The following is a 139858-nucleotide window of genomic DNA, read 5'->3' as shown; positions in this document are numbered from 1 at the left end:
GTATAACCATCTTTTCATCACAACACTACGCTGCGACGCAGTGACCAAGGTGCTCATATCCGAGAGCGGCTGACGGCGAATCGATTCGATTTAACCTTGCAAGGTGGACCTAACCAACACGGCACGCGTATGCCCCATCGGACCACACGCACCAACCATTCTCCTCCCCGCCTCGAACTACAAAACCGCCCCACCTGCATATAGTCAGCCGAGCCCTACGAGAGACGACCAAAAGTAAACTCATGCATCCCAATTCTCCGCGGCCACTCGACTCGCTCTAAGGGGTGGGTAGAAGTTCTGTACTTCCAAAGCAAGGCAGTACTCGGCTTACCGGTTTCGACTACCTCCTACTTCCGGTATGCGGTTAGTACAGTTCAAACATTATCAGCAGGGCCAACAACGGCTCGGTCCTTAACCGACACAGGCAGAACTACACCTCTCCCGCCCGGTATCAGATTCTATTCTTTTTTTCATTTCAAGACTTTCATCCATAAATTAGTAACTCATATCTGGAACATAAAGCTATCCTATATCTCGCGAGTAACCAAGAATTACTCGACTTCTACCGAACCCTATCTAGCATAGCATTTCTACTGTCCTATACATACTAGTACAACTCAAGGACACCTAGGGTTCATGCAACTAGGGTTTTCAAACAACTCCTAAACATAATGCATAAGTAATATATATATATATATATATATATATATATATATATATATATATATATATATATATATATATATGTGTCATAATTTAAAATTAATAGGATGTGCACCGGGGCTTGCCTTCGGGCTGCTGCACTGAACTGGGGTCAGACCGGCCTTGGGCCGGGTGCTCACACCTCTCCTCTTGGGCTTGCGTTGGCTGCTCCTGCGGTGCCACGATCACCTCAAATACGGTGCCCTCAGCTGCGGATGCTACACGTATGCATATGAAGTAAATGAGTGCAGCCCAAAGATGTAACTATTTTACTTTAACTGGAATACCCTGCGGACTGTCCGCGCCCAAGTGGCGGACCGTCCGCCGTACCAATCTACCGTCCCACCAGAGACAACAACATCTCTGGAACAATTTCTAATCATACCTGCGGATTGTCCGGCCCCCCCCCCCCTTGGCGGACCGTCCGCAGTTCACGCATTCAATCCACCAGAGACGGCAACGTCTCTGGACAAATTCCTAGACTCTACTGCGGACTGTCCGCGCCCGAGTGGCGGACCGTCCGCAGTACTATCCTGCGAACCCCACCAGAGACACCGTCTCTGGACAAACTTCAAGTTTCACTGCGGACCGTCCGCTCCCCTATAGCGGACTGTCCGCAGTCCATTCTGCTAAACTACCAGAGACAACATCGGCTCTGGACGAAACTTAATCTGACCGGCGGACTGTCCGCGCCTCCCAGGCGGACCGTCCGCGATACCTAGCTTCTGACCCGCGCCGCCGCCGGCAGCAAGTGCGGCGGCCGTTCACCGGCGCCGGCGACGCACCACGGAAGGGGAAAAAGACCGGGAAGCACAAGGAACTCACCACGAATCCATTCCCACGGTCGGTTCGAGTGGAGGACGACCGGAGAGACGGATCGACAGTTGAGCAAGCTTCAAGCACCTCCAATGGTGACCGGTGGGGGTTGGGCGATTCCGGCCGGGGAGAAGCCGGACTAGGGGTTTGGGAAGGTGGAGAAGGTGCCGAGGAAGGTTCCCGCACGAGGAATCGAGGTTTGGTGGCCGAAGGAGGGAGATCGATGGAAAAGGGGCGACGACGGCGCGAGCGCTCGGCTCCGCTCGGCTCTGGATGAAGTGAGGAGGAAGAGAGAAATGACAAGTGGGTCCCACATCCATCCAGATAAAAATCTGAGCGATGCCTGGCGGACTGTCCGCCGGCCCTGAGTGGACTGTCCGCGAGGCAAGTGTTACACTCCGACATGCCCTGCCCTACGCGGCACGACTGTAGCTAAGAGCACCGTCGACTTCATCTTCGGTAACGCCGCCACCGTGTTGCAGGGTTGCAACCTCCATGTCCGTCGTCTGCTCCCCAACCAAAGCAGCATCTAGAAAAAAGGAGATAAAAGGTCTTTGGTGCTGTTTTCGCTCATCTTCAAGGTGTTTGGTTTTCAATCTCTTTTTTTATGATTTTCTAATGGGAGGAAAAGAGGTGGGCAAAAAATAGTATATAATAAGAATACAAAGATAAGGATTAAAGGGATAAAAAGAAAAAGAAGAAGAAAAGAAAGGAGAAAAGGAAAAGGTAGAGAAAATAAACAGAAAAAAATAAAATGAGAGAGAAAAAAGTATAAAGAAATAAAAAGAAAAAATTGTCTCATAATTTACGAGTGTTATTTTTTCATTAATCTTTTATTTAGCTAAAACAATCTTCCTTTCTATATTTCAAGTACCGCAGCAACGCGCGGGGAATCACCTAGTTCTTGATATAGTCTGCACCACACCCTAAATGCTTCTTTCTGTGCATGGCACATTGCCGACAATACAATAAACAAATCGTTTGCAGCCTGGGAGGTGAGAGAACGAAGGGTAAAAAGACGAAAAATACCCCTGGCTGATTAAAAGGGCTTGGAACATGCCATCATGGCTGTTTAAAAGAGCATGAAACATGCCATCGGCTAGTCTTGCAGCTACAACATTCATGCAACATATTTGAGGAGACAAATATATGTAGGATATACTAGTTAACATGTCACAAATTACATTAATTTGGCATTTCAAAAGATCCATCCTAAAGAATGAAAAAGGACACACAAAACTTAACCCTAGATATCCAAAATTATTCATGAACACTACAACCACAATGAAATTAACAAGGATGATCCTAGCTTACCCATCTAGAACCTATGACAAGTCCAGCACCTTGCTCGGAGATAGACCTTGCCTCAGCTTCTGGGTCCATTGTACCGACGTATTCAACTTCCCTAACGTCGGTTCGACCGGTGAAACCAAAATTCCTGGTGTGCTCCAAGTCAATGCACCGATGTATGTGATTTTCTCAATGTCGGTTCAACCGGTGATACTAAAGTATCTCTGTCTTGATTTCTTTGACTTGGTTTCTTCACGGTCTCTTCAATTCTTTGTCCTTTGGACCGAAGAGGTTTAACCACCGTAGGGGCGGCCCTTTGGGCCTAGCTACGCATATCTTCTCTTTTGTCATCACTTGAACCTAAAAGCCTGAGAATTATCATCTTAACAATCATATTAATCCAAGTGTTGTGTGTGTCATCAATCGCCAAAATATTATATTGAAATATGTCATGAGAGGCCATTTTCGCTACACGCGCGCGTCCACGCTCGCCGCGAGCCCGCTCCCGCCCGCCGCGCGCCGGCACCCACTCGCTCCCGCCACGCGCCCGCTCTCATGCCACGTGCCCGCTCCGGCCGCGCGCCAGCCAGCTCCACCACGCGCCTACACTTGCCTGGCTGCGCCTGCCGCCACGCGCCCGCTCCCGTCGCTGCTTCTGCCGGCTACCGGCTGCTTCCGCCGCCGCCGCCTGCTAGGACCCTCAGGGATCTGATTTGGGGATGGAAGGGAAGGTCGCAATGTACGGATAAGGTCCCGGTGCTGCTTAGCGAACGGAGCTCGTGAATCCAGGGGTATTTTTGTCCTTCTGCAATTCTTCTCTCACCTTCTGGGATGGAAAACGATAGGTTATTGGAGGTGGTGTGCTACGTACCAAATCACATTTTGGTGGTGTGCCGGAGATAAAATCGAAGAGTAGAGTGTGCTGCGCACAAATTCATGTTTTGAGGGTGTGCCACACACCAAAAACCCTATATATAATTGGTCTTGGTCCCAACAGGATGTACAGTTTACAAGGCACTCGGCTGGTAGCTTTGTTGTTCAGAACTTCGGATATATACACACATGTGCTGACAGGGCTGCAAGATGGTCTGCCTACTTTGCAGCCATCACAGCACAGAACAGCCTCATCTGCCGATTACAAAAATAAATTATCCAGTCCCAGGTTTCTTTGTGCAGGCAGAAACTTAACCCATTTTGGTTACTGCTATTCAGTAAAAATGCAGTGGTCTTACCCCAAAAAAAATGAGTTGTTGGTCAGAATAACTAACCAGAATCCCGCAATATCCTAACATATGATGTACAGGAACTGAATCTAGCTCTATAGACAACTTCCAGCCCTCGCTTGCTCAAGTTTATAAACAAAATCACCTGGTTTCTACTAGACTTCTTCCCCACCCCCACTGAGCTAATTCTTCTCAACAAGCACATATCTCCACTATAAAAATGAACATAAGCAAGGCCAGTTGACCAGTTCCACTTCACTAATAATAACGTCTAAAACCTTAACATAATCTGACAAAAAAATGCTCTACCAGCACCTAACAGTATTGGCATCAGAGAAAATTGTTATTCTATTGTAAAGAAATTTATAATATGTACAACAGTGATCACAGCGTGGTTGGAATCTGCAGCACAGTAATTTTACTCAAATGAATTGCCCCCACAGTAAAGTGTATTGAAGGGTAATTAGCAGTGTCAAAGAGGGAGGGTGGAGATTTGCCTGTACATTGTGTTGCCGAAGAAGGAATTTAGTGATGCAGGAGAAAGTTCATTATTATTTTTACAGAACTACAATAGTTGTTAACTGGCAACTAATTGAATAGTCGATGAGGAATGCCAGATGTAAGAACTGCACAAAAAGTAGGACTGCAAATTTAGTCATAGCAAATAACATAAATAAATGTTACTCCCATTATTGAGTGGTGCAGTGGAGCTTACTATCAGATAAATTGAAAGAACGCTTGCGAGCAAAAACTTCTATATGGTCTAAGGCCTGATTGGATTGCAAGATTTTAGTCAAGTTCTGTGTCCTGAAAATAAGTATGAACAAAATGTTGTTAGCAGGATCAACATGAATCCAGCACTTGAACATAGATTAGCAACAATTTTTCAAGATTAGCCCGGCAGGAAGTTTTTAGTTCCTATAAGGGACGGCTATTTCCAAATCTGCTTCAAAAGAGGGGCATTACTCACAGAAAATGTTATATGCAGATTCACATTAAGTTAAGATGCAAAAAACACACATGAAAAAAAAATGCGACTTCAACTAGAGCACTTCTGGCCCATAACAAGTTTGATAGTGCGCCCATTGTATTATCTAAAAAGTAGCTGGCCTGTTTTGGAAAAGAATTAGTCATTGATACTTTGGTATCTGTAACTTATAAGTATAGAGTACTTACTGAGCCAATGATGGAATCAATTTACGTATACGCCTTATTTCCCTTTTATACTCCACAACAACAACAACAACAACAACATAGCCTTTTTTCCCAAGCAAGTTGGGGTAGGCTAGAGATGAAACCCGAAAGAAATAAGTTCAAGATTCAGGCACATTAATAGCTAGTCTCCAAGCGCTCCTATCCAAAGCTATCTCTTTAGAGATGTTCCAATCCTTAAGGTCTCTCTTAACCGACTCAACCCACGTCAGTTTAGGTCTACCTCTACCCCTCTTTACATTATCGACTAGCTCAAGGACCCCATTACGCACCGGCGCCTCAGGAGGCCTTCGTTGGACATGTCCAAATCATCTCAGCCGATGCTGAGTAAGTTTCTCCTCAATTGGTGCCACCCCGACCCTATCCCGAATAACTTCGTTCCGGACTCTATCCCTCCTTGTGTGCCCGCAAAACCACCGCAACATCCGCATCTCTGCTACACTCAGTTGCTGCACATGTCGCCTTTTTGTAGGCCAACATTCAGCACCGTATAACATCGCCGGATGAATTGCTGTCCTATAGAATTTGCCTTTTAGCTTTTGTGGCACCCTCTTGTCACAAAGGATGCCAGAAGCTTGCCGCCATTTCAACCAGCCAGCTGAAATTCTATGCCTAACATCTTCATCAATGTCGCCATCCTTTTGTAGCACCGATCCTAAATACCGAAACGTATCCTTCTGGACCACCACTTGCCCATCTAGACTAACGTCTCCCCCCTCATGCCTAGTCGCGCTGAAATCGCACATCATGTACTCGGTCTTGGTCCTACTAAGTCTGAACCCTTTCGACTCTAACGTGCGTCTCCACAGCTCTAACTTCCTATTAACCCCTGCCCTACTCTCGTCAACTAGCACCACATCATCAGCAAAGAGCATACACCAAGGGATCTCACCTTATATATCCCTTGTGACCTCATCCATCACTAAAGCAAATAAATAAGGGCTCAATGCTGACCCCTGATGTAGGCCTATGTTAATAGAAAAGTCAGTGGTGTTGCCATCACATGTCCGGACAAACGTCGTCGCATCCTTGTACATATCCTTAATGAGGGTAATGTACTTAGTTGGGACTTTGTGCTTCTCCAAAGCCCACCACATGACATTTCTCGGTACTTTGTCATATGCCTTCTCAAGGTCAATGAAGACCATGTGCAAGTCCTTCTTCTGCTCCCTATATCTCTCCATCAATTGTCGTATTAAGAAAATCGCCTCCATGGTTGACCTTCCAGGCATGAACCCAAATTGGTTTTGGGTCACACTTGTCCCTCTTCTTAGGCGATGCTCGATAACCCTCTCCCAAAGCTTCGTCGTATGGCTCATCAGCTTAATCCCACGGTAGTTAGTACAACTTTGAACATCGCCTTTGTTTTTGAAGATAGGTACTAATATACTTCTCCTCCATTCTTCCGGCATCTTGTTTGACCGAAAAATAAGATTAAAAAGCTTAGTTAACCAAACTATTGCTCTATCTCCTAGGCATCTCCACACCTCAATGGGAATACCATCAGGACCCATCGCTTTACCTCTCTTCATCCTCTTCAAAGCCTCCCCGATCTCTACCTCCTGAATTCTCCTCACAAAACGTCTGTTGGTATCGTCAAAAGAGTCATCTAACTCAAGGGTAGGGCTCTCACTCTCTCCATTAAACAACTTGTCGAAGTATCCTCCAAGACGTCAATATCCTCTTCATTAGAATCTTCATAAGGTGACATTTCATAGTCCTGCGGTAAATTCACAGACTGAATGTTAAGCAGCATACTTCTCAAACCATAACCATGGCAAAGTTCTGGCAAAGAAAGAAAACCAAATCAGCCAATAATGCAGTTGCTTGCAATTCAGTCCCATTTGTAATGAACTGACGGGTGTCACCTGAACATTTCTCCAAGTAATAAAAAGATACAATTGTTATGAATGGCACTTGTATTCACTTGTAATCAAAGGATCCCACTGCTTTTTAATAAATTTACACTTCACAATATATTATCTGTTCTATACTGATATACTGACATACTGATATGTGTACAGACACAGAGAAAAGATTATTTGCCACAATGTGTGTGATGAGTTATCCTGGCACGAGAATGACTAGATGATGCAACACCTAAGTTTATATTAAAATTTCAGTTCTATTTTTTATATAATTACAAAAGGCACTATAGAGAATTTAATTGTACATATTACAAAATTGTTGCGGGGACATATAGCCAGAATTTTTGGTAGGGGAAGCTTCTCAGAAGTTTGTAGAAATGAAATGCACTAATTGATAGCATGTACTGGTCCTGGCAGCTTATAGTGTAGATCTACTACTGATAACTTCAATAGCTCTGCTATCTAGATTCCCAATTAATTCGATGCCATGATAATCTGACCCACCAAACAAGACATTTTTAACGCCTTTTCTATTCTCATTGATAAGAAGAGCTCGGGCGCTCCCTCCGCCCCCTCCGGCGCAGATCTGCGCCCCTGGCTCCATACCCACCAGATCTACAGGTACCTCCATCTCCTAGACTCCATAACCACCAGTGATCAGAAATCAACCTACCTAGCGCGAGAAAAGCTCCATGGAAGGCGCGGGGAAAGCTCTGTAGAGGCGCGGAGGGCCGGTAGTTGCGGCTGTCGCTGGATGAGAGCTTGGAAGAGGAGCTCCTACAAGTTAGAGACGGAGGGGGGGGGGATGAGGTCGCCTGTCGCCTCATCCGACGGGTCGGGATGAGAGACCGGTTGGAGACCGTTTTTTGTGTTTGAACTCTAAAAAATGAGGTAGGGGTTTAGAAAAGGGCTCGGTTGGAGTTGCCCTTAGGAAGCACCAGTGCACCAGCTAGCAAAACAGTGAGGAACCTAAAGCTACAACATCTTAGAACAAGTATTATAAATAGCTGTATGCCGGATGAATCGATGGCCCCGGCAATCGGCTAAGAGGCACTGCGCCCGCCTACTATTGGCCGAGCTCGCTACTGGACATTAAATCTTGCAGACTCCATCACTATCATAGCGCTCTCTCTCGCCAGCAAGTGGGTGCATCTATTAACCTTGCTCTTAGTTTTCCATAAATTAGATTAGATTAGATCCACATGTAAACAATAGGCGTAGTACACTTGAGTCAAGATGTTGCGGTTTACCAGCATCATCATGTTACTGAATAAGTTTTCAAACCTTGGATTGTGCACCTATCTCAGTTCCCGTAGGGCGTTGGCTGTTCCACCTAGGCCCCCCAGGTGCAGGGACCAGGGTACTGATTCCGTTCCCGCTGCGAAGCAAGGGATCATTCTTTCGCTTCCCTCTTTTTCTGCAACTTTCAGCATCCAGCTAAATGCGCTGAATTATAGAAGTTTTTTTTTGCAACATGAGTTTTACCCAACATGAGTTTTACCCTGTCTGCATCTTCTTTTATCTTCTCTTTTATTTTTTCAGTAGTTTTAATTATGTAGGAGTACCAATGTTTTAAATCTCCGGTTATAGCTTAGCGGCTGCGAAGCAACACAGCTAGGATAGTTCAAGTTTAGCGCTATCACTTCGCTGCCACTAATAGCGGTGCTTAGCCGGAGATAGCCGCTAAAATAAGCCTTCATTTAGCGCGAGCGAACAAACTTGGCAGGCCAAATTGAAGCGTGGCTGCGCGAGCTCCTCTCGTCCGACGCGCACGGCCCACCAGGATTTCAGACTAGGTTTCATGTTTCAGCCCATGTATAATAGACAGGCAAATCCTAATTCTCCACTCCTCTCACAACTCTGTCTCGGCCCATGATGACTTGGTGATGAGATGAATTAGTGAAGTAACGATGTCATTTCTGATTTTCAACCTTTATTTGCAAATCCGCTAAACTGCTTAGCTGTAACTATAGCCGGCGATAGCTGCTCTTAGCTGTTGCTGAGCTCAACAGCTAAGAGGCTTAGCAGGAGATTTTAAACACTGAGGAGTACTCGTAACTTCAGATCTGAAGCGTGATTGTCTGAACACATCACTCACCGTACGAGTACGTCAGCTTCGCTTCCTTCCAGAAGCTTCCTGGAAGTTGCGTAGCCGGAGACCGGGTCAGCTCTTTGTACCGCCGCGAAATGGTGGGAGTTAATTTCCACAGATTTTGGAAATTATTACAATCACGAGTTCACGACAAGTAACACGATTAGAGAGCTCCCCCTTCAAATTGAGAACACGCCGATTTCAAAAAGTTTCTTTAGAAGAAACGGTACAAGTTCGTGCATGCCCTGTACTCTGGACTCTTCCTTTTTTATCCTTCTTTTTTCCCCAAACCAAAACCTCCGTTACGAGTTACTGCAGTTATTATAGCAAGCAATACTGACCTGCCAACTGCCCATTAACCGTAAGGTAATCATGCTCCAAACCCCCACGATCCAGAACCTTCCAAGTCCGGAAGAAACAAAGATACAACGCCCACTGACTCGTGGGCCCGGGGACTCCGTCCCCGGCCGGGTCCGGAAGACCTCGGGCCCAACGGCAAGTCAGTCAACTCGCTCCCCCGCGCGCCCAGTCCCCCTTCCCGTCCCTGGTAGAACATTCCAGAGCCCCTCCTCTCCCCTCTCCCTAAAATCCCTCGCTCCCTCACGCTCCCCACAAACCCTCCTCGCCTCCTCCCTCGCGCCGCCGCCGCCTCTTCTCTCCTCGCGTTCGGGAAGGGCCTCGCCATGGCCTCGGAGACGGAGACGTTCGCCTTCCAGGCGGAGATCAACCAGCTGCTCTCCCTCATCATCAACACTTTCTACTCCAACAAGGAGATCTTCCTCAGGGAGCTCATCTCCAACTCCTCCGATGTAAGTTTTTACCCCCAACCCGCTCGTGCTCTTCTGTTTGCGGTTCTAGATCTGTGCGATAAACCCTCGCGTCGTCGTTTGATAGATCCGTGGGTGGGTTACGCATCGGTTAGGTAGGAGTAGGGTTTTGCGCTAGGTCGCCGTTGATTATTAAGCTCAAACCCGCGGCGTTCAACCTGAGCATCTGAAGTACTCCTAAATATGGTCGCAAATTTTGTTGGATCTCGGTTGATTGGTCTTGAATTCTTGATTACTTTATATGGTCCCTGCTAGATTAGAATGATTAGTTTATGTAGGGAATGTGCTCGTAGAAGGCTTTGTAGTACATGCTTCAACGGCTGCATGGTTAAATTTATAGTGTGTTGATGCAGTTAATCGTGTTTATTTCATTGCTAATTTAGAGTGTGCATATACATTAATACATACAAATGGATGTGTGATTGGGCTTGATAGTTTTTACTGGATTCGAAGAATTAGTTCGTGCTGGGAGGGTAGAAGGCTTTGTAGTATATGCTTTAACAGTATGGTTAAATTGGTTGTTAATTCAGTTAATTGTGTTTAGTGCAGTGATAACCTGAATAATTGGTTGCCCTACTATAGAATAACTCCTGATATTAGATAAAGCTGTGCGAGTTTTATTTGGTTACTTTTCAGCTCTTTGTATTCTACTGTGATGCATGGACCCAACCCTTGAACAAATTTTGTGTGGGTTTTGACAGGCCTTGGACAAGATCAGATTCGAGAGCTTGACGGACAAGAGCAAGTTGGATGCCCAGCCAGAGCTGTTCATCCACATTGTTCCTGACAAGGCCTCCAACACTCTGACAATCATTGACAGTGGTATTGGTATGACCAAGTCAGATCTCGTGAACAACCTTGGTACCATTGCACGGTCAGGCACAAAGGAGTTCATGGAGGCTTTGGCTGCTGGTGCTGATGTTTCTATGATTGGCCAGTTTGGTGTTGGTTTCTACTCTGCCTACCTTGTTGCTGAGAGAGTCGTCGTGACCACTAAGCACAATGATGATGAGCAGTATGTGTGGGAGTCTCAGGCTGGTGGCTCCTTCACTGTCACACGTGATACCTCTGGGGAGCCCCTTGGCAGGGGTACCAAGATGACTCTCTACCTCAAGGATGATCAGGTATACAGATAATTTCCAGAATTATTGTGGTTAGTGTGTATAACTGTGATGATATCATTGCCAGTCATTTGCTGTTTAACCTATTGGACTATTTAGATAGTACTGATCTGCTATGATTTGGCTATTATCTTTGTTGAAACCACATGGCTCTATTATGTTAATAATAGGTTCAAGTTTTGTGCTGTTTTGTAACTTGTGGTGATGTTCTGTTGGTTTATGGCTAAATTGTTATTATATATGAATCATTGTGTTACTGATTGGAAATGTGTCATTTGCTGTTTAACCTATAGGACTATTTAGATAGTTCTGATCTGATATGATTTGGCTAATCTTTGTTGAAACCACATGGCTCTATTATGTTAATAATAGGTTTAAGTTTTGTGCTGTTTATGGCTAAATTAATAGAATATACGAATCATTGTGCTGTTTAGCTGATTGGAAATGTGGATGGTTGGGGAATGATTAGGAACTTGATAATTTTGGTGGGCTTGATTCACTCTAGCATCATTTAGAACAAGGTTTACAGCTTTTGATATATTGCTGTTAAATGATGCCTTTCTTTATGACTCTTTTTAATCATTGTCATGCATTCTGGAATGACTGAAGTAGTTAATTGTTCATGCAGTCCTGGTACTGAGATAAACTTTACAGTTTGTGCTGTTGTACTGAACATTTAAGAGTTTGTTAATGTATGTTTAGATTAGAATTAGAATACCTGAAAGTAATTCCATCATCTTGCTCATGATTTGCTCTTATTTTCTGCAGTTGGAGTACCTTGAGGAGCGTCGCCTCAAGGATCTGATCAAGAAGCATTCTGAGTTCATCAGCTACCCAATCTCTCTCTGGACAGAGAAGACCACTGAGAAGGAGATTTCTGATGATGAGGATGAGGAGGGCAAGGTTGAGGATGTTGATGAGGAGAAGGAAGGGAAGGAGAAGAAAAAGAAGAAGATCAAGGAGGTTTCTCACGAGTGGCAATTGGTCAACAAGCAGAAGCCTATTTGGATGAGGAAGCCTGAGGAGATTACCAAGGAAGAGTACGCTGCTTTCTACAAGAGCTTGACCAATGACTGGGAGGAGCATCTTGCTGTGAAGCACTTCTCTGTTGAGGGTCAGCTTGAGTTCAAGGCTGTCCTCTTTGTTCCCAAGAGGGCTCCGTTCGACCTCTTTGACACTAGGAAGAAGCTGAACAACATCAAGCTCTATGTCCGCCGTGTCTTCATCATGGACAACTGCGAGGAGCTAATCCCAGAGTGGCTGAGCTTTGTCAAGGGCATTGTTGACTCTGAGGACCTTCCCCTCAACATCTCCCGTGAGACCCTCCAGCAGAACAAGATTCTCAAGGTCATCCGCAAGAACCTGGTCAAGAAGTGCGTTGAACTCTTCTTTGAGATTGCTGAGAACAAGGAGGATTACAACAAGTTTTATGAGGCCTTCTCCAAAAACCTCAAGCTTGGCATCCACGAGGACTCTCAGAACAGGAACAAGATTGCTGAGCTCCTGAGGTACCACTCCACCAAGAGTGGTGATGAGCTGACCAGCCTCAAGGACTATGTGACCAGGATGAAGGAGGGCCAGAGTGACATCTACTACATCACTGGTGAGAGCAAGAAGGCTGTGGAGAACTCCCCCTTCCTTGAGAAGCTGAAGAAGAAGGGCTATGAAGTCCTGTACATGGTGGATGCCATTGATGAGTATGCCATTGGTCAGCTGAAGGAGTTTGAAGGCAAGAAGCTTGTCTCTGCCACCAAGGAGGGCCTGAAGCTCGATGAGAGTGAGGATGAGAAGAAGAGGAAGGAGGAGCTCAAGGAGAAGTTTGAGGGCCTCTGCAAGGTGATCAAGGAGGTGCTGGGTGACAAGGTTGAGAAGGTTGTTGTCTCTGACCGTGTAGTGGACTCCCCGTGCTGTCTCGTCACTGGTGAGTATGGCTGGACTGCCAACATGGAGAGGATCATGAAGGCCCAGGCGCTGAGGGACTCCAGCATGTCCGGATACATGTCCTCCAAGAAGACCATGGAGATCAACCCTGAGAATGCCATCATGGAGGAGCTCCGCAAGCGTGCTGAGGCTGACAAGAATGACAAGTCTGTCAAGGACCTTGTCATGCTGCTGTTCGAGACTGCGCTCCTCACCTCCGGCTTCAGCCTCGAGGATCCCAACACCTTCGGAAGCCGCATCCACCGCATGCTCAAGCTGGGCCTGAGCATCGACGAGGACGAGACTCCGGAGGCTGACACAGACATGCCCCCGCTGGAGGACGATGCTGGCGAGAGCAAGATGGAGGAGGTCGACTAAGTGCTGCGCGGTGGTTTTTTACGTTCGACTTGTTAGCTTAGCTATTCGGGTTGACAGTCTATGAACCTCGAGTTGTCGGTTTATTTTGTGTGGTGTTGGTGACGTGGATTATCGAACTACTTATGTTAATTGTCGGTGGTATAATAGTATTATTATCCTGCTGTCTTCCAATTTCTTATGTTTGTCGTTTTGATTCCTGCTCGTTTTTTTTTCTCCAGCCGATTTCCCATCGGCCACCATTGCCTGCATTAGCTTGTTTTGCGGAATGTATCTGTGACTTCGCAGGCCTGCAGCTAGTCAGTAGCATCTCATCGCGTAAAAAAAAAGGAAAATAAGCAAGGTAGCACACAGCAAACTCCATGGACAGGGTGCTGCACAATGTTAAGCTGGAGGAAAGTCATGTACAGGGTGCTGCACAATGTTAAGCTGGAGGAAAGTCTTCTTTTCTGAAGTACATTTGTGCTGGAGGAAACTCTTCTTTTCTGAAGTACATTTTCACCTCACGGGGCAAACTTGACCATATCAAGCTACAGACGCAGCAAAACTTAACTATGTTAATACAATTTATACGCATACATACATGATGCTTTAGCAGAACTATTTTCTGATAACGTAATTTTATTTATCAAAATGTGCTTGATGGCCAAAAAACTGAAGGCAACCCTTCGAGTATTTGTCGATCTCCCTCTATATTTTGACCAAGGAAAGTTATGAACACTTGTCAAATTATATGTATGTTCACGTCTGGTCCATTTTATAAAATAAGTAAGCACCCTTCGAGTATTTGTCGATCTTTTCAACGCACCATTTTAAGAAACACACAACCTGCTGAGTATTTGCTCCTCTAGAGCAGCATCCTGAGGAAGTTATGTATTTACACCAAGAACGCACCTCCTGATAAGAAAGAATAAATCAAAACAAGTTGTCCATCACCTAAAATTTGGCGAGGTTACCACAAGATTTAACTGTAATGCATATCTTGAGAGATCACTTGGAGAAGATCACCTGAGTAAGTGCTGATGATTAAAGTCCGTCATATTCCATCAAGCATAACAACCTGGGCTTTTGAGATATCTCGATTCACATGCAGTAGTGACCTTACACTAAAGTGAAGCATACATCGTCGAGGACAACTAAAAGTTAGTTCTATAATTATATTTCTGCCTTTCACTAAGTTTATGTCCACAAAAATGGATTATTAGGGTTATACTCGTACGCCTTACATTTGCTGGTAAAGAATGTAATCCAATCTATCTATCTATGAACCTATTGCCTTGAGCTGGATGATGCGGGCAACTTCCTAATATTATGCCTCTGCAGAAAACCCCTTGCCTCTAGAGAATCAGTCCATTTGCCAGCAGCAGCATAAATGTCAGATATCAGAACATGGAAACCAGGCTGCTTTGTATTGAGACTGAGGATCCAACTCTGTACTCTTTCAGCCACTTCAAATCTCTTAGTTTTCCTTCCCTATTCCAAGATTTAATGTGGAAGTTTCTAGCCCTTGGGGGAAAAGAAAAGGTGCCATCAAGGCGTCAATCCTAATGATTGTTTAAATTTATTTATACATTAATAGAAAGAGTATACCATATCCACATCATCTGACAGGCCTTCCTGAACCTGAAACCCAGAACCTTCATATTTCCAATCTGCAGACACACCGTTTAGGCTGCTGCTTTGAGATGCCAGAAGGCTATGAACAGATTCTATCCTTTCATCTGGTAATAATTGATTCTTCAACCCTCTCACTAAATTCTCTACCAGATCCTTGGCATCCTGAAATGATTAAACTGATTAAAAAACGTATTTCGTTAGTAATTTGAAACGATGATGATAGTTGTAGTGTTTACTAACAGTATTGTTTGGACAAGCATCATTCATGGCATTTGGGGAGTGCATTTTTTCCACCAGCTGTTTTTGATGTTTTGGTGCCCCTTCAATGCATTTCTTTTTTCTTTCATTTCCCCTCTTTCCATCATTTTCCCTCTGCCTCTTTCTAGTAATAATGTCTGCACACGTTTTCTTCTGCTGCTCCACTTGTTTCTGTCTGTGCTCTTTCTCTTGTTTTAATCTTTCACGCTCTAATTCCACAGCTGCTTTGCGCTTTTCACGCTCAGTTTGTTTCTTCTCTTCTCGACGCTTTGCAGCTTCAGCCACCTCAAGTGCCCTCACTCTAACATCTCTTTTGACTGCAAGTGAGAAGTTTTATTTAGTGGATTGTCTGATGTGCCCACTCAGGAAAATGAAAATGTAGTACTTCGTACAACATTGAGCATATGAATTATTAATATTGCAAGACTACACTTGAACAATTGTATTAAAATCAATTTCGAATTAAAAATAGCTGCAAACATATTAGACTTACTGCATGATGTCAGAGATCGTTGCTTTTGTTTTACAAGTGGTATAAATGATGTCACATTAGATATTATATTCCTAGGCCTGCATCCTTTTTCAATATTTGTTTTGCTTCTGTTCCTTTCACTCAACAACATTTCTGTCTTGCTTAGTCTGTCAAGGAGCGGATGAGTCACTTTCCCCGCTTTCCTAATTGAAGAAGTACGGTTCTCCTTCAGGTTCTTTATGTCCTGGTTAACTCTGATATTCACATGCCGATCAGGCTTCCTTGTGTAAGATTTTCCAGCTGTTAAGTCTAGGCTACTTGTTCCTTTACTTTCATTTATGTCGGTAGCATACCCAAGCGGCTTTTTGGCAGCCAAACATTGCCTTGAATAATTTCTACCGACAGGAATTGATAATTTCACTTGATTCTCCTTTTCCCCTAGAATGGTCCTATCTTCATCAATTCTAAAGCAGCCTATTTCTGGTATAGAGCCCAAATAATTTGAACTTGATCCAGTTCTTCTAGATAGCTTTTCCAGGTTAAACTTCTCAACTGAAAGGCTCAAAGGAATATCACAATCCTCTTGGACACCATAAGTAAGGTCATCGGACATCATAAATGCACCATCAAAATCCAAACTATATTTGCCGTTAACTCCGGATTTCTTGCTATCATAACATCGATCCAGCATGTTAGTGTCTAACAAACAGGCAAGGGGTCGGTTCATAAGTTTCTCAAATTTAGATGGCAGTGACTGATACACAGCGTCCAGTGGTTTCATATTATACTTTGCAGAAAGGCTGGAACTCAAGTTGATCAACTTTGTAGACTCACAAAATGACTGAAATGCCCTAACATTAATGGCCGGGCTGTACATTTCAGACTGCTGTGGAGGAATTGTTGTTACTTTAGTATTCACTATTCAAACGGGTGCTACTAAACAACAAAGATTGCAAGATTGGAGAACTGCAACTGATAGCATCTGATAAGGTAGACATACTTCTTTCGGGTGAATAATTTGCAGCTGCTTGAACTTCATGTGCCAATGGACTTGTCCGGTTACTTGCATTGCTCCTTACCTCAATATTGGGCGAAATGCATCCACATAATTCCATCCTACATAAGGAGAGTGAAGGTAGTGCCTTTCCCGAGAGATTTCCTACAGTTTTTATCTGGTCATGGATGTCATCTTGATTGTCCAGGGATGATACTGATGTGCTCATTGTGCTAGAAGAACCATACAGATCATCTGATCGTTCATTCATCTCTACATTTTCACAAGATGGATTCCTATTTATCAGGATTCCACTTGCACTTAATTTGTCCATGTGACTAGCACTCCTTTGAAAATGTGGCTCGAGTGAAGAAAACTTATCACCAGATCCTAAACTACATGAGTATTCACAAGAAAGTTTTGGAGAGATGTATTTTCTATCGGTCACTGTTTGGAGGCTCTCATTTGTTGTAATATTACTTTCCGTGGAGTATACACCTGCTCTTTTAGATGAAGCACCACTTGAGCCAGATGGCATCATAGATTTATCCTTGTTTTAAAATTTTGCATGAGTGTGATCAGACTGTTTAGGTTGGCACTTAATTGAATCCAATACTGGCTCCCTTTGGACACTCTCAACCGATGTGAACTGATCAGAAGACGCCATCTGAGCTTCCACAGCTGTACCAGCCATAACACATTCCAAAGATATTTTAGCCAACGAAGATTGCATCTGAGCTGATTCACTCTCTGCAGATACAAAGGCATCTTTAGTACTACCAGTACTGGCATCACTGTGACCAATCCCTGCAGATACAAAGGCATTTGTAGCACTACCGTTACTGTAACCATTGTGACTAATTATTGTTCCTGAAGAACAAAGGCTGATCTGACAAGCATCACCATCATCTGTATACTTTGGCATAAGCTTGTCAAGATCAGTTTGAACACAATGCAATTTAGCCTTCTCTAGCAGTGGACTTGCCAGGAAATGTGGCCCTTCAAGTGAATTACTTAGTGTTGGTTCTTTTTCAAGCAATAGACTAGCCATGGAGTTAGTTCCTTGAACATCTGACATTTCTGACATGAGTGAAGAAAACTTCTTTCTAGATCCTGAACTGCATAAGGGCTGGGCAGAAGGTTGAGGAGACTTGTTTTGGTTATCACTGACTATTGCGCAAGAATCAGCATTTAGTTCCATGGCATTACCGAAAAAGCATACCTTCTGTTCTGTGTCTGCATGATTAAGAGTTACATTAAGAAGGCAAGAAGCATGCTGTTACCTAAGGACAAGAATTTTGACCCAGAGGAAGCGTAAACATTACCATGATGTTGTAGACCAGTTAAGCTTTTGCCTGCTGACATTCTACTGTTCCTTTCTGTGGTGTGCAATACTCTTGCACTCTTACATGAAGCAGCACTTGGAGCTTCTGGCCTTGCAGATATATCTATGTCATTCCAGGTACAAACATCCTGTGCCTCAGAAGTATTATCAGCCAATTGATAAGGCTGCAGAGTAGATTCATTGATTGGAATAGGTAGCACATGACATCTTGAGCTTTGCTGTTCAAGAGTTCTTGAGCTTTCATTGTTGCATATATCAAAAAGACTGCTCCTTTTTCTTAATTTTCCAGTATGATCAGTTGTGTTCAAGGGATCCTTTGAACTGACCAAACAAAAAGGTCCTTCAAGAGGAATGGTTTCAGAAGTGTGTCCTGCTTCCTTATCAAACAGTAGACTGGGCATACAGTAAGTTCCTTGAAGAAAATCAGTTTCAGCACAATGCAGCATATCCTTTTCAACTGGTGGGATGACCATGCCATGTGATCCTTCAAGAGAATCAGCCCATGTTGATCCCTTTCCAGTCAACGGACTAGACATGGAACTTCCTGTATCATGTGCTACTTCAATATAAACATATTCAGCAGAGTGCAGTGTACCCTTTTCAACCTGAAGACTGGTTGTACACTGCGATACTTCAGTATGAACATTTTCAGCAGTGTCAAGTGCATCATTTTCAGGCGGTGAATGGGATAGACAAGCATATCCTTCCAGAAAATTGGGTTTATTTGAGTGCAATGAATCATTTTCAGGTAAAGGGCTGACCATAAAACTTGGCCCTTCAAAAGATTCTAATTCAGCAGCATCCGTTATCTCCTTATCAAGCAGTACACTGGGCATGGCATAATGTTCTTCACGATGATTAATATTCACACAGTGCAGTGTATCCTTTTCAAGCAGAGGACTGACCATCAGATGTGGTCTTTCAAGAGAATCAGTTAATATTGGTTCCTTGTCAAGCAATAGACTAGCCATGGAGTTACTTCCTTCCAGAAAATTATCTTCATCAGAGTGCAGCGTTTCCTTCTCAACCAGAAGACTAACCATAGAATGTGGTAATCCAAGAGAATCATTTTCAGCACTATCAATTGAATTTGAATCATTTTCAGCACTTGTTTCAATTGGGTCATTTTCCGGATTTGTTGCAACTACACTATCAATGCTTTCTAGATTATTAGGTTTAACTGAGTGAAATGAACCAGGCTTAAGCAGTTGGGTACCAATAGACCTTGGGTCTTCAGGAGGTTCAGTTTCGGCAGCGTGTGATTTTTCCTTTTGTGGTGACGTACTGGTGGCAGGATGAGGTGCTTCATCGAAACCAGCATCAACAGAATGCAATGCGTCATTCTGAAGCAGCGAATTTCCTGCAGAAGAAAACCTCAAAGATTGTGTTCTCTAGAACCATGGATGGACAGATTCACAAAACTGAGGAAGAATAATGATAAAGTACTCCAGACCGGAAACAAATAAAATCACAGTGCATAATTTCCCCCACTTCATCCATTTTATCATGTTCAGCTAAAACATCAACTGGTTGTTTAGATCAATTCAGCATAAGTAGGAAGTTTGGTCTAAATTTATTGCAGTATTTGGTCTTTGTTAACTCTATGATGTTTCAGCACAGGGAAACAGACAGCCTATTATTATGGGAAGGCATAAATTGGAAATATCTCGATATTCACTAATTATGTCACAGCCTCGCAGCAGGAACAGAAATTCAAACTTCTGCATCTCCATCTCCATATGAAAAATGGGGGGAATACTGATATCGTATTGTCATTTCAAGGTGCACAACTTCGAATGCTCATTCACAAAAATTTCACCAAACAAAAAAAAAATGAACTGTAGCTTGGTACACTATAAGCTATCATCGCATCAACTACAACCGAACTACTACATCACTCAAACGACATGATTTGCCCTCCAACACTCTTAAAATTATATCCACAAACAATATCTAGTACCAACTCATGGGACAGGGTTTGATCATCAAATGATTATCCGGACGAACCTAAAACGGAAACAGATGCTCCGCGAGATCACGGTCCCGAGACGGAATTGAAGCGCAGGAGCCCCAGCAAACCATAATGCAAGAAGCGGGGGAGAAATCGAGGTACCTACCATCGGTCGCGACGTCTGCGGGGGCCTGGAGGAGCCACGCCGGGGGGCAGTGGCCGGCGGCGAGGAGGGCGCAGGCGAGGGACTGGGAGTAGGACACCACCTGCTGGCGCATCTGCTCCTCCGCCCCGTCCCGGAGCTCCAAGGCCCCATCGCCGGCGTCGGGTGGGAGGAGCCACGGCGGAGGCAGGTGGCCGGCGCCGACGAGAGCGCGGGCGAGGGACTGGGAGTAGGCCTCCACCTGCTGACGCACCTACGCCTCTGCCGCGCTCGCGCCCCGGCACTCAAGGGCCGCGAACGCGGCGGGGTGCGGGAGGAGCCACGGCGGGGGCAGGTGGCCCGCAGCGAGGAGGGCGCGGGCGGCGGTCTGGGAGTAGGACGCCGCCTGCTACCGCATCTGCGCCTCCGCCGCGTCCCGGCGATCGAAGGCCTGCATGATCGGCGCCTCCATGGCTGCGGCGGTGGCCGTCAGCTTGGGTTAGGGTTCATCCGGAGGCGAGGCGCGGGGCGGCCGCCGGGCGGGGTGCGGACGCGGAGCGGCCGAGCGAGTGGGGATCGGAGTTCGAAAGTTTTTTTTTTTGAGCAGGGAGTTCGAAAGTTTGGAAGGGAAAGCGGTGGGCTAGCGGTTTCGTTTCGGGATGATGAACTGATTTTAGGCAGCCTCACATTTCGACATCGGCGTGCTTTCACGGGCGTCGATTCGAAATCAAATTCTGCACTAGAAAAGAAATTGTGAATATCAGTGGGGCAAGAGGATGAATGCCATTGCTGAAGTCTGAAGATAGACCTGAACTTTAGCAACGCTGGCAAACTTTTTGAAATTGCGATCTCGCGAGAGGTTGATCCCCCCCCCCCCCTCAAGTTCCATAAATTACGTCCTCAATTTCACAACCATAACCCCCCATGACGTGAAGTTGTAGAATTAAAATCAGCAATTGCAATGATGAACCATATTATTCAGGAACATGACACTGGGATCACAAAAGCATACGCACAACCTCCTTAAATCATTCAGGAGGCCAACTTCTAGGTATAGATTGACGAGAGCATGGCAACTACTGCGAGTGCAGCACCTAATACAGATCTAAACACAATAGAGACTATCAGAAGGCAACTGTATCGCCTAAGAGGTGGTGAACATGGTGACAGCCTTGGTTCCCTCAGAGACGGCGTGCTTGGCAAGCTCACCGGGGAGGATAAGGCGGACCGAGGTCTGGATCTCGCGGGAGGTGATGGTGGGCTTCTTGTTATACCGTGCAAGCTTGGCCGCCTCTGCCGCCAACTTCTCAAAAACATCATTGATGAACGAGTTCATGATGGACATAGCCTTGGAGGAGATGCCGATCTCGGGGTGGACCTGCTTGAGTACCTTGAAGATGTATAACTTGTATGCCTCCATGCTCTTCTTGACCTTCTTCTTGCCCTTCTCACCGTCCTTGTCAGCGGACTTGCCGGCCGGTAGCCTCTTCTCAGCCTTAGGCTTCTTCCCCGCCGGGGCCTTCTCCGCCTTCTCGGTCGCCGGCTCCTCCGCAACGGGCTTCTTCTCGGCCTTAGGCGCCATCAGGATCAGGTGGGTTGGCCTCTCGAACTATCTAGGCGGAGATGAGGAAATGGAAAAAAAGGGCCTGGGGATTTGGGTCTCCTTGGTGAAGAGGAAGGCAGATGGGGTGCGGCTTTATAGAGGTTGAGAGGTGGGCTGCGAGCCCGTGATTGGTGAGATGTGTGAGTCACGGATTAGTGACGTGGAGGGGTTAGGTGGTTTCGGTTACGCTCCGCTATTCCAGAGGACCAACAAGATGGAGATTGACGCGGATCGCTGACATGGCGCGGGAGGTAGGGGAGGAGGATTTTTCGGGTGCCGCGGATCAGTGACGTGGAGTTACAAGGTCCTGCGTGCGTCGGTGGGCTGGAAGGATTTGGCATAGCGGGAGTTTAACTCTGAATATTTCTCGTTTGGGCCCTGTGTGAGAACTGTTAGGGGGGCCATCAGTCACTTGGAGAACAATGCTAAATTTGGCAAGACCCGCTACTAGATGTCAAATGAAATCATGATATGATGTATACATTAAGGTTAATTTCAACTCATAATCACTGTTGATAAAAAGGATAGATCTGGGTACACAACAATTATTTTTATGCCAACTAATTAACTATGGTGATATGTAATCTCCTTTTAAATTGATTGCATGGAATGTTATACACTCTGGTTCATTTTATCTAGTTTTTTAATCAATTTAATGACTCAACATGATCAAGACTTGCATACCTAGCCGTGATACATTACAAATAGATAAGGAATGGAGCAGAGCACTATGGATTTGTCTTGTTTCCATAATATTCGCAAACCGAAATAGATGATGTATAGTTTTAGTGAGTATGTACATAGCTTTAGGTACTAGAAAGGAAACAATATTTCACATGGGATGCATGAGGTGCTAGAAATCAATCCTCGTTTAAACATCAATGCTTAGCAGGTGTTAGCACCTAAATTTGATAGAAAATGGAACAATTGAGCCACCTTTTTTTGCTAGCAAAATAAGACATGAAGCTAATTAACCGTGTGAAATGCTGCACAAATCACGACACAAATTGTAATCCTTTACACTTTTGCACATTCTATAAAGGCGTAGCAAACATAATGATATGTGCATAATATATTGGGGGCCTTGACTTGAAACTTGATCAATGTTTAGGACATGCTGCCTTCTGGAGTTGGGTCGATGGGAAGGCCGTCACTAGAAGATGAAGAAGATGGAGGTGGTGTTTTGAAGAAGGGATTCTTGATTACCATTTCAACGAACTGAGGGCCCTCTGTTGGCCATTTCATGGCTGCTCCAGGCCCTTCAGCACTTGCTTTGGGACTCTCGGCAAGCTCATCATCAACGGCTCTAGGCCGCTTTGAGTGCTTCAACTGGCCCAACCGCTGCTTTGTGTGATTTGCTTGCTGCTTTAGGTTCCTTGGTTTGAGAGCTAGTTGGAGATTTGGACGCATAAGCGAATGGTGTGGCCATTGCCCCGATAACACCTAGAATAATAATCATTGTAACGATGAGGTTGTGCCCCATTGTTTGAGATATTTTCTGTTATTGGATCAATATGCAGTTTTGCAAGGTAGGTGTAGTATATTTTTGTGAAGACAAGGAGAAGGTAGTGTGGTGTATTTTCTATAGGAGGAGGAGAAGGTGCCAATGGACATGACGTGACTGTATATATTTGATGAGGCACGACTACTATAAATGGAGGCATGCAACAACATACATATAATCAGTGGCCATGCGTGTTAAGTGTAAATGGCATACTATTTTAGGGGATTCCACACTTCCCTCCCACACGTTCAGTTGCAAACATTTCTAGGAGCCTGGCTAGCACTACCCTTGTGCATATTTGATAGATTGGAATATAGGATCATGCGAGTGTATGTATATCATTGCAGATCCAGGGTAAAATTTGTAGATCCTTGAGCATCCTATAAACTTGAAGGTACTAAGTGAAAATGGTTCAAACACCAACAATTATATATTCCAATCAGTCAAATTCAATACATTTGAAAACTATAGTTTGTTAGTGATGTTACATTTTTGCCATAATCTACTATTTTTATTAGAATATGATATGTTTGTTTCAACTATTCCTTTTGCATTTTGCCACTAAAAATAACGATATGGCCTATCCAATTATAGTAATTATTTTTAAATAATTCAAACCTAAGTTTGGTGCTAAAATCAAACATCTGGCGATAAGTGATTCTATATCAATTCATATACTTGCTCCGTCCCAAATTGTAGATCATTTTGACTTTTCTAATTACATAGTTTTTGCTATACACCTACATATACACTATGCCTTGATACATAGTAATACATATGTATCTAACAAAGTCAAAATGACCTATAATTTCAAATAGATCGAGCAATAAATACCAAGTATCATGGTTTGTTGGAGATTGATATCAGATGGAGGATGTGATAGCAAAAACTAGATGCTAAGTTGCAATTATATTTTCTCAAACATGATACACTTTTTGTGTAAGTGTATATTCATGACTTTGTTCAATTATGAAACTCACCAAACTAACAAAAATTTAATTATACTATAGATAAATAATATATTAACAGTAAACCACTATCATGACTAAATAGTTGCCGCAAAAGTAGCCGTTGTGAAAAACCATGTGATAGACATTGCACTTTCCTTTGTATAAAAAAGTTTAAAACTTGTATATTTTTTTGCAAAAAATAAGATTTGTTGAAGATCTTAGGGTATCAAGCAGCCATACTATATTTGCAACCCAAAATCTATGGTGCCAAAACACATACTCCCTCCGTTCTTTTTTATATGACACCGTTGACTTTTTTCTTTAACTTTGACCTACATTATTTAATTAATCCGTTAGTTAAATGAAGTGAAATGAGTACCTTTACGTCTATTATCAAGAGTCTCTTGAATCTAACTTGAAGATTTGGCTATTTTTATAAATATTTGTAGAAAAGACGAATAGTCAAACGAAGAAAAAAATTAATGGTGTCATATATTTAAGAACGGAGGGAGTATGTGATTTCACTCCAAGTCCAATAATAACTTTATTTATTTATACTATTATATTTATTCTAAGTTGACTTAGAAAATTATTTACTATTTATTTCCTCTTATTTATACATGTACTTAAAAGAATACAAATTTTTATTCCAAATGGTTATCCATTGGGTATCCACGGGTGAAAAACCAAACCCGATAGGTTTCGGGCCCTGAACCCGAAACCATAGGTGAGAAATCATCCCCAAACCCGAACCCTCTAGACCCGAAACCGCGGATACCCAACCCGAAACCGATCCATTGCCATCCTTAGCAAGACCGCAAAAAATGGTGACATGCGCCAACACATATAATGTGTGGCCAAGTTTAAACATGATGCTAGTTTTCGTGATTTCACAGTTCACTCCCAAACGCTAGGTTGGAAATGTCACTAGGAGCCTAGATGGCACTAGCCTCGTGTATATTTGATATATTGGACTAGAGAATTATGTGTGAGTGCTTATATATCATTGCATATCCAAGGCAATTTTCTAGATGCACGAGTACTATGGAAATTTGAAGATATTATGTGAAAATGGTTCAAATACCATTAGTTTGCTGGTGATGTTATATTTTCGCCATAACCTAGTGTTTCATTAGAATAGGATAAGTTTGTTTCAACTTTACCTTTTTAATTTTGCCACTAAAGGAAAGATATGACCTATCCAATTATAGTAATTAATGTTGTGATAATTAAAAGCTAAATTTTCTGCTAAAATCAATAATCTGGCCATAAGTGCTTCTATATCAATTAATCTACTCCCTTCACCCCAAATTATTGGTTGTTTTAACTTTTCTAGTTACATAATATTTGCTACTCACCTACATATACACTATGTCTAGATACATAGTGAAACCTATATATATCTAGCAATGCCAAAACAATCTACTCAAACATATCGAGTAATAAATAGTAGGTATCATGCTCTGTTGTAGATTGGCATCAGCTAGAGGATATGATAACAAATAACTGGTGCAAAGCTTCAATGCTATTTTTTTAGAAAAAAACATGATATGCTTTTGTGTACTAGTTTATATTCATGATTTTTGTTCCATTTTGAATTTCACCAAACTAATAATGAACTACTATCGTGATTAAATAGTTAGTGCAAAACCGTGTGATGGGCATTGCACGTTCCTCTATATAAATTTTAAAAGCTTATACTTTTTGCAATATAAAAATATCCATTGGAGATCTTAGGGTGTCAAGCAACCATAGCTCTAGCTTCAACCGAGAAGCTATGGTGCCAATTACCATAGCTTTGATTTACTCCAAGGTCAATATCTCTATTCCAAACAAATTTAGTTTGATGTGGTCTCAACGTTTTTAGTTCTACAATAAAACTTTGAAGTTTGTTGTTTAAATTGTGAACCGGTATACAAGAGATAATCATACATAAATTGTTTGTTTCTTCATGTATCAAAGTTGTCCTTGCTATGAGAAATAAGGGTCACATTCTTATGTCTGAAGCACTGTACATTTCATCAATCCAGCAAATCGTGATAAAAGGGTTGTTTGGCAATCTATTAAGAAAAACTAATGCCATCCATTGCCTGGAACTCTGACATAGATAGGCATATATAAATTGATTGTATTACATGTGTCCTTGCTCATTCAAGAACGGAAGTAAAAATTATGTCACCACAAAAGGGCGTAGCGCCAAGGGAGAAAAAAAATTCTAATCAGGCAAGCACCCACATATCATGAGGTGTGCATTATTCCAAGGAACCAAGAAGGAGATCATCTCATCCGATCAGGCCACAAATCCACTGTAGATCCCTTGGTGGTAATAAGGGGTCGGTGCTTACACGTCGGAAGAGCTGCTGCCCGATGGTGCGTCGGAGGGACTCGAGGATGAGTCAGGGCTCGGGGCCGGGGCATCAGATGATGGCGCGTCGGCTGATAGGGACCTACCCTCGACGTCGGCGACGTCGCGTGCCTCGGCAGCGAACGGCGCAGTGGCGGATCTAGAGTTGCACCATAGGGTATGCCGCAAAAAAAAATCCATATATAATCAATAATTCAAGGTGCAGCATTAGCATTACTGATGACCAATTCAAAGAAAATAAATCTGATAGGGTAGTTGCAGTTTCAAAATTGCTGTCACATATGTGTGGATAAAAAATTCAAAATTAATATAATTGTGTTTATAAGAACAATATACCTTCTCAGGTTTGATTATGTAAGAAGTAAGTGGCCGAAGATAAAGCGGACATAATGGCAAGGAAATATTGATCAGTATCAACCTTTGTGTAATGTTGTAGTTACTAGATTTCTAGGGGCCGGGAGACAAATCATGAAAAAATGTACGAGCATGCGCCACAACAGCAAATGGCAGCAGTCCTGCGCAGCAAGCCAGCAGGCCGCAGGCGGAACGACCGGGCGATGGGATCGCAGCCTCGCGTGGAACTGACCAGACGACGCAACGATTAAACTTGGCCTAGATAGTTTTTTATTTCTCTCTCTCGTATACACATGTGCTGGAGCAGCAAACTGGGCTGGCCGCAGGGTATGCCACGGCCCACCCGGCATACCCTGTGGCTCCGCCCCTGGAACGGCGCCACCGTGACGGCGGCTAGGAGGATCGGAGCACGACGAGGAACATGGCGCGTGCCATCGTTGGCTTGGTTTGGCTCGGCGGGTGCTGTTATGTTTGCGGTGTGTGGGAATGGGGGTAGGAGTTGCTTTGTTTTGTTTGCTTTCCTTTGGCTACGATGAATGAATGCGACACTGTATATTTTTGTCGAAAAGAAGGTGGTGTGGTGTGCTTTTTATAGAAGAAGGAGAAGGTGGCAATGGACATGGCATATGTACATAGTTCAGGGGGCAAAGACTACAAAAAATGGTGACATACGCCAACACATATATATTTGTTGCCATGTGTGTCGAGTGTAAATGGGAGGCTATTTTTGGTGATTCCACCCTTCACTACCATACACTAGGTTGGAAACGTCTCTAGGAGCCTAGATGGTACTAAGTTACTAACCTCATGTATATTTGAAGTATAGAGTCATGTGAGTGCATGTATATCATTGCAGATCAAAGGAAAAAATTTCTATATGCATGGGTATTGCAGAAATTCAAAGATACGATGTGAAAATAGTTGAAATACCATCAATTCTATGAACAGTTATATATTTAAAGTAGCCAAATTCAATAACCTTTGCAAACTACACTTTGTTGGTGATGTTACATTTTCACCATAACCTAGTATTTTCAATAGAACAGAATATGTTTGTTCCAACCTTTACCTTTGCATTTTGCTGGTAAAAAATAAGATATGGTCTATCCAATTCTAGTAATCATTCTTTTAATAATTGAAAGCTATGTTTGATGTTAAAATCAACAATCTGGCTGTAAAAGCTTATGTATGAATTCTTATACTCCCTTCGTCCTAAATTATAGATCATTTTGGCTTTTCTAGCTAGTTACATAGCTTTTATTATGCACCTAGATATATATACATAGATGGAGTAATAGATAGTGGGTATAAGGATTTGTTGGAGATTAACATTAGGGGGAGGATGTGATAGCCAATAACAAACGCTAGATTTCAATAATATTATTGAAGAACGTGGTATACTTTTGTGTAATAATGTATATTCATACCTTTCTTCAAAACTTCAAAACTTTCTATTATATTGAAAAATGGTGTATTAATTATGAACCGCTATCATAATTAAATAGTCGTAGCAAAAGTAGCAGCCGTGCAAAACCTTATGACAAGCATTGTGCATCCATTTAAAAGCTTGTATATTTTTTTAAAGAAAAAGAACCATGGTAGATCTTAGGGTACGGTGTCAGGCAGAGGCAGCCATAGCTATAGCTTCAACACAAAAGCTATGGTACTAATTAGACCAATATCTCTCTTCCAAACAAATTGAGTTTAGTGTGGTCCCAATATCAGACGATGGCGCATCAGCAGATAGGGACCTGCCCTTGACGTTGGCGACGTCATGTGCCTCTACTGCGAATGGGGCCACTGCGCTGGCGGCTAGGAGGAGCACGACGAGGAATATGGCGCTAGATCGGATTCGGGTCGAGCAAAAGAAATCATCGGGTTGGATTTTTCAGCCCGAGCCCAGCCCAGCACGTGGTTGGGTCGGGTCAAGTAAAACCCGATTTTTCATGTATAATATTTGGATCGGGTCTGGTTGGGTCGGATTTTTTTGGATTTGATGTCAAAAATTTCAGCCCGAGCCCGGCCCATATATTCATTGAGCCAAGTCAGTTTTTTTTTCGAACAGACCGAGTTAGGTTCGTCGAGTCGAGTGGCCCATGATCAGGACAACATGGCACGTGTCATTGTTGTCTTGGTTTGCAGGGGCGAAGCCAGCTAAAATTGGCAATGGGATTTTGCCTATTGCATATTGGGGTCTTTATCTTTGGAAAATAGTGAAGAAAGTGTTTCTCTCTTGTTTTGCACAAATTCATTAAGGTCTGCTGACCCCGACGGCAAAGGGCAGCTCCTCCACTGGTGGGCTTGTTCGTTTAGTGTGTGGGACTGGGAGTTGGAAGTTGCTTTAGAGGCTTAGAGCATCTCCAAGAGATTAGCTAAAAATTCTAGTTAAATGAAGAGGTAAAAGACTAAGTAAAAATATAAAAAACTTCTCAAAAGGTAGGGGAACCAACAACCTTTCCAAATTTCCAAATTGACTCTCCAAATCACCTCCTTCTCGTTCCCTCCCTCTCGTCGAGCTCCCGCTTGTGCTGCAGCCCGCCTTGAGCTCCCTCTTCTCGCTGCCCACGGCCAGCCCGGAGGCTGGCGCCGCGGGTCCGAGCTCCGTGCGCAAGCCACCACAGGCGGCTGGCGGCGGGGGCGTGCTAGCGGTGATGTTGTTCCTCAAGAGGGGGGAGGCAGGGCGGGTAGGGCGGTGACGGCGCACGACGGAGCAAGTGGGCGTCTCTGTTGTTCCGTCACGGGGAGCAGTGGCAATGGACACGGCATTCACATATAGTTGAGGAGGTAAGATTGCAAAAAATGATGACATGCGCCAACACACACATATAGAGCCCGTTTAGTTACCAAAAAAATTTCACCCAAAACTTTTTACCTCTCCTTTGGGCACATGTATGGAGTATTAAATATAGTTAAAAATTAAAACTAATTGCACAGTTTGAATGTACATGACGAGACGAATTTTTTGAGCCTAATTAGTGCATGATTAACGTTAAGTGCTACAGTAACCCCATATGTGCTAATGATGTGGTCAAATGCCTCAAAAGATTCGTCTCGCGGTTTCTAAATGAGTTCTAAAATTAGTTTTTTAATTAGTGTCCGAAAAATCCTCCCGACATCTGGTCAAACAGTCGATTTGACATCCAAAAATTTTCATTTTGGCAACTAAACGGCCCCATAATTTGTGGCCATGCGCGCTGATGTAAACGGGAGCTATTTTTTTTGTGATTCCACACTTCACTCCCATTTGTAAATGTTTCTAGGAACCGTCTGGCACTAACTTCATGGATATTCAATAAATTGGAATATAGGATCATGCAAGCTCATGTATATTATAGCATGAGTATCGTGGAACTTCGAAGATACTGTATGAAAATCGTTTAAATACGATCAGTACTACGAACAGTTTTACATTCCCAGTGGTCAGATTCAATATCCTTGCGAACTATAGTTTGGTGGTGATGTTATATTATATTTTCACCATAACCTAGTAGTTTGCTGGTTAAATCAATAATTTGGTCATACGTTCTTCTGTATGAATTCATGTAATAAATAACTGTTATCCTGGTTATTGGAAATTGAAAACAGATTGAGGATGTAATAGCAAATTGTAGAAGCTAAATTTCAATAGTATTATTATAAAACATGATGCACTTTTGTCCAATGCGTACATTCATGACTTTCTTCCATTATGAAATTCACCGACCAAAGTAACAAAAAATTAAAATTTTATATTATAGCAAAGTATTGTATTAATAAAACCGTTGTCTTACGTTTTTGTTTTTGTCGCTAGTAGCCTCGATGCCATGGCTGGGCATTCGGGTAGCCCGAAAATTTTGGGTCGGGTTTTTTGGTTTTTGAAATTTCGGATTTTGAGATTTGATACCTGAAATTTGCCCGAAAAAATGAAAACCCGACATTTCGGGTACCCGAAAATTCGGGTTCGGGTAACTCCAAACTACCCGAAGTGGCAGCCCTGCAGCCTACCGCAGGAGCGGCGACGGCGGCTCGGCGAGGGCATCGGGGATCCAGAGTGGATCTGTGCCGCGGCCCTGCCCTCCCGGTTCGTCACTCCCCCGACCAGAGCTGCGCCGGCGACCCCTGTACCCCTCCCAGTCCGTCGCTCCCCCGACCAGAGCTGCGCCGGCGACCCCTGTATCGTCTCTCCCCGAACTGGTGCAGCATCACGGCATCCTCCACCAGCAGGCGGCGGGGGCGGGGGCGGGGGCGGGGTCATCGGGCTGTCGAGGGGCAAAGTGGCACCACGGATACCGGCGAGGGCGGGGGCGTCGCCAGACAGTAGTCCCGAGTCGGCAGGCAGCCGGCGAGGGGCGAGGAGCTAAGGACCGAGATGGGCATCTGGCGGCGGCTGGGGTGGCCGAGTGGGTGTGTTGTGGCGGCAGATTGAGTGGAGGCAAGGGGCATGGGGAGATGGGAGGTAGCCAGGGTTAGGTTTAGGAAGGGGTTTGGCGGGCTGGGCTGCATATATGAGTGGGCTGAAATAAATGATATTTTTGGGCTGATCTGTTGTTCGGGTTTTTCAGGTAGTTCGGGTACCGTGGCCTGATACCTGAATTACCCATAATAATTTCGGGCACCGTGGGTTGGAACCCGAATTAGGGTTCGGGTTTTTCGGGCTTGGGTTTTTTGGGTTCGGGCTCGGGTTTTTCGGGTACGGGTTTCGGGTATTGTGCCCACCCCTACTTGATGCAAAACCGTGTGACAAGCATTACACATTTCTTTGTATAGAAAAATTAAAACTTTGTATTTGTTGTAAAAAGAATGAGCCGCTTGGGATCTTCCGGCTATGGTGTCGAGCAGCCAGTACCAAAGCTATAGCTTCAACCCAACAGATAGGATGCCAATTAGCATAGTTGTGGTTGCACTTCAAGAGTTCAAGTCCAATAGCTGTGTTCCAAACAATCCAGTTTAATGTTGCCTCAAATTAATTCAGTATTTTCACTTAAGAGTTTGGATCTACAGTAAAACTTTGTAGGTTGTTGCTCAAGTTTTGAGCAGGTATACGAGAGGTAATGACAACACAAAAAAGGTGTATCTCTCCAAGTTTACAAACGCCCCCCCCCCCCCCCCCCCCCCCCCCCCTCCCGCCCCATGAGGAGGAAGATAGTGGTTGTGAGTATGAACAACCTTCGTGCATTTCATCAATACAACAAATCCCACAGAAGGATTGTTTGGCACTAAATTTGTTAAAAAAACTTATGCTAGCCAAATATCGTATCGGGACTCCCAACATATAAAAACAATGATATAAAAAATCAATTGATTATGTTACGTGTCACTGCTCAACCAAAAAAAAGGAAAAAAATATGTCACCACAAAAGAGCGGTGACTCGTATACAAAAGAAGAGATAGGAAACTTTTCAATTGGACAAGCACCCATGTATCATCAGGTGCAAATTATTCCAAGAGATTGTGAAGAAAAAATTGTTTCGTAGGGTCGTGCCATGAATCCGCTGCAGACTCTCTGGACGGCGCGAGCTCGGCGGTTACACGTCGGAAGAACTCGCGCCATGAATCCGCTGCAGACCCTCTGGATGACACGAGCTCGGCGGTTACGCGTCGGAAGAGCTCGACGGTGCGTCGGAAGGGGAGGCAGAGTCGGGGCTTGGGGCGGGGGCGTCGGACGGCGCGTCGGCCAGGGACCTGCCCTCGACGTCGGCGGCGACGTCGCGCGCCTCGGCCGCGAGCGGCGCCACCGCGACGGCGGCCAGGATGAGCACGATGAGGAACACGGCGCGGGCCATCGCGGCTGGCTTCCGGCTTGGGCTGGCGGCGATGTTGTTGAGCTTGCGGTAGTGCGTGTGGGAGTGGCTTTGCTCTTGCGTGCTTGCTTTTCTTTTGTGCTGCGATGACAGGACGGGGAGCTGCGGGGGCTTTATGTACTGTGGCCCGTGGCTGTTTTTAGCGCAGGGGCCAGGGACGCCGGGCCGCTGGCGTCGTGTGGCGCCACACGTGTGGTGCGCCGGCTGCTCCTTCGTGTGTGGTCGACCACGACACTCGGCACGGCTGAGGGGGCGTGATTATTCATCGCTTGAGCTGATGTTCCGCAAACCATCACCTTAAGCCACGGTATTAAATGACCTATCGGCCCATTAATGAGGTATCTGCATGTATAACCGTCAAAAAAAAGAGAAAAAAGATCTGCATGCGTGCAGAAGAGTACCACCACTATGACATCACTCATGTGCAGGCAAATCCAGGGGCGGATCCAGGTCTGGGAGGCTCGAGCCCCTACTGCAGCTGGAAATCTCATGGAGCCCCTCCTAAATCCTTCTACAAATTTGAGGAGAAAGAATGAGGAAAGGGGAGGCGAGAGGAGGAGGAAGAAGAAGAGTAGAGCCCCTCCTAAAGCTCAATCATACCTCCACTACTGGGCAAATCCAAAGTAAAAGGCTATAACAATTAAACCGAGCATCCAAATTAAATTTAAGTTATATCATTATTTTTCTTATGACAAGATCTTCAAAATAAGATCACACTTGCCTATATTTGCATGATATTTTTAAAAAATAATTTTTTAATACTCAATAACGAATTTCAAATTCTAGGAACAAATACTTATTTTCTACAAAAAAATTAACATAAAAAATAAATAATAATGTACAATGAGCATAATATTACACATCAAGAACATTTGATTGTGTATGATAAATAATAAAAGACAAATATCACGAACAAATGAGTCAATATTACAGAATAATTTAATCTACTAAAGCAAACAAATAATTTAGCGATGTGAACAAATTAGTTACAAGCAGATAAATAGTTTAGATAAAAAAATACATCTAAATCATAAATATTATTTTATAAACAGGTATACATAAGCTAAACAAATTAGCATATAAAAAGTTATTTCAATTTATTAATCTACAATATGAATTTATATATTTTACAACATACAATCACAAAACAAATACAAATGATACAAAGTATGAAAAAAGTAAAAACCAGTTTAAATAAGAAAAATAAGAAAGTCAAGATAAGAATACAAAAGAAATATATGTATAATTAAAATGAGAAAGGAAAAGAATTTTGTATATGCATGCTTAGAACAGAATAATTGTGATAACCGCCCAATTTGATACTATTTTAAACGAACCGCCGGTCATTATCATCAAGATGAGAGTTAACACGTGCTTGCCGGAGAGCGTGACATGTGTTATCCCACATCTAGAGACACGAATAACCGACACGTCATTCATTCAAAATAATATCAAACCCGGTAGTCCCGGTATGTACTCCAACATACGCCCAGAATCAGCATATGCACATACCGTTTACAATCGAATACATCGCCAATATTCCACAAAGAGCAGTTTTACACACTTAATATTACAAGTTCAATATAGGTGGGTTTCAAACTCCACTTACAAGCATTGGGCTCACGAAAGTCATATTAAACAGAAACGTAAAGTTTATTGTATTTACATACTCTCACGAAGCTCGATTACGATAAAAGACTTACTAAAGTAATGATGCCTTGCTCAAAGACATCAATACAGCCACCACGACCTACTCTTCCCCCGCGTTTGGATCAGCGGGGTAGAAGTGGCCGAACACCACTTCGGGCTCACCTGCAACTAGGTTTAGAAAGCAACCTAAGTACAAAAGGTACTCGCAAGACTTGCGTGATTACATACACAAGGATCATGCAATGGCTCAAGTAAAAGCTTTAAGGTTAAGTAATTATTGCGCAAGCACTAACTCTCTACACTATCACCTATCAGAGTTAATTAATCTTGCCCAACCCCAAACACTTTTAGTTGATTAAGAGAGTAATATAATCTATAACTGATCATAACTACAACATGAACCAAACCCATCAAAACCAGAACTTTCTACGAAGAGTTCAACGGACAAAGAGCGTGCTCATAACCGAGAGCGCGGCAATTCGAATTGATTATAACCTTGTAAGGGTGTACTACTTTACCCACACGACGCAAGGACCATGCAACTTACCCAACCGGCCAAAGTTGAATAAGGGGGTACTCGCGTCAACCGTTCCCAACATGGCTCGATCATTGAAATCTTCACACCTAGCTTACGCGTAGAGACTTAGTTTCCACCAGGGACATCTCTAAACTTTCCTACTCGTAGGTCCATCCGGGGACACCTCTAAGCCTCTCTGCATAGCCCTTGGCCACGTATCTAGAACTGTACATCAATGATCAAGTCAAGGAAGGTAATTGGCTTATCCGTACCATTATGTTGGATATGTGGTAGCACGAAAAGGTGCTCAAAGCCAACGTCATCCACGGACGGTCCTTAACCGATCCAAGCGGACCTGCCTAAGTGACTCCATTCACTAGGCCCTACCATTCCGCTCGAATCTCGATACTGCACTCTACTTGCCCCAGATACTCAAGTGCGATCAAGGATACTCAGGTAAGTGTGATACTCCAAACCATTCCTTTCTAGCAAGCAATGTAGTATTCTAAGCAGGGCTAAGCATCTACTCAGATTAAGTTATTAACTGTCTAACTAGTGCCAAGGATATGAATAACAAATCAAGGATGAATTATGCATAAAGATAGGTATAAAAAATGCAATACATACATAATATATATAACCCAACATTACTCGGTGAGATAGCTAAACTAAATCAGATTGAATAGGTGCAAAGAATATGCTTAGCTGCTTGCCTGGGTTAACTTCCGGCTCGACCACGAACGGGGCTCCGGGTTCAGGCTCCACGGAATCGGTGGGCTCCACGGGTTCGTTCTCCGACGGTTCGGTCACTAAAATACATGAATGTGATGCAAGAATTAAGAAATGAACTAAACAACAAGAATAAATCATGAAACAATTTGAGCATGAAGAAGACATTGCAAAGAACTCATAAAAATTGGATTTGCAGGGAAAGGATTTTCCTATAACTAATCATAAATATATGAGTTTTCAGCCACTCTAAACAAGGTAAATCAGAAAAGGAATACAAACTGAACTAAACAAATCCAAGAAAATTATCATGGAAACTAGGCAGGAACACAAGGCTAACAAAACTGGTTTTACTAATTTCTCACTTTCCAGTAAAAAGTTCTATATTAAACCACATTTTGGACAGCAAGCACGAAATCGAAATGAAACCCTAACCAACAGCAAGGAAACACATGAGTAAGTTGCACTAATGAAAACTACGCCTTACAAGGAGTCTAACAAAATTTAGTTTGAAATTTTTCGAGCAATACACAAATAAATAAGTATTAAACTCACTTTCGTAAAATAAAATTATAGATAAATCTACAGCAAAGTAACATGGAAAACAATATTTTTCTAAGTAGATCTCAGCTAGAGGAATCCAATAAAACAAGTTTCATAATTTTTGAAGCTATACATGAATTTCTACAAATTTTGCAAACTTGCTGCTCAACTAAACACCTAGAAAAACGCTAGATGCACCCCAGCCGGCCAGCCCAGCGGCTGACAAGCAGGGCCCACGGGCCAGCGGCCCACCCAGCCGGGTCAAGGCGAGGCCGGCCTTGACTGCGGTGTGGGCGCGGCCACGGCGCCACGCGCGTCGCGCGGTGCGCGCGCTCACGCGCGTGCGCGGCGACGGCGAGCGGCGGCGGCGCGACGGGGCGGGGCCAGAGCGGGGAAGGGGAGGTGCGCACGGGGATGCAGAGGTGGCAGTGAGGCTCACCAGCGGCGGCGCGGGCAGGGAACGGCGATGAGGGGGCGGCGCGACGAGCGGAGGCGGTGGCGGACCGAGGCTCTCGCCGGCGGCCCTGCAGGTAGGGAGAGGGGGCCGGGTTAGGGGCGAAATCGGTCGAGGATGGGGAGGTCTAGGTGGCGCGCGTGCTAGATCGGGGAGGACCTCACTGGCGGCGACGAATCGCGGCGGCGACGGAGCTCGGGGGCGGCGGCGGCAATGGGGAGTCGGGGCTAGGGTTTGAGGCGGGGAACGGGGCCGGCCTCGACGCGGATAAGGAGAGGGGGCGAGGGAAGAGGGAAGGGGCGGCACGGGACGCGAGGATGGCCAGCACGTGGCACGACTCGCGAGGATGGACGCCGGCGGCGGCGACGCGTGCGGCGCGGCGCACCGAGCAGAACAGGGGAAGGAGAAGGGAGAGGCTGACGGGTGGGTCCGGCGGGGAATTTTATTTTCTTTTCTTTTTTTTCCAGGGCTGTGACAATAATAGAAAAAGAAAAAGAAAAGAATCAATGAAAGGAATAAAAAGAATAAAGAGAAGAGAAGAAAAACAACAACCGCAACATAAGGACAGGTTGTATGGCTATGTGTTGCATGCATGCATAATAAAAAATATCAGCAAGAATGCCGCATAATAAAAATCAGAAGGAATGTAGCATGGATGCATAATAAACATAACAAAAATCAGGAGCTATGCAGCATGCGGAATTTATATATTACGATGATGTTTAGGAGGTATCCATCATAATAAACATAAGCATAACAAATCAGGAAGTGTCCCTCATGCGACTATACGATGCTGCATAGTGTCGCAGCAGGTGATGGATCGGGATTTTGTAGCATATGCGATGTATAGTCGCAGTATGGCTGAGGCAGTACGTGTATGAGAGGACGTTCGGTGCGGCGATGATCAAGAACGTGCAACGGGTTGCTGACCTGCTGTGCATGTGCAGCGCACCACCAGGCCCGGCAGGGGGGGAGTGGAACCTGACATATTGTACTTAAAACTATACGTTCGAGGGATCGCCCTTCCTTCGTCACCCAACGGCTATACATTCGTGAAAACTGAAAAGAGCATAATTCATCGTTCAACCATCCTAAAAGAAAGTGATGCCGATGGTATAATCACCTCGGAAACAGTTCGTCGGACGTCCGTCCCCTTAAGGTTGAATCACTGACGCGTGAGCCTGGTCCCACGTATCAGTGTCCAGGGCGGACATCAGAGAATACTCGTCCATCGCTATGCCCCGTGCCACTAGCTACCGACATCGGCGGCGCATGGTGCAGATGAACCGCCTGTTCAGTTTCCTAGGCTGGACGTGGCTGGGCTGGGGCTGGGGCTGGCGCTGGATGTGCTGGAAAACAAGAGGCTGCGGCTGGGCCCGGCAGCTCTAGCCCAGCCGAACAGGGGGGAGCAGATCCCCAAAGGAAGACCCATTCGTCGCCGTGTTCTCCAACCTTTCCTCGTCCCTGCATCGTCCCCCAAGCAGCAGCCCGCTGGCCCGGGCGTGGAGGTCAATGACGAGGGCAGCGGCTTCCACTGCTCTTGGTTTGAGGCGTTCGTCATGGACTTGGTGCCCGCGCAGCACACCCTGCAAAGTCTTCTCCAAACTACAAGTGTATGCAACTATGCATCCAAATAAAGACTTTTAGAGATAACATTTCTTCAATTCTTTGGTTTCATCCATAATACATAAATTTACAGTCCCAATTTATATAGCTCCCCCCTGAATTTAATATCCAATGGGTATTTGGCAGGACTCCTTGTGAGAGGCTCCTTGTAGGAGCTGGAGCCGTTTTGGAGGAACAACAAAAATAACTTCAGCTTCTTTATTTTTCATTAAAATAAATACTCCTCGTACAAAATGATTGGTAGAGCTTTTGTAGGAGCCGAAGCCAGAGCCTCTACAAAAGCTCTACCAAACAGGATTTCAGTCACATAATTCTTGACCCTCCACTCTACATCAATTACCATCTCCAATTTGGTGTTTGGCAGGCCTTTTTTCCCCCTTCTTGCTGCCCACAGCTGCTTCTGTATAACTGAAAACGAGAACAGTATTACGTCAAGGCTGGGCAACACAAGCAGCATACCAGTGAAGACCAAAAGTCAGACAGCGTTGACTTTGCAACCTCAACGGTTCGGCGGCGGCACAGACTCACTGGCTCTACGGCCTCCACGGACCACGGCTCGCCAGTCGCGGTCTTGGTGGCGCTCGCTCCTCGGCCACAACTAGCTGGCGGCGTTCGTTGTTGCCTTGCTTGTTCGCTGTTGCAGACTGGGGCCAGCGGCGCTCTCGCACTTGCCGTGAAAGAATGGCAATGCACATTGAACCTCTTTTGGAGGTAGTTTTAAAGTATGTTAAAGATTCCAATAGTTTCTCTGCAGTACTCTCCCTCACTGACATGAGGGTGAGTCCCCTGCAGTTGTGCAGAGGAGACTCATCCAATAAAACCACATATTGTGATTAGTACCATCTCAGCAGCATCTTCTTACAGGCAAAAAAACATGAGTTCCAGTGTTATCAGCCTTAAAAGGCTAGTACTAGAAAAAAAAAAACTAGTGTGTTAGTCGCCGAAAGAGAGGGAAAAAACAACAACATCAATCATAGTGGGTCCAAAACACAACCACTATATATGCGATTGATTCGGTATGTAGATAAACAATTGAAAATACTTTTTTGAAATACATTTCATAAATTTTTTTGGCTCTATCTCTTTGGGAAACAAAATAGAGTGGATGGTCATTGGCAAAATGGAGCTTTTGCGTACGTGCGTTCATAGGGTGAGTGTATGTGCGTTGTGAGTATCTAAGTTGTAATGTGCGTAATCTTAACAAAACAATGACAAAACCTAGTGGTTGTGACATATGCCCAGAGAGGCCTCGAAGCATGGCAGTGTCGAGATTATACAGTTACAAAAGCGTGTGGATATTTTAATTTCTGACCACATGATCATTGTAAAAGGGTTCTATAGTGATTCATAGCCCTTTATGAAATATTTGAATATTTTTCACAAATTTGAATACAAATACAGACTATTTTTATATACCAAATTCAAAAGTAACGATGACAATATCCGGTTAGGTAATCTAAATAATTTTAAGTTGGATGGTTGCATCAATTCAATATCCATTAAATGTGGCATACGGGTCCAAATTCCAAACACTAGCTATTTGTCTATGTAATGTGTTATAATGGTTTTATATTCCAAACACTTAATCTAAAAAAATAAATTTAAATGGTTTTACATTCCATGCCATGTGTTAGAATGTTGTATCTTCGAGGGTATGAACACACTAGCTATTTGTCTATGTCTATTTGAATATAACTTGAGGTACTCCCTCCGTGTTGGTAAAGAAAGTCGTTTGAGTTCGTCTTAACTCAAATATTTTAAATTTTGATTATAACTAAATTCTTTTAGGTTAAGTTTGAAAATATAAAAGTGATCGATATAAATAGATTCATCTTGAAATGTAGTTTCGTAAAAGTATATATTGATCATATTTTATAATATTATATAGTGGTCAAAGTAGTTTTTGGAGACTGTGTCGATATCCAAAATGCTTTCCTTTACCAATCTGGAAGGAGTATATCGCTATTTTTTATGTTGGTGAAGGAAATTGTAGTTACAGTACGCGTACAGATGCAAATGTAAGTACGTGACATTGCTCACTTATAGAAAAACAGTAAAAATTATGTTATGGCCCGGAGGGCGATCGGATCATTTACATCAAATGAAATGTAAAAAAACAAAGAAAAAACATCCAATTTGTTACGGCACCCAACGTATCATCGTCAGGTGCAAGTTATTCGATCAACGAACGGGAAAAAGAAACTGATGATCAAATCCACCGCACGTGTCGACGGATCACGCCAAGAATCAGCTCGTGGATCTCTGCCTCTCTGGGCGGCGGCGGCGGCGGAGCGAGGGCTCGCCGCCGTTCTTTACGCGTCGGAGGAGCTGCTGCCGGACGGCGCGTCGGACGGGGACGAGGCGTCGGGTCCCGGGGCGGGCGCGTCGGACGGTGCGTCGGAGGCCAGGGACCTGCCCTCGGCGGCGTCGGCGGCGACGTCGCGCGCCTCGGCCGCGAACGGCGCCACCGCGACGGCGGCCAGGATGAGCACGACGAGGAACACGGCGCGGGCCATTGTTGTTGGTGGTGTTGCTTCTCGCGCTTAGGGAGTTGGTGGTGTTGCTTTGCTTTTCTTGCTGTGCTGCTGCGGTGGTGGTGGTGAGGCTATGCCCGGCGCCGGGGGGGGGGGTTTATGTACGAGCCCCGCGCGGCTATTTTTAGCCGGTGAGGTCGCGGCGGGGGAGCTGGCCGCCGCCGTGTGGCGCGCGCGCGGGGGGTCGCGAGCTCGGCCGTGGGTGGGCGTATGGGCGAGCGGGCTCCGTGGAGGACCACCGGCCGTGGCGCGGCGTGCCCGACGGCCGGCCTCCCCGAGCGCGCGCGCGCCGAGCTTGGACCGGGCCAGGCCAGGCCAAAGGCCATGCCCCGTTCGGGACGGGTCGGAGGGTTGGGCCCGGCCTGCCGGCGCCCTTTTTTAAAATTCAATTTGGAAGTAACTAGAGTACATACTCTCTTCGTTGCATAGGTTGCAATTCTAGATTTTTTTTTCAGACAAATTAGTGGTGGGTTGATCACGTGAAAAGATTTGTATGCCCTCATTTGTTTGCCATTTGTGGTTAATTTTAGTATGCAAATCAAATCTAACCATTTGATTAGTCAGGTACTTAAGATCCAATTTTTAAAATTGTATGTATTTTAGAATTTTTTCAAAGGTAGGATTACATTTTTTTTATGGAATGGAGGGAGCACATAACGCCGGTACGAGTGGAGGGCCCGTCCGGACCGTGGCGGTCCCGCCATTTATTTCCTTTTCGTCTTCAAGTGTATGTATGTACATGGCTAGTACATGTATAACGAACCATGGTACTGCGTTACCTGGTAAGCGTTAGGGCAGGGCGATGTGTGGATGTGCTCATCAAGCTTCATTACAGCGCTACCGCCGTTGAAAATCTCTGTCGCAGTAGATTAGGGTCATATTTAGTTCCTAAAAAATTTCTACAGTATCTATCACATCGATTTTTCAAATATATGCATAGAGCATTAAATACAGTTAAAAAATAATTAATTACACAATTTAATTATTTGATACGAGATGTGCTACAGTACTAAAATCTAACTTTTTCACGAATTAAACACAGCTAAATTAGATATGTGATGGTACGAGCGCTCAAGACGTTCGGTACTGCGCCACCGACACCTCGAGCAGGATAGCTAAGGGCAGCGGGCTGGCCGTCTCAGAGAAAGAGAGAACTTTTAGCGATTTGTCATTCATTTATTCATGAAGCAGCTCCAGCGCTGCCTGCCACCTGCGCCCTGTTGCACAACAGCTGCTGCTGCTCGTCGGCGTCAAGCTACCAGCAATGGAGTAAAGGGAAAGAAGAGCTCAAAGGGGGGAAAAAACATGGCGGTTCCGTCCAAAGAGAAGCACCAAATCCCACGGGTCACGCCACACGCTCACGCACCGACACACAAACGCCAGCAGATCCGGTCCGCCTCGAGAAAGAGGATTCACCTGCTCTGCTTAATCCCCTAAACCAAGGCGGCGGCCGCGGCCACGGCCACGGCGGCGAGCCACCGCGGGCGCGGGGCGCCGGGCGCCGCGTTCTTCTTGGCGTTCTTCCTCTGGTCGGCGGGCGCCGCGTCGTCATCGGCGGCCGCCGGGCCGGGCGCGTCCGCCACGTGGCGCGGGGGGCGGCGCGCCCTCCTGCCGGACGCCCTGGGCGCGTCGGCGGCGGGGGCGGGCGCCGGCGCGGGGGCCTCGGCGGGGTCGAACAGCTCCACGGGCTCCAGCACCGCGTCCACGGCGTAGATGGCGACGGGGTCCCTGTCGTAGACCGTGCCCCGGACCCGCGCGGCGGCGGCGGAGGCCTCCGTGCGGATGCTCACCTGGTCGCCCACGTTCTGCACCGTGAAGTTGAAGTTCCGGGACGAGCCGTCGGTGGCGAGCGTGTTCATGGGCCCGTTGCTGGACTTGAGCCCCCGCAGCGTGTAGTACACGGGCACCGCGTGGAACAGCAGCAGCGACGCCCGCCCGTCGGCGCTCAGGTTCCGGTAGCTCGGCATGAACGGCCGGAGGGCGGCGTCGGTGGGGCAGAACGCCGTCACGCCGCCCTCCACGGCCGACCGGAACGTCGACAGCGCGTCGGGGGACGCCTCCACCAGCGACGCGAACGCCCCGCACCCGCCCTTGGACATGAGCGCCGTGATGTTGGGCGGCGCCGGGGGGGCCACGGGCGCCTTCGCCTTCGCCGCGGCGGGGGCCGCCTTGCCGCCGGAGGCGGCGGCGGCGGCGGCAAGTGGGAGGAGGACGAGCAGTAACGCAGCGGCGAAGGGGAAGCAGCGCATCGTGACGAGCGGGGTGGGGAGCGCGCCTGCCGTGGGAGTGAGTGGGACGAGTGGCGGTAGCAGCCGAGAGCCGACACCCCAGCAGACCGGCAGCGTAGTGATGGGTGGCACAGTGAGCTGAGCTGGCTTCGCGATGCAGGTGCCCTCGGGCTAGACTGGTTGCCAGCCATCCCAGCTGCGTAGTTAGATTTCGTGAGTTAACGTGTGATTTGGTGGTTGCGCTGTCTTTGTTTACTAATCATATCGTACTAGATTCGTTGTCCCTTGCTCTCAAAATCTGGGAACAATTTTGCTGTCCTCTTCCTCCGTCCTTTTTCTTTCGTTTTCGTAGCATTTTTGGATTTCGCGGCGGCGCCGTGGCAGGCGTTCCCGTGTTTGCCACATGAATGCTCATATTTTGCTGTCCTCTTCATCGAATTTTGTTTTCCTGAACCACTTCTCATATTTCACAAACTAAAGGAACATTTTGTGCTCAAATTTGCAGATGGGAAGCAAGTCCTCTCAAGTGCAAGCCTGCTGATACTTTAACTGAACTTCTGCTCAATTCACCGCGAACCCCCAACAGGCCGACACAGACAAGGTATACGGACAAGCAACCAGGACGGGGTCCCCGGAAGGTCGGAACACGCGCAGCTGCTGAGCAGCACTGCACTGCAACTTGGCGAACCCCATTTAATGGCGAGCCTAATCAAAGTTTTGTTTGGTCTTTTAAATAGCTGTCAATTGAATGTTTGAATGGTAATTTGAATGTTCGGATGCTAATTTAATATAAGCTAATCGTATAAGTTGCAATTGGGGCTCTAAATGAATCTATTAAGTATAATTAATACATGGTTAGCGGATGATTACTATAGCAATTAGTGATCAAATTATGTACTAAGTAGATTTAATAGATTCATCTCGTGATTAAGTCACGACTTATGAAATTAGTTTGTAATAAATCTATATTTAGTACTTCTAATCGGTATTTAAACATGCGATAGGACAGGATTTATAATTTAAACTGAAAAAAAACAAACGAGACCTAAGAGCATGTTTGGGAGCACTCCACTCCAAAAAAATCTGCTCCACTCCACAAACTCCACTCCATTTCCTAGCTCCACTCCACCAAAAGTGTTTGGCTATTATATAACTCCACTCCACCAGCTGTAGCAGGGCAGCTCAGTGCACAAGCCAACGGCCCAGCTCCTCCATCCCATAGGCCCTACGTGCAAGCTACTATCCCATCTAATAAGTCTAATTAATTAGCATATGGTACTGTAGCATCATTGTTGTAAATTATGGATTAAGTAGGCTCATTGGATTCATCTCGTGATTTACAATCCATCCGTGCAAAAAGTTTTGTAAATTGATTATATTTAGTACTCCATGTATGTGTCCAAATATTTGATGTGACGTTTTTTTGTAAAATTTTGGGATCTAAACAGGGTATTCTAGGATTCGGAATTTTTCCAAAAAATAAATCATCTTACCCTATTTAGAAAGTGTATATACATGCAAGAATCAATCAGTACCAAATATAAGAAGTAAATAGAGGCAAACATGGTCATTTTACTCTTTTGATAATTTGTCCTAAAATTCCTAGGAGTACATAATACCACCAACTTTGTGCTTGTTCACTCCGTGCACATGTCGTGTTGTGATAGTTCGAGGCATTGATTGTTCGGATTCTGATTGGGTTCCGATTGATTTGTACGGATTCCGGTTGGGATTCCGATTGACTTGTTCGAGTTCCAATTAGCAGAGTAAGGTATCATTCCTTGCTTTAGAAATAAAAAGTTGAGATAAAGCCCCCTACTCGAATCCACTTACTCCTTAAAACTCACAATCAACTCCTTTAAATGTATAATGCTCGGATCCACTTAAACTTGCAAAGAAGTGGACCTTTTGGATCAGACAGAGTTTTACAAAGCTATAATGCACAAGCTGGTGGAAGCTAGAGAGGGGCAGCTTACATGAGATATGAGATTATAATTATAATAAAGGCTAGATAGTAAAAGCTAGATGATCTAGGTGGATCCAAACAGGCCGTATGTTCCATACTTGTTACTTTGTAGTAAAAATTAGATATGTAAACTAAAGCATTGTACATACAATTGATGGATTTCACGTACGTTAATGGAGTTTTTTTTTGCGGGTTACGTTTAAAGGAGTTGATTGCGAGTTTTAAGGAGTTTTGCTCTGTAAGTTCCATATGTTGCAATTTGCAAAATCACTATGAATGTAGACTATCTCACATATATTTGTATAAGGAGGTTATATAGCCAGTTTTGATTCACTTGGCCAAGTTTTATGTTCATGTTCAGTAGTTTAGTATGCGAGATACTGACATGGTGCTAGCATGCATAATGTTCACTCAATACGGAACTGACAAAAAAGGAAAAAGAAACACAACTATGTATAATTCATTGATGTTCAAATTACATACACATAATACAACGGAATCGGACGAATTTAATCATATACACCAAAGAAAAAAGACCTAAATATTTTGAGAAGAAATTCTGAGACGCCTAATAAAATCTTCGACTCCTCAAGTGTCAAAGATCTCCCGTATTCCTCAGAAACGTGCCTCCTCTGTAATGAAAGAAGAGTGTACATACCATCAGAGCCCAAAGCCACCGGGGCCTGACTAGAAAGAAAGCACAGCGGAGGCGGCGACGGCGGCCACCACGGCAGCAGCGATGCCGGTGCCCATGCCCGCGCTGCCGCTCTCATCAGCGGCCGGACCAGGAGACTCCGCTGGCGTGTCCGAGGCGTGGGTGGGCTCGGGCGGGCTGTCGGCGGCTGGGCCTGCGGCCGCCTCCGCCGTTGACGGTTCCTCGGCGGCGGCGGCGGCGTCGCTGCTGCCGGAAGGCCCTTCCGCGGCGGCGGCGCTGCTGTCGGGCGATGCGGCCGCCTCTTCCGACGAGGACGCGGAAGGGCCGCCGGACGTTTCGCTCTCGGGGGCACCGCCGGGGGACGCCTCCGACGCGGTACTTTCGCTAGGTGACGCGGCACCGGACTCGGAGGTGGGCGCCTCTGAAGGCGCGGTCTCTGACTCATTGGAGGCCGCCGGGGCCGCCTTGGGGGTCGCCGCGGCGTGCTCAGGCGGCGACGCCGCGGGGGCCTTCTCGGACTTCTCGGCTGCCGCGGGCGCCTTCGATGGCGAGGCCGATGAGCCCGAGGCCGAGTGCTTTGGCGAGGCGGCCGGGGCCTCCGCGGCGAAGGCCACGGCGGCGGAGGCGACGAGGAGGACGACAGCGAGAGCGAGAGCGCGGGCCATGGTGGGTGCGTGCGATCCTGCTCGTCGGTTCCCGTCTCTGGTAGTCACGGCGTGAGGAGTCGCCGCGGAGCTATATAGGCGACGACGGAGGGGAACCTGCCGGCGAGAGAAACACGGCGGAGTCGGTGTCTATATTTGGGGCGCCTCCCAGCGCGTCGCGTCGCGCCTCCAAGGGCTCCTCTCCTCCGCCTGCGACGGTGCCGGTGGCGCGCGCCATGCGGTGTCCCGCTGGGAAAAGGGCGGGTATTTTTGGTCTGTTTGTTTGCAGCCGTTGGATCTGCTACCTTTCAGATCCTACGGTGGTATGTGGGACTGTGATCATGACCTCTGACGCTTGACTAGAGTTGACCACGGTGTGACGCTTTGCATGAAATTTGCTCAATGTTTAGCTGGGACTGCAATCTTTTGACCTTCGTGTTTGTGCTTGGTACTTGCTCCTGAATTCAAGTGCGGGTATCATCAAGAAATTTTAAACGCCGCAGTGCTACGTTGGAAGAAACAACTCCGTAGCTCCTAGACTAATGACGGTTGTTTATGAGCTTAGTTTTGCGAATACTACATTGAGAGGTATGGCCGTATGGGTGCAAATTGGTGACTTTTAGATACACCTCCAACCCTTTTTAATTCAAAATTTATACTATTTTTTTAAAATAAGATTTGATTTTAAAGAAGTAGTACAAAATTTTGAATTAAAAAGGATTGAAGGTGCACCTAAGAATCACTAATTGACAGTCCTATTGAGAGGATTCTTTTTCGTCAAGTCCATGTCCATCTACACTCTACAACGACTATGGGTCCATAAACTTCTGCACTTTAAATCTATGCAAACCAATCTATGCATGTGCATATATAATTATAAATCAATGCATCCGTCGAAAATTGCATAGCAATTGTCCATTGTGCTTGAGCAGAAAAAACGAGTGATATGGCACGCACAAGATTTTGCACATGCGTATGATTTGTCATGAACTCGAGATGTACGTATGCACGGATTTGTTTTTTTTATAAAGAAAATCGAGATGTACATCCGGAAGTTCATCCATGTTTGAAAATGGACTCTCAATATGCTGCAGTACCAGTTCTATTGGGCTTTACAGACCTGTCCAAAGCCCACAACACGTTACGGCCTATTTAAATTAAAGCCCATTACCACCAAACATCCGGATGAATCGACGAACATTCGTACACCTTCTCCTCACCTGTCACTGACACAGGGGGCCCATGGCGTCCCGCCTACGCGTGGAAAGCCCTTGCGCAAATCTATCCCGTTCATTCTCCATCGGACGGCCGACGTCAGAGGGCAGCACCTGATGCGCCCCCTAACAGCGCTGATATGTTCTCGCCGAGCCTACGAGAACACCACCAGCTCCGTTCCCCCCGCCTCCGCCCACCCGGATCCGGAAAACCCTAACCCTAGAGCTCGCCCGGGCTGCCGCCATGGACCCCGACGGCGACCCGGCGTTCCACCGCAGCGAGGCCATCTCCGCCGTCCAGGACGTCGACCAGTACTACGGCGACGACGACGACTTCGACGACCTCTACAACGACGTCAACGTCGGCGACGGCTTCCTCCACGCCTCCCACCAGGCGCCGCCTCCGCCGGCCCAGCAGGCCCCGCCGCCGCAGCAGAACCAGCACCAGCAGCAACAGCTGCCTCCGCCGCCCCAGCAGCAGCCGCAGCAGCATCCACCGGCCCACACCCTCCCGCCGCCGCCGCCACAGGCCCCACCCCCGCAGCAGCAGCAGGTACGCATCCCAGGGGTGCCCGGTCCTGCTCCTGGCATACCTCCCGCTCAGCCCAACCTCCCGCCGCCGCCACCTCAGCCGCCGGCCGCGCCCGCACCGACGCTGCCTCAGCACCACCAGATTCAGCAAGGCGACGGGATCAACCGCCCCGGAGGGAACTTCGGCGGTGGTCCCATCGTGGTCGGGAACGGTGGCCCCGCTGGCGGGGGTGACGGACCTGGCGGCACGACGCTGTTCGTTGGGGAGCTCCACTGGTGGACGACGGACGCAGATCTGGAGTCTGAGCTCAGCAAGTATGGGACGGTGAAGGAGGTGAGGTTCTTCGATGAGAAGGCCAGCGGCAAGTCTAAGGGCTATTGCCAGGTCGATTTCTACGACCCTGGTGCAGCCGCCGCTTGCAAGGAGGGCATGAACGGGCACCTGTTTAATGGCCGTCCATGTGTTGTGGCATTTGCCACACCGAACACCGTGCGGCGGATGGGCGAGGCACAGGTGAAGAATCAGCAGGCCATGGCTGCACAGACATCCGCTATGCAGCCGAAGGGTGGGCGAGGCGGTGGCGGTTCCGCTGGGCAACAGGTGGGTGGTAATTATGGCGGTGGCCGTGGAGGAGCTACTGGACCTGGTGCTGGTGGTGGAGCAGGCGGTGGCGGTGGGAATTGGGGAAGAGGTGGTGGAGGCATGGGGAATAGAGGTCCTGTTGGTAATATGAGGAACAGGATGGGGCCAGCTGGTGGTGGCCGCGGGATCATGGGCAATGGGGGAATGGTTGCACCGCCACCACCTATGATGCCACCGGGTGGAATGCTGGGGCAGGGTTTCGATCCTACTGGCTATGGCTCTATGGGAAGGATGGGTGGTGGATTTGGCGGTTTCCCTGGTGGACCAGGAGCCATGCCATTCCCTGGGCTGATGCAGCCATTCCCGCCGGTTGTTGCTCCACATGTTAACCCGGCTTTCTTTGGCCGTGGCGGGATGGGGGCTGGTGGAATGTGGCCTGATCCCAATATGGGGGCTTGGGGTGGGGAGGAACAATCAAGTTATGGGGATGATGCAGCATCTGATCAGCAACATGGGGAAGGGGGAGGCCATGGGAAAGAGAGGCCACCAGAAAGGGAGTGGTCTGGTGCACCAGAGAGGAGGCGTGAGAGGGAGAGGGATGTGCCCCCAGCACAGGAGTGGCCAGAGAGGAGGCATCGGGATGAGCGTGACATGGACCGAGAGAGGAATCGTGACTATGACAGAGAGAGGGAAAGAGATCGTGACAGAGAGAGAGATCGAGACAGAGACAGAGAGAGGGACAGAGACAGGGAGAGGGAGAGGGACAGGCATAGGGATGACAGAGATCGCTATGGCGATTATCACAGGCACAGAGATCGTGATTCAGAACGCAATGAGGACTGGGACAGGGGGAGGTCATCTGGAATACGCAGCAGGTCGAGGGAGGCCGACCACTCCAAGCGTAGGCGGATGACACCTCAGTAATGTAGCTTTGTGAGCTACTAATGTAGAGGCAACAATGATCCAGGGCAACGTCTTATTTGCACACAGGCATGGTTCAGTAACAACTAGCATCTTAATCAATGTGGCTATGGTGTTCATGTGTCTCCGGCGATTTGTTGTAGCAAGAATTTGAGATGTAAGTGAAGCTTAATCTGATTACTTGTTTCTTTCCAACTGTAACCCTCTAATTTTAATTGTACTGTTTGGTAGTCGCATGTTGGTAACACCTTGTAAGATGACTTTTTGTACCAGGACTTTTCTTGTAACTTGTCATGTACACAAAATTGTTTCTTTTTCCATTTTGATTTGTTCAACTGTAGCTACAAGGCATTGTCTAAGGCAACAATTGTAACATAGTGTACTTGTCTAGGACAATGAAATGTAAATTTTGTTGATGTAGCAATTGATGTCTCCTTGTAATCATCTTGTTTGTCAATATTTAGGAAAATGGAATTTGTAAAGGCTATTCTGTTGTATATTGGGTTTGTAATACAATAATACATTATTGATTGGAAGTGGGAGCATTGCATTTAATATTTACATGTAGAGAGGATGATACGATAAATGAACTGTTTGTGTTGACCTCAATTGCACTGAGCCTGTTCTTGTATGAATGGGCATCTTAAACACTAGATAGAGTATCATCTGTACTAATCATTAACATAGTTTTTATATAAATATGGATCACTTTCGACTCTTGAGCACCTGTTAGGCTAAGCATAGTAGCATGTACACAGAATGATTCTTGAAAATAGAAGGACAAAGATATGATGAATGGTTTAGTTGAAATATTTGAAAACGGTTTTAGTGAACTGCTGTAGGACTGTGGCCTCAAAAAACATTATGACTGATGATTGGTTCCATTAGAGCACAGAATTGTTGAACATTCATTAACGACTTATTTCCGCCAACCTACTAGCTGCTTTAGAATGTTTGTCTTTTCCAGTAATGATGATTAATCATATTTTCACCTAAATATACATGGTGTGGCGGGAAAACGTTTTTATATTTACTTTGATAAGATACTTGGTGAAAAAATAATTTAGCTAGGTAGACTCTGGAGAAGCATAAATACTTTATTCAGTCTGACAAGTAACTTGTCCTGGTGGACTTCTGAGTACTTTCAGATCATGCTATCTTTATTATTTGGAATAAAGGCACACTGGGGTATGCTTGAGTGGTATTTTGCGAAAATATTACTTGCCATTTAGTTCAATCCATATGTTCCGTGACTTCTTTCTCTGAAGCTGAGCTGTATTTTGCTACATAACTCAGCATGACTCCTGGTCGTTTGCAGATATGCACATGGACTACTTTATATTTCTTTTAAATCTGTTACATGTCCAATATTTAGTGTTCTTTTGTGCAAATATGGTAGAACATTTGTAGTCTATTTACCTGAGCTGCTGACCTTTTGGAGCTTCAAGATGTTAAATATATATTGTATTAGGATATCTTCCTACCTTTCTGTACTTTTTGTTTCACTAGTTTTCAGTACTTTTTTGCCATTCTGTATCAGGAATAGGGTGCACTAAAGTTTGTGATAAACATAGTTTACATAGATAGTATGGTTATGGGAGCAATGACATATTCCTTGTTATATTTTTAGATAATATGTGGAGGGTGCTTGCTATGATTATTTCTTGTATTTCCCATCGTGGGGTTCTTCCATCATGTGAAGCCACAGTATGCTTGCTTTGACTTGTACCTGGTTTTTAAGTAGTACTGCTGTGCTTTATCACGGCTTTTGTGGACTTCCCAATACTACGTGGGCATGTGACTTGTCATGGTTTCTTCTCATGCAATGTTTTGTGCTCCTATTTAACTTTTTTTTTAAGGCCACTAATGCTTTTGTTCTCATTTTGCAGGAATGCATGTTTGGAACCCTGTTCAGCTGTGCGAAAGGCCTACTTCCCTGGATAATAGTTGCTGCCTCGTATTGTATGCGGTGTTAAATGTCTCAGTTTCCTGAAGACAAAATGATCTACTTGTGTAATTCGGGACCGATGCTTTGTGTTATTATCGAAAAACTGGGACAGCTATTTCTATCGTAGCCTTAGGATGATCAAATGGTTTGTGCTATGGTTGTCCTTCGCCCATCTGCCTCTGTTGGCAGTAGACAAATTATAATGTGTTTTTGACATTCTTGTGGTTCATCCTTCCTTTGAGATATGTAACTGATAGTTGCTTCCTGTTTAAATTTTTGTGGTTGGGGAGGTGAGAAACCAGTTTAAAGGCAGGCATCATGCTTTTGACTGATATCATGGTGGAAGGATGGTTGGTGTACTTTTCAGTTATATTCATGATCTATTTTTTGTTCGTTATTGTTATATTGTCCATATTTTACAACAGTGTGATTTTTGCATGAAATTTCAGCGTCTTTTGGTGTGGGTGTCCGGGACTGCAATGGGTATAGTCTTTTCATTGTGACACTGACACTGCACTGTATTAGTTCATTTTTGTCTGGGAGTTGCACTGTTACTTTTAGTTTCGCTCGCTCTTGCTGCAGTAGCGAAGCTAGTTAACCATGCCAAACTGGCTCTATGAATCGTACTTTGATCAAAACCACCTCGAATACAAAATATATTGATGCTCCAAAACCAATTCCTGAGGTGTTCGAAGACGTTAGAGGCCATTTTTGCCCTGTATGCTCCAATGGTGACTTATTGGTTCCATACGTTTCATTTTTGGTCTATTCTTTTGCACACAGCATTTCAGCTAGTTGTTTGTGAGATGTTGATACCCCACTCTCATATTTAGTCCCCGTATGGGAGATGGGTTTTAGTCCCCGTATGGGAGATGGGTTTTGTATGGGGACTTTTTTCTTCTCTTTAATGCAATGAAGCACAGTTCTCCTGTGTTTTTGAAAAAACAATGATGAATCTAACTCCTGTTTGCATGTTGAATGTACGTCTACCAATATTAAATCAACCCTTTTCCATTTTGTTGATGTATGACAAGAATACAGTGCATTTATATATACTATCCTTCTTGATTTATTATCTATCATGTTAAATAGAGCAATGAAAGGGATGCCATAGAGGTGATAGATTGTGGCATTGTGCTATAATTACGGTTGTGATTGCTTGGGTTCCAAAATTTTCCCTAGCAAATTATGGGCATGCCAAATTTATTTGCCAAAATGTGGGTAAGAATAGCAATTGGTTGGGTGTCAAATATGATAGCCAAAATTTTGGCCATCAATTGGTTTGATGCCAAAATCCGAATACCATAAGAGGGGGTTAGCACCAATAGCCAAAATGTGGCGAGCTGAACGTTGCTGATTTGCCAATAAATTTAGGCATGCCATTTTTATGGAATTCAACCAAACGAACATCAAAATTTACAGACTTGCCCATATTTTGGAACCCAATCGATCAGACCATATATACCCTTCGACTTAGGCCGCAAAATTTTCATCTAGCTCTTGATGCCATGAAATACTCGTATAATCTTCACTATCTTTTGCAGGCACCAAGCACGTGTGACTACTATATCTGTGATTATGAACCTTTTAATATAGAAGCTTTAGCTCATATGAGCTACCAGCATAGCAGTAGGAAGTTCAATTTGTTACCAGCAATGAGTAGATCTGACTCCTAGCGTTCCTGCTAGAGTAACATTTTACTGATGGCATTGGTTTATCCTTTGGTATTTTTGTACCCGTCCGTAGATTTAGTACTGCTTCAATTTACTGCAGGGACGATCAGACCTTGTGCCCTCCCACCAGCAAGCTGGTGGCATTACCGAAACTAAAACTGCTGTCGTATTTTTATAAACAGTTGTTTGTTCTTCCGGCGGACACCCCAATCTAAAATTTTGGCGTGCAAAACTCGTCAGCGCCACCGCCAGACATTTTGAATGGGCATCTTCTGCCACTTGAAACTAGATCGGACCGTCATGTAGGCCGGGAAGACTCCCATTTTCTTTTGGACCTAAATTCCACGCCCAACCCGGCCATCCATCAGTCCGGCAAAATTGGGCCGAACATGAGTTGTTTTTAGTGGCCAAACATGTGTTTTAATTGGAAAATAAACGATTTCGTTATTTCGATCCGGCCTTTTTCGGGCCAATTAATTGGGCACCACACCCCGGCCTTAAACGGCCGTGGGCCTGGGGCACAGCAATTTTATGCTCATGTTTATGTTTACTCGAAACTAATCGTCGCTACACCGTAACACATTTCATCCTGCACTTGCACTATCAGATGTATCGAACTAAGACGTTGTATAGATTCAAGTGCTAATAGGCGAAAGTGTTAAATTTTAGTACTTATTCAACGAAACGGGAGTTCTAATTGGGCAGCTAAACTTTAGTCAAGAATAAAAATTTTAAAATTTTAGCATGCATAGAGCGCATATGTGCTAAAGTTTAGCACTGAACTTTAGTCTATCCTTATCTTCTAAACTTCTCCCGGTGTGTGTGGGAACTGTAGCTAGCTACACTGAACATGAATTCCTGTTTTGTACGGTCTAATAACGTATTGCATTGATTCTGAATGTCTGATGAATGTAAATATATGTTTTGGGGGGCAAAGAGAACCGCTGACTTTTGGCGTTTCTGCAAATGCAATCCATCAGGTTATTATTACCTGCACGGCCGGGCGTTGGTGTGCCGCGGCATAGTTGTGCTTTATCAAGTACCCCCAAATTGCAACAATGCGCTACGTCTTTCTGGTTTCTATTTACGAAATGTTCAACTCCAAAAACCAATTGCTGCTCCTGCTACACCTAATTTACACACACACACAGAATACCTTTATTTGTTACTTTTATGTTCTCTTTGCATAGAACATCCATTTGCTCTTTTCTTTCTGGGATCTGGAACATGCTCTCTGCTGCACGAAGATCGCCTTCCTTGGAGGATAGCTGTCTCTTTGCTTTTTCTTTCACCGTCAACGCCTACAGCTAAAAACATTAAAGGCAGTATGACATTTCTGTACAGTAGGATTAGGCTTGATTACAGGTCACCCGACCCGATAAACCCGATCCGACCCATCCGAAAAAAATCCGACCCGAGCAAGTGACGGGTCGGGTACGGGCCGAATTTTTGACTCGAAACTCAAAAAAATCCGATCCAATCCAAAAATTACACACAACAATTGCGGGCCAATCCGATCCAACTCGAACCCGATCCAACCATGTCATGGGCCGGGTATGGACTAACATTTTTTGACCCAAAACCCGAAGTGATCCGACCCGAGAGATGATCATGCCTAAAACCGTCCACAGTGGAAGGAGCAAATACACTGTTTGACACTGTAGATGCACTGTTTGACACTGTAAATAGAGAGGGCGTGGGAAACAAGGAAGGAGCAAATTTGCTTTTGCTCCCTCCGCTGTGGTCAGCCTAAGTAGGATATTAATACTGGCAGGTCGCCGGGTTCCTTGCCAGCCCGCCGGGGGTGCCTGAATCCATGGTCCAGCGCGGCTGCCAAGCGTCAACCCGTCGGTAGGCGTCGCGCTCCGCCACCTGGCGCCCGGATAACGTGGCGATGACGCGGCCCTCCTTGGAGCGACGCGGTGACACGCGTACCAGTTCTCTGACAGCTCTGCCCCCCGTACCAGGTTAGGTCTGCTACTGACGGCGTCGACCCAACCGCCGGTCGACACGTCGTCGGATCCGCCGCGCGGCGGCCGCGCGTCGCCGTCGCGCATCGAACCACCCCGCCGGCACGACGCGCGTATGCAGGTACTACTCCTACTCCAGTAGACAACAGATTGCTCCAACGTGACGCGCCCGCGCAACCGCCCCGCAGCCCACCACCGGATCCGCCCGTCGGACGGCGACCATGCGCTGGCCTGGCCGCCGCTGCCGACAGCACGCGCCCGCGACACCCGCCACGATTCACGCAGGCCGCCGGCGCCGCTGCTGAGTGCCGCGCCGGGCCCGCGCCGCGGGCGAACGGCAGCGGCCTCTGATCTGACCCCGACGTGCGCGCGCCCCACCACAAGCCCCCACCCGTCGCGGTCACGGCGTCGCGCGCGCGTCGTCGACGCCATGCCGCCCCCTTGGCCCCCTTGGCTGACCGACCGATGATGAAGCACCGGCACCCGGCTCCCACCCGCCATTCAAGCCGCGGACCGCGACGTCCAACCGAAACCGGACGCGCCGCGCGACACGGCACGGCCCGAACGCAGGCACGACACCGCCCCCAACCCCGTGCGTGTGCGGGGCGGGGCGGCGCCTGCCGGTCCTACTTGCCGGACAAGTGGGGTTGGAGAGTTCGGCGTCGGCGCCAACCGCGCCCTACCGCTGCTCCGCGCGCAAGCAATTATTCCCTGAACCGCGCGCGCGCAGGCCACGCCAGGCGGCCGGCCGGCCGGCCGGTCACGCGGCGCGGCCACGGGCGTCGGCGAATGATGCCGCGAGACGCACGCGTACGTGACGCCGAGAGGCGGCCGCCGCGGGAATCGGATGCCTCGCCGCGCGGCGGCGCCCGGGTGGTGGACGAGACGGGATGGCTCTCCTCTCCCCCACCGCGCGCTCGGAATCATGGGTCGTGCGCGTCAGGCTGGCTGGAGCCGGGGAATCATCCACTCGAGGCTCACCGCTCCCCGATGAGGCATCGATGCCGAAGAATCTTCTGGGTCGTTGCTTCGGCGGCCGGAACCGACCCACCGGCGAATCGTGGCGTCGTCGACGTGCCAACAGCCATCAGCCGCTCCTCCCTTCTCGGGCTAGGAGCTTAGCTAGGTAACTGTCATTCGACTCCAAATTTGCTGATGAACATCACGATCTTGCTCTTGCGCCAGAGTGAACACAGAAAAATCAAACGTTTCCCGCAGGCCCCGGCGGATCGACGAGGATGAGGGCATCGAGATGAGAGACCAGGGAGAAGAGATTTGCAAAAGAAAATGAACTTGTGCATAACCATTTAAGAAGAAGCTCAAACAAAGCTCAGTCTATAGACAGATGAAACACCACCCCGGAGCTGTAGAGTTAGCCACTAGTTGACCTCCCAAAAACAAAGCTAAAATCAAGGTCGTCGTCGTCGTCACGATCATATCATATACCCCAAAGCATGTTATCATGTACCACTAGTTAAGCTGCAAAGAAGAGAACCGTTGATCAGGTCGGTCGCAAAACCCACACCTGAGCAGCCGGCGTAGGAGCCGGCGCGCAGAACGGCCCGGAGCACGACGCGGTGTCCGCCGTCACGGGAGGTTGAGGAACAGGCCGGCGGGGTCCGGGTCGGCGAACCCGGCGCTGCCCCAGCACGCGCCCAGGTCGAACGCCGCGGGCCACTCGAACGAGTCCGGCTCCACGTCCAGCCCCTTCCCGGCCGGGAATTCGGAGATGCCGAGCCCCAGCGCGACGTCCGGCTGCAGCAGGTGGGCGAGGGAGTCCTCCTCCTCCGCCGCCGCCGGGACCACGAGCTCCGTGGTGATCTCGCTCGCGGGGTCGGTCGTCGCCGGTGTCGCCGTCGTCGTCGTGGTCGCCGTCGTCGCCTCGATCGTCTCCGTCTTGGGGGCGTCGGTGGCTGCTGCAGCGGCGGCGGCGGCGGTGGCGGCTGGAGCGGGCTCCGGGGGCGGGGCGACGGCGCGGCGCTTCTTCTTGGACGGCTTCCTGGGCTTGTCGGAGTTGGCGGCGGCCGCGTAGGACGAGGGCGGCGAGGACGAGGGCTTCTTGCGGGTGCCGCCGCCGACGGGGACGTTGCGCAGCGTGCCGCCCTTGGTCCAGTAGCGGCGGCAGCCCTTGCAGAAGTGGCGCGGCTGCGAGGTGTTGTAGTTGTTGTAGTAGCAGAACTTGGTGTCCCGCGACGCGCACCGCGGGCAGGGATCCCCCTCCGCAGGCTGGCCCGCCGCCGGCGCGGCGTAGCCCTTGGGCCGGCGGAGGTCGACGCCCGCGAACTGCTGCTGCTGCGCCGGCCGGCGGCCCGGCTCGGCCGCGGCCGCGGCCACCGCCTCCTGCATGCGCGACGGCGCCGTCGGTGCCTGCCTGGGCCCGCGCCCGTCCGCGGCGGAGAGGGAGGAGAGCGGGGGCGGCGAGGAGGGAGGAGGGAGTGGGAACTGAAAGCACACGAACGCGAGGGGGACGGACGGTTGCCGCCGGGGGTTCGCTAGGCTTCTCTCTTTATGGTCGCGTCGCGGTTATGGCGATGGCGACGTGCTCGCGGGTTCACGCCAATACGCCATCCCAGCGAGTACCCCGATGGACTAGCGGCTAGACCCCCGCAGGTATAGTTTTCCATCAGGTCCCAGGCCCGTGGCCTGGCTCGAAGCACGGGAATTGGGCCCAGTACACGGCCCAGTCTGGCACGAAGGTAAACGGGCCTGGGCCGGCCCGGCACGGGCGTCGTGCCGTGCCTGGCCCGCGCCTCAGGCACGTGGGCCAGCCCGACTCGGCACGTGGGCCAGCCCGTGAGCACGAAGGCCCACGTAACCCGCCCGCCCGAGCCGGCCGGCAATATATAAGGGGAGGGGAAAGGTGAGAGGCGACGACATGAGGCAGTGGTGCTGGACTGCTGCTGCTAGGTTTGGTTGTCTCCCGCGCGCTCCCTATCCATGGATTCATCCATACTCCCTTCTTTTGCTTGTTTTGTTCCTCTTTTGGTTGTTGCATTCTCTCCTTTCTTCTTCTTCCTCACGAATTCTCCTCTCCCCACTTTACGAGTCTATGTGGCCTGCAACTCCGGTGAGGGCGTCGATGGCAACTTCGGTCTTCGGTGCTCTGGCCAAAGGTAAGTCAAAACTCGCATTTCTTCTCCTTCTTCCTCATGAATCCCCCTCACAGATGTTCCTCCTTGTGCAGGCCGCGAGGGACCGAAAACCGGCGATGGCCGCCGCCGACTCCTACAACAATGAGTTGCGGTCGATGGGCTTTCGCGGAGATGATGAGGATGACCTGTCTGCGGATGCCGCTGAACTGTTTGGCAGCAATGCGGCCATCGACCTGGATCCAGGAGGCCTTCCTCAGGGGACTCCTAGATCTGGCACTGGCAGCGCGAGCACCGCCGCTACCACTGAGTCTGGCGCGACCAGGAAGAGGAGGGCGTCCACCTCCAAGGTCTGGAAAAACTTTGATGAGATCTACGAGGTAATTGATGGTAAGGAACGTCGAACTGGTGCTAGATGCAAGCATTGCAAGAAAAACCTCACCGGTAGATCAACCCATGGTACTGGTCACTTGAAGCGGCACATTCCTATATGCACTGTTTTGAAATCTCGAAATGCCATGGCTCAATCTCAACTTAAGTTTTAATCCTGATGGTTCTGTGCACCTTTGGGAGTACAAACCAGAAGTAGCTCGTACTCAGTTGTGTAGGTTAATTGCTCGTCTTGACCTGCCTATTTGCATTGGTGAGTCTGATGCTTTTGAAGAGTACATTACCACTGCTCATAATCCTAAATTTGCTAAGGTGTCTAGGCAAACAACCACTAGAAATTTTGCCAAGTACTTCACTGAACGTCGTGCTCAGCTTGTTGAGTGCTTGAAGTTTGTATCCTCTGTTGTTCTTACTTCTGATATCTGGTCTGACAATGCTAAGGAGGATTACCTTAGTGTGGTTGCTCAGTTTGTGAATGCTGATTGGCAACTAGAGAAAAGGATCTTAGGTCTCAGATTGATTGATGTGTCTCACAATGCTGAGAATATTGCTGAGCGTATTATTTCTGTTATTACTGATTATGGGTTAACTAATAAAATCTTTGCTGCTACACTAGACAATGCTGCTGCTAACACTAGGGCTATTAATCAATTTAACCCTGTTTTGTCTGGTTATGTTGGTAGCTTGTTCCTGCATCAAAGATGTGCTTGTCATATCATAAATCTTATTGTTAAGGTTGGTCTTGAAGTGTTTAAGCCAATGCTTGGTGCATTTAGATCTGCTATATCATTTCTAAACTCATTTAACTAGCGCATTGCTGCATACAAGTCATATTGCATTGCTGTTGGTGAAAGACCTCGCAAGTTTGGTTTAGATATGGATGTGAGATGGAATTCTACTTATCTTATGTTAAAACATCTCCTGCCCCATAAGACCACATTCTCTGTTTTCATCACTACTCAGCATCCTTTAGTTGATGGTCAGCCACTCCTGACAGACCAGCACTGGTATGTTGCTGAATTTTTTTTTGAATTTCTTGAACAGTTCTATGATTCCACTGTTGTTATGTCTGGTGTTTATTACCCCACATCTCCATTAATATTGCTTCATATTCTTGAGATAGCTAGCCATCTAAATAATTATGAAAATGATAGAGACTTAAGATCAGTTGTGGTTCCTATGAAAGATAAGTTCTTGCAATACTGGTGTGACATACCCATGCTCTACTCCTTTGCATTTATACTAGACCCTAGGGCTAAGCTGAAAGGTTTCACCAATGTTCTTAGACTTCTATCTCAGCTTAATGGTAATGATTACTTATGCTACTTGACTGAGGTAAGGGCTGAGTTGTCTGTTATTTTTGCTAAGTATGATGAGAATTTTGGTGGTGTAAGATTGCAAAGGGTTGCCCAACCAGGCCCTACAGGTAAGAGAAAAACTGCTTGGGGAAGAATCTTTGGTGGTGAGTCTTCTTCTTCTGGTTCTAATTTGTCTGGTACTACTCTTGGTTCTGTTACTAGTCTTGGTTCTGGTTCTACTTCCTCCTTGCATAGAAGAACCTCTGCTAGTGCTCTGTTGCAATCTGCAACTTCTGGTGCTTCTCTAGCATCTGGTTCTGAATTGTCTGCATACCTGGACAGTGATACTGTTAACCAGTATGATGATGATTTTAATATCTTGCACTGGTGGCATGAGCATAAGCTATCATATCCTATTCTTTCAATTCTAGCTAGAGATGTAATGATTGTTCCTTTTTCAACAATATCATCAAAATCTGCATTTAGTATGACTGGCAGGATTATCGAGGAGCGACGACGGCGTCTGGGCCCTGAGGTCGTGAAGATGTTGGCTCTGATCAAGGACTGGGAGCAAGCTGATGCAAGACTTCAGCATCTCATAGAGGATGAAGAACTTGAAGAATCATTTGAAAACTTATACCTAGATGTTGAATCTGTATAACTATGTAGTGTGGACTGTGGAGTTCAAGATTTGAACTTGTGATGAACATTTGAACATTTAGAGCTGGCTGTACTCTTTACTTTTGTAGGGTTTTGTCCTCACGAGGTGTGGGGTTTTACCTACAAAGGTTTTTAACGAGGCAGCACAAAAAACAGCTCAATTTAATAAATTTGTTATCATGAAATGTGCTTCTGTTCTGTGATCTGTGTGTATGATGTATCATTGATTAAGTTTGAACTGTGTATCTGTGATTCTGTGAAATTTCAATGTATTTGTGAATTTGAATCTTAGATTTGAAATCTTGAAATCATTCTGAGTCGAGGGAGTGGCGGCCTGATGCAGATGCCTAGCCGGGCTCGGACTGGCACGGCTCACGAAGCCCGCTTGTCATATCGGGCCGGCCCGACACGCCAAACAGGCCCCCGTGCACAGCGCTCGGCAAGTGGGATGGCCCGGCCCGGCACGATTAGTTATCCGGGCTAATCGTGCCGGGCCGGATCGGGCCAGGCTCGGCCCGTTGGGCAACTATACCCGCAGGCCAGGCTCCACGGGCCAGAGAGGCCACGGCGCGCAGAAAACCTATCCATCTTCCGCAAGAGTTTTTCTAACTTACCTTCTCGTGTCTGAGATTTGTGCAAATAATTATAACTCTTAGATCCAACCAAACCCTAGCTTCCTCACTCCTCCTTCCTTTCTCTACCCCCAGATCCTCCCGCGCGCCGCCGGCACCCGCGCCCTGCCGCCGCTCGCCCCCGCGAGCCCCGCGCGCGCCACACGGCCCCGCCGGCCCTGCGCACCGCCACGCGCCCGCCAGCCACACGCGCCTCCGCGGGCCGCACACCCCGGCCGGCCACGCGCGCCGCCGCGCAGCCGCCGGCACGGAGAAGAAGATGGAAGAAAAAAATTTGTTCAATATTTTTTGAGATGCTAGTTCAACATTTTTTGAGATGCTAGTTCAATATTTTTGAGATTCTGGTTCAATATTGGTTTAATATTTTTGAGATGTTGGTTCAATATTTTTTTCAATAAAATTTTAAATGGATCATCAGCTAGTCCATAATAGACTTTATAGATAAATTGATTGTGCATATTGCGGAAGACCTATACGAGCCCCCCACGGCGCGTGACGTGAGGGGCGGCGCCGCCGTGAGATCGACCGTCGAGGCGTCGACGCGACCCGGTGGGGCCGGTGCGTCAGCTGGGTATTGACCGAGCGCGTGATCGCTGTCAGTTTGTACCGCGAGGGACGGGGCACCCGTCGCGGCCCGCCGCGCCGTACACGCACGCGTGGAGCCTAGCGCGGCGGGGAGGCGGAGGCCGCGGCGAGCAGGGCAGCCGGCGACAGCGGCCGGCCTGGCCTTGGCCGACGTGTCGGCGCCCCATCCGTCGCGAAGCCACCACCGCCGAGTTACCGTGCGGTGGGGTTGGGACGGGAACGGAACCATGCGCCGTGTCGGCCACCGCCGGCTCGGCTCGGGTGGTCCAGAGCGCGCCACGTCGGGGCGGCGCGTTGGGCAGCGAGATGTGGGGCCGGGCGGTACTACCGTGGGGCCCACGCGAGCCGACGCCTGCCTGCAGGCCGCCTCCCGCGCCGTGGGGCCCAACCACCTGCTCCTGGAAACCTCTACCCTCTACTTGCTGGAATGCTGGTGCTTGTTTCGCCGCCTCCCGCCTGCCGTGTGACGCACTAGCAATCATATACGCATGCTAATGTTTAAAATTTAATTAACTAGAAGCATCTGGATCTAAACGAGACTTAACCAAGCGTTAGTTGGGTGCTGATTTTGACCGGATTGGCCAAAGCATAGACTCGACGGCGAGACCCCGTCGGTCCTCGTCGTCTCGTTTGTAGTTAGGTCCACCCACGTTTTTAGAGCGGAAAAAAATTCACCTGCCATCGTGCACAGGCCACAGCTGGCCGTCTATTGGTCGACGGCTAACAACCAGTACCACTAGTCCACTATCAGGCTCACTCGCCCAATGGCCGCAAGTAATCCCACGCGATCCGGTGCTCCATCGCTGACCCATCACTCACGTCAGAGACTCTGAAACATGCGACGGGTCACGAGTCCCGACCAAGCACAACGCCCCCACATGTGGCCCCCGCATGCTCTGCTCTGTTCGGTTCCGTTCGGTCGCGGGCCGCCGGCCCGGCCGTACGCCCCCGCCCCTGCGTGCGCTGAACGCGCGGGCGCGGCACATGGTGTGGCATGGACGGTGGTCTCCGTCGCCGCGTGGGTGGGGCCCCGGCATGGACCGCCGCCGTCCACCTCCGACGCGCGACGACGCATCACGCAAGGAATCGCGTCGCCCGCGCGCTCCACCGCAGACCACCCTCTGCCCGCTGGCGGTGGCGGCCGCGCTCTCGCTGGGCTCGCCCATGCGCCCGTGCCGTGCCGTGGTGCCGCGTCGCCCGTCGCGCCAGAGGAGCTCGGGTCGGCGTCGCGTCCACGGCGCCGCCACGCGCACATGGCCCCGCCCGAGCCAGCCGGCCCATTGGTTGGCTCGCATCGCATCATCTGGAGCGGCTCGCCGGTCGCCGCGTGTGCGCGCGCGGGCCGCTGGGCGCAGCGCACGACCTACGGCGGGGGCCGCGTGGGGATCCGCCGAGAACGACCGCGCCGGGAGTCGATCGGATCGCACTGGATTCCGCCCGCTGATCCACCGGGAATCGGCCGCCTCCCGCGCTCTCTCTGTGTTCCCCCATGTCGAAGATGCTCCACGACGTTCTTCTCGCCAATTCCTGCGGTTCCAAGCCAAGCCACCTCGCCAGCTGCCTCGTTGATCGTTGCCATCATCACGAGTCCACTCGCGATGGGACCAGGAGCAAATCCGAGCTGGGCTTGTTCAGCAGCTCGACGTGCCATGTGCCGTCGCCTATCATTCGAGGCGCCTCCGTTATTCGACCGCGCGCGCGCGCCAGCCGCGCTCCGCTTGGCTTTTGCCTTTTGGCGACGTGGCGCGACGTTCTCCGCGGGGCGGGCGACATGGGTGGTGGCGCGGCCGAATCCGTCCGCCGACGACGCGCGCCACCAACGCCCCCACGAGTCGACGTCCACCGGCACGTCGCGGAGGAGCTTGGGAACCCCGCCACGGGGGGTGCCGCCGCTCGCTCGCTCGCTCGGTCCGCGTCGCCTCCGGATCCGTCCGGTCACGGATCCGATCGCGTCCCGGAGAGGGCCCCCGTCAAAGTCCATGGCGGGGCGCGCTCAGGCCCAAGCTCACGTCGCGATCGGTGGATCAGATCGGGGGGAGCAGCACCTGTCACCGCGGACGCGACGCCGGGGGTCTCCTCGGTCCTCCAGGACTAGGAGGAGTGGGCGCACACTCGGCGGGGCCGTGGAGGAGGATCACGGCAGGATCGGCCGCCGCGCACGCTGGGGCGGGGCCCCTCTCGCACGCGCGCTCCGTCCCGTCGGTGCCCTCTCGTGTCGATCGTACTTCGGATCGGCAAGATTCCCGCGATCATGATGCCTGTATGACCAGAGGGGATCGAGTTCTTGCAGGTCTCCCCACTAATCAACCATTTGGAGATTTTTTCCCCCCGGACTGGGGAATGTCAAGCTCGTGGAGTCCACTCGCCAGGCCGGCATCAATTGCAATTCCATCCATCACAAGGAAAGGCTACCAGTCTACCAAAGGCAGGCCTGCGAGACCACGCTGCCCGGATAGCTGATTTCGCGTTAGTGCGGCACACGGCAGACGCCACTCACGTGATCGCCAGCCACAGAATTCGTTGCAGTGCTTGATGCAAAAATGCTGCCATGGAGCAGGGCGAAAGCACTGGAGTGCACGGCAGCGCCATTCTCAGGTCATTGGGTGGTGAGAGGAACAGAGGGGCACGCAGCATAGAAAGGTTACAGCACATTGATGTTTCGCTCTGAAGCGTCTGCACAGTGGCAATGAATTTCAGCATCAGGATATGTTACAAGAGGGGCCCGTCAGAATAGGGACGACCTCAACTTGTCATATGAATGGAAGCCTATGGACAGAAGCAGCTTCACAATCTGCGATGGAAGCTTTTTGGGAAGCAGCCTAACGCTAGAGCGGCGACGCGATCGAATGAAAGAATGCAGCAAGCAGCATGGTCTTGTTTGTCTAGCCGTCACGGGAAGCGAGCGTAGTATACACACGAAACATGGAGGCTCCGCTGTGGGGGGAGCGCAAAATATGGATCAGGTCATGCGGGCTTCTGCAATGAGCAGGAATCATCTGTCATCTGTCTGACTTATGGCGCTTAATTGCCTGGGAATGTTCTCTAGCGGCATCCCCTGACCTCAGCTGGTGCCCGATCTCTTGATCACGGGACGCTTGATTGATGAGATCCTGTGATGCAAAGGGGTTTCTTCATAAGAATTTCACAAGGAAAAGCAGAACAAACTGCAACAATGTTCTGACACTCAAACAAAATACAGGGAATGTCAGATTGATAGTATGACTAGGGCTGTGTTTAGTTCCAAAATTTCTCTCTCCAAACTTCACTATTCATCTATCACATCAAATCTTTTGTCTTATGCATAGAGCATTAAATATAGGTAAATAAAAAAACTAATTGTATAGTTTTGATGTACACGACCAGACGAATCTTTTGAGCCTAGTTAGGTCATGATAGGACAACAATTACCACAAACAAACGAAAAGTGCTACAGTGTGCTATAGTGTCCGATGTCCGATGTGACTCTTTTTACCACCATTTTACGGATTTAAACACAGCCTAGAGCATCTTGATTTCAGAATATTGTACCTTGGAGGTGGAGTTTGACCCAGGAGCAGATCTCTTGATGGCCCGCTTACCAAGGTTGATCTGCACCGAGATGCTAGCTTGTGACAAATCTATACCCGAGTTTTGAAGGGCAAGATTCAACGTAGTAAGCAACCTGTTATCAGGAAGAAATAAAATATTCTTTTTCACTGAGAAGCTATACATATTTCAAGCACTACAAATACAACAACAAAACAACATTGGGAGAAACAGAAACAGAAAAATACAGATGATTCAATAAACGTATGAAAAAATGTTTTCTTAGGATCCATTATTGGTGCATACCCTTGGGAATATTGGCTTGATAAACTGATGGTCCCCTCGTCTATTGCCAATTCTGGGTTGCTTAACATTCCATTTGGCGCTGCACAACCGTCTGAAGGTGATGAATTTGTCAATTGCGCTGGTTGCTGGGATGCAACAGTGTCTGCACATGAATAAAACATCTTCCATGAGCTACAGAGATCAATAGCTCCATTGAAGGAGTGAATAAACTATACCAGATTGTAAAACCGGTAACTAAATCAAGCAAACCATACTTGTGATTTTGCCGGGAGTTTCAGCCGGTTTGAAGGGCACACAACCCTTTGGTTCTGCCTGTTCCTGTGCACCCGAAGCAGTTTCAAATGCACCTGCATTGTTATGGTCCTCAGGCTTTGCAGCAAAAGGGAATCGTGGGGATGAACCATTTTTTATAAGTTGCGATGGATCAGAGGCCATATCTCCATTTATTTCGTCCTTGTTCTGCAGCACAAGGATAAGGTTCAGATGAGATGATGGTTAGAATCTCATCGTCAGAAGCCTCAATGTGCGCAAGATAAAGTTGCTTTAATAGTTTACCTGTGAATTTTTCCAAGACGATCGGAAGTAGATGTTAGACCATGGCATGAGCTTTGCGTTTTCTTGGTTCCATTCTGGGTGCGAAACCTCGTACTTTTGTACTTTCTCTTGCAAAAACCTTATGTATTCGATAACCTGCATTTACGAAGTTGTCGATAGATTGGTAAACAACAAGATGGGAATAGATTGTCTAGAATATGCAGGAGAGCTGCGTGTCTGTACTAAGAAGGAATGCGATCTTTGTCTAGATAGAATAAAATGTTGAGATGTCTTACCTCTAAGAGAAATGAAGCTTTGTCTCGCTTTTGGTCATTTTGTGGTAAAATTTCTCTAAGTATCTGGAATCTGTAAAAGGATTAGGAGTAGAAACATTAGGTCAAGTGCATGTTAAGTGTTCTGAAAAGTGCTTACTGCTTAATGGCATACCAATATAATATTGTCAGGAAATAAAAAGAAAAGGCATCCATTTCAGGGACAGCACATGATTTTTGAACACATTGTACCAGGAAGTCCATAAAATATCCACATCTCCACTGAGAAACGGGCATTTAGCCACATCTAATGTGGTACCTAATTCCTTGTTCTAAAAATATATGAGAGACGTCGCTGCATTCTAGTCTTGCATATGTGTCTTATTTGACTATTTCCCAGCGAAACATTTGTTAGACTAGACACCATTCGCGTGCAAATCGAGTTGACTACAATGTTAAACTGCAAAAAACGTGTTTATTGACATATGTGCGCTTAGACATCAAGGACACGCAAGCAATCGAATGAAAGAAACAGCACGGCCAACCATTTCTGAATGAGATCGGGAGCTATTGCAACCGACCTGTCGTTGATCTTGCTGCGCCTGCGCTGCTCGGTGGCGGAGTGCTTGGAGCGCGGCGTGTTGGGCAGTTGGTCCGTCCCAGCGCTGCCGCTGCAGCTTCCCCCCTTGGTCTCCACCCTGACCGAGAGTTCTGCAACCAAGAAAGTACACAAGAATGAAGGAACCAAAACCCTGTCAAAATCGCCTCTCACATCACCGAACCTCCGAAACGGCTCGAACAACACGAACAAGAGTCAGATTTACCATAATTGAGCTCGTGTTACCTTTGAGCGTGGAGGAGACCTCGCGGCGAGCGGCGAGGCCGTCGTCGTCGTCGAAGCCCGCCCCACCGCTGGATCTGGAGCCGGCGTCCATGAAGCCACCTCCCGCCTTCCGCTCCGGCGGCCTCTGCTGCTGCTGCTGTGGCTGCGGCCTGGCGGAGGCGACGGTGACACAGCGCGCGGCGAAGGGGAGAGACCACGGGTGACCTGCCAAGTCGACAAACAGACACAGCGGAAAGCACACGCCTTAGCTACGTCTTCCTTTTCCCCGGCTTTTCTTTGATGAATGATTGGAGGTTGGCAAAGCGTAACATACGTTCAGTTAAAAAATACGAGCCTACCACAATGATAAGTTTATCAAAGTAAAATGGATGCAGGTTTAACATACAAAATCATTTGGAGTTTTTTTAATAAGAAATCATTTGGAGTTTGGAGTTAGAAAATCGGTAGCTACACATGGGAAAGGTTGGCGAAAAAAATTCAGCTTCATAGGAGAGGATAGAGATCAGTAGCTCAAGATGCTTTACCCTTTTTTATATTTTTTTAGGGAGAATGTGTAATCAGAAATCAGGATGTGTGAGCAGTGAGCCTATTTATTTGTCCTCGGCGACAACAATGTCAAAACTGTTCAAGTTCCCCCGTCCGGCCATCCGCCCATGGACTTAGGCCCTGTTTGGATCCTAATTTTTTTCAGAAGTCCCTATCACATTAAAAAGAATTTTACTATTTTATAGTATTAAATAAAATCTATTTATAAATGTTTTTTGACAGCTGAGTGATTTTTCGCGAGACGAATCTAATGAGCCTAATTAATTCATAATTTGCTACATTGATGCTACAGTAACCATTCGCTAATCATGGATTAATATACCTCATTAGATTCGTCTCGCAGTTTAACCCCAGAGTTCTGCAGTTAGTTTTATAATTAATATTTATTTAATACTTCTAAATACTAAACAGTTCTTGGGACTTTTTTTAAGTCTCTATTTCAAAACACCCCTCAGTGTCCGGTAAAGGCCCACGAGATGTCCTGGCCCGTAGTAGGCCCACAAGGCCTAGCCTACGGGTCCGGCCCGGGTCCATGGATCCCGCGCCAACCAGACCTACGAGTCCACGAACTATAGCGTCGCCCACCCTAGAAAAGCTCCACCGCCTCGGCACGCACGCACCTTCGCGGCCGCGTGCCACGCGACTCACGCCTGCGGCGAGCTACGCGTCGGCGTCAAGCCGCCACCAACCGTAGCCGGAGCGGCGAAAGGAAAACGAGAGCGCGCGTGGTGCGTGGCGTACCTCGAGGGTCCGGCTGGCCCCAGACGGCGAAGGGCGGCTGCTCCTGCTTGACGGCGGCGCCGGGCTGGTCCGCCGCGGCGGCGCGGCCGATGCTGAAGGTGCCGATGCCGCCGGGAAGCGCGTGCTGGCGGAGCGGCTTCTCCGCGGCGGGTCGCGACGGCGGCGGCGACTGCGACGACGACCGCTCCAGCGGCTGCAGGAAGTCGTGCGTCTTGAGGAAGAAACCTGCGCGACGCGCACCGGCTGTGGTTTCAGTTCAGAACAAAGCCGAGAAAAAACCAGCAAATTCGTAATCACCGCAAAACACGGAGAAATCATTCCGGCACGACGTATAAAAATTAAAAAGCATGCAAAAAAAGATCGAAACAACAAAAGAACCCATAGAAACCTGATGACTGGGGCACGAAAACTGCGAGAATGCTACACCGAACCCTTTCAAATTTTGCAAACTTTGAAAATTGAAATAGAATATGGACGGATTGCCAGGAGCGCAGAAAAGGTCGTGCACGGCTCTTTGCATCCACCACTACTCCTTAGCTAGGTGCACGTGATCATTTCTTTGGTCCGTTAATCTGTCGACGTCGTTGTCTACTTTTGGCCATGTTTGGTTGGAGGGTAGAAAAATTTTGATGAGAGAGAAATAAAGTTTTGACCACTAATTAGTAGTATTAAATAAAGTCTAATTACAAAATTACCTCCACAACTGTGGTACTGTAGCAGGTGCTCTAGCTAATGAGGCATTTGACCGTACGATTAGAGGATGATTGAGCGCGGTTACTGTAGTATCACTGTAGCCAATCATGATGAAACTTGGCTCATTAGATTCGTCTCGAAAAGTTACACCCATTCCTAAAAAGGTTTTACAAATAAACTTCGTTTAGTACTTCATGCATGCATTCGTCTTTTTGTGCAAAAATTTTCGTTGTTTTATCCAAACACGGCCTTTCTCAAACCACGCTGTCCACGCAACGTAAAACTAAAATCATCAAAAAGGTAATTTCGAAGGTTAATTCGTACAAACATACTATAGCAAATAGCATCTGACAGTTTTCAGACCCAGCCTATCGTGTACTAGTAGAATTACCGAATTCGGCAAAACCTTGGAAGGATTCGCCGCGCGAGCGTCTGAATTGTGATCCATCACCCAGAGACAGAGGAGGAGAGAGACGCTGAAGCGCACGCACCTTGATGAGCGGGCGGCGGCGGAGGCGGCTTGGATTCCGGCAGCAGCGGCAGGGCGGAGTCCTTGGCGGCGCTGTAGAGCGTGAGGAAGTCGTGCGTTGCCTTATCCCCTGCATTCGCAAGCCCCCCAGCAGCAACCTCTCGCCGTCAGGAAGCATGAAACCAAACTCGAGGAGGATCACCCGATCCATCTCCCGCCCATGGAAACCGAGAATTCGAATCCGAAGCACGAGACTAAACGAAGGAAAAGCAGGTCGAGCAATGGCGCGAGCGGGATTTTACCTTGCAGCCCCATAACCACGCATTACACCTCGGCAGCTCGGCTCCGCCTTCGTCTACCTCGAGCCCGCGGGGCGCGTGGGAGAGGGAGGGCGAGGGGAGAGATCTCTGCTGCAGCTTCCAAGGCTTCTCCCTTCCCTTCTCTGTCCGTGGCCTCTCCTTTCCTCCTGTCCTGTGCCGCGCGGGATGCTTTATACGGCGGCACACCCAGGCAGGCACCCAGCAGCGGAGACGCCCCCTCTCCGTGACAGCAGCGTTACCCGACCGCGACGGCCGTTAGCGGCGCGCGGGGCCGAGGCCTGAGGTGTACGGGCACCGCGGCCGGTGGAGGCTGGCGGGTGGCGCGGTGGGGATCCAGCACGTGCCGGACGTGGGTTGACCGCGGCGTTGACGCGAAGCGCAGTAACTTTTCCTCTTTTTTTAACCCGACGGGATGAGTCGCCGCTAATCCGCCTGGCCAGGCGGCCACGGTAGTAGATTAGATTACGCTAAAATCATCGCGGTCGCTAGTGGGGCGTGACCGCGACGGCGCTGACAGGGATCGGACGCTCGGCGCTTTGTCCGAGAGCGCCCGCTCGTCGCCGGCTCACGCGCGCGCGGTGGGGCGGTGAGAAACGGACGGGGTTTTGGACGGGAACGGGAGCATGTTATGTGATGCCGGCGGACGGCGACGCGGAGCCGATCCGGCAGCCAGGGGAGGAGCGGCGGCCGCGGGTCACCGATCGGAGCCTGAGGAGGCGCACTGGAGCAGAGGGCGGGCGAGAGGGGGAGAGGGGTCACGTGACGGTTGGGGGTGGAGAAGGCGGGCGGCACATGAGGCCGAAGATTGCGGGCATCCCGTGGATAGAGATCGGAGGTGGGGGGAGCCTGGGAGGGGTGGTCGCCGAGGCCGGTCATGTGCCCCCCCGCCGGCCAGATTCCGCAGGGCCACTCCTTTCCTTTTCCCTTTGTCCAACAGCGACCTCAATAATGCTTGGCTGCTAGCCTCCCAGTACGCTGGTGGCATCCGCGCCGCGCGTAGGGATGACGTACTAAATATCCGCGTATCCGCGGATACCAAATCCGACGGCGCGCGGATACGGGTTTGAGTTTGTGCCCGCGGATATGGACGCGGGTACAACTGTAAACCCAACGGATATTTTCAAACGGGTTTGAAAAATTGATACCCGAATCCGCAAATCCGTAAATAATGACTCTTGTGATGTATTATATATGAGACTAGTTCATTTATTTGCTAAAATTTATTTGTTTTCTCAAATAAATGGTGTTGACGTGTTGATTATTAGGTTATAATTTATTAATATTGAGAAATAGATGTGCATATTAATATTTACATACTATTAAAATGTGCTTGTGTTTGATTTTCTAAAACTTGCGGGTATGCGGGCGTACCCGCGGGTATGCGGGTATCCGCGGATAGCGGGTACGGGTATCATTTTCTACCCATTGCGGGTTGCGGGCACGGGCACAGCGCGCGGATTTTAACACGCGGGTACGGGTTTATGAAGTTGATATCCGCGCGGATTTTACCCGTTGCCATCTTTAACCGCGCGTCTCGCCTGCTCTGCTTCGCTTCGCTTTGCCTTGCCTGCTATCACAAGCAGCGTGACCGCCAGCATCCCATCGCCGCCGAATCCACCCTACGGGTGAGCAGTGAACAGCATCAGCCGTGGGTTAAGAATTTGCTCTTATTTAGTTGCAAAATTCAAAATTCCAAAATTATTACATCAAAAAAGAATCGTACATGCATGAATTACTAAATCTATACAAAATAAAAACCGAACTGCATAGTTTATTTGTAAATTACGAGACAAATCTAATGAGCCTAATTATGCTATGATTAGTCACTAAATTATTACAGTAATTACTACAGTACACATGTTCTAATAACATATTAATTAGATTTCATAAATTTATCTCGTAGTTTACAAACGAGTTCTGTAATTAATTTTATGATTATTCTATATTTAATTTTAAATATGCAAAGATTTTATTTCAAAAGGGAACATATCGGGTGGAAAACACAACTTCGTGAAAACCTGTGCAAATCATGTCAAAAATGTTGTTTAAATTCACCAAAAACAATCACACATGTAGATGATATGATGATACTCAATTTTGTAAAATATCATGTCCAAACTCGACTTTATTTGTGAGATATAAAAATAACAAATTTCAGATATTTTATAAGATTGTGTATCATCATATAATCTATATATGTAATTTTTTGGTGAATTTAGACAATTTTTTGCCGTAATTTATATAATTTTTCACAAAGTTGTGATTTCCACTCGATATGTTCTCATTTCAAAAACGCACAACTAAACTAGCCCTCCATGAGAAGAGATTCTTACCGCCCCACTCAGTGCTGACGTCGACGGCAACCTTGTGAGCTTTGGTCCTACGGACACGTGACAGCACCCTCCGCCGCCCTCTGCGCATGCGAGGCTGTTTGGTTTCAGCAAATTTTTTTAGCCTCTGTCACATCAAAAAAATCTTACTATTTAGAACTATCAAATAAGATCTGTTTATAAAATATTTTACACAAATGAGTGCTAATTCGCGAGATGAAGCTAATGATCTAAATTAATATAGAATTTGCTACATTTGTGCTACAGTAATTATTCGCTAAACATGAATTAACATAACTCATTAAATTTGTCTCGCATTTTAGTCTCAAAATTCTGAAATTAATTTTGTAATTAAACTTCATTTAGTACTTTTAAATATTAATATTTTGTGACGTGATATAATCTAGAATTTAGCTCCTAGACCAAACAACCCGCGCCGTGCTAGTTTCCTGTGCCGTGCCGTGCGCACCTCGTGAAACTAGAACACCGCGAGGATTAGATTAGGACGGCGCTGGTACGGCTGATTTTTTTTTCTTCGTATGAACTCCGGCGTTGATCGATCCGTTGGGAAGCTTCGTTTTACGGCGGATAATCTGTCAGAGAACTCGAATCCTTTTTTTCCTTTATAAAATGACTAATTCTCCGCTGGTGGCGCTCGTGTGCACTCGTGTCGAAAACGTGATGACCCGACCCGCCCCTGTTTTTTCTTCAAAAGCGGAGAGATAAAGCTGATCATCGGGACGAAAGAAACACGCGCTCGCTTGACTCCCGTGATGGTGCCGTGCGGAATCTGGTGACTTTTTTGTGAGATAAATTTGATTATTTTGGAACGCGCGAGTTACTGAGCATTTCTTTGCAGGGCTGCTTGTGCAGAAGCAAAAATAACCAGCATCGTGCGCGAGTGATCAACAGAAAAATCCTGCCAAGTGCCAAGTCAAATAGCGTCAAAATCTTTTTGTTTAAACAAATGCATTTGGTTCTGTCATTTGTGACGCGAAAAAACGTTTAACCAGCTCGCGTCCTCGTACCTAGGCGGTCACCATGCACGAACGCACGGTGCGTGTGCGGCCACGTACGACGAGGAGGGTACGTGCCGTCACCTCCGCCTGCAGCACCGCACGGACCGCGCCGAGTTGAGGGGGGACAATGCCCCGTGCGGGTGCGCAGACATGGCCCCCCAACTGGGCGCAAGAGACCACAGGCCGCACGGGCGCAGGCGCCCGCCTCGCGTCGCGTGCGCGGCCGGCTGGGACTGGGGCCCAGCAACCCATTCTTGAAAAAAAAATCTTCAATGTATGGAGTACTAAACGAAATTTATTTATAAAAAGTTTTCACGGATGAGTGTAATGATAGTAATTAATCGATGATTGACTACAGTGATGCTACAGTAACCATCCTCTAATCGTGCAGTTAAATGCCTCATTAGGTTCGTCTCGCGAAGTAGAACAGAGCTGTGGAGTTAGTTTTATAAATTGTCTTTATTTAGTACCCTAATTAATAGTCAAAATTTTTGTGCTACTAGTACTGATACAAACCAAACACGGCCTGAGAGGAGGCCCGCGCCGCAGCCTTTGCGGCTGAGGAGGGCCGACGACCCACGTGCGGCGCTGACACTGTGACACCTGCCGCACGTGCCTGCCCGTGCCCGCCACAGTCGCGCGTGGGATGCCTGCACCTGCGCCAGGGCCCGGTGCGACGGTCTCCGCGCGGCCGCGCCTGTGCCCCCGCGCCGCGCCGACCGTGGACGGACGCGGCCGCCGGTGCCGAGCCGAGGCGCTGCGTCCGCATACGGCCATACGCCTTCTACCGGCGCTAGTTGCCGCCCGTGCCTGCCGGCTGCCGGCACAGATCGAGATCGCGGCCATGGCGGAGGCCGTCCTCTCCAGCTATAGCGATCAGGAATTCAGGATCGAGCCCCCCCCCCGCGCTTCTGTCATGCGCACCGATCCACGACCGTCATGTGCCGCGCCAACCCGACCCAACGAGTTCTTTTCGCGAAGGCTAGGCGAGAGGCGACGCCTTTGCCGAGCTAGCCAGGACGGGGCCGGCAGCTGGTGCCTGGCGCGGCGCCCTTTACCCGTCACCCTCCCGACTCGTGGCCGACAGGCGGCACCCCATATGCCGCGGTGGTTGCACACGAAAGCGAGCCCGGCCAGCGGGCGGGATACGCACATGCGCGGCGCGTAGGCACCGTCATCTCCGTCTCCGTGTGCCGGCCGGGAAAAGACGGGCTCGTGACGGCGAGCAGGGCCATGGTCGCCGGTGGCGGTGCATTGTTTAGTGCATGGCTACGCAAAAGCAGTGGCGCGGGCGCATGGGTGATGGCCTTCCCGTTCCCCAGCTAAGAGCAAGAAAAGAGAGAAAGCAGGAGAGAGAAGGGAGCAGGCGGCTGGTGAAACGCCCGCTCAAGTGGGCGAAGATGTACTCCTGCACATCCTATTAATCTTGCTCTAAGAAAACGTAAACAAGTGCCGACCCCATGTTTCCCTCACAAGCGGCACCGTGTGCTAAACTGCTAATCTCCCTGCACACCAATCATCACTCACTGTGTTTTGCTGCTAGAAAGTTACTATTGTTTTGCGATTTTGTGAGGTACTCCCTCCGTTTCAAATTGTAGGTCGTTTGACTTTTTCAACCCCAAATTTGACCACTCGTCTTATTCAAAAATTTGTGTAAAACATCACTTCTTTTGTTGTGGCTTGCTTTATTAATACAAGTTCTTGAAGAATGGTTTAATTTTGACTATGTTTGCATAAATTTTTTGAATAAGACGAGTGGTCAAACTTGGTATCAAAAAAGTCAAACGACCTATCATTTGGAACGGAGGGAGTAAAAAAGTTATCAAACGAACCACTGATTTTCCTTCAAAAAAAATAATGAGTCACTGATGACATATTTGTTATTTTTGTGCATATATTTTCTCTACGCTGCTCTACTTGGCCTCAGCACTGCACATCTCCAATATACTCATCAGAGCAGCTACTTGTAACCTGTAGGCAGTGGCAGTCACCACTCATCAGGCATTCAGGCCTTCACTAACAATTTGGTACTAGGGGTGTGTTTAGATGAAACACAAAATTTTTTTGCGACGGAATCTTGCTAATTTGAAGTATTAAATAAAGTCTATTTACAAAACTTTTTTCACATATGGGTTGTAAATCGCGAGACGAATCTAATGATGCTAATTAATTCATGATTAATCAATAATTAGCGAATGGTTACTGTAGCATCACTGTTGCAAATTATGGATTATATAGACTCATTAGATTCGTCTCGCGATTTACAGCCCATCCATGCAAAAAGTTTTGTAAATAGACTTCATTTAGTACTCCATACATATGTCGAAATATTCGATGTGACGTTTTTTTTTGTGTTTACGAGGTTTATGGGGTGGGAACTAAACATGGCCTAGCTCTTCTGACAACAGTATCCCCATGTCAGAGCGAGAAAAGTGCCTGGCGCCAATCATTTCTGCAGAGATCTAGCTGCGACCATACTTTACAAGTAATCTGTATCCGTATGCACGGCTCGCCCGGAACACAACAGCCTGTAGCCTTGTTCGCATCGCCCGGCCATGTTACGCTAAGCCCCTTTCTCCATTTGTATATCCCCGTGCATGCACGCTGGCTCCCCTCTCGCTTTGGATCTACCCCTCCTCCCTCCATCACGCTCGCGGTATCCTCCCATGTTCTCCCAGTTTTTCTTTTCCAATCCAATCATTAAAGACACTTAACAATGCTGTTTAGATAGCGTTTCTTTATATCACGTCGAGACTTTTGCCCCCCGCTCCGAGCTTTGAAGCAACTCATCAGTAGATGACGCGATTAAAAACATGCCAAATTGAACCGACCAAGCGAGATGGTTTGGCCTGAAATATAGGATAAATCGATCGATTTTCTTCGTTGTAAAAATTGCAATCATGGAGTCACATGACCCCTTGGGCACCTACCTACCTGTTCATCCTCCTTGCTCCAAAGAGGAATGAACCATTCGATCACTCACTCGATGCCGCCACGGCGTACGTCTCATGCGCGCCCTCCGCCCAAAGCCGGACATGCCAGCTCCTTGGCGTAAACAAAAGAGCTCTTAACAAAAGAAAAACACTCCCAGAGCTAGTACGTGGCAGGCTGGCAGCTAGCCCCGTCCTTTTGCTGGAGGAACTAATTGTAATTAATTTGATTAAGTAGAGGTGGATTTGATTAGTAAAGTGTCGGAGGCAGTCTGACAGTCTGACACGGAGGAAGATTCCGGGGATGGATGGATGGATGAAAAGGCCCGCGGGTCGGAGTAATTTAAACGGGGCCGGATTAAGAACTGGTTCGCCCACTTGATCGACATTCTGTACCTTCCCCTTTGTTTAAAGAATCGGTTTAGGGATCCGTAAATTAACCTGCCGGGTGCAAAAGTCATCGCCGCTGTGTTGCTTGCGCGGCAGGGTTTGGAATTGGATTAACTGGGGGGCCCCCGTGACGTGATGCCGGAGGCCGCCCTAATCCCCGTGCTCGCGGGCCATGTGATCGCTTAAGGCCCCGTTTAGTTCGCGAAAAAGTTTGGGTTTTGATACTGTAGCACTTTCGTTGTTATTTGCCAATTAATGTCTAATCATGGATTATTTAACGTCGTTAGATTCATCTCGTGAAAATCAGTCAGACTGTATAATTAGTTATTTTTTTCAACTATATTTAATGCTTCATGTATGTATCTAAAAATTCGATGTAACGGGTACGGTAGGAAAAATTTTGGGAACTAAACGGGGCCTAATTAAAGCGCTAGTGGCCGTGACGCGTGGGGGCGCGCGCGAGAGTGGTGGTGCCGTGGCGGGCGCCTCTGCGGTTGGCGCCGCGCCGCCGGATCACGTGAGGGCGGGCGGGGCCCGGGGGAGGGGAGGGGCAGCGGGCAGGGGAGTACGTCGTCGTCGTCGTCGCCGTCCCGGCCTCCGGCGGATCACGTGGCCAACGCACACGCGGTGGCCCGGTGGGTCCCGCAGCCCCCGCGCGCGCTGGGGGACGACAACAAAAGAAGCGGCGAGGAAAGGGAAGGTTTCTGGCTTTCTGCAGCATGTTTGCGAGCCGGGCGCCCGTGGCTCTCCAAGACTCCAACTGCTCTGCTGGTTAATCCTACAAAATAAAAAAATGGTCTGCTGGTTTGTTGCGTCGTGTCCTCTTTTTCCCCGATCGTGCAGTGAACCAGTGATCCAAAACCACGTCTTCGAAGGCGTAAGCACGTGCACGTGACCTTCTTGCAGACAGCAAGCTGTGGAGGTAGTCCAGCTTCCAGAAAATCGGACGGAAGATGTCTGAAGAAAACGTCGTCCGGGGAATCGAGCGTCGCCGGCACGTCGTGGCGGGTGGCGGCCCCGGCCGCGCCGCTGTCGCTGTCGAGGCCACGCGAGGGAGAGGCATCGGCGTCGCGAGCGGCTCCGGTCACGTGCGGACACAGCACGACCCCCTATAGCCTAGCCGGGACTCTTTTCTCCTTTTTTTCCCCGTCCACCCGAGGCGCACCGCGGGGAGACGCGAGGACCCCACCGCACGGCACCACCCTCCGAGCCCGTCGCCTCGCTAGGCGTGACCGGTGGCCCGGGCCGCGTGCGGTGGGCCCCGTCCCCCCGCCTCGGCCGGTCGCCCCCGCTTGTCGCCGAGCGCGTGAGGCGGAGGCCGGAGAGCCGAGAGCGAGGCGTCCGCCTTGGACGCCGTCAGTCGGGTGGGACGGCGCGGCGTTAGGCGGACGGACGGCGACGACGTTGCCCTGGCGCCGCGGCGCCGCGCACGTGGCCTCGAACCCTCCCTTCCCCTCCCGTCAGGCCGTCAACCTGCCTGCCCGTCGCAGCGCGTCCGTTTTCCGAGAGGTTGACGTCAACTTTTAGTCCGATTCCCCTGCTCTTTTCTTCCCGCCGGCCAGCCGGCGGCGAGGTGGTTCTCCGGGCCCGTCAAAGGCTCCGCCGGTATCCCGACACGGGCGATCTCCGTCCCGTCCCGGGCGCAGCATGAACCACGTCGCCGAACGCTGCCGTGTCGCGTCTCGGCTCGTCACAACGAGCACAAAAGAAAAAAAAATCGTGACAGCGACTCGTTTGGTGCAGGCTTTGGCCCTGTTTAGATCACAACCCGTAAACACAAAAAAAGCACATCAAATGTTTGGACGATATGCATGGAGTACTAAATGAAGTCTATTTATAAATTTTTTTGCATAGATGGACTGTAAATCACGAGACGAATCTAATGAGCATACTTAATCTATAATTTGCAACAGTGATGCTACAATAACCATCCACTAATTATGAATTAACTAGCATCATTAGATTCATCTCGCAATTTACAACTCATCTGTATAAAAAGTTTTATAAATAGATTTCATTTAGTACTTCAAATTAGTAAGATTTCATCGTAATTTTTTTTTTGCCGTTCATCTAAACACGGCCTTTGGACCGAGCTGGGTGGGAAAACGGAGCTGGAAGTTGGGCGGGCCCAACCTGGAGTAACCGAGCACGTGCAGACGGGTCGGGCCCACGGGCAGGGGACGTGTCAAGTGGGCGCTGGTGGGCCACACGCCCCACGCAGCCCACCAAGCGCCTTGCTTTTTGCTTTCTCCCCCGCGCCACCGGCGGGGACGCCTCTCCTCTCCCGTCGTCGTCCGCGTGCGCGTGGCCGTGGCTGGCCGTCGCCGGGGCCTCTCTCTTAACGCGGCCGTGCGGGTGCGGGCCGTGCGGCAGCAGCATGTGGGAGAACGAGAACGCCAAGCCCGGCGGCGACCCGTCCCCGCCCCGGTCCGGCTGGGCGGGCCCAGACTCTCACGTGAGTGCCCGGGGCGCGCTGACGCCGCCGGCGCTGCCGGCACCAGTCGTCCCCTGGGCAAGCTGGGCCACGGCGCCGGGCGCTGCCGACTGCCAACCAACTGTTACCGACCCGCCGTGACGCGAGCTCGCTGCCGACCTCTCACGACTGCAGCTGCAGCAGCCTGTGGGGCTTGGGGTTGCTGTTCCGCTCGTGTGTCTGCAGCAGCAGTGATCGTGGCCACTGTCCAGCCAGACCCCCTTCTTAGCAATTGCAGTTGCATTAGCAGCACTGTAGCGTATCATACGACTGCAACCCAATCCATCAGTGTTCTGATTTCACCCGTTTCGGACAGCCGGCCCCCGTTGGCCGTTGTCGCCCGACAGAGATCCTTGAGGTCCATGATTGGTAGACGCACATGTCAACGCTCGCCGGCGCAGACATGATAGGGTTTGGACTTTGATCCCCAGCCGCCGCCAGGGTTTCCGAACGAAGCCGGAATTGTCAAGTGCAGATCCACGAATCCTGCGCTGCTCCATGAGTAGTCCATGCAACTTTGGTCGATGCTTTTTCTTCAGTATGGATCAGGGGAGGGAAACGAGTCACCAGGATGGATGCCGATGGCCGGGCATGGTCAGGACTCCAAGGCTCGCACAGGAAAAAAAGCGATGCGCGTGGAAAGGGTTGGTGGCAATGGCATGGTGGGATACTGGTGATGTGACGTGCACGCGGCGGCTCAGCTGGGGCCTGGGGGTGGGGGGGGTGGGGGTGGGGGGGGGGGGGCTGCTCATCCTCTTGCCGTTCAGGTAGAAGGTACACCGGACACGGCGAGGATGCGACGCTACGGCGCTACCGACCTGCCGTATCCGGTGCGTGGTGGCTTGCAGCAGCCAAGAACGCACACGGGCCAGCAGCAACGGCTCTGAGCTGCCCTGCCCTGTCTCGCGCACACGCTCGATCCTCCACTACAGCAGGTCAGGTACGTGTAGTAGTTTTCCCTTGGTAGCTGTACGAAATGCAGCGGCTCTGTAGTGGCGTGGCTGGCTACAAGCACAAACCACAGATTGCACTCTCTCTCTCTCTCTCTCTCTCTCTCTCTCTCTCTCTCTCTCTCTCTCTTCTTTGGAGGGGAATTGGGCTCAAATGGAGAGCGCTGGCTCGAATGGAGTATGTCGATGGCCCAGCCCAACTTAGCTTGGGCTTAAATTAAAACCCAAGCTGCTCCACGAAACAAAAGACTGGGCATTGCTCTCGGTAGGTGGAATGTTTCAAGAAAAATACTACTAGTGTCTTGGCTCGTGGGCACCAAACTTTATCCAGTAAACGTTCAGCAAAAACTGTCCAACCAGGTTCAGAAATGGTTTTCATTTTCGGAAACCGTCCAATTATATTTCAAAAACAATTCTTGCTCAGTTTTCACAAATGTCGAGGGGGTGTTCAGTAGATAATTATCGAATGAGCATTCATCAGAAACACAGAAAAACATGTCAGTTCAAGAGTATGAACTAGGGCAGGCGTTTGCTTTCCATGGCTCACACTCCATAGCAATTTTTGTGGCATCTTTGGCCGAACGAAGGTACGTGCAACCGCGGCCCGCAGGCATGAGGCATCCTCCTCTCCAAACGCAGCAACCGCCGGCAAGCCGGCAACCGCCACGATATGAGCGCGCCCCGTACATATCCGCCGCCATGCACCCACCTCATCCGCAACTCCCACCTCCATTTTCCAACCTTCCCGATCGATCTGCAGGTTCGCCATGGCCACTCCGGTACAGCCCGCCGCGTCTCCTCCTCCTCGCCCTCCGCCGCCGCCGCATCGTCCTCACCACGACACGACGCTCACGCTGGCGCTCGCGCTGCCGCCTCCCCCGTTCGCCTGCGCGCTCTCCCCGAGGCCGCTGCAAGCGCGGAGGCCGCGGGCGGACGGCGTCGCCTCCTCCTCCTCCTCCGCGTTCGCCAGGGTGCGGTCCTCGCCAACGGGGGACCCGCCGCCGTGCACCGAGTGCGGCAAGGAGTTCACGTCGTGGAAGGCGCTGTTCGGCCACATGCGCTGCCACCCGGAGCGCCAGTGGCGCGGGATCACGCCACCGCCGCACTTCCGGCACCAGCACCGCCAGGCCGCGGGGGACCAGTTCACCGTGCAGGAGCGCGAGATCGCCGCCAGCCTGCTCATGCTCGCCGGCGCACGCCCCGGCGTCGGCAAGGGCAAGAAGAGCACCCTTGTTGCCTCGTCTAGCGCGAAGAAGGAGAGCTGCAGCACGCCGACTTCTTCGCCGACGACGACCGCCGCCGCGCCGCCGCCCAGGTGCGACGGCCACAAGTGCAGCGTCTGCGCTCGGGGGTTCGCGACCGGACAGGCTCTGGGCGGGCACAAGCGATGCCATTGGGAGAGGGCTTGTGACGAGGGGATGGAGGTTGCAGCACCTAGCAGCTGCAGCACGTTGGCAACGTCAGGAGCGGCGCCACCGTCCACCACGCTGGACCTCAACCTGCCGCCGCCGGGGACGATGCCGCCATTGCCACGGAAGATCGACGAGGACGGAAGCGTGAACCCGGCGCTGGATTTGAAGCTTGGGTTCTAGAGTTTGTTGGACTAGTGGTATGGTCCACTTGCTAGGTTGATATATGCGTATGTAATCTATGTGCACGTGTATAATGTTGGTAGCTTTGTCTGTACATTTTCTAGGAGCGGCTGATTCCGAAAGGAAGTTTTCTGATCTATCTGAATTGGCGACTAGTAGGCCAGTAGCTTAATCTGAACTCGCCAGTGTACTAACTGTATGTCTGTAACATATCCGTGTACATGTTTTAGCTGATGTGTGGTAATATAATATGTTGGAATAGCTTGAGTTTGTCTTCTTGTTTTTTTTTTTGCCTGACGCAATGGTATGTAGCAATTTCTGTGTCATTGTTCAATAATGTAGTTTGATTTGCATTGTATCTTCAGATCTGCAAGTCAATGCAGACGAGCTTGCAGCTCGGTGTGGTTGAGGAGAGCTGGGATGGGAGCCAACCGGCCGGGGCTCGAACCTCGAATCCTTGTTTTGCATGCCTTCAAGTAAAGGCTGGGACTTCGGTCCTTTCTCTAAAAAAAAATAAGTCCAAGAGCAGTACATGTATGTACCATTGATTTTTTGTATGTAGCTATGGAAAGAATTACAATTATAGGACGCGAAACAATACGCCTCGCAATCATAGAACACCAAACGCCGACATCGCATGCTAGCTAGTTGTAGCACGTTCGGTAGAGACCCTTTCGTATCCATGCCACCGCCAGCTACAACTCCTCTCTCACCTCCCACCACCTCGCCGCTGCCGGAGTGCCCCCCTCCCCCATTCTTCCTCATGAACCAAGAAGACACTCATGTCTAGGCGGGCTCTGGTGGGTGCGGCTGTTCCTACGTGTCAGCAGCTAGAAACCAGATCCGCACACCGCTTGTGGCGGTACTCCTTTGTTTGCGGGTTCTCCCACCTTCATCGCACCGTCGCTACCCCCTCCTAGCGCCATGCCTGCTCCTCTGGATCGAAGTGCCCCCTTCCCGAGGGAGGCGGCACCAAATCTAGGGCTGGTGAGGCTAGATCCGTTCTCGCCCTGGGAGCCGGCGCGACAGCAGATGGGGGACGACAAATGCTCGCGGATGGGGTGCTAAACATCGACCCGAAGGCGGACAGCCGGCATGGAGGGACCTGGTGGTTGGTTGCTCGAGAGTCTGGCCGGTGGCATGTAGGGCGACGGCCTCATTGTGTTCGACCATCAGTGCAGACATGTTATGAAAACCGTTTGAAGAAATTCTTCATCGGCATCGATGACACCTCTGCCCTTCCTTTCCTCGAGGCGTGTCAATATTTCCTCACACCCCGTGCGTAGACGAGGTTTATATGAACATGGCAAGTAATAGATGATTTGGACATGAAGTTTCTAAGTAGATGAGAGATATGATGGATTGATGCTATGTGAAGATATTGCATGGTTGAACCGGGAATGAAGAAGAATGAAACTAACTGTTCTATCTTTCTTTTTTGTTTTATAGTTTTTTTCTTGTATTTGTAAAATCTCTTATTTAAGATTTAGAGTCTAAAAACCGTTGTAACTTTTGGTATATTCCACAAGTGGATATAGAGGCTGGATTATTTTTTTATTAAAAAAGTTACTCGGGTAAATGTATCTGCAGCTATTGCAACTAAAACAGATCTTGCATATCTAGATTAGGTCATGTAAGGTCTTAGTTTTCTGTTAGCTAAGGCCGGTCTCAATGTATAGCTTCATCATATGGTTACCTAGAGCAAAAATTAAGTAACTGAGCCGGATGAATTTTATGGATATGAAAGTCCTCTCACATTCCGCCACATCAGCAAATTTAAATGCTCACAAAACTCTCATGAAACTCCACTGCTAAGACTTACCTAATTAACGTTGAAAGTAGAAATAAAAGTTCTGGCTGCAGACGCTCGGTCGACTCGTCGTGTTCGCTTGCCTTTCGGCGTAAAATGCAAGAAAACCAGGTTCAGAAGCAACTGGCGGTTGTTGTCTGCTTGCACAACGCCCAGTAAGTTAATTTAATTTGGAACATACGACTGCTAATGACGATGATCTAGCAATTGTTTTTTTGCTCGAATGGTATTTCTCATGAACCATGTCTAAGGAACTCTCTTTCCATGGGCTTGTATTGAATCACCAAACTTCCATTGGAGTATTACGCCACAGTTGGATGGATTCACTTGCCCGAGACATGCACTAAAAATAGCTGTATCTCCGGATAAGCATTGCGCACGAGCTTGTTTTTCTAATCTAAAGAAGAAAAGATCGTATCTTCCAGCTAAGACCGCGCCAAAAATTGCACGGAGACTATTCTCGGCCATGGCTAAAAGGATGCCGTCGCCAGCTGCAACTGCTCCCCCGAGAGGGACCAGCGAGGGGCGGCAGCGGGGGCTATAAGAGGCTGCCGGCCGCGGGCGCCTCGCCTCTCTTTTTAACCACGGTTATGAGTTTGAACCGTCCCCTGGGTGGACGGCGAGTTGGGCCTGTAACTGGGGACGGCGCCGGCCAATCTCGGCCGTCGGCTCGGCGGCGGTGAGGCCGCGGCCGCTCGTGGGTCTCCTTCCCGGCCCCCGCCGGAAACAAGCTGCTCCTCCCTCATTGCCGCCACCCCCCGCGCGCTCCGGCCGGACTGAACGGTGAGTTCCGATGCCCCCCCTTGGTGTCAATGCCAGTGTGCTGCTCTGATTGCGGTGGAGGGGCGCATTGCGCCTGGCTAGTGATTTGATTCAGCCCTGACTTTTAATCTCCTCCCAAATTTTGGGTTTGGAGGATGCGGAGAATTTTATTATGTTTGTGAATAATAATGCGATCGAGCAGTACTTTTTTAGCTCGTTGCTGGGAATTTGCGGGGGGGGGGGGGGGGTGATGAAATGAGCAGGACTTTTGAACATTGCCGTTGCATAGGAAACATTGATGCAAGCTGCAGAGGGCGGCGTAAGTTTTTGACAGCAAAATGGCGTATATTTGATTGCTATGCCTATAATTGGTTACCAATGAACTTGGGAGAAGCCATGGAAATGCTACAGAGCTCATTACTCGATTGCCTCCTGCGTGTAAGATTAACAAATGAATTAATACAAATTGAATCTTGTGGCTTAGTTTGAATTCTGGATTGTACCATTCCAAACAAGCAGATACACCCGGTTTCAGTTTTTTGTTTTTTAAAGACACTTTCATTTTATTTTTTTGTCTTCTGAATGTTTGTGTTGGGTTTCTGCTTAAGCAATATTATGTACTAAATACAATGGAAAGTGCCTATTTCGTCTCTCCTCATATTATGAGACCAGCATATACTCAATAATATCCTTATGTTTGAAGGAAAAAAAACAAAAAGGCACTGATTAGCCATTTCTAGCGCTGGGTTTACAATTACTTTAATCTGCTTATTATGTACTATAGTCTTGATTGAGCACATGGGGATCTTGTTAATTTTCTCCTAATTGGTTGGTCCTGCCTTTTCCTTACTCATTTTTATATAGACATGGTGAAATAATCGTGAACTGTGCAAGTCACTGAGCTTTTGTTTTTATTTTGTTTTCAGGATCTATGCCAGTTAGATGTGTAATGACTAGCACTCAGTATTAGATGTCACAGCAGCTTAATGTGCACTTGGACATGCTAAGCCATCAGTAGTTAGAAATTTATCCGACTGCCATAAGTTGGAAAACTCGGTTTACTCTCCCTCTTATTGCCAGCTCAACTAGTGGTTGCCCGGGAACAAGAGAGGAGGTAGCAGCTATTACCAGCAATATATGCCTTGGAACACTGACAGTCCTGTTAAGACACAGATGGCTGTTGCAGTTCTGGATCACAGTTTGAGCAATGATTACCCCTCGAAGAACATAACTGAGGGGAGGTCCCTTAGCTGGAAGCGTGTGTTTGTTCAAACTGACAATGGTTCTGTTCTGGGCATTGAACTAGAGCCAGGAGAAAATGCACACACCGTAAAAAAGAAGATGCAGATAGCCCTTAATGTATCCACTGAAGAGAGCTCACTGACATTTGGTGATCAAGTTTTGAACAATGATCTCAGCTACGTTCTTAATGACTCGCCATTGTTGCTCACCAGAAATCACATGCATAGAAGCTGCTCCACACCTTGCCTCTCTCCCAAAGGGGAAGGTCAGCAGCGTGATCGAAGTAAAGTTATTGAAATCCTTGGCTGCTCAAGCCCTTCTGCTGCAATGAAACAGTTGGTTAAGGATATCATCAGGGGAATTACCAATGGTGTTGATCCAGTAGCTGTTACTGGTGGGATGGGAGGTGCCTACTATTTTGGGGATATCTTGGGCCAACGTGTTGCAATTGTTAAACCTACTGACGAGGAACCTTTTGCTCCAAATAATCCTAAAGGTTTTGTGGGGAAGACTCTTGGGCAACCAGGCCTCAAAAGATCAGTACGGGTTGGTGAGACAGGGTTCCGAGAGGTTGCTGCATACCTCCTTGATCACAAGAATTTCGCAAACGTTCCTCTTACTATGTTAGTCAAAGTTACCCACAGTGTGTTTAATGTGAATGAAGATGTTAACTGCAAAAATAAGACCACTAAGAATAAATCACAGGCTCATAGCAAGATTGCCTCATTGCAGCAGTTCATTCCACATGACTATGACGCCAGTGACCATGGAACATCAAGCTTTCCTGTCTCTTGCATTCACAGGATTGGCATACTTGATATCAGAATCTTCAACACCGATAGACATGGTGGAAATCTTCTAGTCAGGAAGCTTGACAGTGAATCTGGTCGGTTTGGAGCACGGGTAGAACTCATTCCCATTGATCATGGTCTCTGTCTTCCAGAAACTCTGGAAGATCCTTACTTTGAGTGGATTCACTGGCCACAGGCATCTATTCCTCTCTCCGAGGAAGAACTTGAGTACATCAGAAATCTGGACCCTATAAAGGATGCTGAAATGCTTCGAATGGAGCTGCCCATGATTCATGAGGCAAGTCTTAGGGTGCTGGTCCTCTCGACAACATTTCTTAAGGAAGCTGCAGCTTATGGCCTCTGCTTGTCTGAGATAGGGGACATGATGAGCAGGCAGTTCACTGGGAAAGAAGAGGAGCCTAGTATGCTTGAAGTTCTGTGTATGGAAGCAAGGAACTGGGTTAAGGAAAGAGAATTACTTCTACCAGAAGCTGACTTTGAAGAAGATGACGATGATGATGATTGTGATGCAGACTTCACCCAGTTCGATCTTGACTCAGGAGATGATGCAGCTACATATGAAGCATCATTTTTCAGCAAGTATGGGTCTATCGGGGTAAGTTGTAGGAACCCACTTTCAAAATTAACGGAGGGAAATGAGGACATCGAGGAGGATGAAAGTAACGAGGTGAGCCAGGATGATGTCGACGCTTGCACCAGTCCAGTTCCTAAATGTTCTCATTCCAACTCAAAATTGCCGGTCTTTTTGAAGGGGCTTTGCTTTAGTGGAAACAACAAGTGCCGCAACAGTGTTCCAAAGAGTAGGGTGAGTGCTAGAACGGACTATTATAGTGGCTATCATAGCGAGTACCAGTCTGCAGGTTGGAGCGCCAACGAGATGCTACCTCCCAGCTCAAGTTTTGTGAAGCTATCAGACTTGAATGCCATTGAATGGAGTGCATTCCTTGAAAAGTTTCAGGAGTTGCTCCCAAGCATGTTCCATGAGAGGAAGCAAACTGCAGCCTGCAGCCCATGGATGACGCAGAGGATGGGCACCTCTTGCCAGTTTTGACTTTTGACAACAGAGGTATGCTTCGAAGGTAACATAGGCCATAACTGGGGTATGCAGCAGCCGGTGTGTTCGACCAAGGTGTCAACTACCGGTCGTAGTGCTGGCCTACTGATAGGTGTATTGAGAATAAGGCCGTGTCAGATATTTGTGTTTCCAGCAAAATACTGTGGCGTCTGTGCATAGGTATAACTTATGGGTGGTGCATTTTTATTTCTGTATGTATGTCTGGTTACATTGGACATGATATGTGCCTTTATGAGGGAGTGTGATGGACTGATGGCATGCTCAGTTCTTTGTCATTGCCATTCTAAGTATTGTGGACAGTTATCATAAAATGGCATTTAGATAATACTGTGTACATACATATATATCGTCTCTATCTGTTTTCTGTGGCTTGTGCAGGCACATTGACTGAAGAATGATGCTGAACTTGCTTTGAAACATATCAATGACATACATCAGCACTCATCCCTGTGTTCATCTGTAACTCTGTATTCGCAATATCTTGTAGCCTTGTTTCCACTCGTAGCTTCAGAAGCATACTTCATCTTGTTTATTTAAAAGCAGTTTTCTTCTATTGTACTCGGCACTAGCATTGCATTGCCTGATGTATCTCACGGCATCTCTCGCAAAGTGTTTACTTATAATGTTTTGCATTTTGCTGCAGTAGTGCAGTGTCTTCACAACGCCCTCAGGTTTCTGAATGTAAATTTTCTTCTGTTCTGCTGTTTGCATTCTGTTCTTTTTGAGCCCTGATTCTATTTGTTTTGTTTTCTGCAAAATCTCGTAACATGCTATCACTGCTCTATTCGAGTTCCTTTTCCTCTTTTTCGTTACTGATTAGATATAGTTTGCCATCATTTTTACAGGATCTGTTCAGATGGGTATTGTTTTCAGTTTTCATGTCCATAAGGTAACAATGTGCCATCATCTCCTCCTCCTGCTGCATCAAAATAAGTTTTGAACGTAAATTGCTGCGTAATTATATGTAAGTAGAGAACTGAACCTAATCGAGATCTTCAGAGAAACAAGCAATTCACCTATATGCTCATCAAATGCGTTGGAGAAATGGAGTCCTTCAAGAACCTGAATTTGCACAACCGGCGTGAGGTTCAAAGGAAGGATCCATTGGAAGCACATGAGCTGCATCCGATCACCGATGTGTTGCCCCCTTACCAGATGACTGATGTTGATTGTGGACAGCCTTCATTGCCTACATTACAGAAGAGATTCAGTTTGTGAAATCAATCATCTAGTTCGTCAGGATTTCGTCTTTTTTCTTTTTTCTTTTTAGCAACTTGCATATTTCCTGAGTTGTTTCCAATTGCATCAGAAATTCAGAATCTGCAGCATCTCTTGGCACCCAGCACGCTCGTTGCTCCCGCTTTGCCATCCCATGGCCGCCGGCTCGACGCAATCGAGTCTCGTCCCTCGAGCCGCGAGCGCACCGGCGATGGGTGGTCCCCTACATCGGAGCAGTTGAATCGCGTGCTTGCTTCCGGCGCCCGTGCTGCCGGAGCCGGCCGGGAATCACCTCGATCTCCTTTGAACAGGGAGAGCGAAAAGCTTGCGCTGCTAGGGTTTTGAGCTGCCACGGACGGTGGCCGTCGGCGACGGCGTCGGAAGCAGGGGAAGACAGGGAAGGTCTCATTTGTAAATTTTATTTTATTTTTTTGCAAAATATAGATCCGATATTTTCCAAATTAGGGGGATTTATGTAAAATATAAATAATCGCGATCCAATTGGGTCTGTTTGAAAAATATCTAGGGCGGCGGCCGGCGAGGCCGCTCTGCGCCTCCGCCGCCGGCGAACACCGCGAATCCCATCGCCGTACATCCGACGCCACCACCCGTCAACAGAACTTACCAGCAGTGGTGGAGATTGCACCGTCGGCCCCGCCCGCGCCGCTGCCTCTGGTGCCGCGCTCGCAACCGTCCGCCGGAGCCCCCAGCTCCGCGGCAACACCGTCTGGTCGCCTTGCTCTCATCTGCTCCACCTGACCGCCTCCATTGCTGGCCCTCCTCACGTTGCTGTGTTTTTTTTTTGAAATAAAACCTTGCTGTGCTTGCTGGCCCAGCCATTTATCAATTGAAATCAACAAGAAGAAATTCAAACCGAGTATCCTTGGTAATCTGCACTGCGAGGCAACATCTACATATGTATATGGTGAGAAATTGAGATTGATGTTGGAAGACAAGCGCTGCTCGCATTGGTCTCCATTGGACCTGATGAATCAGACAACTCATCCCCTTCGTCGATGAGGAACCAGTTTCGATTTTGTTCTGTCGCTCTATAAAGCAAATAACTACAAGAAAAAAAACACTAGGAAATTTAAAAATTGAATCTGAATAACCGAGAATTAATGTGCCAATAGATGGGTTACATTTTCAAAAAAATTTAGTACTAGTTTCATATTTTTATAATTTAAAATAAATTACTTATAGTTTTTATTTTAAATTTGATTTTTTTATTTTATAAAATAAAAACCACCTTTGAACCATCCTAAAGTTCAAATTTAACAAGTTTCGATAGTTGGATGGTCTTTGTTATTCGGTTTTATGGTCAGAGGTTAAAAATCAGACTTTTATGATAGTTTAAAAGTGTAAACTAGATTTTTACTAGTTAAATAATTATAAAGAAGACCCGTTAAGCTCAACAACCTGAATTAATATTTGGTAAAAAAATCTTAGAAAAAAACCTTATTGTTACACAAGCCTGTTGCAGCCCCTATTTCAGTACTACTACTGGAGAACTTTTCAAGTTTAAAGAGAAAATAAAATTATTACATCATAACTTAGCATTTACTCCCTCCGTTCGGAAATGATCTACATATTTTGACTAGAGAAAGTCATTCGAAGTAAAGTTTGACTTATTAATCACTCTTAGAATATAATGTCAATTACGAATAACTCAATGTCATCTCAAAACCTCTTTGAATACATATGTATTGACATAAATTTTATAAACTAATTATACATATAATTTAACTAATTATTAGTCAAAGTTTATAAAGTTTGACTTTCTCTAGTCAAAATATGTAGATCATTTCCGAACGGAGGGAGTACTACTCTACATTTCACACACACTTCAAGAAAATGACACCAGAAGAAGGTGTAAAAAAAAATTGGAGCGCCGAGCGAGCGAGCGAGCACGCCGCCGACGACCGGCCGGCCGGCGGCTACGCGGCGATGTTGGTGATGCCCCAGGACCGCTCGGCGAGGCGGACGCACTCCGGGAAGCGGAAGCAGTCGACGAGGTGGTCGATGGCCATGCCGGCGGCCTGCATGAAGGAGTAGACGATGACGGGGCCGACGAGGCGGAAGCCCCGGCGGACGAGGTCCTTGCTCACCGCCTCCGACTTGGGCGTCCGGAACGGGATGTACTTGTGGTGCCGGTACTTGCCCACCACCGGCCGGTGGTTCACGTGCCCCCACATGTACCCGCTGAACGACCCGAATTCCTTGGCCACCTGCACCCATGGAATTTGCATTTGTCTCTCATGCATGGCCTCGTTTATTAGAAGTTTTTTTAAACAGTTCAGGGAGAAATCATTTTTGCAGTTTAACCCCAGGGTTCTGCAGTTAGTTTTATAATTAACATTTATTTAATACTTCTAAATACTAAATAGTTCTTGGGACTTTTTTTAAGTCTCCGTTCCAAAACACCCCTCAGTGTCCGGTAAAGGCCCACGAGATGTCCTGGCCCGTAGTAGGCCCACAAGGCCTAGCCTACGGGTCCGGCCCGGGTCCATGGATCCCGCGCCAATCAGACCTACGAGTCCACGAACTATAGCGTCGCCCACCCTAGAAAAGCTCCACCGCCTCGGCACGCACGCACCTTCGCGGCCGCGTGCCACGCGACTCACGCCTGCGGCGAGCTACGCGTCGGCGTCAAGCCGCCACCAACCGTAGCCGGAGCGGCGAAAGGAAAACGAGAGCGCGCGTGGTGCGTGGCGTACCTCGAGGGTCCGGCTGGCCCCAGACGGCGAAGGGCGGCTGCTCCTGCTTGACGGCGGCGCCGGGCTGGTCCGCCGCGGCGGCGCGGCCGATGCTGAAGGTGCCGATGCCGCCGGGAAGCGCGTGCTGGCGGAGCGGCTTCTCCGCGGCGGGTCGCGACGGCGGCGGCGACTGCGACGACGACCGCTCCAGCGGCTGCAGGAAGTCGTGCGTCTTGAGGAAGAAACCTGCGCGACGCGCACCGGCTGTGGTTTCAGTTCAGAACAAAGCCGAGAAAAAACCAGCAAATTCGTAATCACCGCAAAACACGGAGAAATCATTCCGGCACGACGTATAAAAATTAAAAAGCATGCAAAAAAAGATCGAAACAACAAAAGAACCCATAGAAACCTGATGACTGGGGCACGAAAACTGCGAGAATGCTACACCGAACCCTTTCAAATTTTGCAAACTTTGAAAATTGAAATAGAATATGGACGGATTGCCAGGAGCGCAGAAAAGGTCGTGCACGGCTCTTTGCATCCACCACTACTCCTTAGCTAGGTGCACGTGATCATTTCTTTGGTCCGTTAATCTGTCGACGTCGTTGTCTACTTTTCTCAAACCACGCTGTCCACGCAACGTAAAACTAAAATCATCAAAAAGGTAATTTCGAAGGTTAATTCGTACAAACATACTATAGCAAATAGCATCTGACAGTTTTCAGACCCAGCCTATCGTGTACTAGTAGAATTACCGAATTCGGCAAAACCTTGGAAGGATTCGCCGCGCGAGCGTCTGAATTGTGATCCATCACCCAGAGACAGAGGAGAGAGATGCTGAAGCGCACGCACCTTGATGAGCGGGCGGCGGCGGAGGCGGCTTGGATTCCGGCAGCAGCGGCAGGGCGGAGTCCTTGGCGGCGCTGTAGAGCGTGAGGAAGTCGTGCGTCGCCTTATCCCCTGCATTCGCAAGCCCCCCAGCAGCAACCTCTCGCCGTCAGGAAGCATGAAACCAAACTCGAGGAGGATCACCCGATCCATCTCCCGCCCATGGAAACCGAGAATTCGAATCCGAAGCACGAGACTAAACGAAGGAAAAGCAGGTCGAGCAATGGCGCGAGCGGGATTTTACCTTGCAGCCCCATAACCACGCATTACACCTCGGCAGCTCGGCTCCGCCTTCGTCTACCTCGAGCCCGCGGGGCGCGTGGGAGAGGGAGGGCGAGGGGAGAGATCTCTGCTGCAGCTTCCAAGGCTTCTCCCTTCCCTTCTCTGTCCGTGGCCTCTCCTTTCCTCCTGTCCTGTGCCGCGCGGGATGCTTTATACGGCGGCACACCCAGGCAGGCACCCAGCAGCGGAGACGCCCCCTCTCCGTGACAGCAGCGTTACCCGACCGCGACGGCCGTTAGCGGCGCGCGGGGCCGAGGCCTGAGGTGTACGGGCACCGCGGCCGGTGGAGGCTGGCGGGTGGCGCGGTGGGGATCCAGCACGTGCCGGACGTGGGTTGACCGCGGCGTTGACGCGAAGCGCAGTAACTTTTCCTCTTTTTTTAACCCGACGGGATGAGTCGCCGCTAATCCGCCTGGCCAGGCGGCCACGGTAGTAGATTAGATTACGCTAAAATCATCGCGGTCGCTAGTGGGGCGTGACCGCGACGGCGCTGACAGGGATCGGACGCTCGGCGCTTTGTCCGAGAGCGCCCGCTCGTCGCCGGCTCACGCGCGCGCGGTGGGGCGGTGAGAAACGGACGGGGTTTTGGACGGGAACGGGAGCATGTTATGTGATGCCGGCGGACGGCGACGCGGAGCCGATCCGGCAGCCAGGGGAGGAGCGGCGGCCGCGGGTCACCGATCGGAGCCTGAGGAGGCGCACTGGAGCAGAGGGCGGGCGAGAGGGGGAGAGGGGTCACGTGACGGTTGGGGGTGGAGAAGGCGGGCGGCACATGAGGCCGAAGATTGCGGGCATCCCGTGGATAGAGATCGGAGGTGGGGGGAGCCTGGGAGGGGTGGTCGCCGAGGCCGGTCATGTGCCCCCCCGCCGGCCAGATTCCGCAGGGCCACTCCTTTCCTTTTCCCTTTGTCCAACAGCGACCTCAATAATGCTTGGCTGCTAGCCTCCCAGTACGCTGGTGGCATCCGCGCCGCGCGTAGGGATGACGTACTAAATATCCGCGTATCCGCGGATACCAAATCCGACGGCGCGCGGATACGGGTTTGAGTTTGTGCCCGCGGATATGGACGCGGGTACAACTGTAAACCCAACGGATATTTTCAAACGGGTTTGAAAAATTGATACCCGAATCCGCAAATCCGTAAATAATGACTCTTGTGATGTATTATATATGAGACTAGTTCATTTATTTGCTAAAATTTATTTGTTTTCTCAAATAAATGGTGTTGACGTGTTGATTATTAGGTTATAATTTATTAATATTGAGAAATAGATGTGCATATTAATATTTACATACTATTAAAATGTGCTTGTGTTTGATTTTCTAAAACTTGCGGGTATGCGGGCGTACCCGCGGGTATGCGGGTATCCGCGGATAGCGGGTACGGGTATCATTTTCTACCCATTGCGGGTTGCGGGCACGGGCACAGCGCGCGGATTTTAACACGCGGGTACGGGTTTATGAAGTTGATATCCGCGCGGATTTTACCCGTTGCCATCTTTAACCGCGCGTCTCGCCTGCTCTGCTTCGCTTCGCTTTGCCTTGCCTGCTATCACAAGCAGCGTGACCGCCAGCATCCCATCGCCGCCGAATCCACCCTACGGGTGAGCAGTGAACAGCATCAGCCGTGGGTTAAGAATTTGCTCTTATTTAGTTGCAAAATTCAAAATTCCAAAATTATTACATCAAAAAAGAATCGTACATGCATGAATTACTAAATCTATACAAAATAAAAACCGAACTGCATAGTTTATTTGTAAATTACGAGACAAATCTAATGAGCCTAATTATGCTATGATTAGTCACTAAATTATTACAGTAATTACTACAGTACACATGTTCTAATAACATATTAATTAGATTTCATAAATTTATCTCGTAGTTTACAAACGAGTTCTGTAATTAATTTTATGATTATTCTATATTTAATTTTAAATATGCAAAGATTTTATTTCAAAAGGGAACATATCGGGTGGAAAACACAACTTCGTGAAAACCTGTGCAAATCATGTCAAAAATGTTGTTTAAATTCACCAAAAACAATCACACATGTAGATGATATGATGATACTCAATCTTGTAAAATATCATGTCCAAACTCGACTTTATTTGTGAGATATAAAAATAACAAATTTCAGATATTTTATAAGATTGTGTATCATCATATAATCTATATATGTAATTTTTTGGTGAATTTAGACAATTTTTTGCCGTAATTTATATAATTTTTCACAAAGTTGTGATTTCCACTCGATATGTTCTCATTTCAAAAACGCACAACTAAACTAGCCCTCCATGAGAAGAGATTCTTACCGCCCCACTCAGTGCTGACGTCGACGGCAACCTTGTGAGCTTTGGTCCTACGGACACGTGACAGCACCCTCCGCCGCCCTCTGCGCATGCGAGGCTGTTTGGTTTCAGCAAATTTTTTTAGCCTCTGTCACATCAAAAAAATCTTACTATTTAGAACTATCAAATAAGATCTGTTTATAAAATATTTTACACAAATGAGTGCTAATTCGCGAGATGAAGCTAATGATCTAAATTAATATAGAATTTGCTACATTTGTGCTACAGTAATTATTCGCTAAACATGAATTAACATAACTCATTAAATTTGTCTCGCATTTTAGTCTCAAAATTCTGAAATTAATTTTGTAATTAAACTTCATTTAGTACTTTTAAATATTAATATTTTGTGACGTGATATAATCTAGAATTTAGCTCCTAGACCAAACAACCCGCGCCGTGCTAGTTTCCTGTGCCGTGCCGTGCGCACCTCGTGAAACTAGAACACCGCGAGGATTAGATTAGGACGGCGCTGGTACGGCTGATTTTTTTTTCTTCGTATGAACTCCGGCGTTGATCGATCCGTTGGGAAGCTTCGTTTTACGGCGGATAATCTGTCAGAGAACTCGAATCCTTTTTTTCCTTTATAAAATGACTAATTCTCCGCTGGTGGCGCTCGTGTGCACTCGTGTCGAAAACGTGATGACCCGACCCGCCCCTGTTTTTTCTTCAAAAGCGGAGAGATAAAGCTGATCATCGGGACGAAAGAAACACGCGCTCGCTTGACTCCCGTGATGGTGCCGTGCGGAATCTGGTGACTTTTTTGTGAGATAAATTTGATTATTTTGGAACGCGCGAGTTACTGAGCATTTCTTTGCAGGGCTGCTTGTGCAGAAGCAAAAATAACCAGCATCGTGCGCGAGTGATCAACAGAAAAATCCTGCCAAGTGCCAAGTCAAATAGCGTCAAAATCTTTTTGTTTAAACAAATGCATTTGGTTCTGTCATTTGTGACGCGAAAAAACGTTTAACCAGCTCGCGTCCTCGTACCTAGGCGGTCACCATGCACGAACGCACGGTGCGTGTGCGGCCACGTACGACGAGGAGGGTACGTGCCGTCACCTCCGCCTGCAGCACCGCACGGACCGCGCCGAGTTGAGGGGGGACAATGCCCCGTGCGGGTGCGCAGACATGGCCCCCCAACTGGGCGCAAGAGACCACAGGCCGCACGGGCGCAGGCGCCCGCCTCGCGTCGCGTGCGCGGCCGGCTGGGACTGGGGCCCAGCAACCCATTCTTGAAAAAAAAATCTTCAATGTACGGAGTACTAAACGAAATTTATTTATAAAAAGTTTTCACGGATGAGTGTAATGATAGTAATTAATCGATGATTGACTACAGTGATGCTACAGTAACCATCCTCTAATCGTGCAGTTAAATGCCTCATTAGGTTCGTCTCGCGAAGTAGAACAGAGCTGTGGAGTTAGTTTTATAAATTGTCTTTATTTAGTACCCTAATTAATAGTCAAAATTTTTGTGCTACTAGTACTGATACAAACCAAACACGGCCTGAGAGGAGGCCCGCGCCGCAGCCTTTGCGGCTGAGGAGGGCCGACGACCCACGTGCGGCGCTGACACTGTGACACCTGCCGCACGTGCCTGCCCGTGCCCGCCACAGTCGCGCGTGGGATGCCTGCACCTGCGCCAGGGCCCGGTGCGACGGTCTCCGCGCGGCCGCGCCTGTGCCCCCGCGCCGCGCCGACCGTGGACGGACGCGGCCGCCGGTGCCGAGCCGAGGCGCTGCGTCCGCATACGGCCATACGCCTTCTACCGGCGCTAGTTGCCGCCCGTGCCTGCCGGCTGCCGGCACAGATCGAGATCGCGGCCATGGCGGAGGCCGTCCTCTCCAGCTATAGCGATCAGGAATTCAGGATCGAGCCCCCCCCCGCGCTTCTGTCATGCGCACCGATCCACGACCGTCATGTGCCGCGCCAACCCGACCCAACGAGTTCTTTTCGCGAAGGCTAGGCGAGAGGCGACGCCTTTGCCGAGCTAGCCAGGACGGGGCCGGCAGCTGGTGCCTGGCGCGGCGCCCTTTACCCGTCACCCTCCCGACTCGTGGCCGACAGGCGGCACCCCATATGCCGCGGTGGTTGCACACGAAAGCGAGCCCGGCCAGCGGGCGGGATACGCACATGCGCGGCGCGTAGGCACCGTCATCTCCGTCTCCGTGTGCCGGCCGGGAAAAGACGGGCTCGTGACGGCGAGCAGGGCCATGGTCGCCGGTGGCGGTGCATTGTTTAGTGCATGGCTACGCAAAAGCAGTGGCGCGGGCGCATGGGTGATGGCCTTCCCGTTCCCCAGCTAAGAGCAAGAAAAGAGAGAAAGCAGGAGAGAGAAGGGAGCAGGCGGCTGGTGAAACGCCCGCTCAAGTGGGCGAAGATGTACTCCTGCACATCCTATTAATCTTGCTCTAAGAAAACGTAAACAAGTGCCGACCCCATGTTTCCCTCACAAGCGGCACCGTGTGCTAAACTGCTAATCTCCCTGCACACCAATCATCACTCACTGTGTTTTGCTGCTAGAAAGTTACTATTGTTTTGCGATTTTGTGAGGTACTCCCTCCGTTTCAAATTGTAGGTCGTTTGACTTTTTCAACCCCAAATTTGACCACTCGTCTTATTCAAAAATTTGTGTAAAACATCACTTCTTTTGTTGTGGCTTGCTTTATTAATACAAGTTCTTGAAGAATGGTTTAATTTTGACTATGTTTGCATAAATTTTTTGAATAAGACGAGTGGTCAAACTTGGTATCAAAAAAGTCAAACGACCTATCATTTGGAACGGAGGGAGTAAAAAAGTTATCAAACGAACCACTGATTTTCCTTCAAAAAAAATAATGAGTCACTGATGACATATTTGTTATTTTTGTGCATATATTTTCTCTACGCTGCTCTACTTGGCCTCAGCACTGCACATCTCCAATATACTCATCAGAGCAGCTACTTGTAACCTGTAGGCAGTGGCAGTCACCACTCATCAGGCATTCAGGCCTTCACTAACAATTTGGTACTAGGGGTGTGTTTAGATGAAACACAAAATTTTTTTGCGACGGAATCTTGCTAATTTGAAGTATTAAATAAAGTCTATTTACAAAACTTTTTTCACATATGGGTTGTAAATCGCGAGACGAATCTAATGATGCTAATTAATTCATGATTAATCAATAATTAGCGAATGGTTACTGTAGCATCACTGTTGCAAATTATGGATTATATAGACTCATTAGATTCGTCTCGCGATTTACAGCCCATCCATGCAAAAAGTTTTGTAAATAGACTTCATTTAGTACTCCATACATATGTCGAAATATTCGATGTGACGTTTTTTTTGTGTTTACGAGGTTTATGGGGTGGGAACTAAACATGGCCTAGCTCTTCTGACAACAGTATCCCCATGTCAGAGCGAGAAAAGTGCCTGGCGCCAATCATTTCTGCAGAGATCTAGCTGCGACCATACTTTACAAGTAATCTGTATCCGTATGCACGGCTCGCCCGGAACACAACAGCCTGTAGCCTTGTTCGCATCGCCCGGCCATGTTACGCTAAGCCCCTTTCTCCATTTGTATATCCCCGTGCATGCACGCTGGCTCCCCTCTCGCTTTGGATCTACCCCTCCTCCCTCCATCACGCTCGCGGTATCCTCCCATGTTCTCCCAGTTTTTCTTTTCCAATCCAATCATTAAAGACACTTAACAATGCTGTTTAGATAGCGTTTCTTTATATCACGTCGAGACTTTTGCCCCCCGCTCCGAGCTTTGAAGCAACTCATCAGTAGATGACGCGATTAAAAACATGCCAAATTGAACCGACCAAGCGAGATGGTTTGGCCTGAAATATAGGATAAATCGATCGATTTTCTTCGTTGTAAAAATTGCAATCATGGAGTCACATGACCCCTTGGGCACCTACCTACCTGTTCATCCTCCTTGCTCCAAAGAGGAATGAACCATTCGATCACTCACTCGATGCCGCCACGGCGTACGTCTCATGCGCGCCCTCCGCCCAAAGCCGGACATGCCAGCTCCTTGGCGTAAACAAAAGAGCTCTTAACAAAAGAAAAACACTCCCAGAGCTAGTACGTGGCAGGCTGGCAGCTAGCCCCGTCCTTTTGCTGGAGGAACTAATTGTAATTAATTTGATTAAGTAGAGGTGGATTTGATTAGTAAAGTGTCGGAGGCAGTCTGACAGTCTGACACGGAGGAAGATTCCGGGGATGGATGGATGGATGAAAAGGCCCGCGGGTCGGAGTAATTTAAACGGGGCCGGATTAAGAACTGGTTCGCCCACTTGATCGACATTCTGTACCTTCCCCTTTGTTTAAAGAATCGGTTTAGGGATCCGTAAATTAACCTGCCGGGTGCAAAAGTCATCGCCGCTGTGTTGCTTGCGCGGCAGGGTTTGGAATTGGATTAACTGGGGGGCCCCCGTGACGTGATGCCGGAGGCCGCCCTAATCCCCGTGCTCGCGGGCCATGTGATCGCTTAAGGCCCCGTTTAGTTCGCGAAAAAGTTTGGGTTTTGATACTGTAGCACTTTCGTTGTTATTTGCCAATTAATGTCTAATCATGGATTATTTAACGTCGTTAGATTCATCTCGTGAAAATCAGTCAGACTGTATAATTAGTTATTTTTTTCAACTATATTTAATGCTTCATGTATGTATCTAAAAATTCGATGTAACGGGTACGGTAGGAAAAATTTTGGGAACTAAACGGGGCCTAATTAAAGCGCTAGTGGCCGTGACGCGTGGGGGCGCGCGCGAGAGTGGTGGTGCCGTGGCGGGCGCCTCTGCGGTTGGCGCCGCGCCGCCGGATCACGTGAGGGCGGGCGGGGCCCGGGGGAGGGGAGGGGCAGCGGGCAGGGGAGTACGTCGTCGTCGTCGTCGCCGTCCCGGCCTCCGGCGGATCACGTGGCCAACGCACACGCGGTGGCCCGGTGGGTCCCGCAGCCCCCGCGCGCGCTGGGGGACGACAACAAAAGAAGCGGCGAGGAAAGGGAAGGTTTCTGGCTTTCTGCAGCATGTTTGCGAGCCGGGCGCCCGTGGCTCTCCAAGACTCCAACTGCTCTGCTGGTTAATCCTACAAAATAAAAAAATGGTCTGCTGGTTTGTTGCGTCGTGTCCTCTTTTTCCCCGATCGTGCAGTGAACCAGTGATCCAAAACCACGTCTTCGAAGGCGTAAGCACGTGCACGTGACCTTCTTGCAGACAGCAAGCTGTGGAGGTAGTCCAGCTTCCAGAAAATCGGACGGAAGATGTCTGAAGAAAACGTCGTCCGGGGAATCGAGCGTCGCCGGCACGTCGTGGCGGGTGGCGGCCCCGGCCGCGCCGCTGTCGCTGTCGAGGCCACGCGAGGGAGAGGCATCGGCGTCGCGAGCGGCTCCGGTCACGTGCGGACACAGCACGACCCCCTATAGCCTAGCCGGGACTCTTTTCTCCTTTTTTTCCCCGTCCACCCGAGGCGCACCGCGGGGAGACGCGAGGACCCCACCGCACGGCACCACCCTCCGAGCCCGTCGCCTCGCTAGGCGTGACCGGTGGCCCGGGCCGCGTGCGGTGGGCCCCGTCCCCCCGCCTCGGCCGGTCGCCCCCGCTTGTCGCCGAGCGCGTGAGGCGGAGGCCGGAGAGCCGAGAGCGAGGCGTCCGCCTTGGACGCCGTCAGTCGGGTGGGACGGCGCGGCGTTAGGCGGACGGACGGCGACGACGTTGCCCTGGCGCCGCGGCGCCGCGCACGTGGCCTCGAACCCTCCCTTCCCCTCCCGTCAGGCCGTCAACCTGCCTGCCCGTCGCAGCGCGTCCGTTTTCCGAGAGGTTGACGTCAACTTTTAGTCCGATTCCCCTGCTCTTTTCTTCCCGCCGGCCAGCCGGCGGCGAGGTGGTTCTCCGGGCCCGTCAAAGGCTCCGCCGGTATCCCGACACGGGCGATCTCCGTCCCGTCCCGGGCGCAGCATGAACCACGTCGCCGAACGCTGCCGTGTCGCGTCTCGGCTCGTCACAACGAGCACAAAAGAAAAAAAAATCGTGACAGCGACTCGTTTGGTGCAGGCTTTGGCCCTGTTTAGATCACAACCCGTAAACACAAAAAAAGCACATCAAATGTTTGGACGATATGCATGGAGTACTAAATGAAGTCTATTTATAAATTTTTTTGCATAGATGGACTGTAAATCACGAGACGAATCTAATGAGCATACTTAATCTATAATTTGCAACAGTGATGCTACAATAACCATCCACTAATTATGAATTAACTAGCATCATTAGATTCATCTCGCAATTTACAACTCATCTGTATAAAAAGTTTTATAAATAGATTTCATTTAGTACTTCAAATTAGTAAGATTTCATCGTAATTTTTTTTTTGCCGTTCATCTAAACACGGCCTTTGGACCGAGCTGGGTGGGAAAACGGAGCTGGAAGTTGGGCGGGCCCAACCTGGAGTAACCGAGCACGTGCAGACGGGTCGGGCCCACGGGCAGGGGACGTGTCAAGTGGGCGCTGGTGGGCCACACGCCCCACGCAGCCCACCAAGCGCCTTGCTTTTTGCTTTCTCCCCCGCGCCACCGGCGGGGACGCCTCTCCTCTCCCGTCGTCGTCCGCGTGCGCGTGGCCGTGGCTGGCCGTCGCCGGGGCCTCTCTCTTAACGCGGCCGTGCGGGTGCGGGCCGTGCGGCAGCAGCATGTGGGAGAACGAGAACGCCAAGCCCGGCGGCGACCCGTCCCCGCCCCGGTCCGGCTGGGCGGGCCCAGACTCTCACGTGAGTGCCCGGGGCGCGCTGACGCCGCCGGCGCTGCCGGCACCAGTCGTCCCCTGGGCAAGCTGGGCCACGGCGCCGGGCGCTGCCGACTGCCAACCAACTGTTACCGACCCGCCGTGACGCGAGCTCGCTGCCGACCTCTCACGACTGCAGCTGCAGCAGCCTGTGGGGCTTGGGGTTGCTGTTCCGCTCGTGTGTCTGCAGCAGCAGTGATCGTGGCCACTGTCCAGCCAGACCCCCTTCTTAGCAATTGCAGTTGCATTAGCAGCACTGTAGCGTATCATACGACTGCAACCCAATCCATCAGTGTTCTGATTTCACCCGTTTCGGACAGCCGGCCCCCGTTGGCCGTTGTCGCCCGACAGAGATCCTTGAGGTCCATGATTGGTAGACGCACATGTCAACGCTCGCCGGCGCAGACATGATAGGGTTTGGACTTTGATCCCCAGCCGCCGCCAGGGTTTCCGAACGAAGCCGGAATTGTCAAGTGCAGATCCACGAATCCTGCGCTGCTCCATGAGTAGTCCATGCAACTTTGGTCGATGCTTTTTCTTCAGTATGGATCAGGGGAGGGAAACGAGTCACCAGGATGGATGCCGATGGCCGGGCATGGTCAGGACTCCAAGGCTCGCACAGGAAAAAAAGCGATGCGCGTGGAAAGGGTTGGTGGCAATGGCATGGTGGGATACTGGTGATGTGACGTGCACGCGGCGGCTCAGCTGGGGCCTGGGGGTGGGGGGGGTGGGGGTGGGGGGGGGGGGGGCTGCTCATCCTCTTGCCGTTCAGGTAGAAGGTACACCGGACACGGCGAGGATGCGACGCTACGGCGCTACCGACCTGCCGTATCCGGTGCGTGGTGGCTTGCAGCAGCCAAGAACGCACACGGGCCAGCAGCAACGGCTCTGAGCTGCCCTGCCCTGTCTCGCGCACACGCTCGATCCTCCACTACAGCAGGTCAGGTACGTGTAGTAGTTTTCCCTTGGTAGCTGTACGAAATGCAGCGGCTCTGTAGTGGCGTGGCTGGCTACAAGCACAAACCACAGATTGCACTCTCTCTCTCTCTCTCTCTCTCTCTCTCTCTCTCTCTCTCTCTCTCTTCTTTGGAGGGGAATTGGGCTCAAATGGAGAGCGCTGGCTCGAATGGAGTATGTCGATGGCCCAGCCCAACTTAGCTTGGGCTTAAATTAAAACCCAAGCTGCTCCACGAAACAAAAGACTGGGCATTGCTCTCGGTAGGTGGAATGTTTCAAGAAAAATACTACTAGTGTCTTGGCTCGTGGGCACCAAACTTTATCCAGTAAACGTTCAGCAAAAACTGTCCAACCAGGTTCAGAAATGGTTTTCATTTTCGGAAACCGTCCAATTATATTTCAAAAACAATTCTTGCTCAGTTTTCACAAATGTCGAGGGGGTGTTCAGTAGATAATTATCGAATGAGCATTCATCAGAAACACAGAAAAACATGTCAGTTCAAGAGTATGAACTAGGGCAGGCGTTTGCTTTCCATGGCTCACACTCCATAGCAATTTTTGTGGCATCTTTGGCCGAACGAAGGTACGTGCAACCGCGGCCCGCAGGCATGAGGCATCCTCCTCTCCAAACGCAGCAACCGCCGGCAAGCCGGCAACCGCCACGATATGAGCGCGCCCCGTACATATCCGCCGCCATGCACCCACCTCATCCGCAACTCCCACCTCCATTTTCCAACCTTCCCGATCGATCTGCAGGTTCGCCATGGCCACTCCGGTACAGCCCGCCGCGTCTCCTCCTCCTCGCCCTCCGCCGCCGCCGCATCGTCCTCACCACGACACGACGCTCACGCTGGCGCTCGCGCTGCCGCCTCCCCCGTTCGCCTGCGCGCTCTCCCCGAGGCCGCTGCAAGCGCGGAGGCCGCGGGCGGACGGCGTCGCCTCCTCCTCCTCCTCCGCGTTCGCCAGGGTGCGGTCCTCGCCAACGGGGGACCCGCCGCCGTGCACCGAGTGCGGCAAGGAGTTCACGTCGTGGAAGGCGCTGTTCGGCCACATGCGCTGCCACCCGGAGCGCCAGTGGCGCGGGATCACGCCACCGCCGCACTTCCGGCACCAGCACCGCCAGGCCGCGGGGGACCAGTTCACCGTGCAGGAGCGCGAGATCGCCGCCAGCCTGCTCATGCTCGCCGGCGCACGCCCCGGCGTCGGCAAGGGCAAGAAGAGCACCCTTGTTGCCTCGTCTAGCGCGAAGAAGGAGAGCTGCAGCACGCCGACTTCTTCGCCGACGACGACCGCCGCCGCGCCGCCGCCCAGGTGCGACGGCCACAAGTGCAGCGTCTGCGCTCGGGGGTTCGCGACCGGACAGGCTCTGGGCGGGCACAAGCGATGCCATTGGGAGAGGGCTTGTGACGAGGGGATGGAGGTTGCAGCACCTAGCAGCTGCAGCACGTTGGCAACGTCAGGAGCGGCGCCACCGTCCACCACGCTGGACCTCAACCTGCCGCCGCCGGGGACGATGCCGCCATTGCCACGGAAGATCGACGAGGACGGAAGCGTGAACCCGGCGCTGGATTTGAAGCTTGGGTTCTAGAGTTTGTTGGACTAGTGGTATGGTCCACTTGCTAGGTTGATATATGCGTATGTAATCTATGTGCACGTGTATAATGTTGGTAGCTTTGTCTGTACATTTTCTAGGAGCGGCTGATTCCGAAAGGAAGTTTTCTGATCTATCTGAATTGGCGACTAGTAGGCCAGTAGCTTAATCTGAACTCGCCAGTGTACTAACTGTATGTCTGTAACATATCCGTGTACATGTTTTAGCTGATGTGTGGTAATATAATATGTTGGAATAGCTTGAGTTTGTCTTCTTGTTTTTTTTTTTGCCTGACGCAATGGTATGTAGCAATTTCTGTGTCATTGTTCAATAATGTAGTTTGATTTGCATTGTATCTTCAGATCTGCAAGTCAATGCAGACGAGCTTGCAGCTCGGTGTGGTTGAGGAGAGCTGGGATGGGAGCCAACCGGCCGGGGCTCGAACCTCGAATCCTTGTTTTGCATGCCTTCAAGTAAAGGCTGGGACTTCGGTCCTTTCTCTAAAAAAAAATAAGTCCAAGAGCAGTACATGTATGTACCATTGATTTTTTGTATGTAGCTATGGAAAGAATTACAATTATAGGACGCGAAACAATACGCCTCGCAATCATAGAACACCAAACGCCGACATCGCATGCTAGCTAGTTGTAGCACGTTCGGTAGAGACCCTTTCGTATCCATGCCACCGCCAGCTACAACTCCTCTCTCACCTCCCACCACCTCGCCGCTGCCGGAGTGCCCCCCTCCCCCATTCTTCCTCATGAACCAAGAAGACACTCATGTCTAGGCGGGCTCTGGTGGGTGCGGCTGTTCCTACGTGTCAGCAGCTAGAAACCAGATCCGCACACCGCTTGTGGCGGTACTCCTTTGTTTGCGGGTTCTCCCACCTTCATCGCACCGTCGCTACCCCCTCCTAGCGCCATGCCTGCTCCTCTGGATCGAAGTGCCCCCTTCCCGAGGGAGGCGGCACCAAATCTAGGGCTGGTGAGGCTAGATCCGTTCTCGCCCTGGGAGCCGGCGCGACAGCAGATGGGGGACGACAAATGCTCGCGGATGGGGTGCTAAACATCGACCCGAAGGCGGACAGCCGGCATGGAGGGACCTGGTGGTTGGTTGCTCGAGAGTCTGGCCGGTGGCATGTAGGGCGACGGCCTCATTGTGTTCGACCATCAGTGCAGACATGTTATGAAAACCGTTTGAAGAAATTCTTCATCGGCATCGATGACACCTCTGCCCTTCCTTTCCTCGAGGCGTGTCAATATTTCCTCACACCCCGTGCGTAGACGAGGTTTATATGAACATGGCAAGTAATAGATGATTTGGACATGAAGTTTCTAAGTAGATGAGAGATATGATGGATTGATGCTATGTGAAGATATTGCATGGTTGAACCGGGAATGAAGAAGAATGAAACTAACTGTTCTATCTTTCTTTTTTGTTTTATAGTTTTTTTCTTGTATTTGTAAAATCTCTTATTTAAGATTTAGAGTCTAAAAACCGTTGTAACTTTTGGTATATTCCACAAGTGGATATAGAGGCTGGATTATTTTTTTATTAAAAAAGTTACTCGGGTAAATGTATCTGCAGCTATTGCAACTAAAACAGATCTTGCATATCTAGATTAGGTCATGTAAGGTCTTAGTTTTCTGTTAGCTAAGGCCGGTCTCAATGTATAGCTTCATCATATGGTTACCTAGAGCAAAAATTAAGTAACTGAGCCGGATGAATTTTATGGATATGAAAGTCCTCTCACATTCCGCCACATCAGCAAATTTAAATGCTCACAAAACTCTCATGAAACTCCACTGCTAAGACTTACCTAATTAACGTTGAAAGTAGAAATAAAAGTTCTGGCTGCAGACTCTCGGTCGACTCGTCGTGTTCGCTTGCCTTTCGGCGTAAAATGCAAGAAAACCAGGTTCAGAAGCAACTGGCGGTTGTTGTCTGCTTGCACAACGCCCAGTAAGTTAATTTAATTTGGAACATACGACTGCTAATGACGATGATCTAGCAATTGTTTTTTTGCTCGAATGGTATTTCTCATGAACCATGTCTAAGGAACTCTCTTTCCATGGGCTTGTATTGAATCACCAAACTTCCATTGGAGTATTACGCCACAGTTGGATGGATTCACTTGCCCGAGACATGCACTAAAAATAGCTGTATCTCCGGATAAGCATTGCGCACGAGCTTGTTTTTCTAATCTAAAGAAGAAAAGATCGTATCTTCCAGCTAAGACCGCGCCAAAAATTGCACGGAGACTATTCTCGGCCATGGCTAAAAGGATGCCGTCGCCAGCTGCAACTGCTCCCCCGAGAGGGACCAGCGAGGGGCGGCAGCGGGGGCTATAAGAGGCTGCCGGCCGCGGGCGCCTCGCCTCTCTTTTTAACCACGGTTATGAGTTTGAACCGTCCCCTGGGTGGACGGCGAGTTGGGCCTGTAACTGGGGACGGCGCCGGCCAATCTCGGCCGTCGGCTCGGCGGCGGTGAGGCCGCGGCCGCTCGTGGGTCTCCTTCCCGGCCCCCGCCGGAAACAAGCTGCTCCTCCCTCATTGCCGCCACCCCCCGCGCGCTCCGGCCGGACTGAACGGTGAGTTCCGATGCCCCCCCTTGGTGTCAATGCCAGTGTGCTGCTCTGATTGCGGTGGAGGGGCGCATTGCGCCTGGCTAGTGATTTGATTCAGCCCTGACTTTTAATCTCCTCCCAAATTTTGGGTTTGGAGGATGCGGAGAATTTTATTATGTTTGTGAATAATAATGCGATCGAGCAGTACTTTTTTAGCTCGTTGCTGGGAATTTGCGGGGGGGGGGGGGGGTGATGAAATGAGCAGGACTTTTGAACATTGCCGTTGCATAGGAAACATTGATGCAAGCTGCAGAGGGCGGCGTAAGTTTTTGACAGCAAAATGGCGTATATTTGATTGCTATGCCTATAATTGGTTACCAATGAACTTGGGAGAAGCCATGGAAATGCTACAGAGCTCATTACTCGATTGCCTCCTGCGTGTAAGATTAACAAATGAATTAATACAAATTGAATCTTGTGGCTTAGTTTGAATTCTGGATTGTACCATTCCAAACAAGCAGATACACCCGGTTTCAGTTTTTTGTTTTTTAAAGACACTTTCATTTTATTTTTTTGTCTTCTGAATGTTTGTGTTGGGTTTCTGCTTAAGCAATATTATGTACTAAATACAATGGAAAGTGCCTATTTCGTCTCTCCTCATATTATGAGACCAGCATATACTCAATAATATCCTTATGTTTGAAGGAAAAAAAACAAAAAGGCACTGATTAGCCATTTCTAGCGCTGGGTTTACAATTACTTTAATCTGCTTATTATGTACTATAGTCTTGATTGAGCACATGGGGATCTTGTTAATTTTCTCCTAATTGGTTGGTCCTGCCTTTTCCTTACTCATTTTTATATAGACATGGTGAAATAATCGTGAACTGTGCAAGTCACTGAGCTTTTGTTTTTATTTTGTTTTCAGGATCTATGCCAGTTAGATGTGTAATGACTAGCACTCAGTATTAGATGTCACAGCAGCTTAATGTGCACTTGGACATGCTAAGCCATCAGTAGTTAGAAATTTATCCGACTGCCATAAGTTGGAAAACTCGGTTTACTCTCCCTCTTATTGCCAGCTCAACTAGTGGTTGCCCGGGAACAAGAGAGGAGGTAGCAGCTATTACCAGCAATATATGCCTTGGAACACTGACAGTCCTGTTAAGACACAGATGGCTGTTGCAGTTCTGGATCACAGTTTGAGCAATGATTACCCCTCGAAGAACATAACTGAGGGGAGGTCCCTTAGCTGGAAGCGTGTGTTTGTTCAAACTGACAATGGTTCTGTTCTGGGCATTGAACTAGAGCCAGGAGAAAATGCACACACCGTAAAAAAGAAGATGCAGATAGCCCTTAATGTATCCACTGAAGAGAGCTCACTGACATTTGGTGATCAAGTTTTGAACAATGATCTCAGCTACGTTCTTAATGACTCGCCATTGTTGCTCACCAGAAATCACATGCATAGAAGCTGCTCCACACCTTGCCTCTCTCCCAAAGGGGAAGGTCAGCAGCGTGATCGAAGTAAAGTTATTGAAATCCTTGGCTGCTCAAGCCCTTCTGCTGCAATGAAACAGTTGGTTAAGGATATCATCAGGGGAATTACCAATGGTGTTGATCCAGTAGCTGTTACTGGTGGGATGGGAGGTGCCTACTATTTTGGGGATATCTTGGGCCAACGTGTTGCAATTGTTAAACCTACTGACGAGGAACCTTTTGCTCCAAATAATCCTAAAGGTTTTGTGGGGAAGACTCTTGGGCAACCAGGCCTCAAAAGATCAGTACGGGTTGGTGAGACAGGGTTCCGAGAGGTTGCTGCATACCTCCTTGATCACAAGAATTTCGCAAACGTTCCTCTTACTATGTTAGTCAAAGTTACCCACAGTGTGTTTAATGTGAATGAAGATGTTAACTGCAAAAATAAGACCACTAAGAATAAATCACAGGCTCATAGCAAGATTGCCTCATTGCAGCAGTTCATTCCACATGACTATGACGCCAGTGACCATGGAACATCAAGCTTTCCTGTCTCTTGCATTCACAGGATTGGCATACTTGATATCAGAATCTTCAACACCGATAGACATGGTGGAAATCTTCTAGTCAGGAAGCTTGACAGTGAATCTGGTCGGTTTGGAGCACGGGTAGAACTCATTCCCATTGATCATGGTCTCTGTCTTCCAGAAACTCTGGAAGATCCTTACTTTGAGTGGATTCACTGGCCACAGGCATCTATTCCTCTCTCCGAGGAAGAACTTGAGTACATCAGAAATCTGGACCCTATAAAGGATGCTGAAATGCTTCGAATGGAGCTGCCCATGATTCATGAGGCAAGTCTTAGGGTGCTGGTCCTCTCGACAACATTTCTTAAGGAAGCTGCAGCTTATGGCCTCTGCTTGTCTGAGATAGGGGACATGATGAGCAGGCAGTTCACTGGGAAAGAAGAGGAGCCTAGTATGCTTGAAGTTCTGTGTATGGAAGCAAGGAACTGGGTTAAGGAAAGAGAATTACTTCTACCAGAAGCTGACTTTGAAGAAGATGACGATGATGATGATTGTGATGCAGACTTCACCCAGTTCGATCTTGACTCAGGAGATGATGCAGCTACATATGAAGCATCATTTTTCAGCAAGTATGGGTCTATCGGGGTAAGTTGTAGGAACCCACTTTCAAAATTAACGGAGGGAAATGAGGACATCGAGGAGGATGAAAGTAACGAGGTGAGCCAGGATGATGTCGACGCTTGCACCAGTCCAGTTCCTAAATGTTCTCATTCCAACTCAAAATTGCCGGTCTTTTTGAAGGGGCTTTGCTTTAGTGGAAACAACAAGTGCCGCAACAGTGTTCCAAAGAGTAGGGTGAGTGCTAGAACGGACTATTATAGTGGCTATCATAGCGAGTACCAGTCTGCAGGTTGGAGCGCCAACGAGATGCTACCTCCCAGCTCAAGTTTTGTGAAGCTATCAGACTTGAATGCCATTGAATGGAGTGCATTCCTTGAAAAGTTTCAGGAGTTGCTCCCAAGCATGTTCCATGAGAGGAAGCAAACTGCAGCCTGCAGCCCATGGATGACGCAGAGGATGGGCACCTCTTGCCAGTTTTGACTTTTGACAACAGAGGTATGCTTCGAAGGTAACATAGGCCATAACTGGGGTATGCAGCAGCCGGTGTGTTCGACCAAGGTGTCAACTACCGGTCGTAGTGCTGGCCTACTGATAGGTGTATTGAGAATAAGGCCGTGTCAGATATTTGTGTTTCCAGCAAAATACTGTGGCGTCTGTGCATAGGTATAACTTATGGGTGGTGCATTTTTATTTCTGTATGTATGTCTGGTTACATTGGACATGATATGTGCCTTTATGAGGGAGTGTGATGGACTGATGGCATGCTCAGTTCTTTGTCATTGCCATTCTAAGTATTGTGGACAGTTATCATAAAATGGCATTTAGATAATACTGTGTACATACATATATATCGTCTCTATCTGTTTTCTGTGGCTTGTGCAGGCACATTGACTGAAGAATGATGCTGAACTTGCTTTGAAACATATCAATGACATACATCAGCACTCATCCCTGTGTTCATCTGTAACTCTGTATTCGCAATATCTTGTAGCCTTGTTTCCACTCGTAGCTTCAGAAGCATACTTCATCTTGTTTATTTAAAAGCAGTTTTCTTCTATTGTACTCGGCACTAGCATTGCATTGCCTGATGTATCTCACGGCATCTCTCGCAAAGTGTTTACTTATAATGTTTTGCATTTTGCTGCAGTAGTGCAGTGTCTTCACAACGCCCTCAGGTTTCTGAATGTAAATTTTCTTCTGTTCTGCTGTTTGCATTCTGTTCTTTTTGAGCCCTGATTCTATTTGTTTTGTTTTCTGCAAAATCTCGTAACATGCTATCACTGCTCTATTCGAGTTCCTTTTCCTCTTTTTCGTTACTGATTAGATATAGTTTGCCATCATTTTTACAGGATCTGTTCAGATGGGTATTGTTTTCAGTTTTCATGTCCATAAGGTAACAATGTGCCATCATCTCCTCCTCCTGCTGCATCAAAATAAGTTTTGAACGTAAATTGCTGCGTAATTATATGTAAGTAGAGAACTGAACCTAATCGAGATCTTCAGAGAAACAAGCAATTCACCTATATGCTCATCAAATGCGTTGGAGAAATGGAGTCCTTCAAGAACCTGAATTTGCACAACCGGCGTGAGGTTCAAAGGAAGGATCCATTGGAAGCACATGAGCTGCATCCGATCACCGATGTGTTGCCCCCTTACCAGATGACTGATGTTGATTGTGGACAGCCTTCATTGCCTACATTACAGAAGAGATTCAGTTTGTGAAATCAATCATCTAGTTCGTCAGGATTTCGTCTTTTTTCTTTTTTCTTTTTAGCAACTTGCATATTTCCTGAGTTGTTTCCAATTGCATCAGAAATTCAGAATCTGCAGCATCTCTTGGCACCCAGCACGCTCGTTGCTCCCGCTTTGCCATCCCATGGCCGCCGGCTCGACGCAATCGAGTCTCGTCCCTCGAGCCGCGAGCGCACCGGCGATGGGTGGTCCCCTACATCGGAGCAGTTGAATCGCGTGCTTGCTTCCGGCGCCCGTGCTGCCGGAGCCGGCCGGGAATCACCTCGATCTCCTTTGAACAGGGAGAGCGAAAAGCTTGCGCTGCTAGGGTTTTGAGCTGCCACGGACGGTGGCCGTCGGCGACGGCGTCGGAAGCAGGGGAAGACAGGGAAGGTCTCATTTGTAAATTTTATTTTATTTTTTTGCAAAATATAGATCCGATATTTTCCAAATTAGGGGGATTTATGTAAAATATAAATAATCGCGATCCAATTGGGTCTGTTTGAAAAATATCTAGGGCGGCGGCCGGCGAGGCCGCTCTGCGCCTCCGCCGCCGGCGAACACCGCGAATCCCATCGCCGTACATCCGACGCCACCACCCGTCAACAGAACTTACCAGCAGTGGTGGAGATTGCACCGTCGGCCCCGCCCGCGCCGCTGCCTCTGGTGCCGCGCTCGCAACCGTCCGCCGGAGCCCCCAGCTCCGCGGCAACACCGTCTGGTCGCCTTGCTCTCATCTGCTCCACCTGACCGCCTCCATTGCTGGCCCTCCTCACGTTGCTGTGTTTTTTTTTTGAAATAAAACCTTGCTGTGCTTGCTGGCCCAGCCATTTATCAATTGAAATCAACAAGAAGAAATTCAAACCGAGTATCCTTGGTAATCTGCACTGCGAGGCAACATCTACATATGTATATGGTGAGAAATTGAGATTGATGTTGGAAGACAAGCGCTGCTCGCATTGGTCTCCATTGGACCTGATGAATCAGACAACTCATCCCCTTCGTCGATGAGGAACCAGTTTCGATTTTGTTCTGTCGCTCTATAAAGCAAATAACTACAAGAAAAAAAACACTAGGAAATTTAAAAATTGAATCTGAATAACCGAGAATTAATGTGCCAATAGATGGGTTACATTTTCAAAAAAATTTAGTACTAGTTTCATATTTTTATAATTTAAAATAAATTACTTATAGTTTTTATTTTAAATTTGATTTTTTTATTTTATAAAATAAAAACCACCTTTGAACCATCCTAAAGTTCAAATTTAACAAGTTTCGATAGTTGGATGGTCTTTGTTATTCGGTTTTATGGTCAGAGGTTAAAAATCAGACTTTTATGATAGTTTAAAAGTGTAAACTAGATTTTTACTAGTTAAATAATTATAAAGAAGACCCGTTAAGCTCAACAACCTGAATTAATATTTGGTAAAAAAATCTTAGAAAAAAACCTTATTGTTACACAAGCCTGTTGCAGCCCCTATTTCAGTACTACTACTGGAGAACTTTTCAAGTTTAAAGAGAAAATAAAATTATTACATCATAACTTAGCATTTACTCCCTCCGTTCGGAAATGATCTACATATTTTGACTAGAGAAAGTCATTCGAAGTAAAGTTTGACTTATTAATCACTCTTAGAATATAATGTCAATTACGAATAACTCAATGTCATCTCAAAACCTCTTTGAATACATATGTATTGACATAAATTTTATAAACTAATTATACATATAATTTAACTAATTATTAGTCAAAGTTTATAAAGTTTGACTTTCTCTAGTCAAAATATGTAGATCATTTCCGAACGGAGGGAGTACTACTCTACATTTCACACACACTTCAAGAAAATGACACCAGAAGAAGGTGTAAAAAAAAATTGGAGCGCCGAGCGAGCGAGCGAGCACGCCGCCGACGACCGGCCGGCCGGCGGCTACGCGGCGATGTTGGTGATGCCCCAGGACCGCTCGGCGAGGCGGACGCACTCCGGGAAGCGGAAGCAGTCGACGAGGTGGTCGATGGCCATGCCGGCGGCCTGCATGAAGGAGTAGACGATGACGGGGCCGACGAGGCGGAAGCCCCGGCGGACGAGGTCCTTGCTCACCGCCTCCGACTTGGGCGTCCGGAACGGGATGTACTTGTGGTGCCGGTACTTGCCCACCACCGGCCGGTGGTTCACGTGCCCCCACATGTACCCGCTGAACGACCCGAATTCCTTGGCCACCTGCACCCATGGAATTTGCATTTGTCTCTCATGCATGGCCTCGTTTATTAGAAGTTTTTTTAAACAGTTCAGGGAGAAATCATTTTTGCAAAAAGAAAAAAAATTCTTCAGTGGTTCATCTTTGTGATCGAGGTGAGTCGAACAATTCAGTTCGTTCAGGTCCATGGATCGACTCGCCTTCTGGATGCACTTGGCGTTCTCGACGATGCAACGGACCCTGGCCTCGGCCAGCTTGAGCTCCTTGTTGCCGCTGATCTCGGCGATGGCGTCCTCGTCCATCTTCGCCACAGTGCTGGGGTCGAAGTCGGCGAACACCTCCCTGATGCAGCCAGCCATGGCCGTTGTGATGAAAACTGACATGAACAGAGACACTGCAAACTGGGAGCAGGAGTGTTCTGAGAATCACCTGTACATGTCTCGCCTCTTGAGTATCTCCGTCCAGTTGTGGTCTATGAGCATCCCGGACAGCGACAGAAGCTCGAAGAGGCGGCTGCAGATCACCACGGAGATGACCGGGATGAAGAACTGAAATCTGGGAGTGCAGTAATGGTAACTTTTACAGGTAAATTCATGGAGAGATGTGGCGGTAAATACTTGTCGCTGTACACGGGGACGCCCCAGCACTCGTCGTGGAACTGAACGTACGCCTCATCTGCACAATGGTTTAATTTCAGACAAACTTTTTTGTTTTGGAAACTGACAGTTTTGCTTTTGTGTTCTTCCATTTTTTATACATTCCTGAGCAGTCACTATTTTGCTCAACAAACTACAACGAACCGGAGGCAAGTCCCTTTCTGATGAACTTGTCAACTGATGATCATTACTCTCACCAGCAAATGGCCACTCAAACTTGGTCAAATCAGGCTATCACTGGTCAGCGAAGTCGACACTTCGCCATCTTCTTAAAGCACAAGTTTGTCCCATTGTCTATCCAAACTTCTTTTTTCGTTCAGATAAATTTTCTGACCAAACTTTTTATAGTCATTAGTCGGTGAAGCATTACTTTTTAACAACTGTTTCGTTGCGTCATTAAGCTATCAAAAGACATGCTTTTCTCCTGTATACAAAGAAACAAATGTTCTCAAAAGGTGGAGGTGTATGATTAAAGGCCCCAACTTCTGTTAAATATTATCCAAAACTGTTCATCCAGTAGAAACACCATGCTGATAGATGTGAAAAGCAATACATGAAAATCAGTGAAAAAAAGATTAGCAATGGAGAACTCTGTTACCACTGTTCTTGGTGATCCAGCTGCACCTATGCAAGCTCCCCGGCTCGCTGCAATCGAAGTCGTCCTCACCCCCTTCAACGTCGTGGTCACTGGCCTTGTCGTCGTCCTCTCTCCTCATCTCCAGAGACACCAGCACATCGCCCCAGGGGCTGAAGGTGCCGCCATACAGCAGCGGCACCTTGGGCTCCCAGCTGGAGTTGGAGCTGCTGAGCGAGGAGTCGTTGGAGTTCTGCGACAGGGAGAGCGACGACAATGTGAGGTTGGAGCTGCTCCTCTGGATGCCCAGAGGGTAGATCCTCTGCATGTACTTGCTGGTCGCATTGTTCATGGCCTGCTGCAGCTTCCTGTCGAGGTTCTTCACGTGGCTGCTAGGGCTCTTCTCGAAGGCATGATGATGCTGCCGGCTGTGTGCTGTGGTGAGCATCGTGCTGCCGCGAGGAGGGGCGCTAAGTGTTTTTTTTTTGGAGGCAAACTACGAAGAGGGTTTGAAAGGAGTTTGTGAGGTTTGGCATGTGTGGCTGTGGGTCTATTATAAAGGGTTGAGGGTTAAGGTGTTGCGTCCTGAGCTTGTTTGGTAGCATATGGGCTTCAAGGTAGCTGCCTGAAAGCTTTCACTTGATCTTATTGAAAATGTGTGATGATTTTGATAGTTTAGTGAGTGGAAATTATTGGTGGTTTGAGATTGGGTGTGCATGCTACATGGATGGTCCTCGAGTTTTCATGGCTCATTCCTTCCTGATACTTGGTTTCAATAATTACCTCTTTGGTAACTCAAAGGGGATAATTTGTACGGAGTGTCAATTAGTGATCTTTAGGTGCACCTCCAACCCTCTTTAGTGATCTCATTTTAGAAAAGAAGGTTGGAGGTGCACCTAAGGATCACAAATTTGCACCCCTTATAATTTGGTATTTTGTTTGAGAAGAAAGTGTAACACCCAGGTGTTAATCCTCAGTATTTAAGTTGGTAATTAAGTTAACCATGGTCATTAGTTCAACTCACACGACAAATCACTAAACCCAAAATTTTTCATGTCAGTTTGGGCCGGACCGGTCTGACCGGTCGGAGCTACCGGTCTGACCGGTTGAACTGGGTTCAACTGGTTGGGCCCACAACATTTAAATCACTCTCTCTTTTCCTCCCCACCAACTCCCTCACCCTCACCAGAGCCAGCTCGAGCCCGAGCTCCCTCTCCCTCCCCTCTCACCCAAACCCTAAGTCCCAAATCCTCCCTTTCCACTTGATTCCAAGGCCAAGGAAGGATCAAACCAGCGTGGGGGAGCTTCTTCTCCACGATTCCCTACCTGGGGAGCGGGGGATCCAAGTTCTTCGCAGGGGAAACACTCACCCAAGGTATTTTAGCTTGTGATGGTCGATCTCTAGTTCTAGATATTTTTAGGTGGTTCCCTCTGGTCAAAAACATCCAAATGTATCCCTGGACTAGTGCCTATAAGGGTTTAAGAATTTGTGGGCGATTTTCGCCGCGCCAAGGAATCCTAGGTTTTTGGTCTGGGTAGGACCCGGTCTGACCGGTCGGAGGGACCGGTCTGACCGGTAGGGGTCCGGACAGTCCGGCCATGTATTTGGATACTCCGGATTTGTGGTAGTCTAGACATTCCGGGTTTAGGTCCGAATTCTCCAGACTTGGGAGTCCATATACTCCGAGAATACATCCGGATACTCTAGATTTTTGGTCTTGAGTCGCACACAGGCCAGACCGGTCTGACCGATTTGGTATACCGGTCTGACCGGTGCTAGCAGGGCTAAGAGGGTTAAATCAGGGTTTGTTAGTGAAAATAGATAGAAATTGATTTGGTTGTTGATTACTTGTAATTTTTGCAAGTCATGCATGCACTCTCTCATATCATATGCATATGCATACGTGTAGCAGCCGCAGCGGAGGAGGCGATATACGAGGTGGTTGCGGAGCCCCTGGAGCCATTAGAGCAGGCCCAACATGAGGAGAGGCGTGAGAACCAGGCCTAGGGCCCAGTGGACCTCGGTGTTGAGCAGCAGACGCAAGGCAAGCCCCGGTGCACATCCTATTATTTCAACTTATAACACCTATATATGTCTCTATTACTTGTGCATTAGGTTTAGAAATTGTTTGAAACCCTAGTTGCATGATCCCTAGGTTTTTCCCTGAGTTATACTAGAATGCATAGGACGATAGGAGTGCTATGCTTAATGGTTCTCGGTAGAAAAGACGAGTGATCTCTTGTCACTCGCGAGATATAGGGTGTTTAGAAGTCGAGTAATATCCGGTTACTCGCGAGATATAAGATATATTTATATTCCAATACATGAGTTATTGAATTTTATATGGAAATTGAGACCGGATGGGGAAATGATGAGGATGTTTAGGGATGGCAGTAGGAGAGGGTTTCTGGGTGCCTTAGCCCCGTCTGTGTCGATTAAGGACCGGTCGTTGTCGGCAGTGCTGATCGGGGAGTAGGAGGTAGTCGAAACCGGTAAGCCTAGTACTGCCTCGCTTCGAAAGTACAGAACTGCATCACCACCCCTTAGGGTGAGTCAAGTAGTTGCGGAGAAACGAGATGCATATGTTTACTTTTGGTGGTCTCACGTTGAGCTCGGCTGACTATATGAAGGTGGGGTGGTTCTGTAGTTCGAGGCGGGGAGGGGATGGGTTGGTGCGTGTGGTCCGACGTGGCATACGCGTGCCGTGTTGGTTAGGTCTACCTTGCAAGGTTAAATCGAATCGATTCGCCGTGTCTCGCGGTTATGAGGGCCTTGATCTCTTTGCTGCATCATAGCAAAATGTTAGAATGTGAGCTATCTGTATATAGTGTTGAACATATTGAATTATTTTGATTGTACCACCATGTTTGTTATAGTTGGTTCGTGCAAATATTAGATTAGAGTTAATTTATATATAGAATTTGGATCTAAAATAATGAAAGTAAGGAATTACTTTAGTTGCTTTTCTGCAAAATAACCACCAGCCAAAAGCCTTGCATGTCTAGGTATGTGGGCTAAGTTATACCCACTGTTTGGGTAAGTCTTGCTGAGTATTAGTTGCTCAGGGTTTGTTGCCACCAATTTTTGTTACAGGACACCCGGACGTTGATTTCTGCCCTGCTGTGTCAAATTCATCCGCAGAGATGCGGAGGGGTGGGAAGTGGTGGATAGAGACCCTTAGATTAGGGATTTGGCGGGTTGCACACGGCAGGGTGTGCAGCCCTCAGTTTAGTTTTGACCGGTCTGACTGGTCAGTGGACCGGTCTGACCGGTGGTTGGTTAGGCCAGGTAGCACCGGTCTGACCGGTGAGACGTACCGGTCTGACCGGTGGTGTTAGAACTTAACCAGTGAAGTAATGTAGTTGTATGTTTTCTTTTCCATTTGATCTTGGCTACGCTACGTAAAGTTTGTAAATTATGTAATTTATGTAAATTATGTGAGCTTGGGTTTTGAACTCAATTTGTAAAACTCTCGTTATCGGTTGTCATCCTTGTATATTTTCAAGTATTTTGTCGTGCTTGTACCATCTGCGCCCGCCTTCGCGTGGGACTTCCGGTGTTGTTTCGATCGGGCCGTTGTAGGATCAAGAACACCGACTAGAGGGGGGGGGGTGAATAGGCGGTTTAAAATCTAAAGCCAACAATACTAGAGAAATTTAATTAGTAACAAAAGAAAGCCCTATGTCGAGCTATTACTATCTCTAGATGGGTTTGCAACCTAGGGTGACAAGATACAAAACAAGCTCTAGTAAAATAGATTGCTCAAAGTAAAAACAAGAATTAAAGTGAGCAAGAGAAGTAACCAAGCTTGACACAAGAATTTATCCCGTGGTGTCGATGACTTGCCGGTCACCCCTAATCCACGTTGAGGTGGATTTCAAGAATCAACCGCTCCTCTATCAAGAACCTCTTGATCTTGAGGCGGCTTGAATCAAGGAACTGCTCCACACCTCGATTCCACTAGAGTTGCTCTTCACCACTCCGGTGAGGTGAGCACAAGACCTCTCACAACCGAAATCGGGGCTCCTCAACAATCTCCTTGGAGGTGCTCTACGAAATCCTCTTCTCCAAGCCGTCTAGGGAGCGGCAACTCCCAAGAGTAACAAGTTGATGACGCTTGCTTGAAGTTTCCCTAATGCCACAAAGCTCAAACTCTTGATGCAATGCACTAGGAAGCCCTCACACCCTCAAGAATGCAATCTCTAAGCAAGTGTGTGTGAGAGAGGGATGCCTTAGCTCTATGAAGTCAAGTATGCAGTTCAAATGGCCAAGAGAGAACCTCAAAGGCCGGGCAATGGGTATATATAGACATCCCTCCAAAAACTAGCCGTTACACTCTTTTCTGCGAAATCGCGGACCGTCCGCATTTCAAAAACCGGACTGTCCGCTGTTATAAACCAGTGAGTCAGAGTGCATTTAATGCGTGTCGGAACTAGTCGTTAAGCCCTGGCGGACCGTCCGCGACCCAGGTGCGGACCGTCCGCAGTGAGTGTTCCACACCACCAGAGACGAAACATCGTCTCTGGTACAACTTTGAAATTAGCCCGCGGACCGTCCGCGCCTCAGGAGCGGACCGTCCGCAGTTCAACCTTGAAAACCCACCAGAGACAACAATGTCTCTGGTACAAATTGTCAAATAGCCGGCGGACCGTCCGCGCCCCAGGGGCGGACCGTCCGCCGCACAGATCATAATCCCAACCAGAGAAAACACCCTCTCTGGTACAATTTGAGTTAGAGCTGTGGACCGTCCGCCCACCTGGGCCGGACTGTCCGCCATACACCTCTAAAAACCACCAGAGCCAAACATGCTCTCTGGAACGATTGCGGACCATCTGCGCCCCAGGGGGCGGACTGTCCGCGCTTGTGCAGTCAGCTCTCAAACTTGTTCTTTTTCTAATCTTTTCAAAACGTCGTTAGCCCTCATGCATGCAAGTAGATATTTTGAGCAAAATGGCACTAAAGACCCGTCAAGCATGAGTACACAACCCCTCTTGATAGTACGGCTATCTATCCAACAAATCCGGTCACTTTTCATTCACTAAACGCCTTGTGACCGGTAAAATGCAAAAGCCCTATTTTATACATTTGCCTTGAGCCCGAGCTTTGCTCATCATCTCCAAAACTCCATACGTTCACAACCAAATCTCTTTCATCCGTGGATCAACCTATACTCATTATCTCAAACGAAATCGTTAATCCACAAACCGTTGTCATTAATTACCAAAACTCGAATTAGGGGCTTAGATGCTTTCAGCCGTGGTTTGAGAAAGGATCGCCAAATTAAACCATTAAGCTAATGCGCCCGACGTGTTCAAATGACGGCCATTACGCTTAATTTAGAGTTTTAATTTGGCGGTTCCGTCACAGAAAGCACCTAGTTTAATGTAGGTTTGATATACAAATTCATGATATCTATGACAGATTTTGCTGATTCGGTTTCAGTGATAGCCATCTTACATGGTTAATTTCATTCTGCTCTTTCTAATTGATTCATAAACGGTAATTGGATGATCATTTGGCATGTTAGTGCAAATATATTTCTACATTAGGGTACTTGTGTTTCTGTTTTTTTGGGTGGCAAATCTATTAGTATTGATCTCCACCGGGCCAGTCCAACGACTGGGCCAATCTTGACTCGCGTCCTGATCGGGGACGCCCAGCCCAAGATGAGGCTGGTGGGCCCCCGCCGCGCAGCCCTATAAAGTGGAGGTGGGGATTAGAGGCTCGGTGAACGAGGTTTGCCGCCGCTACAATTTCCCACCGTCCAAACCCTAACCCGATCTAGAGAGGGGGGCCGTCAGCGACGGGAAGCACCACTGTGCCGCGCCGTCACCGCCACCGGCGCCGCCATCCACAACTCCGGCGACCCGCTGCGTCAACGGCCCTCACCGACCTCGCTATCGCCACCGCGTCGCCTCTGCGCCCTGTGTCGCTGCCCTAGAGTAGTCCTTCCCCAACGAACCAGTGATGGCAATGTCGAATTCGTCAAGAATCAGTGAGTACTCCCACTCGATCTACTGCTAGTTGATCCAAAAGAACTAACAAAATCTTCTTGGCACTGTCTCCCTTGTCACGACAGTCGTCCCATGATACATTTACTTCAGTACCTTGCTATTAGTAGTAACTCAGAACTGGCCACTGCATTGATAACTTTGAAAAACAACTAGCTATATTTATGACTTCGTTTCTTCTCTCATACTTGACAAAAACCATCTAGACTATTCCAAGATCATATATGGCTAACTTCAGTCTGCATTTCTTTTTCAGTATCGCCTTTCCGGTAGTAATACTTGGCTGAGAAATCCTGAGCTAACTGCATACCTTTTGCCACAGTTGGTAACTTGTTATTTTAGCCACTAAAAACTGCTGGTGGTTCAAACATAGACGACATAGTACGTTTGCAGTTCCAGATTACATGGCTAATTTCATCCTGGTTTTCTTTGTCATTGATCGGCTTTTAGGTTGGTTTCATTGACCTAACAGAAACCGCCAACTTCCATTGATCAGCATTTTGGTAGTTTAATTCTAGAAAATGCTAACAGTTCGAAAATCACAGGAGGACACATTTGCTTCCTTGAACTTCAAATTTCACATACTCAGTTTTGTGGTCAGTTTTGTCCAAGTTATCTTCATCATATGACCACTGTACCTTTTGGTAGTTTCCAGAAAGATTGGCTAATTTCACCAGCCAGCACAACAAAGCTTGTCCTCACTGAGTGTATGCTTGGCTAGTTTGATCCCTCCCTTCTCTGTCACTGGTGGCTATTCAGTTTGGTAGTTTCATAACTCTCATAGGTTAACTTCAAAAGCTTTTGGGCTAAATAGTATTGCTTAAACCTGACTTCACAGTAGCTCATGGCCAATTTCATCTCTCTAATCTCTGTCACTGTATCCTTTCCACATATTTTCATTGTTTTTCAACAGGGCAACGAACCCGTCGGTGCTGGTATTTTTTTAATCAAAATGCACCAAAAAAGAAATGTAAAGGTACTATCTGTTACTTTCGGGCTGGGATATGTATACGCATTATGCTGGACGCTTTGGTTACGTGATTAGCTTTATTCTGCTTTCTTTATCACTACTGCAAAGGAGTCATGTTTGCTCTGCTTCTTCGTCCCAAGCAAATCTGCATTCTAGGGCCGAAAATTCATATTGTTCTTCACTTCTTCTTCTTAGCATTTAAATAAAGGTCCATGTTGTAACTATCTTCGTGTTTAAGTGCTAACAAAATTTGTCTCATCAGATCATTATCATGTGTACCTAAAGAATTCCCCCCTGAAACATATGCTGCAGCATTTGATATGCACGTAGTGGGTGATTGTCTGAATTTGATGGAGAATGAAGAATTAACATATTGAAGTCATATATAATAATTCAATGACGATCATTTTAAAAAGAGAAGAAATAATATCAGAGGAGAAAAACCTTTACTACTCATAAAACAAATGACATGGTGGTCCTAGAGTTGCACCTAATTTATGCATTCTCAACACCCAACTATGTGCACAACTATAAGACCTAACAAATTAAACAAGTCAGGCAGTGCTTTATGGAAAGACTTCAAGAAAAGCTAATATTCAACAAAGAGCCAAGGCTATGAGCCGAGTCAGCCGCATGGACAAATGAAATACTCTCTTAAAGATTTTTTTCCTTTGTTCCATTTTCTCATTTTGTTTCTGTTTTAAGAGAGTGCTCTTCTTTTATTTAGTTGCGAGGTCACTAGGGTTACAAGTGACCCCTTGTCCAAATGGACAAGGAAGTGCCATCTTTCTGTTCATATTTCATATATAACCAAGCTCCGGAGATGCTCAATGTGCGTGCGTTTCTCAAATGACCTAGCTGGTGGAACAAACCTTTCCATCAAACTTTAAAAAATTGGAAACTAAGCTTGTAAGATGACATCCAAGATTTGAGGCCCTAGTTGCACCGGTAGGCAGTGCAGCTGCAAGCATCAGTTCTGAGTTCTGAAGAGATCAAATGGTGTTAGGATTGAATAAAATTCTTCAGACTTCCGAGTTCAGAAAACACAATGTATTGCGGATGGTTAGTACGGGTAGGATGAGCTTGTCCAGCCAACTAAATGGCATAAGAAAAAATGGTCTCCCATGTGTGCAGTAGCTGGCTTGAATTTGTAGGAAACAATTTGACAATTCGAGTTGTTAAACTTGCAGTACAGCCCTAGCTCATGGTGTGGTCTAGATCATCTCCCTTCCTTTTTGTTAAGGCGAAGGCTGACCAGTCCGTGTCAGGCTCTGCATTGTTTAGTGTTAGTGAAGCTGAGCTTCACTTGCCTACTCACCTAACTCTACTAATGCGTCAGAGCTTCGAGAGTTGAGGCTACCAAATCATCGTAGACAAATAGTATACTTTATGAATGGGACATTATTTGGAGAAGAATTTTGCCACGTATCTGCATGACTTGCTCCACATAGTTCTTGTACAGGCACAGCGTTCAAACTCTGAATCATTGCCATCTCATCGACGAATGATTTTTCACGACTCGGACTTTTATTGAAAAACCTTCAATTTGCGCAATTCCAATTTTTCCATAGCCTACTGCACTCGACAAAGGAATTTAGTTTTTTTTTTGAAAAAAAATATTCCTGGAACTCTGAAAAACAATCGGATCAGGCAGGTTCACAGTGACAAGCCATGCCAGCCGAGCAAGGACTTGGTCACCCCAAACCAACCTCAATTAAGAGGCTATTTCTCTGGCTCAACTTCACCTGGTCATCTGCGGATGCTTCGAATCATTGACCTGAAAAACAAGCGTTTGGCCATATGTTCCTATGCATCAAATAATTGGTAGTGGCTTCTTGATAGTTTATTGATAATAAAATACCGACGGTTTTGAGATCTCGACGGTTTTACTGTTTATAAGCATACTAGGCCTTGCATTCCTGTTCATGGGACTTCAACACTACACCTGTAGTGTTTTTTCTTTCTGAAAGGAAATGCATCACTAATATAATTCTATCCCAATTTAACTTGTTAGCAGTGAATCAGCGATAGTACTTGAGCTAGCTCTCGAGATTCTTCCCAAGCGATGTGATCATTTCAAGGACCAAGAACTTTGGGCCTATAGGAACTGGACTAGTTTCTTTGATGTCCAGAAGAATCCAAACTGTATACAATTAAATTCTTTATGCTTTTAAAATGGCTACAAGACAGAATTGGTAGTTGAAACTTAGGACTCCATAGCACACATGTGGTTTTGGAATCAGTGAGATTATAGGTCCTTCCTTGATGTACATGCCATATTCATCTATCTTATCTCTGTCATTGCAATCTTTAATCCGGCAGTTCAGAAGCACCAGATTAAGTAACAATCAGCGTTGTTACTTGCTTAAGAAAGAAATACCAGGCCAAGAAGCTCATGGTGCAGTGGCAAAGGCCACTGACCGGGAGGCTACCGCCCAGGGTTCGAACCCTAGGCGGTAGCATCCCGGCCACCCTGGTGTGGTACCTTAAGCTTCAGGGGTCTCCCTTAGGGTATCTCTTTCAAAAAAAAAGAAATACTAGTGGTTTGAACTTTGTGACTCGTTTTCCTTGCTTTTCTTCATCAAGACATCCTTTTTACAACTTTTTTTATGGAACAGGAGGGTCAAAGTCCCTACTTGTTTTATACATACAAAGAAAAAAATGTTCTTTTTAAAGGAGAAATAAACATTATACAGGTGAATCTTGCTATTCTATAATATCTGGAAAATATTTCTTCTTTGCCCAATAGTGACTGGCAGATACTTGAAGACGATGGACATGAAGCCATTCTAGTTGCTTGATCAACGTTCCATGCAATTTTGTTGTGCACATTAGGAATAATCAATTAATTCACTAGAATTGGTTTTCCACCCTGGGAGAGAAAATTCGGGCTAACCAATAATTTTCACATCTCTTGACTAGTGTGGTAGGAAGTCCATGACTGGTCAAAGGCATGCCTAAATAAGTGAAAGACACAGATCCAATGGAACATTCATAAGTCCTTTCAAGAATGGCTATAGAGTCTGGACGAACAAATTATGGCGATCCAAGGATGACCATTTTTCTGAAAATCCAGGTGGCGAAACACCACCTACTGGGAAGACAGGCGGCGGCGTCTCTCCGCTTTCCTTCAGGGAGGCGCTCCTGGCGGCGATCCCTACGGCGCCGGTGGTCGCTTCCTCTGCCCCTGCGGCGAGCGCTTCTCACAACGTCGCCCCGAGAATCCTACTGCGTCAGGCTGACTCCCGTCCGCCGCCACCAACTCGTGGTCCGGACGCCGAGGGTTGGCTGGAGGCGGAAAGCCGCCACTCCCGCAAAGCTCGTCAACGGGCGGAACGAGGACCCCGTCGCCGTGTTCCTTCGGACCTCCGCGGGCGGTGTTTTAATTGCTTCTCGCCGGAGCACCGCGCGGCCGCTTGCTACAGCCGTACCCGCTGCTTCACGTGCCGTCGTTTGGGCCATCGAGCGCTTCGGTGCCCCAATTCCAGTATGGCAGTGCGTCCTACGGCGGCCTATCGGCTACTGGCGGCGGACCGCCCGCGGGTTGCGGTCTGGCGGCGTCGTGATGCTGGCCCTGTCCCTGCTGCTGCCGGCGGGAGTGATGGAGTCGACGGCGTTCCTGCCTCGACTTCTCCTCCTGCTAGCGGCGCCTTGGCCAGTGATCCTCTGCCGGTTGCTGCCTGCACTACTGGTGCGGACGGTGCCCATGGTACTGAGGGCCGGCGTCGTCATCGACATGTCCGGCGGCGGCGTGCTGCTAGGCGCAACGAGTCTGCGTCCCCACCGCCGGAAAACTCGGGCCTTCCTCCTCCGACGGTGCCGGCTAGTGGTGCTGCTGGCGACATCAGCGCCGGTGCCGCCACTCGGCCTAGGAGAATCATTGACCGATCAGAACGGATTGCTCGTGCAGAGGAAGACCTTCGATGTGCTCTTTCGGTGCTGTTGGTTGGTGATCCCTCTGCTGTTTCGGTTGAAGGTCTGGTGGCTGAGCTTGCTCGCCGTTTTGATCTCCCGGCCAGTTCGATCCAGCCTCATCACCTGAAGCCCAATGAGCTCCTGTTGGTTGTCTCTTCTGAAGATGAAGCAATTCGTATCCACAACGATGGGCGACCCATCCACCTTGGCCAACTCACGCTGCATTGTCGGCGTTGGTCCCGTTTCAGGAATGCCACTGGTGTCTCCCTACCACAACTCGTCGATGTCGAGATTTGTGGTATCCCGGCACATGTCTGGGAGCTAGACACGGCGGAACACCTCCTGGACGAGTGGTGCTGGGTTCGAGCTTTGCATCCTGACACGATTCATCGTCGGGACTACTCCACGTTCCGTCTTTCCACCTGGTGCTCTAATCCGGCGATGATCCCAGCCGCCATGGACCTCGTTGTGGTGGAGCCACCTGTCCCTGCTGAAGAAGCTCCTCCCCTGAAGCGAGGTCTGTCGTACGAAGTTCACATCGCGGTGCGTCCGGACGAGGTACAGACGCTAGACGTGGGTGCGCCTCCGGCTCCACCGCCGACCGGCCATGACGGACGACGGCGCCGGTGCCGACGGTCTTGGTCACCGGATTCCTCCCCCAGAAGCTCGGCGGACGGGTCCCCTGCCCGAGGCGCTGCACTTCGATCTCTGGAGCATGTGGGTCCAATGGATGGGGGCTGCGGCACAGGAGCTCAGGAGACTATTGCTGGCGATTCCGGCCTGGGGTCCGAGGAGGCTGTGGCGGCGGTTGTTCCTTCCCCAGGCGCTCCGCCCGTTTCCGCGACACCCATTGATGATATGGCTGCCCGCATGATCCATCCGCTCTCGGGAGATGGGGGCGCGATCCCGGGGAGTCCGGAGGATGTCGTTTCCTCCCTCTTTAATTGTGAGATGCTCATGCAGCAGACGAGATGGGCCTCTGATTTCGTTGGGCCGGCCCATGGTTTGCTGAAAGACGCACAATTGGACTCGGACACTGATTCGCCGTTGCATCACGTCCCTCTCGACGAGCCGGTCCTTTCTGCTCTGCAAACCTCACCTTTGGAGCAGTGTGTCCGGGTGGAACCGATCAAGGCACAGGCCTGCAGCCCCTGCATCCACCAACCATCTGTGAAGACCTATTTTCGTCGCCGGAGGAAACCGCTTGCACCCATTGAGCATGACCAGTCTGTCACGGAAGCAGCTGTGGATGATGAGGCCCTGCCACTGATCCTCCCTTCGGTACGTGTCGAGGCTGTGATATTGCCTCCGCCTGCGGCACCCCAAACTGCTGCGGTTGATGTCATCATCTCGACGAGTGTCGTAGAGGCCGACGAGGCTCCACTGCTGGCCCCTCACTCAGCAAGTGTTGTAGCCTTGGCTGTGCCTCCGCTCGCCGACTCGGCAATCCAGGGGCTGCATTCGCAAGATGTGGCAGGGGCAAGTGCTTTGGAAAATACTGCACCTGGTGGGAGAAATACACAGGAGGTCCCAACGACCTCGCCAGTTTCAGCATTCGTCGCCAAGGTCTCCAAGCCGATTGTGGCTAGATTGCAGTGTCCTCCCCCTCCTCTCAGGCCAAGGAAGAAAACTCTGCCGCAGGATTTCATCCCTCGCAGAAGCCGACGTGTTGCCAAGTTGCCGCCCATCTCTGATCATAAATCTGCTGAATCGGTTTGCCGTCAGTTGCAATTTCTGAATGGTGAAGATGGTACTTCTAATGGGGAAGAAACCATTTCTGAAGCTGCCCTCGAGCATTATGCCAGGATTTTTGAAAATACTTTGAGCCATGATCATGTAAAGGCCCTTGCTGCCTTATTTGGGTGGAATGCGCCTTCGAGTGCGGATGTGCGTTCTATGGCTGACATATCTGTGTGTTAAGAGCCTCCTTGTTTGGTCGATTTTTCATCTTATATGCTATGGCTCCTTGCAATATTTTGATTTGGAATGCAAGAGGTTTGAATAACAAATCGCGCCGAGATATGGTTCATCAGATTGTCCAATCATGTCAGCCAGCTATTGTCTGTCTACAAGAAACAAAGCTTGCTCATATCTCAGTTTATGACGTGCCATCCATCTTGGGGCAGGGGTTCCACTCTTTTGTGTATCTACCTGCTCGAGAAACAAGAGGAGGAATTCTGGTTGCCTGGAGAGAGGATGTTTTCACGGCTGAGTGTCACCGTGTACATCGTCATTCGGTATCGGTCAAGTTCAGATCAGACGGAGAGCATGAATGGTGGTTTTCTGGGATTTATGGGCCTCATCTGGACGCTGACAAACCAGCCTTTCTTGAGGAGCTAAGGGAAGTTAGAAGTCAGTGCAATGGGCCATGGATGCTTGCCGGCGATTTTAACATGATCTTTTGTGCAGAAGATAAAAACAATGACAATGTGAATAGAGCTATGATGGGGAGATTTCGTCGCTTTGTTAATGATATGGAGCTTAAAGAAATTCCATTGTTGGGCCGGAGATATACTTGGTCCAATGAGAGGGATTCTCCTACGCTTGTTAAGTTGGACCGGGTCCTTTGCACGAGTGACTGGGAGGATATTTACCCCGACTGTGTACTACAAAGCCATGCATCGGAAATGTCAGATCATTGCCCCCTAATCCTTGGCCTTAAGGATGGTGTCTATGGCAAAAGACGTTTTCACTTTGAGAGTTACTGGACACAGCTGCCCGGTTTTCTCGACACGGTTAAAAATTCATGGGACGAGCCGGTTCGAGATGCCGGCCCTTTTGTGCGCATTTCAATCAAACTTAAGAGGCTTACACGTGCTCTCCAGTCCTGGAGTGCCAAGAAGGTGGGACATATCAAGACACAACTGGCCCTAGCCCGTGAGGTGCTACATCGGCTGGAAATGGCGCAAGACAGGAGGCAGCTCTCACCTGAAGAAGACTGGCTGCGTAGAGAGCTGAAGCGCTACTGCTTGAGTTTGGCTTCCTTTGAAAGGACTATTGCGAGGCTTCGCTCTCGAGTCAGATATATTAAGGAGGGTGATGCAAATACCTCATTCTTCCATAAGCAAGCTGCCTTCCGTAAGCGGAAGAACTTTATTTCCAAGCTGATTGATGGTGATTTTGTGGCCACTGCTCAAGAGGATAAACAGGAGATTATGCACACCTTTTATGAAAATCTGATTGGGAATGTGGCTATTCGTTCCTCAACTCTGGACCTGCAAGCTTTCCATAGGCCGGGGTTGGATCTGTCCATGCTTGACAGTCCCATTACTGAAGAAGAGGTGTGGGCCACAATTAAAACCTTACCATCTGATAGAGCTCCAGGCCCTGATGGTTACACGGGCAGGTTCTATAAGGAGTGTTGGCCTGTGATTAAAGCTGACTTTATGGCTGCTATTATCACCCTGCAGCAAGGCAATGCCAGGGGGCTTGGACTTCTAAATGGAGCTTACATGACGTTGATTCCCAAGAAATTGGATGCAGCGATGGCCACGGATTTCCGACCTATCAGCTTAATGCATAGCTTTGCTAAGCTGGTGACAAAAATTCTTGCTAACCGTTTGGCACCCCATCTAAATTCTATGGTGGCCACCAATCAGAGCGCTTTCATTCACGGGCGGAGTATCCATGATAATTTTATTCTTGTCTAGCAAACTGTGAAGATCCTCCACCGACAAAAGGTCCCTAGTCTTTTTCTTAAACTGGATATCTCTAAAGCCTTTGATTCCGTATCATGGTCGTTTCTTTTGGAGGTGCTCGCTCATTTGGGTTTTGGTCGGTTGTGGTGCAACTTGATCTCTAATTTGCTGTCTACCTCCTCGACTCGTATCTTGCTGAATGGGGAACCAGGAGAAAGTATTCAGCACCAACGTGGACTCCGACAAGGCGATCCGTTATCTCCCATGCTTTTCATCCTTGTCATGGATGTCCTTAATAGTCTTTTTGTGAAAGCAGGAGAAGAGGGACTTCTTCAGCCTCTGTCCCCAAGAATCTCTAGACAACGCCTTTCTTTGTATGCTGATGATGTTGTTCTCTTTATAAAACCAGTTGATGAGGAGTTGCAGGTTACAAGGGATCTTCTAAATGTCTTTGGTGCAGCCTCTGGTTTACAAACAAACCTTCACAAAAGTAGCATCATCCCAATCCAATGTGAAGATGGTTCCCTGTCGGCTGTGAGTAATACCCTCCCTTGCACCATATCTGATTTTCCTTGTACCTACTTGGGTCTGCCTTTGTCTCACAAAAAACTGAGGAAAAATGATCTTATGCCTTGGATTGAAAAAGTGGCAGATAAGCTGCCAGGGTGGAAAGCATCTCTGATGAACAGGGCAGGGCGGATTACCATGGTTCGGTTTGTGCTCTCAGCTGTACCTATCTATCTTTTGATTGCCATCAACGTCCCAAAATGGTTTATTAAGGCAATTGACAAGATCAGAAGGGGCTTCCTCTGGAAAGGGAGAGAGCAAGCGAATGGAGGCTGTTGTTTGGTTGCTTGGGAGAAAGTTACGAGGCCTCTTGATCTGGGCGGACTCGGAATTATCAACCTGGAAGTTATGGCATGGGCGCTGCAAGCAAGATGGCAATGGCACAAGAAAACCCGAGTGGATCGTCCTTGGACTGATTTGGAACTCCCCTCGCATCCCAACTCCTTAGCCCTGTTTGCTATTGCAGTCAAGACGGAGCTGGGAAATGGAAACAATACTCTCTTCTGGTCAGATAATTGGCTGCATGGTACTTCGGTTGAGAATTTGGCACCTTTGGTCTTTGCAAGTGTGCCTCCCAGGATCCGTAAGAGGCAAACTGTGGCAGACGCCCTAACCAACAATGGTTGGGTAGCTACAATTCGAGGAGGTCTTTCATGGGTTGGTATCAGGGAATTTCTGAAATTATGGGATTGTGTCCAGGGTATTGTATTAAATGAGCAAGAAGACAGGCACATTTGGAAACTGGATGCAAAGGGATGCTACTCTTCTAAATCTGCATACCGATCCTATTTCCTGGGGTCTGTTACCTTTGAACCATGGAAAAGATTGTGGAAATCTTGGGCTCCTAACAAGTGCAAAGTGTTTCTTTGGTTGGCAATTCAGAACAGATGTTGGACAGCGGATAGGCTGGCCAAGAGAGGACTACCACACCCTGATCGGTGCCCTCTTTGTGATCAGGAGGGGGAGACAGTGCAGCATCTTTTAGTCTCATGTGTGGTGGCAAGACAGGTGTGGTTTAACCTTTTACAGCCTCTCAATCTGGGGGACTATATTCCTAGACAGCAGGAGTGCAGCTTTGCGGAATGGTGGCGTAAATTGATGAAGAGGGTGAAAAAAGAGTACAAGAGAGGAGTGAATTCTCTCATTATTCTGGGAGCTTGGCTGCTGTGGAATCACAGAAATGCCTGTGTTTTTGAGGGAGTAACCCCTTCAGTCAGTGCCATCATGTGTGCTTTCAAAGATGAACATAGCCTTTGGTGTCTGGCCGGCGCTAAAAAGCTGCAGGGCCTAGGTTTGGCTAATATAATCTAGGTTCTTGATCAAGGTGTTCTGGTCATGTTATTATTGTTGCCATAGGCTAGTCTGGTTTTTTAGTTTTGAACCCGTCTCTCTTATTTGGTCCCCGTATGAGAGGTGGGAGATGTATGGGGACCTTTTTCTCTCTCTAATGCAATGAAGCACAGCTCTCCTGCGTTTTCAAAAAAAAAGAAAAAGAAAATCCAGGTCATCCGGTTTTGGCAAATTGGAGCCTTTGTTTTTGTTAGTCTGGGTCGAGAGTTGCATATCCATTTTAGCTCATTTTGTTTATGCGTTTTGTGTAAGGATGTGGCTCCTCACAAGTTAGACCTCTCCATCTTAAAAATATAAAAGCCCAAGGCCGATTGAGAGACATCAATTCAACCCAAAAATCAATGCATGTCTTTACCTTTTATCCTCAAACCCTGATCTCTCTCCTAGATATTTTTTTCTTTCAATAAGGGAAACTTTATTCAATTCAAGGTTTTTAGTTGATACCAAAAACTTGAACATTCCCAACCTCTGCATTACGAGGATGCACACTTCCTAAACAAAAAGCGACAAAAAAATGATGAACCGAGATACTAATGAATGTCAATCCGTAGACTAGACTGCCACCCATATGCCGGTGTAAAAAATTTCTTGGCCATCAGAGCCAACTGTTACGATGCCACTATAGCCAAGTCTTGTAAACTGATTTTTGTAGTATAATCAATGAACAAAGCTAATGGATAACTGAAAAATAACCTGCAAAGGAGAAGGGTTAAATTTTCTTTCAAAAACTAAATCATTCTTGCAAAGCCATAATGACCAACAGGTAGTAGTCGCTCCTAGCACGACTACCGATTTCATTTCTTTGCTTATACCCTATAGCCAGTTACCAAACATATGTGATATACTACGAGGTTGCGGAAGATCTGAAGCCGCATGTGTGATAGACCATAAAGCACATGCAAAATGACAATAAAAAAGATGTGGAATCATCTCGTCCTTAGAGCAAAAGCAACACTTCTTGTCACCTTTCCAGTTGTGCTTAATTAGATTATCTTTTATTAAAACCACACCTCTCCGTAAATACCAAATAAAAATCTTGATTTTTAGGGGAGCTTTTATTTTCCATAGACGTTTATTCAAGTTGGAGACATCAGCATGAATCAAGGTTAAATAATGAGATTTTATAGAGAACTGCCTAGAAGGGTGGAGATTTGAGTACAGTTCATCTTGTTCTTGACTCAACACTATGTTAGCGATACGTGGAACTAAATCATTCCATGATGCTAACTTATTTCCAATGAGATCTCTGCGCCATGAGATATTGATATATGGGGTTCTAAAAATTTATGCCACTGTGACTTGTTTATGGCGAACGATGTTATACAGACAAGGATACTGCTCATGCAATGTTGCATTACCTAGTCACTTGTCTTCCTAGAACCTAATTTGTGACCCATATTTAACTATGAAAGTCCCAAAAACGGAAGAACTATCGTTTCACCTTTAACTAGACTAGCCCAAAAGTGAGAGTCCCCACTTTTCCATTGAACTAGTGACAAAGGTTTAGTGTTTGTGTATTTATTGCGCAATAACTGTTGCTATGTCCCATCTGTTGTGAGCAGTCTAAAGTGCCATTTACTAAGCAAAGCTATTTTTATATCATGATCATGAATTGCTAATCCCTCTTGATTTTTACGTTGGCACAAAATACTCCATTTAGCAAGACAGTACTTTCTTTTATGATTGTCACTTTACCAAAAAAAAAAATCTTGACAAAAAATAATCCAATTTTCTAAGCACACCTCGTGGGACTGTAAAAAAAGGACATCATATACATGGGTAAGCTACTAAGAACTGAGTTAATCAGTGTCAGGCCCCCACTCGTAGATAAATGTTTGCCTTTACAGCTATTCAGACATTTTTCAAAATGCTCTTCAACTTCTTTCCAGTCGGCATTTGATAATTTCCTAAAATGAAACTCACCCTGGCTACATCCAAAGAGTTCTGTATAGCGAGCGATTGATTCCTTTGCCTCACTAAAATAGAATATTTCAGTCTTATGAAAATTGATCTTAAGACCTGAAAGTTGCTCAAATGCACAAAGTAATAACTTCAGGTTACATGCTTTCTCTAGATCATTTTCCATAAAAAGTATTCTGTCATCAACATATTGTAAATAAATAAACAACCATCAATTTGATGTGGTATCACTCCATTTATCTGACCATCATCCCTTGCTCATTTTATGAGGATTGATAACATGTCAGCAACAATGTTAAAAAGTAATGGAGATAAAGGATCCCTTTGTCAAAGACCTTTTTTCGTTTGGAAATAAGTCCCGACATTGTCATTTACATTAACTGCAATGCTTCTACCCAAAATGATGGGTTCAACCCAAGATATCCACTTAGGTGAAAATCCTTTCATTCGTAGTGTCTGCATTAGGAATGCCCATCTTACTTTATCGTAAGCTTTCTCAAAATCAATCTTCAATATAATTCCGCTTTGCTTCTTCCTATGCAATTCATGAACAGTTTCATATGAAGGCTGTCTGAGTTGGACTTATTATATGGTCCGCAATGGAGTTAATACTTTTGGTGATCACTTTAGTAAAGATCTTGAAGCTGACATTTAGCAAGCAAATTGGCCTATACTTCTGAATGTGGTTTGCATCTTGGACTTTTAGAAGTAAGGTTATGACACCAAAATTCAGGCTAAGGAGTGGTAATACTCCAGCATGAAGATCGTGTTTGCATCAGACAAATACTTCATTTGGACTGTAAAAAAAAACTTCATTTGGAAGAAAAATTGGAATCGCCACCACTATTAATGGAAGTGAGGATAGACAAATACTTCATCTGGATAAAAACCTAAAAAAAAACTATTCGATCTACTAGACAGTACATCTTGGCTCCCACTTCGTACAAGTGGCTTGCCGGAGAAGGAGGGGTCTGCCGACCAGAAGGCGGCCATCGCATATATTTCTAGTGTTAGATGGAAGGTAAGCTGTTTGGACTGAAGAATTAGAGCCGTCCTGTTCTCTAGCAGTGCATGATGTGCATCATCAGATTACTCCATGCGCCTTGAGAATTAATCAGAGTTATTAAGGCATGCATGCAAAGAAATCTTTTTTTGAGAAGAGAATAACAGAAGGACACACTACCCACATTCAAAGAAGTGAAAGAAAATAACTTGATAGAAAAGGACTCCCCAGCTTGCTCCATGTACACTACCAAAACCCCCCAATAATGCACATGTGCGCGTAGGCTCTTCATCAGTGTCAGTTCCTTGAAAATAATCTGTCACGAATACTTTATTGGAATGGACATCAATAATACTCTCACCAGTCACAAATAGGTAACGTCTTAGAGTTGCCTTAACCATTATTAACTTAGTAATAAATTACCTTTTTTTAGTTTAGTTATTTGAAAATAGTTAGTATATTTATATCGAAGCTTGGTTCAATAATAGCGTGTCTTTCATATAGTATATTATAACAAAAGACAGTGGTAGACTTGTGTTTTGGTCTTTGGGAGACCTGTTTCTAAATCTACGCGCACTTAGTTGAATATCTGGAACAAACATTTCAACGTAAAATTGCATCGTCATCTAGTTGCGGAGTCAGTAGGGTTTAGCAGTGACCTCTCGTCCAAGAGGACAAGGAAGTTCCATCTTTAGTTTTATATAAGCTTAGAGTCTCTGAACCTGCTCAAAATGTGACACTGTGTGTGTGTCGCCGGCAGATCGAGGAGGCCTTTCCAGCAAATAGCAGAAGTGGAAGCCAAGCTTGGGATGGCATCGATCGGCATGCAAAGTCCAAGTTGCACTCGGAGGCAAGCAACTTCAACACCTGTCTCCCACCATCATGATAAGACCAAAGAACCATGACAAAGCCTGAAGAAATTTCCATTCTATGAACACAATGAACTGCTAAATATTCTGCAGTTCGTGAAAGAAATCACCTACAGGAAATTAATGCTACATATTATTTTCTTCTCTTTTTTTGCGAGGAATGAAGAAATGCTTCTCCTGTTCCTTTCAAAAGAAAAAGAACACTCCATATCCACTAGCAAGGTGCTGCTATTTGCATGGAGATATGGACTGTTAGTGTTCTGGTGAAGCTGAGGCAGCAGCTCTCGATCACTTCTGCTCACCTAACGGCCCTGCCGGAAGCACTCATGACCGTAGCTCGTTAGTGGCACTGCTTTACCCAGGAATTGAGAGCTGATGAGAGAGATCAGCGAGCAAGAGACCATGCACCGAACCACCTTGCGCGGCAAGCCGGCTAGCTCTCTGACGACTGGACGATGCTTCTGATTGCATGACTTGCCCTGCACAACTTGCCGACAAGAGATATTCTGACGATTCTGCATGCGTGCTGGCGTCGTTGTACCGTGTGCGCGCGCCTGGTCTCGCGTATAATGCGGGGAGTCCCTTTCACTGAGTCTGATCGTTTCGATCCTGTATCGCACAAGCTGTTCAGCCTTCACCATGTTTCAAGGGCTTAATAGAGGCAATGCATGCACAGCCTTCTCCATCCCAAGTTAGGTTCGGGCGCCCTAGAAGTCCATGTACTACGCACTATAGGGTGGAGTCGTGAGGAGAAAGACTGAAAGAGTTCTGTCCTTGCGCTTCTCTCTTGGTAATGTATTTTCATAAATTTGGTTAAAATTAGAAAAAAATGATCTAGAATGAAATTTGCACTGCACATATACATAGGTTTTGCTTGGCTTTTCCTTATCAAATCCGGACTTGTGGTTGAGGGGTGTTTTTTACGCCTATATTGGATATACAACTAGGTCATCAGATTTACACTCGCCCCTGCTCTCCCAGTCTCCCTAGTGACTCGGTGGGCAACCCCACGCCACCATCTCTGCCCCCACCTAGACCGCCGATGCCGGCGGCGGCCATCCAAGCCGCGGCGTTGGCCTGGGGCTGAGCCAAAGCCGGCTCAGCTCGCCTCCTCCCTATTCTGGCGAAAGCTTTGCCGCTGTCATCTTTTCGGGCGGATGCTTAACCGCCGGCTGCTGTGCAGAATGTTCTGCTTCATGTGGGTGGATGCTTTGCCACCACTGTGTATTTTGATTGTTCTGTAAGCTCTTTAGACAACCACGATTATAATTCCTCATTTGTGAAGGATTAGATGTTTTGGTTTGTAGGTTTTTTAGTCTGGGAGGCTCCTCTTCTTTTCTTCTCTTTCGTTGTTTTAGTTCGCTCTCATTCGTTTACCACTTGTTTGGTGGTTTTGTAACTCTACACTACAAGGGTTCTTTCATAATTGCGTCACTGTGTAGTTCTCTTTCTCGTCAGATTATAGTATGCAGCTCAGGAATTAATCCCTCGCAATGGGTCGAGTAGAAAGCGACACACATGATTATCAGAGTTAACCCATGCATGCAAAAAAAAATTGAGAAATAAAACTTAACAAGAACAATGCAGGAGTGCATGCAAAAAAGTAAGTGAAAGCAAATAGCCTCGAGAGAAAGGGACTCCCCAACTTGTTCCATGTACACTCAGTACACGTCTGTCCTTCAGTGTCGGTTCCTTGAAAACCTACACTGACAATCCCATTCCCATAGCATGCAGGGATTATTGATAACTTGCATCATCATCATCACGATCGAGGTGCGTGCTGCTGATGATGATGATGCTAGCTATCCCCGTTTAGTTGCGGAGTCAGTAGGGTTTAGTAGTGACCTCTCGTCCAAGAGGACAAGGAAGTGCCATCTTTCATTTTTTAGACCTGCGGCAGCTAGCATAGGGCAAAGATGCTCAGTGTGTTAGTCATGCTTGCCAATTGCCATGCCTATCCGCCGGCAGATCCAAGAGGCCTTTATGCCAAATAGCAGAAGTGGAAGCCAAGGCTTGGACGGCAGCATCGTCGGCAAGCAAATTGAGCCCAAGTTGCACTCGGAGGTAGGCAGCCCGGACCCACACTTGCGTCGCCCGCCACCACGCCATGATAGGCGAAGATTCAGAAGTAACCAAATTAAAGTTTAAAAAAAAGTTCTTTTCGAGAACAACATGTCTAAGCACAAGTATTTCATTAAGAAGAAAAACAACCAAAAATGCTAATAACACCCCTCTTTTATTTTTTGAAAAGGTGCGGTGAAACCCAAGATTCAAATTCCTTCATCTTTAACCAATATTTGGTCTAGAACTTTGTGGGTTGTAGCATATAAGTTTAGTGTCATTGGATATTCATATCTGACAAAACTTTTACATATATAGATGACACTGATTTGGTGGTGTCTACCTGTGATAGACAGAACCCCCCCACCCCCGCATCGCTCTCGTAGGCGACCCGGGGGCACCCCGCGCCACCACCCACCACCCCACCCTAGGCAACCTCCGAGGGCCGGTGGGGGTGGCGGCAACTGTCCGAGCGGCGGTGGTGGCCCGCGGTGGAGCCGAAGCCAGCTCTGCTTACGGCTCCCCCCTTCCTCTCTCTTCCCTCCCGCCTCTCTCCCCCTAGCCTTCAACCTTGCTCGTCGGCGCTCCACCGCCGGTCGCCGGGCCAGATCCAGCCCCCTCCTCGCTCAGGTTGGCAACAGGGCCAGTAAGTGTGGGGATCCGCGGAGACTCGCTCTGATAACAACTGGAACGGGGGATGTTTTCCCCCCGCAGGGCTATTGGGGTAGAGACTCGAAATGCAGATGAGGCGGGGCCAGGGAGTGAATTTGCCCCGCGAGGGACTGTGGAGCCCCAAAAAAAGAAAAAAAAACAAAGATGGCCCAAATGACAGCCAGCGCAGAATGGCCCGATCAAGAAATTCATAGCAATCTAGCTCGAGTACACATTCCACCCTCTTTTGTGAACCTTAACCCGCACTCCTCTCTCCTAGTCTCCTGCCACCGCCTCCCGCTCAGGACTCGGGGCCACCACCGCCGCTTGTCTACCTCCCAAGCGCACGGCTGCCGACATGCCGTCCCTGGCCGCTAATTCACCACCCACCGCCACTAGCACCGCTCGCGGCTGAGTCACGGCAGTCCACGGGCGGACTTGGTGGCGGACCGGCCGCCAATAAAGTTGAGCTACCATGTATGGGTGGTGCATGGTGGAGCCCCTAGCGGCGGAAGCTGCAGCCGGAGACGAGGCGGGCGCGGCGGTGGCGTGCTGTGCCATGGGGGTTCGATTGGACGCACGTGCGGGGGGGGGGGTGCTCGCGTCGCTCTTCCTAGCTGACCCTACTCCAGTCTCGCGGCACTTGCCGTGCCTTTGGGTGGCCGGGGCCCACCGTCGACGTTGCTCGCCTCGGGGCAGTTTGCCGGGCGCTTGCGCCGCCTCCAGGAAGGCGCTCCTCGTGGGGGCTGGGGTTGACGCTATTTGCCCTGGTCGCCGGGTGCGGACACTCCGGTCGCTCCCTCGGCTAGATTCTTGGCTCTGGTGGCCTTCAACCCCTACTCGCTACACCCCTCCGGTGGCGTCTGGGCGGTTGGTTCTGCCTCCTGTTGGCCGCCCTTTCCTGGTGGCCTGTTGGGGTGGGATGCCCGCCGGCGGGCTCTCTGGTGATGTGGTGGCGTTGACCTGGGGAGGGATTTGGGTGGAGGCAAAAGCCTTAGATCCGCTCGGGGGCAGATGATGGCGACGCCCTCGGGCTCCGCACGTTCTTGAAGGCATCATCTTCTCCCTTTCTCTCCTCTCTGGTGAGCTCTATAGGTAAAAATCTTAACCATGGCCCTTGAGGCATCGTCTTGGAAGCTCTGGTGGTGGTCATCGTCTGCTCTCTTCAGAGAGTTTCCGCTTCTGCGCCTGCCTTCTCTCGGTTGCATCTACATCGTTCGGGTTGCTTCGATCATCGTCTGGCGGATGCTTTGCCACCCCTCTCTTTGCTGGTGGATACTTTGCTGCCATTCTGCTCTAGTGGATGCTTTGCCGCCACTGTTATGTTGGTCGAGATTTGCCTCGGGCAGATGCTTTGGCACCGTGGTGGGTGGATGCTTTGCCACCTTTGTTGCATTGTAGACCTTTGCACCCTTGACGTTGTAGTTTCCTTGTGCGGGTTCAATTGTATGGTTGTGGCTAGGTTTGTAGGTTTGGGTGAGTCTCCTCCTTCATTGTTCTTGCTGATCTTATTTGTTGTGAGGTCATCCTCCACTTCTGGGTGGTGCTTGTATCTACCTTAATAGCCTCTGTCTATTAAGGTTTGTATTGGTCGTATTGCTTTTCTCTTAATGAAATACGTGCTCATGCACGTTCGAAAAAAAACTGATTTGGTGGCCATATGCAGAGGCATAGCTCGCCTAGATTTTTAGTTGGGGCAGAACATGCTTGTTGTGCCGGCCGTTGCCCTTGCCTAAGCCTTGCTGAGCTCCACACTGCTCCGGCGCCCTAGATCGCCGAATGGTGGAAGCGCAAGTGTTGTGAGATCTGCTTCGCCGGTAGTGAGAAAAAAAAACTTAGCCCTAAAAAAAGTGAGAAAAAAGTTAGCCCTAAAAAAGGTGCGAAAAAAGAAACTGGTATATATCCTCACTAGTCACCTAAATTTCATCTGTAATCATCGACTAAATTAGCATGATGCTAGTAGAGTAGTAGTAGTACGTAATACTAGTAATTATGAGTAAAAGGTGATGCACCGTGCATGTATATATGGAGATGTTATTGCTCGAGTGCGCTAGCTCGCCCTGGGCACGAAAACCGAGAACCAAACCGAAAAACCCGAGAACCGGAGCCGAACCGAACCGAAACCGAGAAGTTCGGTTCCATTTCGGTTCCTGGTTCTTAGGAACCGAAGTGCTCGGTTCGGTTTCGGTTTTTATTTCGGTTACCCGAGGAACCGAATATTCAGCCCACGAAGAGAAATCTGGCCCAAGGCCCACCCAACCAAAACCCTAAATCGGTAAATCCCCAACCCGTCCAGACACTCACCCAGTCACCCTGGCCCTCAAGCCCTCACCCCGACAGGCTGACAC

General features: G+C 48.2%; 15 protein-coding genes across 19 annotated transcripts; 6 read left to right on the top strand and 9 right to left on the bottom strand.

Annotated features, from left to right (window-relative positions):
• The first annotated feature begins 9659 nt into the window (after window positions 1-9659).
• LOC120679019 (heat shock protein 81-1-like) lies at window positions 9660-13623 on the top strand. The gene is made up of 3 exons (XM_039960508.1): window positions 9660-10012; window positions 10732-11154; window positions 11920-13623. The coding sequence occupies exons 1-3, from the start codon at window positions 9887-9889 to the stop codon at window positions 13447-13449; spliced, it is 2079 nt and encodes a 692-aa protein (XP_039816442.1). The 5' UTR covers window positions 9660-9886; the 3' UTR covers window positions 13450-13623.
• Window positions 13624-13962: 339 nt separating this feature from the next.
• LOC120679018 lies at window positions 13963-20847 on the bottom strand. Its single transcript, XM_039960507.1, has 6 exons — window positions 20250-20847; window positions 18113-19492; window positions 17625-18023; window positions 15815-16501; window positions 15304-15638; window positions 13963-15225 (listed from the first exon to the last, which is right to left on the bottom strand). The coding sequence occupies exons 1-6, from the start codon at window positions 20359-20361 to the stop codon at window positions 15019-15021; spliced, it is 3120 nt and encodes a 1039-aa protein (XP_039816441.1). The 5' UTR covers window positions 20362-20847; the 3' UTR covers window positions 13963-15018.
• Window positions 20848-21168: 321 nt separating this feature from the next.
• On the bottom strand, window positions 21169-21878 carry LOC120679042 (histone H2B.3-like). The gene has a single exon (XM_039960528.1). The coding sequence runs from the start codon at window positions 21805-21807 to the stop codon at window positions 21370-21372; it is 438 nt and encodes a 145-aa protein (XP_039816462.1). The 5' UTR covers window positions 21808-21878; the 3' UTR covers window positions 21169-21369.
• A 20103-nt stretch (window positions 21879-41981) lies between these two features.
• LOC120680056 (fasciclin-like arabinogalactan protein 1) lies at window positions 41982-43164 on the bottom strand. The gene has a single exon (XM_039961702.1). The coding sequence runs from the start codon at window positions 43081-43083 to the stop codon at window positions 42268-42270; it is 816 nt and encodes a 271-aa protein (XP_039817636.1). The 5' UTR covers window positions 43084-43164; the 3' UTR covers window positions 41982-42267.
• Window positions 43165-45643: 2479 nt separating this feature from the next.
• LOC120678212 (classical arabinogalactan protein 6-like) lies at window positions 45644-46348 on the bottom strand. Its single transcript, XM_039959361.1, has 2 exons — window positions 45934-46348; window positions 45644-45660 (listed from the first exon to the last, which is right to left on the bottom strand). Exons 1-2 carry the CDS (start codon window positions 46346-46348, stop codon window positions 45644-45646), a joined length of 432 nt encoding a protein of 143 aa, XP_039815295.1.
• A 1347-nt stretch (window positions 46349-47695) lies between these two features.
• On the top strand, window positions 47696-51921 carry LOC120678386 (cleavage and polyadenylation specificity factor subunit 6-like). Its single transcript, XM_039959552.1, has 2 exons — window positions 47696-49733; window positions 51466-51921. Exon 1 carries the CDS (start codon window positions 47786-47788, stop codon window positions 49577-49579), a length of 1794 nt encoding a protein of 597 aa, XP_039815486.1. The 5' UTR covers window positions 47696-47785; the 3' UTR covers window positions 49580-49733; window positions 51466-51921.
• Window positions 51922-56447: 4526 nt separating this feature from the next.
• LOC120679600 (dof zinc finger protein MNB1A-like) lies at window positions 56448-57736 on the bottom strand. The gene has a single exon (XM_039961221.1). The coding sequence runs from the start codon at window positions 57511-57513 to the stop codon at window positions 56755-56757; it is 759 nt and encodes a 252-aa protein (XP_039817155.1). The 5' UTR covers window positions 57514-57736; the 3' UTR covers window positions 56448-56754.
• Window positions 57737-64454: 6718 nt separating this feature from the next.
• Window positions 64455-70223, bottom strand: LOC120678692 (transcription factor BIM1-like). 3 transcript variants are annotated; one of them, XM_039959991.1, is made up of 12 exons: window positions 70054-70223; window positions 69774-69881; window positions 68590-68814; window positions 67303-67506; window positions 67040-67169; window positions 66483-66552; window positions 66208-66342; window positions 65907-66111; window positions 65653-65794; window positions 65350-65482; window positions 64781-64931; window positions 64455-64748 (listed from the first exon to the last, which is right to left on the bottom strand). In XM_039959991.1, the coding sequence occupies exons 1-11, from the start codon at window positions 70064-70066 to the stop codon at window positions 64821-64823; spliced, it is 1476 nt and encodes a 491-aa protein (XP_039815925.1). In that variant the 5' UTR covers window positions 70067-70223; the 3' UTR covers window positions 64455-64748; window positions 64781-64820. The 3 variants fall into 3 exon arrangements, with proteins under 3 accessions (XP_039815925.1, XP_039815924.1, XP_039815926.1); XM_039959990.1 differs by having other exon boundaries at window positions 64455-64931; XM_039959992.1 differs by lacking the exon at window positions 68590-68814 and having other exon boundaries at window positions 64455-64931; window positions 70054-70222.
• A 10707-nt stretch (window positions 70224-80930) lies between these two features.
• Window positions 80931-81755, top strand: LOC120678211 (zinc finger protein ZAT2-like). Its single transcript, XM_039959360.1, has one exon. The coding sequence runs from the start codon at window positions 80931-80933 to the stop codon at window positions 81753-81755; it is 825 nt and encodes a 274-aa protein (XP_039815294.1).
• A 2410-nt stretch (window positions 81756-84165) lies between these two features.
• LOC120678691 (phosphatidylinositol 4-kinase gamma 6-like) lies at window positions 84166-87781 on the top strand. Its single transcript, XM_039959989.1, has 2 exons — window positions 84166-84348; window positions 85254-87781. The coding sequence occupies exon 2, from the start codon at window positions 85465-85467 to the stop codon at window positions 87430-87432; it is 1968 nt and encodes a 655-aa protein (XP_039815923.1). The 5' UTR covers window positions 84166-84348; window positions 85254-85464; the 3' UTR covers window positions 87433-87781.
• Window positions 87782-90079: 2298 nt separating this feature from the next.
• On the bottom strand, window positions 90080-90994 carry LOC120678694 (DNA-3-methyladenine glycosylase-like). The gene is made up of 2 exons (XM_039959994.1): window positions 90502-90994; window positions 90080-90241 (listed from the first exon to the last, which is right to left on the bottom strand). The coding sequence occupies exon 1, from the start codon at window positions 90936-90938 to the stop codon at window positions 90612-90614; it is 327 nt and encodes a 108-aa protein (XP_039815928.1). The 5' UTR covers window positions 90939-90994; the 3' UTR covers window positions 90080-90241; window positions 90502-90611.
• A 212-nt stretch (window positions 90995-91206) lies between these two features.
• LOC120678693 (transcription factor BIM1-like) lies at window positions 91207-92679 on the bottom strand. The gene is made up of 3 exons (XM_039959993.1): window positions 92503-92679; window positions 92223-92330; window positions 91207-91616 (listed from the first exon to the last, which is right to left on the bottom strand). Exons 1-3 carry the CDS (start codon window positions 92513-92515, stop codon window positions 91324-91326), a joined length of 414 nt encoding a protein of 137 aa, XP_039815927.1. The 5' UTR covers window positions 92516-92679; the 3' UTR covers window positions 91207-91323.
• Window positions 92680-103376: 10697 nt separating this feature from the next.
• LOC120678210 (zinc finger protein ZAT2-like) lies at window positions 103377-104201 on the top strand. Its single transcript, XM_039959359.1, has one exon. It carries the CDS (start codon window positions 103377-103379, stop codon window positions 104199-104201), a length of 825 nt encoding a protein of 274 aa, XP_039815293.1.
• A 2410-nt stretch (window positions 104202-106611) lies between these two features.
• LOC120677386 (phosphatidylinositol 4-kinase gamma 6-like) lies at window positions 106612-110226 on the top strand. Its single transcript, XM_039958536.1, has 2 exons — window positions 106612-106794; window positions 107699-110226. The coding sequence occupies exon 2, from the start codon at window positions 107910-107912 to the stop codon at window positions 109875-109877; it is 1968 nt and encodes a 655-aa protein (XP_039814470.1). The 5' UTR covers window positions 106612-106794; window positions 107699-107909; the 3' UTR covers window positions 109878-110226.
• A 2298-nt stretch (window positions 110227-112524) lies between these two features.
• Window positions 112525-115095, bottom strand: LOC120678834 (DNA-3-methyladenine glycosylase-like). Of its 3 annotated transcripts, XM_039960228.1 has the most exons (6): window positions 114579-115094; window positions 113942-113999; window positions 113754-113837; window positions 113525-113666; window positions 112947-113347; window positions 112525-112686 (listed from the first exon to the last, which is right to left on the bottom strand). In XM_039960228.1, the coding sequence occupies exons 1-5, from the start codon at window positions 115000-115002 to the stop codon at window positions 113057-113059; spliced, it is 999 nt and encodes a 332-aa protein (XP_039816162.1). In that variant the 5' UTR covers window positions 115003-115094; the 3' UTR covers window positions 112525-112686; window positions 112947-113056. The 3 variants fall into 3 exon arrangements, with proteins under 3 accessions (XP_039816162.1, XP_039816160.1, XP_039816161.1); XM_039960226.1 differs by having other exon boundaries at window positions 112947-113666; window positions 114579-115095; XM_039960227.1 differs by lacking the exon at window positions 112525-112686 and having other exon boundaries at window positions 112943-113666; window positions 114579-115095.
• Window positions 115096-139858: the final 24763 nt, after the last annotated feature.

The sequence above is a fragment of the Panicum virgatum genome, chromosome 6N (genome assembly GCF_016808335.1).
Source record: "Panicum virgatum strain AP13 chromosome 6N, P.virgatum_v5, whole genome shotgun sequence".
Lineage (NCBI taxonomy): Eukaryota > Viridiplantae > Streptophyta > Magnoliopsida > Poales > Poaceae > Panicum > Panicum virgatum.
This window is presented reverse-complemented; position numbering and strand designations above follow the sequence as displayed.

Bases quoted from the DNA above. Each gene is read 5' to 3' on its own strand.
- LOC120678834 (XM_039960226.1), bottom strand. From the start codon at position 115,002: ATGCTCACCACAGCACACAGCCGGCAGCATCATCATGCCTTCGAGAAG. The intron at 114,000-114,578 runs GTAACAGAGTTC...ACCATTGTGCAG, and splicing joins CTGGATCACCAAGAACAGTG to ATGAGGCGTACGTTCAGTTC. The intron at 113,838-113,941 runs GTATTTACCGCC...GGTGATCTGCAG, and splicing joins GTCCCCGTGTACAGCGACAA to CCGCCTCTTCGAGCTTCTGT.
- LOC120678692 (XM_039959990.1), bottom strand. The intron at 68,815-69,773 runs GTGCGTGCGCTT...CGCGTCGCGCAG, and splicing joins GCCGCCGCCCGCTCATCAAG to GTTTCTTCCTCAAGACGCAC. The intron at 67,507-68,589 runs GTACGCCACGCA...TCGACTTGGCAG, and splicing joins GGGCCAGCCGGACCCTCGAG to GTCACCCGTGGTCTCTCCCC.
- LOC120678212 (XM_039959361.1), bottom strand. From the start codon at position 46,348: ATGGCCCGCGCTCTCGCTCTCGCTGTCGTCCTCCTCGTCGCCTCCGCC.
- LOC120679042 (XM_039960528.1), bottom strand. From the start codon at position 21,807: ATGGCGCCTAAGGCCGAGAAGAAGCCCGTTGCGGAGGAGCCGGCGACC.
- LOC120678210 (XM_039959359.1), top strand. From the start codon at position 103,377: ATGGCCACTCCGGTACAGCCCGCCGCGTCTCCTCCTCCTCGCCCTCCG.
- LOC120678386 (XM_039959552.1), top strand. From the start codon at position 47,786: ATGGACCCCGACGGCGACCCGGCGTTCCACCGCAGCGAGGCCATCTCC.
- LOC120679600 (XM_039961221.1), bottom strand. From the start codon at position 57,513: ATGCAGGAGGCGGTGGCCGCGGCCGCGGCCGAGCCGGGCCGCCGGCCG.
- LOC120678211 (XM_039959360.1), top strand. From the start codon at position 80,931: ATGGCCACTCCGGTACAGCCCGCCGCGTCTCCTCCTCCTCGCCCTCCG.
- LOC120678691 (XM_039959989.1), top strand. From the start codon at position 85,465: ATGCCTTGGAACACTGACAGTCCTGTTAAGACACAGATGGCTGTTGCA.
- LOC120678693 (XM_039959993.1), bottom strand. The intron at 91,617-92,222 runs GTGCGTGCGCTT...CGCGTCGCGCAG, and splicing joins GCCGCCGCCCGCTCATCAAG to GTTTCTTCCTCAAGACGCAC.
- LOC120680056 (XM_039961702.1), bottom strand. From the start codon at position 43,083: ATGCGCTGCTTCCCCTTCGCCGCTGCGTTACTGCTCGTCCTCCTCCCA.
- LOC120678694 (XM_039959994.1), bottom strand. From the start codon at position 90,938: ATGCATGAGAGACAAATGCAAATTCCATGGGTGCAGGTGGCCAAGGAA.
- LOC120677386 (XM_039958536.1), top strand. From the start codon at position 107,910: ATGCCTTGGAACACTGACAGTCCTGTTAAGACACAGATGGCTGTTGCA.
- LOC120679018 (XM_039960507.1), bottom strand. From the start codon at position 20,361: ATGCGCCAGCAGGTGGTGTCCTACTCCCAGTCCCTCGCCTGCGCCCTC. The intron at 15,639-15,814 runs GTAAGTCTAATA...TCTCACTTGCAG, and splicing joins ACGATCTCTGACATCATGCA to TCAAAAGAGATGTTAGAGTG. The intron at 15,226-15,303 runs GTTAGTAAACAC...TAATCATTTCAG, and splicing joins ATGCTTGTCCAAACAATACT to GATGCCAAGGATCTGGTAGA.
- LOC120679019 (XM_039960508.1), top strand. From the start codon at position 9,887: ATGGCCTCGGAGACGGAGACGTTCGCCTTCCAGGCGGAGATCAACCAG. The intron at 10,013-10,731 runs GTAAGTTTTTAC...GGGTTTTGACAG, and splicing joins TCATCTCCAACTCCTCCGAT to GCCTTGGACAAGATCAGATT. The intron at 11,155-11,919 runs GTATACAGATAA...TATTTTCTGCAG, and splicing joins TCTACCTCAAGGATGATCAG to TTGGAGTACCTTGAGGAGCG.